Source organism: Danio rerio, chromosome 3, assembly GCF_049306965.1.
Source record: "Danio rerio strain Tuebingen ecotype United States chromosome 3, GRCz12tu, whole genome shotgun sequence".
NCBI lineage: Eukaryota > Metazoa > Chordata > Actinopteri > Cypriniformes > Danionidae > Danio > Danio rerio.
Genome location: NC_133178.1, coordinates 48,379,360 through 48,523,538, shown reverse-complemented (window position 1 = coordinate 48,523,538; position 144,179 = coordinate 48,379,360). Strand labels below are relative to the sequence as shown.

The window sequence follows — 144,179 nt, the reverse complement described above, 5'->3', positions numbered from 1 at the left end:
AAATAAACAAGGGGTCTAATAATTCAGGGGGGCTAATAATTCTGACTTTAACTGTATGTAGGTTTTTGTTTGTCACCCTAAAAACCATTTTGACTAGCCCTAAATTTCTCCTTTCACAACTTTTTTTTTTTTTTTGGATCGTGTTTCAGGTTTGAATAAAAAGAAAGTTTCATCACCTTTGAATTACAGGGTTCTATGTGCGTTCTGAATGATTCTGAGATATTGATCTTCAAAGTTTTTACATTTGATTAGCAAACAGTATGTGTGTAACATTTTTTTTTTTAATAAAATCTTAAAATGTACAAAACGTATAAAAAAATCCCATAATGTAAATAAGTTGTCATTAATTAAGAATATGTCAATAAGTCAATTTTGAAAAAAATGTCAGATAGAATCATATGATTCTAAGGTGATTGAAATTATGAAATGAAGTTGACCAGACAAATTATGCCATAGTTTGGTATGATCTATACCCTCATCAGGGTGTTCAAGGATTCATATGAGTATACCCAACCCGTCCACATATGTTTTGTGGACTTGGAGAAGGCATTAAATTGTGCCCCTTATGGCATTATGTGTAGAGTGCTCTGGGAGAATGGGGTCAGGGGCACTGTTAAGAGCTGTCTCATCCCTGTATGAACAGAGCAGGAGTTTGGTTCGCATTGTCGGCAATAAGTCAGATTTATTTCCAGTTCATGTTGCACTCCAGCAGAGCTGCCCTTTGTCAGCAATTCAGTTAATATTTTTATGGACGGAATTTCAAAACCGGGGGTGGGGGGGGGGTGTGGGTGGGACACAGGATCTCATCTCTGTTATTCGCAGACGATGTTGTACTGTTCACTTCATCGAACATCGACCTTCAGCATGCACTGGGGCGGTTTGCTGTCAAGTGTGACGCCGCTGGGCTAAGAATCAGCACCTCCAAGTCCAAGTGGTTTGCCATCTCCAGGTTGGAGTAAAGTCCTTATCCTAGGTGGAGAAGTTCAAGTATCTCGGGGTTTTGTTCTAGAGTGAAGGAAGGATGAAACTTGTGATCGACAGGTGGATGGGTGTAGCGGCTACAGTAATGCGATCAATGTACCGGTTTGTTGTGGTAAAGAAGGAGCTGAGGCGAAAAGCAAAGCACTTGATTTACCAGTCAATCTACGTTCCTACTCTCACAGAAATGAGTTTGGCAGGGCGCATCCTTTATCATAAAACTTTAAAAATACAATTAAAAATATATTTACTCAGTTTTTTTTTTTTTCAATAATACCATCATTATCATTTTTATAACAATATATGCAGGACTCTCTATTGAATTCATTAGTTCTAATAAAATCCATAAATCAAATATGTAGCAGAGCTAAAGGGGTTAATGTAAAATTGGTGATAAAACTGGTTATTGCCAGTTCGTTACAGTAACAATCCACATTAATGTCTAACAGTGTGTCATTCTGAACATGTGTTAACAAGTCACTTACAGCACATTAACTTCATCATGATGTCATAATCAGAGCTGTGATGTTCTTGATCACAGAGGGGCTTCACATAGATCACAGAGGAAGCAGTTATTCTCTGTGGTATGAAAGGAAGCTTTAGTCACATATGAGGCGGCATAGAATCACAACGAAGCACAGATCAGTATCGGGGCAGACAGCAGAGAATCAAAGGTAAGCAAACAGTCCAGGTTGGCAACAATAATCAGTCCATAGGATGTAGAAAACACTTGAACTAAGTGCAAAGCAAATCAAGACTTTTCACAGACTGATAGGGAAGAGGGGGTTGTATGTGTGTGTTTGTGTGTGTGTGTGCATTGGTTTCAGGTGAACGTAATCAGTGTACCGCAGGGTCTTGTGGGTAATAGAGTTCATGTCCTTTTAGTAGTCAGACGACATCTGCTGGTTAGTGAGGGGATTAACTGTGACCGAGTCGGTGACACCGATTTCTTTAAAAATGCGTGATCTTCACTGCCTAATTATAGATATACCATATAAAGTGGGTCTCAGACTTGCCAAGAAGCACTGCAATACATTTATTTTTTCCCCTGCCATGTCTTTAAAATATGGCAATTTAGCTACCCTAGTATTTTCAGTGGAGTTTCTGTACTTGCCTGCTGATCCTAATGGCAGTAGTGGTTACATGGTCTTTCATCTTGTTTTACTTTTGAACAACTAAATTAATTCTGAAGTAGTCTATTTAACTGAATGTATTCTAACTGCATTACAACATTGATTCTGTAAAAGAAACCATATGAAACTGAAAACAGTCACATTAAGATTTGACCAGAAAGTTTATCTTTGGCTGAACAACACTAGCTGTGCATATAGCCCATTGACCATCAAGACATGAAAATAAACTTCTGACTTCCCCTGCACAAACATGCTGCAAATAAACCAAACTACTACATTTAAATTCATGTAGGGACAGGTCGGACTATTGGTCTGGAATATTAAGCATGCTAGATATTGGATTTTTTGTCTGTGAGGTGTTGGTGAGCATTAGAAAGACTTGAAGATGTGTCCGTCAATAGTTCATGTACAAAGACCGCTGATTGCTAAGCAACACAGATTTTCACCCAATCTGTTAGATGTTCCTTGAATCTGTTAACTTGCAAATCAGGCTCAAATTGGGCTTAGAATCTGGTAGGCATTTGGTAAAGATGTGGCATCCATGGAGATGAATACTCACACATTAACTTGTGAATGAACTTTTCCTCTAGATGACCTACTACGTCCATTGAGATTCTAAAGTGCGCTATCCCATGACTATGATGCTCCACGAGAGAATTCATAAGTGGGAGTAAAGTGACAAAACTGACGCTGTTAAGTAACATGATCATGACAAAATGGCGGATGTTGTACATCCAAGTTCCGTTCATACTACTCACATTCATATGTACAGATAATGTACTTTTTTAATGGTCAAATTGTACATTTCAATTCAAATGCAGTCCCAGATAGCATACAAATGTGGGCAACTTTAGGCAGTTATGTGGCACTGGTGGTATTCCTACAACCCAGACAAAATGAATGTGAGCCTGAAGTGACCAACCTGTACAATGGCAAAGACGGGTCAAAGATTCAAATGCATAAATGGGCCATTTACGGCAAAGATTTGGCACTTATGGCAAAATGTAATCTAAAGCCTAATGTTGCCCATGTGGGAAATGATAAATTTGGCCGAAATGATGGCCATTTAAGGGTAATCTGGGTCTAAATCTAAAGTGGCTCTCATGTGCAAATGTGGCCCAGTTATCTTAAAACATATGTGGGCCACTTTTGATAAATATTTAGTACAGTAAGATCTGGCTATTGCGGCTGTGAGCCTAAAGTGGCCCAGAGAAATTATGGCAAATGTGGCCCAGTTATTTTAAAACATATGGGGGCCACTTTTGGCAAAAATTTGGTACAGTAAACTCTAACTAATGCAACTGCTAACCTATAGTGGCCTAGATAAGATATGGAAAATGTGGCCCAGTTATCTTAAAACATATGTGGACCATTTAGACTAAAGTCACTATAATCGAGAAAAGTGTTTGCTAAGTGTTCAGTTAGGCTCATAGCCCTTAACCTCACAATGTACATTTCATTTTTCTTTTAAGAACTTTGCTTGAAAAGTGTATTTATTGCAGCAAACAAGCCAAGTAAAATAAATAAAAAATAAACAAAGTATGTGAAGCACAACCTGTTATGAAATATTATAATTAACTGATGTTAACCAATGTTAATTCATTATTAAATGTAACATAATAAACTGCTTGAAAGTGCCACAGAATTATTCAGGTTTACAAGCAAAAAAAAAATAATAAAATAATAAAATCTATTGTTCAACTTCTGCTCACAGAGACATCAATAATCAGTGTATGAACCTCAACAAAAGTGACAATTAACAAGACAAACAAAACTAACAAACATCACAAAAAGGAAATTAAAAGTGACAAAATCAACAACGTCAACATAAATAGCAGAATCAACAGCAAATAATGACAACTGGAGCATCAATAAGCTATATAATGTATTCATACTGCAATGCATGCTGGGAATTGTGTAATTTCCACACCTAGCAAGTATAATGTGTTGGCCAGATCTGGGACAGAAAATAAGCAAAATGTGGCCCAGAATATGGTCAGTTCTGGTTCATTTGGTTGAATTCTGGCTGATATGTGGTATTGCTTTGGCTTAATTGTAGCTCAGATCCACAATCAGGCAAACAGGAGGAGACCGCCCAAGTGCCATCATTACATGCGATATGTGGGCCGGATGTAAGTGTCTGGTATGGGCTGGATTTGAGCCCCATGAATTTAGCTAGCTGGGGTACCTTCTCAGTAGTAGGGGATTTTAGATACAGCCATTACAGTCAAATTTACTGTGTTTTACTATAGCAAAATCATGGATCATTTTCGTAAGAGAGCTGCTCACTGATCTATTAGCGCTTATGCTAAAAGGCCTGCCTGTGTAATCACTACGTCAGAGCAGTGCATTTGGACGCATATTGTGTGTTAGTAATTGATCAGTGTTGGCGTCAAAGCACACATTGCTAGACACTGTGCCCACATGCTGAATGCCAGTGATAAGGAATGAGGCTTGCGAAATCACACATCAAGCTATTTCTGCTTGTCTCGGCTTCTATCAATTGAGCTGAGTTGAGTGTGCCACATATGGCTACTCTGTGTGTGTGTGTGTGTGTGTTTGTATGTGTGTGTTTGTCTGTGTGTGTGTGTGTGTGTGTGTGTGTGTGTGTGTGTGTGTGTGTGTGTGTGTGTGTGTGTGTGTGTGTGTGTGTGTGTGTGTGTGTGTGTGTGTTTTATGTTGGACTGTTCTGTATATGAGGGCTGATAGCACATTGTTGTTTTTGGGAGCTGATGCGTGGACCGAGGATCTCTGTTGGGCCCATCAGATGAAGTTCCTCTGATCGGAGGCTGTTGTTGAAAAGAGTCTGTCTCTCTTTCTCTGTCTCTGCCTCAACACATATGCGCAAAGCAGCAGAGGCCAAGAGCGGCATGCTTCATTTACAGATTTGCTGCATCTTCTCTGGTCCAGTGAGAAAACACAGACCTTGTTTTGTGTTTGTATCTGGGCTAGCCTGCACTCTCTTGCTTTCATCCTCTGTGTTCCGAATTAGAGGTAGTGTGTGAAATATGCTGAAATGAGTATTGTAGTGCTACCCAGATAGTTCACTGCTTTACATCCAAGCAAATGTAAATAGATATTAAAAAAAAGAAAAAAACAAGAAAGAAAATTATTGAGGTAAAGTTCTTTTTATTTATTATATATTAATAATGGACTATTAACTAGTTATAACGACTAGTTATTCTAAAGTGTTTCCAAATATTTCATATACTTTATTAGGTGCACCTATTCATCTGCTTGTTAAACCAAATTTCTAATCAGCCAATCACATGGTAGCAACTAAGTGATCAAACGATCTGTTGCAGTTCAAATTGAGCATCAGAATGGGGATAAAAGGTGATTTAAGTGACTTTGAGCATGTCATGGTGGATGTTGCCCGTCGGGCTGGTCTGAGTATTTCAGTTTTTCATTCAGAATTGTTGTGTTATGAAGTATTAAATAGCTTTTATTTACTGCACTTTTAAATTCAGCAATTTATTTATTTTTAAGTGAATTAACTAACTAAACTGAAAACTAATAAATAACTAAAATATCTAAAAAGTAACTTGCATTACATTTTTTTAAGTAATTGGGTATTTATATTTAATTTTCAAAAGTAATGCGTTACTCGAAATGTAATAATATCATGTAACTCACAGTACTCGTAATGTGTTACCCTCAACAATGTTCATATATGTTGTTTTTTACCTATAATTCAGCAAAGGAGGCTTGTAGAAAAAAACAGCTTGTGTTTCTGATGAATTTATATGATCTATATAAAATTTAATCCTAATATTTTTACAATGGGCGACGCGGTTTCCCCCACAAGTCCTGAGACATGCGGTGCAGGTGAATTGGGTAGGATAAAATTGACCATAGTGTATGAGAGTGTGTGTGTGCGACTGAGTGAAAGAAAGGGCATCTGCTGTACAAAACACATGCTGGATAAGTTGGTGGTTCATTCCGCTCTGGCGACCCCAAATGAATAAAAGGACTAAGCTAAATGAATGAATTTTCACAAATGCACCTGATTGAATAAATCTGCTGAAATAAATTCATGTGCAAATTGAACAGCTCATTCACTTGCATCTGTATCTAAATAAGATTGTGTAAATGAGCTTTTATTTTTTATATATATATTCCCAGCAACACCTCAGCATTTAAATGCAGTTATTATGGACTCATGCGCTTAATGGAGGAAAACCACTCTTTGGATCCCACGGGAATGCTTGGTTACATCCCAGAGGGTTAAAGCCCTGAAGGCTCAGGATGTTCACAGCCTTGCATTACACTGCCTGTCACACAGGATACAGGTGTCTGCGTGCAATTTAAAGGTGTTGAAAGAGGAACAATGTGTACGGTATTATTAGAGAAGAAAGCGTGAGGGAATATTCATTCAGATGTAGCACAGGAAGTGTGTGCTGCATGTGAGAATAAGACATGTTTTCAGTAGATATTGAATGACTAAACTGTGGTATGCATTTCCCGTCCTTGAGTCAGCGAGACGCCATGAGAGAGACGCCATAAACACAACAGTGCTGGAGTGACGCAGGCTGTAGCATAAACACACACCCATCCTGAAGCTCATCAGTATACAGGTTAGTAAAAATATCTGACTGTGTTTGGGGTCATTGTAAACCAGCCTCCGCTGCACCTGTATTTATTTATATTTATTTTTTTTTTTACTTTACAGTAAAAATTTAAATACATTATATTATTTCACTAAATACATTACAATATTTTAAATATATTTACAAGTAAACAAAAATTATATATATATATATATATATATATATATATATATATATATATATATATATATATATATATATATATATATATATATATATATATATATATATATAGAATGGAATTTGTACCACAAATGAATAAGGCAGGTCTGAAGGCAAAAGTGGGTCCAACCCAGTACTTGTAAGGTGTACCTAATAACATGGCCAGTGAGTGGTATATATTCACAGATTGAAACTATACAAAAGATTTGTCATCTAATAAGCTGTAGTTATCTCTATGTACAATGTTCATAACATTAATAAATGATACAAAAAATAAATACAAAAAAACTGGTTGAGATATGCGTTGCCTCAGCCTCCCACCAGTGCTGATATACAGATATTTTGCACTGCGAGGAGTGTAATATTGCATTTATACAACAGTTTGACAGCACAAATCGCGTACATAAAAAAGAAAATTAAACATGGAGAGTGAAAAAAACTCTCTTTCTTGCGCCATTCATTCACATCTGCAGCTGACTTCAAAACAGCAGAAGCTGTTACTAATTCACCATCACTTTAGTGCTAGTATTTGTCTGATTCTCAAGCATAATTTATAAAGTGATGACAAAACAAGTGATTTTGCTGACATTTTAAAATTATAAGGCTAAACTTTACATGAAATGCCATCAATCTACAGAGAAATCTTCATACAGTATTACAGTCTACAGTATTTCTCTGTTGCAATCGGGATATCACAATAATTACCCCAAAGAAACCAGCACAATCCCTACCAGAGTGCTGTTGTGTTTACGATAAGGAGGGGGTGTTCAGGAGTGAGGTCTCTGACTGTTGAAAGCTGATCTCAACACTAATCATGTCAATTGTTTGAAGGTTATTTCTTATACCCGTCCTATAACCTATAATGTTAAACAAATGAACACTTGACTCGGAGATGTCAAGTAAAAGGGTACAGCTGATCTAAATACCACAATTAATTAAAAGTAATTAAGATGAATTATTGATATTTTAACCTGAGATAATTCACTACATTCATAACAATTATTCTGTGTCTCTATATTATAAAGAATTATAGTGCAATTGCTCTGTAAGTGCAGGTAATTCAATTAAATGTTATCACTGTCAACCTGCACAAGAAACAAGCAGACCAAGAAGGCTCAACATATGGGTAGGGAGCCACTTTTGACTAAACTATAAACACAACTTAGATTAAAAACATCTAAATGGACCAAAAAACATAACATGATATCACATGGCCATAAACAAGACATAATGCTCTAGCATACCTGTTTCACTCATCACTGTTGCAACACTGCCTATTAGTTTAATAGACGTCTCCTTGCAGCAAATAACTGCAAATGAATTTCCTTTAAGTAATATTAGGCTGCCCCATGCTTGCTCATACAATAAAAGCATCACAAAGACCCTTGTCTAGTCATGAGTTGATGTGAAGACCATTTTCCCTGGAGTGGAGCATCTAGCACAGTGGCGTAGCGGACGGGCCCGCAGGGCACACACCACGGGGTCGTCGTGATTGTCAATAATTGAAAATCCAGGAACCGCAATAATCAAACTCTTGGGAACAACTGTGGTCGGAACCAAAGTTCACAGTTCTGTGTTCTCTGAACTCCTCTCAAGCGGTGGACTACTTCATTCTGACTGCTTGCCGCCGAACCACATCATAGCCAATGAAGACGTGCCGCTGTTTCTCTCCGCCGGTTCTCGTTAAAAATGAATGACTTCTGGCTACTTTGACGCTCTCGCTGCTTTCGGTTTGTGATCGCTCCTCAGTTTGTGAAGGATTCCCCGCGTTGTCGCTCCACTCCGCCTCCTTTCCCCGCTCCTCAATTTGTGACATAGATATATACACTAGATATCGCATAGGGACCCTGAACATGCGTCAATAGCGCCGCCACATTGGTACAGTGCTCCCAGGTCAAATGTCATTCAACCGCACATGTCAAGACAGTGTTATTATGTGAAGATGGTGGACTTTAGCGCTGTCTACGAGTGTAGTAACGAGCAAACAAAGAAAACAAAGCACAAAGGCAGAACATTTCATAAGTAAGATTAAGTTTTTAGCGTTTTTGTATGTTCTGAAATTTGTGCTAAACAGGTAATGTTATTGATGATAATACAGTCACTTACTGCATTCACCATAAGGCAAAGTACCTCCAATTCGCACTAAATACTCGGCTGATGCTAGTTTTGTTGAATAAAATCAGCAAACAATGCAAAAGAAATATGACGAGATGCTGCGCTGCCAGAAACTTGTATTATTGTCGGCTAGTGAACGAGTCGTTCATAACGGAGATTCATTCACAAACAAATCGCTCCTTCCTCAGTATGAACAATGAAAGCAGGAGAGGAGCTGTGTTTCAGGCCACGGATTAGATCAAATTTAACAGGGAGGGTGGATAGTAAATTTCTGTACAAACACAAGCTTTTTGTCAGGAATGCCCGTGCGGTCCCTGATTTATCAATGTAGAAAAGTGATGTAAAATTATAATTTTCATAATTTAAAAAAAAAATTGAATACTAACATCCAGGAAAACTCCCGATCATAGATATTTGTGTATATGTGTATACCCCCCCCCCTTCAACTGGGGGCCCCGTCGGTGATTCCTGCAGGGGGGCCTCCGCATTTTGCGCCACGCCACTGATCTAGCAAAGATCTTTTTAAAGTCGAAATCCAAATCAACAGATAAAAGGGAAATAGTAAAATATTAAAGTGAAAGTAAGACCACTTTACCAAAGCTGTCTAAAGTGCTGAGCAATACACATGGATGAACACAGGGAAGACGATAACAGCTAAAGGAGGGACCAGGATATACCACACTAGGAAGGAGAGATGCAGACACTTGAGATTATAGGAAGTGAGACAGGCAAGTAAACTCTTGAATGTTAATCGCCACTGCCCGTAAGGAAAATACAGTCCTGCTAGTCAAAACGAGGCCAGACACTGACGCCCCATTCACACGGGGCGTCAGCATTAATGCTTCCCATTCACTTTGAATGGGTGACGTCAGGCGTTGCCGAACTGCATTGTGGATCCGTCAGATCGCTTTATGCAAATACACCAGCTAGACAGTGGCCTATTGCTGACTGAATTTTATTGGCTGACGCTGCTATGACAATCGCAGTAGCCTCAACTTCAGACACGCCTTCAGTCAATGATGCTGAACCCCCTTGTAAATGGGGTGTAAGTGGCATGAGGTGCTGGGTTATTATATGGGGCTGAGGGGATGACGTGCAGTTGTGGGGCTAATCAATATGCAGGTGACTGTGATCAAAGTGATTGCGTTAACTGTAAGTGGGGAGAACCTGACCTGGCTGTTACACTAAGGCTGTTTCTCAATATGCATTCTTCAGCGGTCTTGCTTCCTTGTGTAACGTCATCATCAGCTGCCAAAGTTCAGTTCCAATGCTCAAGACCGAAAGAACAGAGGACGCGTGAAACTTCCCAGATGTGTTCTTGATATCGATGATGCACCGATGCAGACTTGGGGCTCTATTTTGACGGTCAAAACGCAGGGCGCAAATGCTTTCAGGGCGTGTCAGGACACGTTTTTGCTAATTTAAGGATGGGAAATCTGCCTTGCGCTTGGCGCATGGTCTAAAAGGGTTGAGTTTATTTTCTTAATGAGTAATAGGTGTGTTTTGAGAATAAACCAATTAAAGTCTCATCTCCCATTCCCTTTAAGAGTCAGCTGCGTCACGCCAAGAGCGCATTCGCTATTTACAGGACGCAAAGGAAGTCTAAGTGGAAAAAATGAGCATTTCACAAGCAAACAGTTAACAGTTAACAGTTTTTTTTTTTTTTTTTTAACAGAAAACTGTTAAACAGAGCATCTACTGCGTGAGAATGAGAGATAATGGATCACTTTCACTTTCGCTCTTGGATAGGGAAACCTTTTTGCACAGACATCAATTAGTCTATAAATAGTTAATTTTGTTTGTTAAGCGCAAAGATTTGTTTCAAAACTATTTCTAAATTCAGCTCTAATTTCTAGCAAACGAATAAATGAACAATAATTACCAAGTGTGGTCAAAATACTGAGTTATTTCCAAATACACCTGCCATGCCCCATATGGTCTAAAACCTGCGCCGGAGTTTAGACCGGGTTAGTTTTGGTCTAATGAAAAATCTATTATAGTTTCTCAAAATAGCGACACGCCAGCGGTCCGCCTCAGAACGCCTTCCTTTTTAGACCAGAATATCTATGGGCGCACAAATGAGCGCTAATGCATTTGCTATTTAAACAGCGTAGCGCAACACCTGAAAACGACTCTTGCGCCAAGCTTAAACTACAAGCTTAAACAAAAGACTACTGTGCCACGCCTTGCGCCACACTGCGCCGGGTGTATGATAGGGCCCTTAAGCATCGAACTCGAGCTAGAAGTCCCAGAAGTCTTGATACTGAAGGTAGGAAGTGCAGCATTTTATTTAGATTATTTTTAAAGTTCAGAGATATCACTTATTTACATCAGGATTTAAAAAAAGTAAAAGTAAACATTGCTATGGACATCTTAATAAAACACATTAAGGGTGTTTGTTTGCTGAAATTCGTATAAAAATTTGTTTTATTTATATTGTACAATGTATATTTATAATGTTTTTTATGCATATGATGTATTTTGTAAAGGGGAAAAACAATAAATCGTTGTATGAATGCTTTAATGTTTCAATCATTTTCCATTAAAAATGCATGAAGGTCACATGACCATCAGGAAGAACGCAGCATCTTATTTCTCACGGCAGGCACTTTTTTCCAGGGGTTTCAGTACAACGTAACCGCTACTACGTCATCGGGTGGGCATGGCCTATCTGTGAATTTGCATAGGTCACGGATCATGCGCAGATTGTGAAAACAGCCGTTTGATTCAGATACCTGGACCTAATCGCAGGGGTTTCGTGTCCAATGCCTTTTATCTGCAGTACTTTAAAATAGCTGTCCTGATCGCAGGCGTTTCATGTAAAGTCAGTGTTTGTTATATTAAACAAATTAACTTAAGATTCCTCTCAGATTACATTAATACTGTTATAACTTAAGATACCAGTCCCGATCCCAGGGCTTTTGTGTCAAATACTTTGTATATCATATACAGTAACATCAGATACCGGTCCTGATGCCAGGGGTTTCATGTATGATCACTTTTATATTATAAACAGTAACATCAGATACCTGTCCTGATCTCAGGTGTTTCATGTATGATCACTTTTATATTAGTTAACATCAGATACCTGTCCTGATCCCAGGGGTTTTATGTATGATCACTTTTATATAAATTAACATCAGATACCTGTCCTGATCTCAGGTGTTTCATGTATGATCACTTTTATATACATTAACATCAGATACCTGTCCTGATCTCAGGTGTTTCATGTATGATCACTTTTATATACATTAACATCAGATACCTGTACTGATCCCAGGGGTTTCATGTATGATCACTTTTATATTAGTTAACATCAGATACCTGTCCTGATCCCAGGTGTTTTGTGTATGATGACTTTAAATAAAATTAGAAAATAAATATGAGTTACGTCAATTAACTAAGATCGAGAAAGAAAAATTAACCACAGTTTATTACAGAAAATGTGGTATTTATTTGTTTAAACAAGACTGAATACCATATTTTAAACTACAAAAACACGGTTAATCTTACCACAACCATTATTATTTGGTTTAAAATGGAAGTACAACAGCCCAGAGACAGTAAAACCGAGTAAAAAGGAGTAAAACGAGGTCAGCTGTTTTTGCTAATGAAATCTTAAAAATATAACATTATAAAAACAAAAGATTAACCTGTATGATTGTTTTTTTTTCCCTTGTAATCCACCGCCGTAGGTTCTTTATCCATAATCATCCTGTTTGAAATGACCGCGCTAAATAAGAACCTGTACTGCGCATGATCGGTGACCTCTCAGTATTTTTTATTTTTTAAGGGGGCGTTTCCCAAACACCGACCAAGCCACGCCCATTTTACGTCATGGTAATGAAACCCCTGGAATTTAGTGCATGCCTATTTCTCACAGGACGCGTTTTCTGTTCTCGCGGTCTCCAGAGTTCGTTCTTCCAAAGACACCTGGCAAGACCGGTCTCCACAAGAACTCAAGTCCGTTCTCTCCATTCTTAGAATTGAGATACAGCCTTTGACAGGGTTTTTAAACACAGACTGAAAACGTAATCCCATGGACGTTTTTGGAGACCGCAAATTATGTAGCCGGAGGTATGTATGGCTGCATTTGATCTTTTTTAAACGAACGCTATGGGGCGGCATGATGCTGTTCTGTGTTTCGCAGCTGATCGCTTACAGTACCTCCATGGTGAGGGCTTTCCCACTGCAATCAGTTTGTCCAGTTAGCTCGTCGTGTACGTTGATGGACTTGAGACATGGAAAAGAGTTAACTATGATGATGAAGGGGTTCGAGTACAGCGAAGAGCGGTTCCCGAAATCAGGTAAGACAAAAACAGAATCCAAAAAAATAAAATGAACAATTGAACAACAGGTTAAGAATGTGGTAAAATCCAAAAATGAGGTAAAAATTAGACAAGAGCTTTTCTTTTTCTGGACGCTTTTGTAAACTGTCGGTTGGGTTTAGGAAAGTAAGAGGTTGAGCGGGTCCATATATAAAATTAGTTTAGGGAAGGAGGAGTGTGGGTCAGTCGATTGGTTGGTTGGCCATTGAGTCAGTCAACAGTGGCCTCTGTTGGGTTTTTGTGAGAACAGTGGGCGTGAACGGCACTCGTGAGAGAAATTTGAGATATAAAAAAAGCACACAAAGCCTCTCATGGATTCGTAAAAACAAAAACTGCAAAAATACGAACCTCCCAGGATGCATTTTGCAGTCTTCAGAAATGTCCATAGGACTAGGTTTTCATAACGAGCCTAGGTTGGGTTTTGTGGTCTATTTCACATTTTTCTTCCCAATATTGGTATACTGTAAATCTGGGCTGCTCAACCCTGATTCTGGAGATCTACCTTCCAGCAAAGCCAACCAGTTAGTTAGGACCCTAACAGCACTTGATAAAAAAGGCAGGTGTGCTTGATATGGGTTGCAACTGAAATCTGCAGGAAGGTAGATCTTCAGAAGCAGGTTTGAGCACCCTGGCTGTAAATGTTCCATCTTCTCTGGTGCTTTCTTCTGTCTTATTGATATTCAGCTTGACTCATTATCATACAGTGCACAAATTGCTAACTGCATCAATAATTTACCGGAGTAAAAAGGCATGAGATTGCTATCTTCAACACTTTACCATTGTGCCTTCAGAACAAAGTAATGATGCTGTGGAAGATGGATGCGGGTGTATATCTGTTTAGACTGACGCTGCTAAAACAGAGAGCAGATGTCTCCGTCTGGCAGTGTTTAGGCTGGCACAGAATAAAGTCAGCATAAAGTCTGGAACCCTCAACTGGATTTTCTAAACGCCCACTTTCTAGTCGTTTCAACAGGTAAAACAACCAATGACAGATTGTGCTAGTTTTCGAACACTGACATTTTTCTTCTTGGAATGTTTTAAAATATTCTAGAAATACTTACAATATGCAGTGTTGGGTGTCACAGTTGCGCAGCAGGTAGTGCTGTTGCCTCACACCAAGAAGGCAGCTGGTTCGAGCCTCGGCTTGGTCAGTTGGTATTTCTGTGTGGAGTTTGTATGTTCTCCCCATGTTTGGGTTGGTTTCTTCCGGGTGCTCCTGTTTCCCCGACAAGTCCAAAGTCGTGCAGTACAGGTGAATTGGGTAAGCTAAAATTGTCCGTAGTGTATGTGTGTGAATGAGTGTTTATGGGTGTTTCACAGTAATTGTTTGCTGCTGGAAGGGCGTATACTGGATAAGTTGGTTGTTCATTCTGCTGTAACAAGCCCTGATTAATAAAGGGACTAAGCCAAAAAGAAAATGAATGAATGAATATGCAGTGTTAATTTTTAAGACTTTTTAGATTTCAATCAGGTTTAGATTAGGACTCAGGGCTGCCATTTCATTATTTCAATGTTGTTAAATATAAAGAACTGCTTTATCCATTTTTCTATTTTACAGGGTTCATTATTTTGCATGAAAAAGTCAGGCTGGTTAGGCTATGAGCGCATTGAAAAAACACATATATTGCTGAAGCAGCTTCTGATAAACATTTATCACATTCATTTTCTTTTCAGCTTAGTCCTATTATCTTATTATGGTTGCCACAGCGGAATGAACTGCCAACCTATTCAGCATTTGTTCCACGCAGCGGATACCCTTCCATCTGCAACGCATCACTGGGAAACATCCATGCACATTCGTTAAAACACATACACTGCGGACACTTTAGCCCACCCAATTCACCTGTGCCGCATGTCTTTGGACTGTAGGGGAATCCGGAGCACCCAGAGCAAACCCACACAAAATTGCAAACTCCACACAGAAATGCCAACTGACCCAGCTGAGGCTCGAACCAGCAACCATCTTGCTGTGAGGTGACAGCACTACCTACTGTGTCACCGCATCTCCCGCAAATTCATTCTTCTGGTTTGAAAACAAATTTAGAAGCTATGTCATAGCAATTAGATCCTTGTGCAACTTTCAGCAAGGAGACTGGATGTCTGTACGGGCGAGTACAACATGATGTCTTTAAGTTTTCATCATTAATTCAAGAGATGTTGAGTATGCATAAGCCTAACTTTAAACATAAATTGTATCGAAGTCCAAAGGTATGTGCTATAGGTGAATTGAGTAAGCTAATCTGTCCGTAGTGTATGTGGGTGAATAAGAGTGTATTGGTGATTCCAGATGATGCATTGGGTAAAACACATGCTGGATAACTTGGTGGTTCATTCCGCTGTGGCGACCCCTAATAAATAAAGTGACTAAGTTGAAAAGAAAATGAATGAATTAATGAAGGAATGAATGAATAAATGAATAACATCAAAAGGCTTGGCATTTAGCTTGTTGTTGCTTTCCTGTCCTATTCAGAGCTTGGCAGTGTCTGATCATTCACGAGCTTCCGTCTTCTTTTGAGCTTTCATTTCTGTGTAAACTGTTCCTTTAATTGTAGCACTATCGTTTGTTTGTGGAACCAGCATCCACCCAACATATGTCTTTTCAGCTGGGTAATGTTTCACACACATCTGTCCTCTCCAGAGAGAAAGATTAATTCTAGTTTGTTCTTTACTTTTATGAGATTCTGATGTTACTCAATTGTATTACAAAGTGAAACTGAAGACTAACAGCTATTGTCTTGGCAGAATCAGAGAGGACTCCCAGCATTTAAGAACAGGGAAACATAATTCCTTTTATTCTGTCTGTTCCAGGGTCTGTGGTTGGAAAAGGCTTCTGGTAGAAAGGCGTCCTTGTCTCTGGGGTTCGGGTGGAACATGTGAAAGACGATATACCCACACGCGAACTCCAGACTCGAGAGAAACAACAGTCCAATAACAACACGAGCAGCCCAGTCTCAGAAAACAGCATAGCGTGCACTTTGACATATCGAGTCCTGTCACACACACACACTAAAATGATTGTGGCTTTATTAGAACGTACATTACAGGGACTGCCAAAGTAAAGCAACTGCAAACTCTCTCTAGAGGGAAAGTATCATTTCGTAAATATTTCACACACACAGAAAGAAGAAAAAAAATTTAATCATTTCTCACCCTCAAGTTATTTTAACCCTTTATTGGGTTTGTTTTATTATTATTATCATTACATGGTTTCCACAGATAGCATGATGTCAAATTTAAGATGCTTGAAGACCATTTTGTATTAAATTTAAGAACTATATCGCAATATCAAAAACACGTGAGAGAAAATGTAAAATCACAAAATTAGTGGTAAAATAAATGTAGTTAAATTGAACAGCACTAAAGACAGGTTTTTATACTTGATCAGGCTTTTATGCGTTGATGCGTTCACCATTGAGATATTATTTTAAATGACAGGGTACGGTCAAAAGAAACAGACAGTAAAATCAGACAAATAAAAAGATAATCTTTATCATTGAAGATGTTTTTGGGGGCCTCTTTTTTTTTTTTGTTTTAACAAATTTATCCCTCAGGTTTTCCAAACTTTTACAAAAACTTTTTTCCTTTCCCATGGCTGTTGTGATTTCTAGGCAAGAATTATTGGTCATTTGGTTCTCCATATGATCACACATGGACAGATCATAAAGATGTCTGTAGAGTCGTACCTGTTTCAGACAAAATCTCTTCAAAGTTTTTTATTTTCAACTTAAATCAAATGCAGCGCCGCGCAAACTGTTTACCCGAGTCTCAAAAAAATTCCATTAGCTTCACTATGGCATTATTTCACGAATCTCTTTGCTCATGCACCAAGTTTGCATTCCTCTGTTTGTGGACAAAACTGCGTGCAAGCTCTCAAATATAATACGCTGCAAATATAAACCGGCGCGTGACAGAGATTGGCTCTCTCGTATTACAGCAATCCCGATTTATAAAACAGCGCTTACGACATTTGTCAGTGAAATAACGGCATTCTCTGCCAGCCGGAATCATGTCGCGAGCATTCAAAGCGAACTTCTGCAAACACAGTGATGATGTCACATTTGCCATGCGCACTGAGTTTAATAACAGAAAGCTGATTGGCTTTTGCAAGTTGACCTTTTTGTAGTTGCAATACCGCAAATTACAAGTGAGCTTATGAAATAAAAAACTACAACAATCCAAAAACCTAGCAATAACAACAAAAAATAATTTAAATGAGCATTAGATGTGGCGTTATATGGACACCAAAAAAATATTTAGGGCCTTAAATTAAGATTTTTAAAATTTAGACTTTTTAAGACAGGGCGAGGCAGTGGCGCAGAAGGTAGTGCCTCACAGCAAGAAGGTCGCTGGTTCGAACTTCGGCTCAGTTGGCGTTTCTGTGTGGAGTTTGCATGTTCTCCCTGCCTTCGCGTGGGTTTCCTCTGGGTGCTTCGATTTCCCCCACAGTCCAAAGACATGCGGTACAGGTGATTTGGGTTGGCTAAATTGTTTGTAGTGTGTGAATGTGTGTGTGGATCTGTGGATGTTTCCCAGAGATGGGTTGCGGCTGGAAGGGCATCCGCTTCATCAATGAATGAGACTTTTTAAGACCCTGCGGGAACCCTGTATTATTATCATTAATTATTCATTCATTTTCTTTTTGGCTTATTCTTCCTTTATTAATCCAGGGGCGCCACAGCGGAATCAACCTCCAACTTATCCAGTACGTTTTTATGCAGCAGATGCCCTTCCAGCCGCAGCCCATCTCTGGGAAATATTATTATTATTTATTATTATTATTATTATTATTATTATTCATTAAATTTCTATTTGGATTAGTGCCTTTATTAATTAGGGGTCACCACAGGGGAATAAACCGTTAACTTATCCAGCACATGTTTTACGCAGTAGTTGCCCTTCCAACTGCAATCCATCACTTAACACACCTATGGATATTTTTAGAAGGCCTAGTAAAAGCTTGTTTAGCTACCCCATGTGTGTCTGATTGTGGTTGAAACTAAACTTTGCAGGACACTGGCCCTCCAGGACCAGGTTTGGGCACCCTTGTTTTAGAGTGAGATGCATATTTATACACTGCCGTCTATGATGTGGTATTTATTCATTTAGTATATGTTTTTTTTTTTTTTATCCAAAGAGACTTACAAATGAGGATAAAAAAGCACTTTATATGTTGTACATTTGCTATGACAATTATTTATTTATTTATTTTTCCCTCAAGCAAATGGAAATGAGAATGTGTGTACTACAGTTGGTTTGTCAACCCCACTCAGCAAAGTGGAGCATGCTCAGGATCACACAAAGTTTTCCAATAAGTATGGGGTGTGTATAAGATGTGTGTTACATATAGAGTGTCACCCACAGGTGGGTTTTCAGACCCACAGTAGCAAAGAAGTAGCATATTAACATTTCAGTTTTAAGTATGTTTACATTTAAATATGCAAATTAAATGTATGTGCAAAAACTGAATATCGCATATAAGATGAGCAAAAAAGCAGCAGTTACTGTACATCTAAACAGTCAAAGCAAGGGCATCGCTAGAAACCTTTTACTGGGGCACGTGCCCCCTACTGGTCAAATGCAAAAAAAAAAATGTGGTATATTGTACTTTTTTTGTTTTTTTCTTCTGCCATTTAAGTATAAACTGCCCCTTTAAGAGTCAGCCTCTATAGGCCCTCTGCACTAGTTCTCATGTACAGCAACCTGAGATGTCTGTGAAACTCCATACTAAAAAATTAGATTAAACAGCACCTCTCACTCTCTCACCCCTCATCTGCTCATTTACTGATGTTTCTAAATCTAATACTTTCTGGGCCTCCATCCCAAAGGGCCTCTCAGCTTTAAGGAAGAACAGACTTGATGCAGTCTGGCTGGCTTCATATTGCCATTTTGATGAAAGGAACCATATGATTCAGCGAAGCTTTGAGATTCTTCAAAAACTCCAGAGAATGACTTTGGAGCTTCCCAGAAGATGCTGATAAACTGATAAGGAGTTTGTTAAAGGGAAATGAGAGAAGGTACACATGCATTTGTGTCTGAGGGAAGTTTAAACAGCCCATTCCTTTTTTTAGTGCAAAGACGATTCATACCCGAGTTGTTTATGAGCGATATCCTGAAGTTAACACAACAAGTCTTTGTGGAAGTCTTTTTTTATTTAAAAACAGGTTTGAAGTACATCCAGTCCTCAGAACTCAAAGGAAGCATGTCTTTTCCTTTCTTTTTTTTTTCACTGTGTTCCTTTGAGAGCTTCATCAACTCGTGAAAATGTTGGATGTGTGCTTTTTTTTTTTTCCATAAAAAACATGCTGTTCACTTTATTTTAAAGAACTAAAGTTAGCCAAGGCTAAAATAGCGATTGACGTTCTTACATGATTGATTTTTTCTTATAAAAATTAGTTTAAAACTTTTAAATTGAGAAGAGGGAAATTTTTTTTTTGCCCTGATTCATTTTTGTGTATACATTGTACCTCGATTTACAGATGAAAGACCCTAAAATGCCATTCAACATAATAATAGTTTATAGCAAAGAAATCATATTCAGTATCATTCATTTATTCATTTATTCAATTTCTTTTTGGCTTAGTCCCTTTATTAATCTGGGGTCGCCACAGCTGAATGAACCTCAGTGGAATGAACTTTCTTGCTGTGAGGTGACAGCACTACCTACTGGGCCACTGTGTCACATTTTCAGCATCATCAGCTTAGAATTAAAAGGTTCTATGAATTTTATTTATTTTTTTTATTTTATTTTTTTTTATTATTGTGTTAATCACATATAATTATTTAAAGGACAAATTATTTACATTATGAGAAGTTTTTTTTTTTTTTTGTATGAGCTGTTTACATTTAAATACTTTTTTTTTTTTATTTAACCCTCATGTTAGCCTAAAATCTGCTATCACCTTTTGACCCTAGCAATTTAAAACCTCCAGAATATGATTTTTTTTCTTTTGTTTTTTTTTTTGCCAAAAGGTTGGTGTCAGGTAATTGTCTTTGGTTCTGTGGTTCTTTGCAAGCTTGCATAGTGAACCATTTGAATTATTTTGTTTTCCCCTCCCACAAAAAAAATAATAATAAAATAAATAAATAAAAAATAAACATGAAAATATCGAATTTCTTGTGAGAATTCCAACTACCCCTATGGCATGTGTACTGTCCAGTGGTCCTCGCAAAACTACAGGTACATTTATGTGATTTATTTATTTTTTTATTTATTATTTTACTTAGGATATAAAATGTTAGTGCATATTATAAAGTCATAGCATTTTATAGTGACCTCAATTTCACCCAAAACAAAAAAGTGTAAAAAGTTTTATATTTCTTATGTTTTATGCAGCTTAAATACCCTGGGATCCAATTGACCCATAATAACACTGATGTGACAAAATGTGTACAGAGCATTGAAAAAATAATATCATGTTAATTTATGTTTACCAAGTTTTCTCTATTAAATTAGGAAAAGTCACTCAATATGAAGCAAAAAATAAAATAAAATAAAAATAAATAAATGAAAAAAACTATGTCAACTCGTCTATACAGCTTATAGAGACATTTAAAGGCTTAACTAGGTTAATTGGGTTAACTAGGCAGGTTAGGTTAATTGGGCAAGTTATTGTATAACAATGGTTTGTTCTGTAGACTATCAAAAAATTATAGCTTAAAGGTGCTAATAATTTTGATATTAAAATTGTCTTTAAAAAATTAATAACTGCTTTGATTCTAGCTGAAATAAAATAAATAAGACTTTCTCTCGATGAAAAAAAACATTATCAGACATACTGTGAAGATTTCCTTGCTCTGTTAAACACCATTTGGGAAATATTTTAAAAAGAAAAGAAAATTCAAAGGGGGGCAAATAATTCTGACTTCAACAGTAAAAATGTTTATTAAACTCATTTGCTCATTTGTCATAGTCCTTAAATTCGATAGTAAGCCTTGAAAGGCAAATACTTAACTTAGTTCATGGGCAATTCAATAATTTACATAAAGCATTTATGATATAGTTCTTACCATATTAATTTTATATAATCTTCTTATGTTCGTCTTTAAAAAACATCTTCACTGGATATACTATTTAGCCTTGCATGCTTAATTTAAATAAGAAAAATATTCATCTTAAACATTAATGTTACAGAAAGCAAAAATTTAACTTTCTCAAGCATCAACATATTGTTAGAACATTCATTTTATTTTATTCTTTGTTATTGTATTTATTGAAATAATGCTTCAAATTCAAAGCAGAAAATGACTTTTCAGAATTAGAAAGTTCTGTCTGCAATTGCCTTTTTTTTTCTTTTTGTTTTTTTCTTTATTTATTTTTTTTGCCCAATTTATAAATTTAAGAGATTTTTGATAATTTTCATTTAGGGTTATATTAGGGTCTCTGTCATGCTGATGTATGAAAGAGAACTGTTAAATGCATATTGTTTGCTATATGGAATGCAAAAACTTTAAAGCTCAATATCTTAATATCATTTAGAATGCAGGAAGAACATTACAAATCCAAGGTGATGACATATTTAGTCAAATATTCCAAATTATGACTAAATAATCAAGACTCACAAGGATTGCAGTGATTTATCGTTATGCTTTGGGACTTCTGTTCGTGTGGGTTTCCTCGGGGTGATCCAGTTTCCCCAGTAGTCCAAAGACATTGCGTATTAGTGATCAGGATAAAATAAATTGTGTGTGTTACGGCCATCCAAGCAAGATAATGGAGGTTAAGACTTTCAAGTATTTACTCAAATGAAACAGCAACAACTGATTAAGAAGCAAGTAAGTGATGAAGCAAAGTTCTGTATGTTGAGTCCAGTTCATTGATAACACCATGCACACACTTTAAAGGCACTTCCCTTTAGCAGGCTGTTTGTATCCACAGCAGAATTAGGGGGCCTTCCATGGAAGAGCGCAGGAGGTAACGTGTTCACAGGAGAGCCGATCTGATGCTGATTCCAGCCAGTGAGTGACTGGGGGAAGGTGAGACTTTATAGGGAGTGTATCATCGGGGTACCAGGTGTGGGCCATTAGTATTCGGGTGATGGTTCACGGGAGTAGTTTGTGGTGGCTGGTGATTGGCTAAGGCTGCGGGAATGAGCTGAGGGTGTGACAGTATGAGAGTGTGTATAAATGCTGTGGTGTATGAGTGTTTCTCAATACTGGGTTGCAGCTGGAAGGGCATCCACTGCATAAACCACAAGCCAGAATTGTTGGCGGTTCATTCCGCTGTGGCTACCTCTAAAAAAATCAGACTAAACTTATTTATTTAAATAAATAAATTTTAAAGGAACATTATCAGTGTGTTTCAATTTGTTCCTCTTCAGATGGGGAACTTCAATGCTATAGTGGAAAATCCCCTTTGGGAATTTCGTTCAGAAAGCCAATCATCTGAATGTATGTAAACAGGCCAATGAAATGCCAATGAGTGGGCAGCGTCAGCTTGCATAGCTGATGCTAGTTGCAATCAATTTGGCAATATAAGCACAGCAGGAGCAAGGCTGAGGCATCCTTTTTGCTTCAGAAAATTCTACAGCCTTCTGAGAGAGTCGATGAGGGTTCCTTCTGCTAATCGACATCGATTTCTAGCCAACAGCTGTCCCCTGCATTTCAGTGGGCATTTGGGCAGGTCTGATGGTTCCAGTGGGAGACTATCCGCTGCCTCCGGGCCTGCGGACCTCCTGCTCCTCCAAGCCTCCATCCAAGATTCGAGCAAAGGAAGCGATCTGTTTACCCAGATGGTAGCCCTGACGCTTAATGACATCAGGGACCAGACGTCCACTGCTGCATCGGAGGGTGGGCTTTCATTGTCCAACCAAGATCCAGGTCGGCTCACCCCCTCCAGGCAGGTGAGCGCTGTCACGGATCCTGAAACGGACATGTTAGTCATGCTATTCCGGGCTGCTTTGGCCGTGGGGTTGGAGATGGTTTTCCCCAGGTCCGCAGCCAGACCAACTAGATGGGTGCTACATTGAGGACAAGAAGGCCAAGCCTTCGAAGCCACCCTCAGAGTTTACAAGGCTGCTGGCCAGGCTGCTTCCGCCTTGCACGCTATGGCCACCTACGAGCGCTACCAAGTACAATCGCTGGCCCGGCTGCACGAGGGTGGGTCCGACCCAATCTTGTTACATGAGCTCTCCACTGCAACTGACTATGCTCTTCGGGCCACTAAGTCCGATGCATGTGAGTTGGGGAGGACGATGTCCACATTAGTGGTCCAGGAGCGCCACCTTTGGCTAAACCTGGCTTATATGCGCAAAATCGTCATCGTTCGCTTTCTTGACTCCCCCATATCCCAGGCTGGCCTTTTTAGCTACACCTCTAGGTGATGCAGGTGCGCTCACGCTTGCCTGGCAAACCTCTCATCTGGGGCGAAGGTAAGGTGCAATCATTATGGCGTTTTCCAGACATTTCCCCATAGTGGATTCTACACCATACCATTGAAGTTCAGCATCTGAAGGGGAACGCTCCGGTTACTAAAGTAACCCTCATTTCCCAAGGGGGTGAACGGAAAAGCTATGTTCCATTGTCATAATGATTGTCCCTTAGCTGTGAGTAATGGTCTCTTCAGCTTAAAAAGGATGCCTCAGCCTTGCTCTTGCTTTGCTTGTATTGCCAAATTGATTGCAACTAGCATCAGCTGCGCAAACTGACGCTGCCAACTCATTGAAATTTCATTAGCCCGTTTACATACTCTTTCAGATAATTGGCTTTCTGAATAAAATTCCCATAGTGGATTCTCCACCATAGCATTTATGTCCCCTTCCTCTGGGAACGAGGGTTACTTTAGTAAACGAAGCAATTTCCATACACATTTTTTTAAAACATTTAAAATACTTTATATGTTTATAGGGTCATAATTCTACGTTTAAAATTAAGCAAGACTCTGGCATCTGTTGTGTTGACATCTATTAAATCATTTTTGTAATATAGAATTTCAACATAAACTATAAATTGCAAATTATAATCTCAATTATTATGTTTAGATTGTTTTTTTTTTTTTTTCTGTATCTCTGTGTAACAGTTTTCCGGAGAAGATGAAGATCATTAAAAGGAAATGAGGACCAAGTTGCCAACAAACAGGAACATTAATCACCATAATGAACCGCAGCAAAACACAACACTTATTAACATTAGCATGCCTCAATGCAGCATTAAATGTTATTGTTGTTGTTGTTTTGCTACCATTTTTTTCCAGCCACTATCCTCAAGTCATCACAACTTTATTTAAAGTGCTGTACATAAAAAAAATGCATATAAACATGCAAGCAGCCCAAATACATACAATTTACAACATGTGACTGAGAGCTAAAGAAAATAAGTGTTTTCAATGACTTCTGAAATGTATCTAAAGTATGAGAGGTTCTTAAGAACAGCTGAAGATTGGAAGAAACATCTAGGAGCTACCATGAAAAAAAAGCTTTTTTACCAGAATAGGTTCACTCAATAATGAGAAAAAATCAGCCAATCACATAAAAGCAGCTCTCTGCATTTTGGTATGCAAATGTGGTCAAGACAATCTGCTGAAGTTAAATCTGTGCATCAGAATGTAAATGAGCATCTGGGATTTCACATTCAACCAACCAAAAAGCTGTTCAGTAAGTGGTCTGTTGATGCAAGAGGTCAGAGCAGAATGATCAGACTGGTTCAGAATAGAAAGGCAACAGAATACCAAATAGCAATTAAACAATTAAATTAAAGCTTGATGCAGATGAGCTACAGCAGCAGACATAGAGCACACTGATCAGACTCTGTTAAGAACATCAAACTAAAGATAGTCAAAAAGGCTCAACAAAACTGGACAATAAAATATTAGAAATAAATGTTGCTTGGTTTGATAATTACAATTTCTGTTGTGACATACAAATGGTATGGCCAGATTTGGGTGAAAAAGTAATGGTGTGGGCAGGGGCATTATTCCTGGAGGGATGCATCTCTGGGGTTGCCCCACCCACCGAACACAGAGAACGGACTTTAGAGAACAGTGAGAAAGTTTAGAGAACAGTGAGAAATGGGATGCTGCTTCTTTCCTGGTTCTTCCTGATAGTCACATGACCTCCACATGTTTGTAATGGAAAATGATTTAAACATTAAAGCATTCAGACAATGATTTATAGATTTCCTCATTTTTAATATATGTAATATGCATAAAGACCATATAAATATGTTATAAAATACAAATAAAACTAATTTTAAAACAAATTACAACAAATAAACAACCTTAAGGCTAATTTATACTTCTGCTTTAAGAACCACACATATGCTCTGGCGCAGCATGCGTGTGGTTGCATAGCTCTCGCTGTAGCCGTTGCTGACGTGCACCTCTCAAAAAATGTATTTACACATCCCAACGATGTGTAGCACAAGCTCTGTGATAGGTCGGCTTGGTAACAATGACAAGTGTGGGTGGGGGTGAGAGCCATGCAAACTTGATTGAGCGAGTGTTTACAAGTGTCCAGCCATGTGAACAAGTTCCAAATGGAAACTGTTGTTTTGTGTTAATCTTATGTTTAAAGTTGTTGCATGTCCGCAAGTTCCTACCTCAAAATGAGCAAGTTTGAGCCACTTGAACATTAAGGAAGTGTTCAGAAAAAACAAAAAAAACACCGAAGAAACTCAACACAGAGGAGCATTAAAATTCTACTGCAAGCTAGCATTTCAGAAGTGTTATTGCAGAGCAACACAAACAGCATGCAGAAGTACAAATGCGCGGCAATGCACAAGGGAGGCACTGTGGGTCACGCTCATCACTCGACACAGCAGCATAAACCAGGCTTTAATGTGTTCATTGTTTTCATGGTAATGTTTACTTTTACCATTTTATTGAGGGAAACTCCTGATGCTGCATTCACACTAGACGCAGAAAAAGTCTCAAGCACAAGTGATTCACATGTTGTCAATGCAAAGGCACGAATAGACATCCTGCGGCGTGATATGCACAAATTGCACGAATGGCAAAGCGTGAAATGAGCGTTTTGCGCATTTGATGCACATTCAGCACCAATCGCTCAAGTTCAAAAATCTAAACTTCAGTGGAAATTCGCGCCGCCTTAACCAATCAAGAGCTTGCTCTTGTAGGGGCATGATTATAACGTAGCGCCTGTTGTTGATGTCCCGGGGGAAAATCCTCCTGCCCACACTGACAGCAGTTTATCAAACTGGGCTCGGCTCAGTCAGGAGCACCTCTGACAGCTTCCATCATCCATGTTAAGTTTCTGGAGGAGTTCATGAGCTCACAGAGGTGGGTGCACCTCTAAAAGTATCTAGTGGACTCAGACACTGCTCCAAATGAATCAACCCTGTTTTTCAGCCTTTTTAAAGCACATAAACACAGTTAGTTTCTCAATAAAATTCATGTGAGCGATTTAGCAACGAAGCTACAGTCAATGGGCAAATAGAATCCTTGCCCATGATGCTAATCCATGTCTGTTCTGAAGTGAATTTGAAACGTGAATGAAGTAGTGATGGGTCGTTCATGAAGATTCGTTAATTTCAAGTCTTCATCACATTGGCAGAAGCCAATCATATGCATTTAGAGCCGGAAAAAGAATTGATCTGCACACCTCTCGAGTCCTCTATTGGGTCTGAGTCACTCGTTCATCACGAGCCAATCATACGCGTTTAGAGCCGGAAAAAGTTTTGATCCGTTCATCTCTCGAGTCCTCTATCGGGTCTGAGTCATTCTTACCTCACGGGCAAATCATACGCGTTTAGAGCCCGAAAAAATTTTGATCCGTTCATCTCTCGAGTCCTCTGTCGGGTCTGAGTCACTCGTTCCTCACGGGCCAATCATATGCGTTTAGAGCTGGAAAAAGAATTGAACCGTTCATCTCTCGAGTCCTCGGGTTTGAGTCATTCTGTCACGTGATGAACGAACGATCATGGCTTCTATCGGCTTAGATTGTGCATTGATTAAGATTATATGTGACTGTCAGTGTAACGTGAATAGACCACTGACATTTGAAAACATGAAGAGGTGAGCTGAGCAAAGAGACAACAATACCTTCATAGACAAAAGAGCAGGTAAACATTGAATTATTATTTTCTCCTTATTATATTCTATTTATGACTTATTTGTCGTGCAATCAACCTTTTGGGCTAGTTGTAGATGTGTTTGGAAGCAATTCATAACATTTTAATAATATTTTGGCAAATTGAACCAAATGAACGAAATTACTCGAAAAAAGATTTGTTCATCTTGATGAACGAGTCTCAAAGATCCGAGTCAGTAAAATGATCCAAACTTCCCATCACTAGAATGAAGTGGATTTGATGCACGAATGAAGCAAGTAAACTCAAATGTTCACGCATCTATTTACAAAGCTAACAAATAGGTTATATCTCCAAACTTTATTTATAAATCTTAATAAAATGTTGCACTTCCCACCTCCTTTTTTCAGCCGCAATGATTTTTGTGACTTCAAGGCTCAAATCTGCATCGATGCATACTCGAACTTTACGGGAACTTTCATGCGTCCTCCGTTTCTGCGGTCTTGAGTTTTATAACTGGCAGCTGATGATGACGTTACATGAGGATGCAAGAACACTGAAGAATGCAGTTTGAGAAACAGCCTTACTCTACACATATGAGTGATCTGTCCATCTTGGTTTAATTAATGTTGAAGTCAGTAGGGTGTTTCATTCAGTTTAAATAAAGCAAATCTTTTTTAATATAGTTGATGCAGACTCATTCATAAATTAGTTGCAGCAAAAATTCAAATTTCTATGAATCTGCTATATTAGCAATTAAAATGTTACGTATCTAGTCAACGTTAGCTTGCTTGACGACTTGGCATTATGTTTACTTATTGTTAACGGACACATTTAGCACATTGTTTAGCTGTGCATTTACTAAATAACCACTGTGCTATGACTGAAATGACCTCACTTTACTTTTTTTGTATAATATTTTTTTTTATTCTGTTCTTAGGTGTCATAATTTCAAATACAACTTTATTTATTTATTTTTTAATTCTTTGTTTTTATTGTATATGAAAGACATCTCAAATCAACCAAAATATTGATGAGTGAAAGTAAAGCTCTATCTCTCAACAGCTCTCAGATGTATCTGATTGCCCAACTGATCCATCCACCCCTTCCCTAAAATAATAATGATAGAAGTGAAGATTTTCATTTTGGCGACATATCCTTACGAGTACAATTGGTATTATTTGTGTCCCCTTCACAAATTGCTCCAAAGAAATGTTATATTTATTATCCCCCTTAATTGTTAGATGAAATTGGTGTGAAGGATGTTTTCTTGGCATACTTTAAGCTGAGAGTCATCCAAACATAAACAAAACATAAAAATGTTGTAATGTTTAAACAGAAAATGTCACTAGATATCAATCCAGTAGTACAGAGCTTGTCTGTAATGAGAGAATCACAGGATGAGAACTTCAACTTTGTTTCGAAATGCAATGACTTCAGTTCTGTCTTCGGTTAACTGAAGGTTTTGGCACATTCAATTGTTCAATAATGCGTTGGCAGAGGGTTAAGCAATGGGCTTGGGCATACTTCTGCATCGAGTGTATGCGGAGGGCTTTCGTACAGTTTCATACACTTCGACATGGCTGATGCCAACCCTGACATGCACCTTTCCGAAAAATGTCAATAAATGTTGGTACATTTTTTAAATGATGACGCATAGCACAAGCTTTTTGATTGGTCAGCTTGGTAGGATTGATGAGTGTGGGTATGGCCAATAGCCACAGGAGAGTAATGAACCTGTTGGCATGAGTGTATAACAAGTGTTAAGTCCTATGGAGAAGCTCCAGATAGATATTTTGTTTTGTTTTTACTTCATAATTAAAGTTATTGCACATCCTAGGGTTCCCGCCTATAAATGAGGTATTACCAGTCTGAACAAAAACACTCGAGAAGAAACTAGACACAGATGAACATAGAAACATAGATACCCCTCTGCCAGCTAACGTTTCGGGAGTGTTATTATCAAAGCAACACAAACACAAAGCATAAGTATAAATACACTGCTACGTGCAAGGCATGCTCTGTGGATTCATAAATATTGAACAGCATGGAAGTATTGAAAACATTTTTAAAGGTGCTGTTGACTTTTTTTTTTACCAGATGTTGGTAACAATTAAAGAAATCCATATATTCAAAGAAACCAAAACTAATTAGTTTACAATTTATGTTATGTTTAAAATGAAATGACACATGATAAAAATATAAAACACATGAAGAAAGGGAGGTGTAGAAGGGCATGGAAAGACCAGACAGCAGCTAAAATATCTCAGTAGTTAGAAAGCAAACATCTACACTTCGTAATTGTAAAAAATATTAATACTTCACTCCAACATCTACATTAGCCTAGCTGGATGATGAAGGTGAAACCAGGGTGGACTTTTCAGCAACACAATGCTGTAAAATGGCCCAGCCAATCACCTGACTTAAATCTGATCTTTATTTTGCATATCCGATTCGAGAACCATCTACATTTTTACAATCTGTTGAAGTCTGAAATCACACTGTCTGAAATTCATGTAACTTAATTATCTTTATGAGAGACATCGTTAAGCTGTCATCATCAAAAAAGCCTTTTATATAGAGTATCAAATACATTTCAGTAGTTTGAGTAGTCATTCAATTGTTATCACACATAACTTTTTTTTTTTTTTCAGAATTGTTGACATGTTTAATGTTTAATACCTATTTCCCCCAATGTATAATTCAGCCTAGAGTAAATCTGAGTGTCAGCTGTGGTTAGAGATTTGGATCTGTCTTTTTTGGCTCAGTGGGAGCATATAAAGGTTGAAAAGATGCCAGAATTGAACCTTGTGGGACTCCTTTTGTTGCCTTTGAAACTACTACTATTTGGTACCCCCGCAGGCACATATCATAAAACGTTAATATTAGGTTAGAGTTAGGTCAGGTAACCAAAATTCAACGTCTAGCAAGTGTCTAAGGACAATGTTATTTTGATGTCCAATAACAATGTCAAATGATCTTGACATTTAGTTAATTTTAGGTTGGAAAGTGACCAAATTCCAATGTTGAGCCAACATCTTAAACCAACGTAACATTGATGTAAAATGATCTGGCAATCAAAATTCAATGTCTGATAGACCTCATGGTGGTAACGTCCACACAACGTCCAGCTGTAACATCATTAGACATTGATATTTGGTTGATTTTAGATTGGACATTGATATCAGCCTGATGCTGGTTTCTGACGTCAACCCAATATTCATTTCCAAACAAAATGCAACATCCCCCAATGCTGGGGTATAACGTCAGTCTGACGGCATGTTGACAATCTGTGTCTGCTGGGACATCAATGTACTACCATTTCTGTGTGTGTGTGTGTGTTTTTTTTTTGGTTTTTTTCTAACTTGCCTATAACCAGCATGACCCACTTCGCACATTAAGCTATACTTTACAGTAATGATGTAGGGATGAAAGGGATGGTAGAAGAACAGTGGGATGAAGGGGAAGGGGAGTAAGAGGATGACTGGTAAACAGGTGGGTAGGTTGATTGAGCGTCCTACTATACCCAGAGACTCAGAGTGGGGGTACTGTTGATTGATTGTTGAGTGATTGGACCCCCCGATTCAACCTACATGTAAGAGTGAAGAGGGTTATAGAATTATGAATGGGAAGCGAGGAAATGGAGGAAGGGAGGGTGGGTTCAAAGAACAAGAAGAACAGTGCTAGAGGGATGGTTTTCCTTAAATAAAAGTTTTAGGGAGTAGGTGATTGGTTAAGAAGACAAAGTGAGGCTTGGTTCCGCTGCTGAACCTTTATTAACAAGTTAAAACCATTTAAAAGCAGCATGTATTGCAGATGTGAATGACTTTACCATTTTTAGAAGTAGGGTTTTCACAAATGTAAGCTCTGAAACCTGAAGTCACTAAAATGGTGTTGCCGTAAAAACATTATCAAATCAAATCAAAACACTTTTATTGCCAGAACTTTTATTGCCTTAAACAGGTAAAACCCATAAAAAGTTTAGAAGTTTTGGCTAAAAAAGTTATCATGTAAACAGCCCTTGAGAGAAAGTGAGGGCAATGATTTATGACATGGCCCTTGTTCCTCTCTGCAGGACTGACAGCTTTCCTACCTCTCAACGCCCCCTTGTTTATCTGGAGTCTGCTTCCCCCAGCTGATCTGTATAAGATCATTGCATGTCACTGTATAAACAGAGTCTTTGTTTAACTAAGCATCCTACTCGTATCCCTCTCATGTGGTGAATTCTTGGTAATTCATTTTTTAGGGAAGTGTGCAGGTGGGCACATGCAGAGAAGACAATCCTGGTCGTGTCGGAACAGGCCTGCTTGAATGCTATTATGCTCTGTCACACACCTGTGGAAAACAAGCCTGCCATTCCTCATGATCCTTCTGCTTTCCTGTTGAATGACACAACAAAGATGTGATTTTAGGTGGCAGTATTGTCTCAGTACTTTATTCTGTCAGCACCTGAGGTTAGGCTGTGTGTAGTCTCATGAAACGTTCTCAGGTACACAGGATAAAGCACAAGAGCTTCCAAAATTATAAATTGTAAAATTTTATTGACAGACTGACTGACTGACTTGTGTCTTTCATTTAGAGTGCACATGTTTATATGAGTCTGCTGTGATGAGCATACAATATCTACAAAAGCACTTTCAAGAGTTTACACTTTTATTGTTTGACAAATCTTAGTAGGTTTGGCATGCTGTCCCGGGAGAGAACCCTGAGCTCGGAGATAATTGAGCCCAGGGCTCCCACCTGGTCGATTGAGCATGTAAGGGGAGTACCAGATCAGGTAGTTCTTGAGAGCTCCCTGTGGTAAAGGAAGAAAGGGGGAAAAGGGGTGGATGGGGGATTTCTTCAGAAAACGGTGATAAGGGACTTTTTTTTCCTCATTCTAGGCTACTTATAGTGAGTTTGGATTAATCTGATTGGCTAACTAATGATTGTATATAAAAGACCAGCCGCGGTCAATCATATTGAATGCTCCTCTCAAAATTAAGCTACGGTCACACTAGAGTTTGTGTGTGCGAAATTCTGTCGTACGGCGCTGCGAAAAGGGGCGGGATTAGACATGCTTATTAGGTATTTTAAAAATTGAGCGATTTTGCAGGTCAGACTTCAAGCTTGCACTTTGCACGGCAGCAATCTGCAAAAATGAACGCATGACCCTGCGTTTCCGGTCTGACACATTCACGTGCGGATGAATGGAAGTCTATGGGAAGAAAAGCCCAGTGTGACCGTAGCTTCAGTTTGTCAAACCTCACTTGACAAGTAAAGCTGGGCAACGATGGATTGATCAGATATTTTATTATACTTACTCAATGTTTTTTAATGTTACCTTTACGTTGTGTACTTTTGGTCACACTAAAGGTACAATTCTTGCTATCAATAAACTATAAACTATATCCTTTGCCTCAATAAACTAATAATTTGCTGCTTTGTCATGCTGCAAAACCATTTAAACACCCCTAGTATTTGATTCTATAGACTGCCATTAAAATATGCCTATATTTGCATAGCAGTGTCATATAGACATAAAGGTGAGCTAATTTGATTCACACAACTAATAAGCATCTCAATCCACCCATTAAACTTTTTTAAAATCCCTGGTAACTGATTTCATAGACTGCCTTTAAAATAGGCCTGCATATTTTTGCATTGAGATAAATCAGAGCGCCAAGTGTGAATTTAATAGAAATATGATATTCACAATATCTGAAAGGGATTGTGCACCACCTCCTCAACCGTCTGCTGTTCACTTTCAATTTCTTCCTTGACTCCCCAACCCTCTTTAATTCCATCCACGATAAATCCCCCTGCTCTTCAATACCGTCCACGACACCCCTCCGCCATCTCAACATCCCCACCCCCAACCCCTTCACTTTCGTCTGCGCAAAACAATTTACATCTGCTGTATTCAAAATATTGTATTGCATCTAATACTTGTGGTGACGCAGTGGCGCAGTAGGTAGTGCTGTCGCATCACAGCAAGAAGGTCGCTGGTTCGAGCTTAGGCTGGGTCAGTTGGTGTTTCTGTGTGGAGTTCTTCTTGCATTCGCGTGGGTTTCCTCCAGGTGCTCCGGTTTCCCCCACAGTCTAAAGACATGTGGTGTAGGTGAATTGGATAGGGTAAATTGATGGTAGCGTATAAGTGTGAACGAGTGTGTATAGATGCTCCCCAACTATGGGTTTCAGCTGGAAGGGCATCCGCTGCGTAAACATGTGCTGGATAAGTTGGCGGTTCATTCTGCAGTGGCAACCCTGGATTAATTAAGGGGCTAAGCCGAAAAGAAAACGAATGAATGAATTAATGAATGTAGTACTTGTGGGTTCGTCTGTGTTCTCAGGCTTTTCTCTCTCTGGCTGTTTCTCAATATGCGTTCTTCAGCGGTCTTGCGTTCTCATGCAACGTCATCATCAGCTGCATAAGTTCAGTTCCAATACTCAAGACAACAAGTACGGAGGATGCGTTAAACTTTCCAAATGTGTTCTTGATATCGAGGACGCACCGATGCAGACTTCACCACGGAACTCACTCTAGATGTCCCAGAAGTCATTGCGACTGGAGGTGGGAAGCGCAGCATTTTATTTCAGATAAGTTCAGATATAACGTTATCATTTATTTACCGAAGGAGTTTCCCTAAATGAAACAGTGAAAGTAAACATCACCATGGACATCTTAACAAAGGAATACCACATCACAATGTTTTTTGTCAAGTTTTGTCATATTTTTTCATTGAATGGATATTATTTTGCCATGTCCCACACACTAGTGAGTCTAAAAAGTAGCTAAATTAGATTAAGTTAAAAAAAAAACAACTAATTAACAACTTATTTGATAAAATAATTACTTTAACTTTTATTTTGTTTTCATAATGTAAGAGGTTTTATTTTAAGAATTTTGTAGTGACACACTGAGGGCAGAATACACCTACTGGCGTCCGCATGTATTTTTATTGTGTACACCCAACCCAATCTCACGGCAATTCGTAACTTTTTGATTCAGTGGCTAATTCACATGAATTCCTACTTGAATGGAGGTTTATGGGGAAAAAAGTCAAGTGTGACCTCAGCTTAATTCGTACAGTTTAGTACAATTTACTAAAATTACAATTTACTAATCACCCAATGATAGCACCTCATTATTGGGAGCGCGTGGATATTCAGCCTTTTAAAAGGCGTCTGTGTGAGTATTGCATGCGACTATGTTCAGACTCTGCATCAGCTCTTCAAAAATTTGACAAGATATTTTGTTTGGAGTACTCTAATGTATAACAAAAATAATAAATCAGGGAAAGGAGGCGATGTTTGTGGCGCAGTTGGTAGTTGCTGGGTCACTGGTTCAAACCTCAGCTGGGTCAGTTGGCGTTTCTGTGAGGAGTTTGTATGTTCTCCCTGCATTTTTGTGGGTTTCCTCCGGGTGCTCCGGTTTCCCCCACAGTCCAAAGACATGCGGTACAGGTGAATTAGGTAGGCTAAATTGTCTGTAGTGTATGAGTGAGAATGAGTGTGTGTGGTGTGTGGTTTCATTCCGCTGTAGCAACCCCGGATTAATAAAGGGACTGAAAAGAAATCCGAAAAGAAAATTAATAATGAATGAATGAATAAATGTTTTATACTTGAATACTAAGCCCACCAAGTGAAAGAAATAATCAGAAGTAATTGTTCATTTCTTTTTCTTTTTTTTTACGCCGACAGGCGCTTAAACCGATCACTAAACAAAATAGCTAGATTTTCAATTTGATTGAATGACCAGGTTATTATTAAACCCCTTACATGAAATGTTTACCTTAAATAATTCATACATTAACAAACCTACAATAAAAATAAAACTTTCTAATCATTTGTTTTATCCTACTATCAATAAACTATTACTTTGTTACATGTTGTTGGTCTGTTGTTGTATGATTGATTTCAGATTTACTCATACAAAAAAATCACTTAACTGAACACAATGGCTTTTTCTTCTGTTAATAGGCAGTTCTTGGGTGGACTAATCTACAGACCACTCCAGACTTTCTGCCAACAGTCAAAAGTCAGGCTCTCTGAGTCGAATCAATATGTAAAATCAATCTGTGTTTTCGCTCGGAGAGACCAGCAGAAAAAACACTATCCATTTACAGCCATCTCTAATAGTGCTCTGCTGCCTGTAAGTGCTCGTATAAACTTTACAGCCTTCATTTTACCCATTCGGTGACATATAACATAAGCCATTTAACAGAGCGGCTATCATCTGCAGTGCACACGAGCACGCACACCACTGCTGATAACAGCTGTAATGATGTGGAGCTCAGCCAGTCCTTGAAGACGCTCCAGCTGTTTGAGGGGGGAAAAACTCTGCAATCTCTTAGTTGCATGTTATAGCCCAGCACCTAAAAAAGAAAATCTGGCAGTGGACAGACCTCATGACATTCATCACTGTTACCTGAAAATAACTCACAGTGAGCAACACAGGATGTCCACTAAATAGCCATTAATAATGGGGTGAGAAGAAATTTGTCATCAATCCTTAAAGGAATGTCTAAAGTCAGATTGTGATATTCACTTTTTTGTAATTTAGCTTTTGTATCAACCAACCAACCAACCATTTAGCAAGTCAGTCAGTCCTGCCTGATCTCACGAGGAAACGAAAGTATTTTACATTTTGTCAGTTTATTGGCTAATTTGTACTAATTCCTGTTCAGTCGTACAAAAAAGTATGATTTTAAAAAGAAGGCATGGCACCCAACCCCCACCCCTAACCCTAACCATCATTGGGTGATAAGCAAATCATACTAAATTGTACAAATTAGATACAAATTCATACGAATTACCCACTAAATCCAAAAGTTACGAATTGCCATAAGATTACGTTGGTCAGTCAGTAAGTCAGTCAGTCAGCCAATTAATACAAATCTTCTCTACTCTTCATGCATCAGGCATTTGATGACTGGTATAAACCCTTGCAGGAAATAGGGCTTATTCTGCAACAAATTCTTTTAACTTTGTTCTCCAGGCAAGACGGGAAAAACTGCCAAAAACCATGTGTTGACTTTGGTTAGGGTTTCCCTCCATCCAGTAGTATTAAGCACTGAATATTTTTGGAGGAATAAATGTGAAAACAAAGCACAATATACAGTTGTGTTTGAGAAATTTGTTATCCAGCTTTAAGACACAAGTCTAGGCATTCTTGCTTTTTTGTTTTTGTTGTTGTTGTTGTTGTTGTTGTTGTTGTTGTTGTTGTTGTTGTTTCATTAGGACACAATGCAATGGACCTTACAAACTCACTACCTCATGCTAGCTTTAGCAATATACAGTGTATTATTTTTAATAAATAAAAATACACTCAATGTACTTTGACAAAATAACATAAAATAAACCTCAAATACATGTTAGAATGAAATAAAATAGAATAGAATAGAAAAAAATAGAATAAAATGTTTTTATTAATTATAAATATAAGTGGCCAAAAAATGTTTTTTATTTAATCTTGATTAATCTCGGAATTATTCTAGATTAATCTATATTAAAACAGCTCATTTGAATTTGAAATTTGAGTTGTTGGAAAGTGTGTATAAGGAATCATTTATAAGTTCTGTGTTAAAGCTTATAATAGTGCAACACTAATCATTTAATTTCAAACAACATTTTTTTTAATTATAAGGAGAGTTTTAAGTTGGAAATTTCTAGTTATATTCATTGTTGGATGTTGTTGCCATATGGCAACGTTTCATAAGGTACCAAAAAAATTTATAGATTTATCATTATGCATGTGGTAGAGGGTTAAAAAACTCAAAACCCCTTAACCCTACAGCAAGACCTACAACCCAAAATCAGAAATAAAGTTGGGACAGTATGGAAAATTCAAATAAAAAAAAAGTAGTAATTTCTAAATTTACTTTGATTTGTATTTCATTACAGACAATATTCATGTTAAATATCCATCCTTTTCCTGTTATTCAGACCTGCAACACATTCCATAAAAAGTTGAGACAGGAGCATTTTTAGGGCTAGTAATCAGGTTAATTTGTGTAAATAATGATGTGATTTGAAACTGGTGATGTCAACAGGTGATTGTAATTATGATTTGTTACAAAAGCAGCATCAAAAAAGGTCTAGTCTTTTAAGAGCAAAGATGAACCAATGATTGCCAGTTTAACAATAAATACATGAGAAAATTATTTCAATGTTTCAAAACAATGTTCCTCAAATAAATATAGGAAGACATTTTAATAGTTCACCTTTAACAGGTAACATACAGTAATTAAAATATTTGAGGAATCTGGAGCTGAATAACTGTGATCTCCAATCTCTCAGGTGGTCAATCTCTCAAGTGGTCGATAGTGGAATGGAATGCCATAACAATGTTAGCATGTAGCACGATCACACACACACACATATATATATATATATATATATATATATATATATATATATATATATATATATATATATATATATATATATATATATATATATATATATATATATTTCTTTTTTTTTTATTAAATAATATTTAATTATGTTAATTTTATATTTATACTTTGACTCTCACTATACAAAATATGATAGAGCAATGTTATATATTGTTTAAAGGTATAATTTATACTTCTAGATATTTTCTGGGGCCCTAATCGGCTGCTTACCTCGCTTATTGGTTAAATCTGCCCCTGCCCCTGCCAACAGTTCAGTTTTAGTTATGGGTATAACTTAGCTGAGACTTGGCCCAGATATAGTTCATGTTTGGACCTTGTCTTGAAGCCAAACTTGGACCAATCATGTATCGTAATTCACTCTGGCATGTGGACTAATCAAAATCTGATTGAGTGGGCCAGAGATATTTTGCTATATGGGTACATTTTTGGACCTTTAGCTTTCCTTTTTATACCTTTAAAATACACATTTATATTTTTTAGTTATTGATCTGTATGTTTAAAAGGCCTGTCAGGAACAAAAATGTACCTTTTAAAAAGGTGTCTTCCTAGTGGCAGAGTTTTGCTGATAATTTTGCACAAATCAGATTTGCATGACAACAAGCAAACAACGGTGGCTTCCTCGTATTATTATGCTTTTGTATATTCAGATTTTCATTAACTGTAACTTTTAGTGGTGCGGATTCAAAAACCATCATTGCACACCTGCAAAAGCACACAAAACAACACTCACATATTTGCAAGCATATTGTGCTCAGACACTACAAACACAAAACCTGCTATCATTTTTTTTTTTTTTCAGAACAAGACCTTGTCTGTCGCACAGATAAGCTATTTTTTTGTATTCATTATGCTTTAAGTTGATATGTTATAGACAGACAAGCATGTTGATTCCCTTGAAATTCCTTCCTGTCAGTCTTATCTGCACAGGTGTGGTATGTGTGTTTCTCGCTGTGAATGTGTGTGGCTCCAAGGGTTAATGTAACGCAGTTAACCCAAGTAACCTTGACACTGTTGAGGTAGAAAGTTGGCCTAGGGCATAATGTTTAACATGGACACACTAAAATAAACTAATTCCCTGTGTGGCGCCAAGGCAGATCAGATAACACTCCTCATGACAGTTGTGGTCATTACTACATATATAAACAAAACACCAATCTTACTAGTCGTGAAAGAAACACCTGTTGGCTATGTTTCCTACTTTTGCATAAACCTGTGAGAGCATGAGGTTAGGAACATTTTCCAGGATGGGAAAGCCTTTTCTGGGGCTTAGTAATTGGTCTTTAGTAAACTATTAAAATCTAAAACAGCAGATTCTCAATTATATAACCAATATATTGATACGATATGACCAAAGGTGTACCCTAAATGTAAAAATGATGTCAATTCACATAAGTTGACATTTAGGATAGTTTTGGTTTCCAATTATTACAGCATTCACATTTTCAGCATTTCTGTGAATAAAGGTTTACCATCAATAATGTAGAAGATTGTAGAATGTAGATGTTAACATAGCCTTAAAAACTATGTGACTTTTTTTTTTTTACTCTATTATATCATTGCTATACCAGTAATGATAATTATCATTAGATTAGCTCCATTGACGGGTGTTTATTAGTGACATTGAATCAGTAAAAGCAGTTAAATCATCTGCCCTGTTTGATTTCCCATGGTCTTCTATGAGTTGAACTTGCAGTGTCTACACGAGCGCCCTCTAGCTGTTGGAGATTAATTAGTGATTTCAGTGCTCTGCTTCACTGACAAGATGTGCATGAGAATTACAGCTTTTGATGAATCACTCAATTTAATCTCAATTTAATGTAACTTATTTGTGTAGCTCAAGTTTAAAATGTAAAGGAGTATTTTTTTTTTCTCATAAATTGTTTTATATAAGTAAAAAAAAAACATTTGATATATAATTGTTCCTGTTGTATGGAATGAAATGACAAAATTATTTATTTATTTATTTATTTATTTATTTATTTATTTATTTATTTATTTATTTATTTATTTATTTATTTATTTATTTATTTGTTTGTTTGTTTGTTTGTTTGTTTGGCACTCCTGAATTTATTTTTCCTTTTCAAATATGATGTTTAACAGAGCAAGGTATTTTTTAAGTATTTCCTATAATATTTTTTTTTTCTTCTAAAGAAAATGTTATTTGTTTTATTTCGGATAGAATAAAAGCAGTCTTATTTTATTTTTTTAATAACTAGTTAAGGTCAAAATTATTAGCCCCTTTAAGCTATTTATTTGATTTTTGTCTACAGAAAAACATCACTATATCATATCATTATACACTAACATGCCAAATTACCCTAGCCTGCCTAGTTAACCTAATTAACCCAGTTAAGCCTTTAAATGTCACTTTAAGCTGTATAAAAGTGTCTTGAAAAAATATCTAGTCAAATATTATTTACTGCCATCATGGCAAAATGATGATGCAGAGGTGTCGCGCTCAGGGCAGAGGGTATATCCAGGCGTTGGATGGCGGAGAGGTGTCACGGACAAAAGTGAAGAGGGTTAGAGAGTCACAGAAAAAATTGAAAGTGAATAGCAGACGGGTAGGTGGGTGGATCGGTAAAATGACCGTTGTGTTCTGGCACAAATTAAGTGGTTCATATTTATATGAACCACTATTGACAATTATTTGCCCAAATACTCTAACTTCCCTAATTAACCTAATTAAGCCATTATCCAGTAAAGTAGAATGTACTGTCATCATGGCACAGTTAAAATAAATACGTTATTAGAAAATTAGTTGTTCAAACCATTGTGTTTTGAAATGTGTTTAACAAAAACATATTTCTTTTAAATAGAAATTGGTAGAAAATGTATATAGGGGGCTTATAATTCAGCGGCATAATAATTCTGACTTCAACTGTATGTGTGTATATATTTAGGGTTTTTGTTGATGCAGTTTTTACGTCAAAATGTGCCACCCATTCCCTATTGGAGACAGGTCGGGACTGCAGACAGGCCAATGAATTACCTCTATCCTCTTTCTCCGCAGCTGGACTTTGCAAATTCATTAGACGTTAATATTAGGTTAGGTTAGGCTAATATTAGGCATCTAAGGACAATGTTATTTTGCTGTCCAATAAAATGACGTTGATATTTGATTGATTTTAGGCAGGTGTTGGAAAGTGACCAAAATTCAACATCACGCCAACACCTTAAACCGATGTCATATTGACGACAAATGATGACTTTTATCCATCAGGTATGGCAACCAGCAAGCATATTGTGCTACAAAATCTCTATGTGCTTTTCAGCATTGAGTGCCATCACAGAATGCACTACCCTTCCCAAGGACACTAACACAGTCGAATACCATGAAAGTGGTCTATTTGGTTTTAATACATTACATCCTCAATACAATTATCAATTACAGTATTAATAATGTAATAATAAACTGCATGGAAAAAGTAACTTTCCAAGTACTGTACCTCAACTCATTTTGCTTACCCGATCTGATTCAGTTGACCAAAACTCTATCAATAATCCAGTAGGTGATAGCTACAAATGTACTGTATTTATATAATCGATTTAAAGGGAAAAATCTGAACAAAGTGTAACCGACAATTTCAACACATTTCCATGAATTCTGAAGCTGTTTTCATAATATACTGAATTCAATGAAATGCTGAGGGCCTCCGTAGATGTTTGGAGATACTTCACTTAGCACTGTAAATAGTTCACACTTGATGTTCTGGCTGATACGTACAGCAAGTGATCTACCTTTCTGTTGCGCAAATATGGACATGACGGAGAGGAGCGTTGAGATCTGATGTGTGGCGGTGTATACCTCTGTGGGTTTGTCCTCTCAGGTATGGGCTGGCAGGCTCCAGCCAGACAGGTGTGGAGGTGATGTACGTGTCTATGTTCAACACAGACACCGCAGATCTCCTCAACACATCAGATTCCCATCACACTTCCGCCCTCAAGGGCATTGAGCTATTTTGAAACTGGTAAGGGTTGTTTTTTGCAGTGTTGCAGTGCTTTTGACCCTAGTGCAGTCCCTGCAGTCAGCTGCGGAGCAAAGAGACTGAGATATTTAGTCATCAGTGTTCTCAGACGGCCTAGTTAATGTCTTTCACAGGCTGGAGTCAGAACACATTGTTCTGGTCGGGGAGCGGTAATGACCGCTGCCACTGCATTCTCCACTTTCATTACTGGGATAAATGGAGCAATGCTCTCCGTATCAGGGAAAGGAACAAGACTGGAACTCTTGAATATAAACAGCCAATTAATCCAAGCTAATTCTATTAGGAATTGAGCTGGCATCACGCAGAGTTGAAGCCATGAGCCACGGAGCGTGGCGAGAACAGTCCTGATATCCCGTACAGCTCATTTTGGCAGTGCTGAGGTTCAGCTTTTCCCAGAGCAGATTAACGCCACCGTCATAAGCTGCGGAGAGAGCGTAAATAAAAAATGACGATCATTATATAGCAAAGTGTTTGCGGCTTTGGATTTATGAGGTAGTTTTAGTGCTGCTGTGGGGTGAACCGCTGCCTGTGTAGTGTTTTGCCGGCCTTTTGTTTGCAAGTGTTCTTGATAATGAGCCGATAGGAATGTAATCAGATCCAGGAAGGTATGCCCTTCATCTGATTGCTGTCTCAGGTATGAAGCGCTCGCGTCTGAGTGGAACCTACGTGGAAGAATACATGCAGAAGAAATCCTCCATCGTATTCGATTCTTATCTCAAAGACGTCACTTTCATTGATGAGGGCAGCTATTTTTGAATGTTTGTTCACCTAATTTCTTATCAATGTCATTCCCATGCGGTACGAGCCATGTGTTGGTCAAAGAAGAACATTTGGTAATCTTTGTTTTCCTTGATAACGAGGGGTGAAAGGTCTGAAATGTTTCACAGGCTCCGATTAGGACTCAATCAGGCAGATCGAAATGTCCAGGGGCGAGCCAGATGCAACTGTTGGGAAATAGAAAGAGAGAGCAGAAAAAGGCAGGAGTTAAGTGCTGAGGAAGAATGCTTTTAAAGTAAGCATGACATCAGAATCTATTAAAGGCATAGTTCACCTGAAATTAAAACTTGGTTGTTAATTTACTCATTCACAGACTATCAAATACATTATTAATACATATTATAGAAGTATAAAAGAAGATTTGTTCTGCCTTTTGATGAAGTGCAAGTTAACAACTAGCATGATTTAAGAGAAAATATAATTCTGTGGAACATTAATTACAACATCTTTACATGTTTTCCAAAGTCTCATCAAATGAGCTCAAGCTTCTTATCTCATAATAACTTGTGTGTGGCTGCTGTTCCAAGTTTCTTGCACAAACATTTCTTTGTACAACAGGGTTGAACACACATACAGTTGAAGTCAGAATTATTATCTTACCTTTGAATTTTTTTTATTAATTTTTTAAATATTTCCCAAATTATATTTAACAGAGCAAGGAAACATTTACAGTATGTCTGATAACATTTTTTTCTTCTGGAAAATGTCTTATTTGTTTTATTTAGGCAAGAATAAAATCAGTTATATATATATATATATATATATATATATTTTTTTTTTTTTATAGTCTACAGTACAAACCATCATTATATAATAACTTGCCTAATTAGCCTGCCTAGTTAACCTAATTACCCTATTTAAGCCTTTAAATGTGACTTCAAGCTGAATAGAAGTGCCTAGTCAAATATTTACTGTCATCATGGCATGATTTGTTTTCACCTTATGGTTAAAGTTGTTAACCATAAGGTTCCTGCCTCAAAATGAGCGAGTTTGAGCCACTTGTACATTAAGGAAGTGTTCAGAAAAACAAAACACCAGCAAAGAAACTCGACACAGAGGAACAAAAACACCTCACTGCCAACTAGCGTTTTGGAAGTGTTATTTTAGAGCAATAGCAACAGTGTGCAGAAGTATAAATGCACAGCGCGTTGCATGCACCATGTGTCACGCCAATCACTTTACACAGAAGCATAAATCAGGCTGTAGGACAACGCTATTTTGACTTCAAATAAAAACGTCAAAATTATGTTGATATTTGGTTGCAAAGTGACCAAAATCCAATGTCTGATAGATGCCATAGTGGTAACGCCCACACAATGTCAAGGTGTAATATGATTAGGCGATATTTTCTTGATTTTAGGTTGAACGTTGGACACTAACGTCGGCCTGACATTGGGTTCCGACGTCAACCCAATTTTCATTTCTAAACAAAACGTTGAGGGACGTTGGAGTACAACATCAATATAACATGTTAATGTCCTATGCCTGCAGGGATGGATCACACATAGATAGATAGATAGATAGATAGATAGATAGATAGATAGATAGATAGATAGATAGATAGATAGATAGATAGATAGATAGATAGATAGATAGATAGATAGATAGATAGATAGATAGATAGATAGATAGATAGATAGATAGATTTTCATGTCTGAAAATACTTCTGTTTAATCCTTCAAGAGCAAACAAAATAATACATCACCATTCACATTCGTTGTGGATGAAACAATGTCCTGCCTAAGAACATTCTGCTAAATATATTTATACACCATATTGCAGAAATCTAAATAAAACTGCATCTTGACTTCAGTTTATCAATTGGGAATTTGCCAAAACTTCAACAGCGTAAAAAATCAAAAGACCAGACTAACCTTTGCTGAGGAGCATGCTGTGTGGACTGAGAACTGGACCAAAGTTCACATTAGTCATGAAGGTGGATTTCATTTGTTTTAGTCCAATGGGGAAAGTCTGAAAGTGTGTGCAGAAGTCATGAAAGGTGAAGTGTCATGGTTTCAAGGAGTTTTCTTCAGCAGGAGTTGTTTTTAAAATGTCAAAAGGTTTATCAGAAGCTGCTCCAGGAACAGAATGTGGTTCATTCCCTGCATTCATCACTCAATCTTGCAGAAATCTCATGCAGACAATGAATCTAACTTTGCAACAGCAGTTTCTTGAACCTTTGGCCCTTAATAAATATTATTAAATATACATAATAATATCTAGCAATTCTAAAATATGATTTCATACTTTACTTTAAACCCTTCAGAATTGGCATGTCATCTTGTCTTTGAAAGTAGCAGGGAGTTGTATTTATGGGAAGAATCTCATCTTATCGTTGTTGACTCCAGGCTGCAGGATTATTAGGCAAAGCGAAGGCCGTTGGTGAAGATTTAGTGGTAAGACGAGTTAAGCGAAATGCGTTATGTAAAAAAAAAAACAGAGCCATACATTATGGAACATGTACACTACAAGTCAGGTATGAAATATGTTTCCTGGTAACAACACTGTGAAACAAAACAGCCTCAAAACCACGGTCACATTCCTTCCCACCCCAGCGCCCCACACCCAGAGCCCCCGAAACACCTCCCTGTGCCTCAGCAACAGCCAACCGCAGATCCCGTCCCCCTTGGCCCTCATACCACACCTCCGCTCATGCCTTCACTGCTGCACTTTATCTCTCCCTCGCTTGACTTTTACTCGTCTGAAAGTGCGCTGGAGAAGAATAAAACAGAACCTGCGTACTAAAGCGCTCACTTGTTCACTTGCTAAGTAGTCCCTACATAGTGTTTGGCAGTTGAGTAGGCTATATTATGAAAGAGGGAACTGTCTAGACTATGTCTACACTAACATGGATCAATTTTCATTCATTCAGTTTTTTTTTTTTTTTTCAAAATGTTGGCCATTCACACCGAAACATTTAAAAATGCTTACTGCACATGAGTAAATTGTACGAGGCCTCACAGTTCGCATCAGTTCCTCATGGCATTTGTTTACTTTCCGCACTTTGAAATGTTGTGGGAATATGTTGAGGAAAGACCAAGGCTGTTTCACAATATGCGTTCTTGTCTGTACTTGCATTCTTGTGAAACGTCATCAACCGTCGCCGAAGTACTGTTCCAATTCAAAGATCACATCTTGCCAAGCACAGAAAAAATTCCCGGATGTGTATTTGATCTGCCCCTTTTGCCAAGGATGCATAGAGAGGGGACTTGTGCGAATTTGTGAAGCACAGGTATCCCAGAATGCATTGCAGCGTAACCAGCGAAAGCTAAAGGTAGAGGAGAAAACCTGCACGGTTTTAAAAATACTCCTCTGTTGTGTCACAAAATGAAGTTTTAAGAGTTTTTCAGGTGAGAATGTTATTCATTCATTCATTTTCTTGTCAGCTTAGTCCCTTTATTAATCCAGGGTCGCCACAGCGGAATGAACCGTCAACTTATCCAGCAAGTTTTTACACAACGGATACCCTTCCAGCCGCAACCCATCTCTGTGAAACATTCACACACTACAGACAATTTAGCCTACTCAATTTACCTGTACCATATGTCTACAGGAGCACCTGGAGGAAACCCACGCAAAGGCAGGGAGAACATGCAAACTCCACACAGAAACGCCAACTGAGCCGAGGTTCTAACCAGAGACCCAGCGACCTTCTTGCTGTGAGGCAACAATACTACCTAATGCGCCACTGCCTCGCTAGGTGAGAATGTAGTTGTTTTAAACTTGAATCGGCAGTTTATTTATAAAAATAGCGTGTATTTGGCGATGTGCCTCAGCTTATGTGAACTGACCCCCAGCCTGTCAGCAGGAGCTTTGTCATCACAGATGTACCGCTGGATCCCATGTCTCCATTGTGGTTAATACTTGATATTTAATACATCTTGTGCATATCTAGCGGACAGTCTTTGGTCTTTAAAATCTATTATTTGTTCTCAGGTGTAATATTTTAGCAGTGTTGTTTTATTCCGTTTTATAATTGTCTTTAATTATGTTATTGTGTTGTAAGCTGTTTGTCTTTGTTTATCAAATTGACTAGCGTTATCTTTATTTCCTATTATTTACATCTTGTACTTTATACTTGTGTAATGTCCATTGTAGTTTATTAAATCTGATAATCAAAGACACGAGTCTGTATAATAACCTATTTCACTTTACATGTATGGCTATTTATGCTTATATTCTCTTAAATCAAAAATATTCATTCATAACATTAATACAATATTAATTATAGGGCCGTACCTAATTAAATCATTTTATTCTTAATGTACAGTGAAACCGATGAATCCATGGTGAGGTAAGTAACGTTATAAAGTACACCGCCATTCTATTTGAAGTAGTACCCGACTTGTGTCCTCGCGTCCTCTGTAGTCCGTTCTTCCAAGTGTGAACTTGGCAAGTCTGAACTTCCAAGGTTGCAAGTCTGAACTTTGTGTACTTGGTATTGAGAAACAGCTCAACAGTGAGGTGGAGTTGTTGCTATAACCCAAAAAGCACAAACATCATAAGATTAGGTTAGATTTAGGTTGTGATGTCACCAAAATTCAGCGTTTAGGGACATCTAATAAAGTATTTTGCTGTCCAGTAACGTCATCAAATGTAGTTTATGTTTGGTTGATTTTAGACTGTTTTGAAAAGTGACCAAAATTCAATGTCGAGCCAACATTTTAAACCAATGTCGTCAAATGATGACATTTATTTGTCAGGTATGGCAACCAAAACCCAAAGTCTGATCGTAACTTATTTTTGGCCGAAGTGGTGTTTAGCAGCTTTTGCACCTTAACTTTTCAATTTTGTTTAATGAATATTGGTTAATTTTTGTTAATATTTATAGACTACAATTCACTGTTCTTTTGTCTAATTCCTTGTATTATTTGGTAAAAAGAGAACAGAACAACTGTTTTTTTGATAGTTCAATTAAAATTATAGAAGTGTAGTTAAAATACTTTAACATTTCGCAACAGTTCAACAATTGTGTAAAATAGGGCTGACACCCATTTATTTTTTATAAAAAACACTAAACCTAATTTTAACTGTGAATAAATATGAGAAATAACTATCAACTATAAAACACAAGTGTATGAATATGCTCTGTTTAATTATTATCCAGTCATTTGTGAAGTAATATGGGTTCAATTATTAGTGGAACTGGTCATCTTCCATTGTTTACATCAACTGTGTTCCATCTTTTTTTGCTCTTTCCCTGCTTCCTAATGCTTTTGAGAAATGGCGCTTTAAAATATGTACACACATCAAATATCAGAGTGGATTATGTGTAAAAAGCAATGATTGAATATAGGGAATAAAATCACTCAGCAGTGCAAAATGGCAGACACCTGATATTGTTCACTACATAGTGAATAGGGAGCAAGTTTGGGACACAGGCAGAGCAGCAAAGCCTCCCCCTCTGCTTCTAACACTTTGCCAGCTTTTATCTGGCCGGGAATCGCAATGGTAGCATGACCCCGAAAGCAGCCAATGCGCTCCATTGCACTTGAACAGAGAGAGAGAGAGAAAGAGAGAGAGGGAGAGAGAGAAACCGCGGGGATTGGATGTCTAATGTTAAACTAGTTTCCTTGAAGAGCTGCTCTTGTGTTTCTCTCGACAGAAATGTTTCATTATTTCAGCACTCTAACATCTTGAGTTGAAGTTTGAAGCTACTTTAGCCTGATGAAGCAATAAGCCTTGAGAGGTTTTGCGCTGCGGATTTTTAACACATGAGAGGGGGTGTTCAAAGAACAACAGTTCTGTTTTTGAATCAGCCTTGCATTGCTTATCTGTTGTGTTGTATTTGTGTTGTTTTTTCATTGTTCAAAGGGTCAAGGTTTGACTTGTTAGTATTAGCAGTCAGCTCATCCTCGTAGTAAGTACAACATCTAGCAGCAAGAAGCATTCTTTTCCATTGAAAGTCATTCAGAATAAGTTTTGTGTTCTAATGGGCTATTTGTTTCTTATTCTCAAGGCTGCATTTTGTTTCAAACAAAAATATAATAAAAACTAGGAATTTTGTATGTTTCAACATATCATTTATTCATGTGGTGTCAAGAATAAGGGGCTTGCATCATTGTTTTCTACTAAAAACAGAAGCCCTTACATTTATTTTTTTTTTTGAGGACCTCAGGACTCAAAGTGCGTTTTTTTTTTTTTTGATGCCGTTATTATCTCAGTTTAAACTACTAAATATAATATCTGTAAGATATCAATCAACAGTATGGCCAGACAGAATCTGCAGACATTTTTTATCTATTTCTGTTAAGAATTTTGTAAAGAATCTGATGATTTCTATGTAGTGATTTTTTGGAGTAGCATAATTAAAAACTTAAGCCTCTACCGCATGGTGTTAACATGAGATTTATGTTCATTTCTGTTTCTTAAAGACCAACATTCTATTTTTATTATTATTATTATTATTATTATTATTATTATTATTATTATTATTTAATTTTATTTTTTTTGTAAAGAGAATACCTTAGTCTAGCCAATGATGTGCTTTGGCTAAAGCCTGGTTTATACTTCTGCGTCAAGTGACCAGCGAAACCATCGGCGCATGCAACGGCCGTTGCTGTGCATTTATACTTCTGCGCGTTGTCTCTGTTGGTCTGCATTAACACTACCGAAACGGTATTTGGCAGTGAGGTAAATGCTCCTCTGTGTAGAGTTTCTTTGCTGCTGTTTTGTTTTGTTGACCACTTCCGGGATTTTCGCTAGTCTTTCGCTCCATCAGGCTTGCATCATTCACGTGGCTCTCTGTCCCGCCCAGACTCGTCAGCGCTACCAAGCCGAACAATCACAGAGCTTGCGCTACGCGTCGTTGCGACGTGTAGTTACATTTTTTGAGAGGTGCACGTCAGCGACGCCAATGGCCACGGCGAAGGGCTATGCGTCAGCGCCGTAGCATAGTACGGAGTTTGACGCAGAAATATAAATCAGCCTTCAGTCACATGACATGCTGTTTTTCTGTAGTGCGATTTCTGACAGATCGCCATTTATTGTTGCTGAATGCAAATCAAAACGTCAATTTTAGATTGATTTTCATATGACAAAAGAACAATTTTGGGCTTGTTGTTCTTCAACAGAACATTTACATTTATTTTTGGCTGATCCACAATCTGGGTGATTGAAAAAATGCAACTTAGGGGCTTTCAGTGCTTTGAGAGACATAAAAGCATGTACAGGCAAAAGAAAATGAATACCCCTTAGCTCCTGATCATACATTGCAGTTTAATCATATTACATACATTTAATTTACAGCCTCAGCAAACAGTCCTCAAAAGAGTGATATTTTGAGATTCTTGACACAGTATGTCATTTAACCTCTAGAGGGAGCACACTCATAACAAACAAAAGAGTATTATGATGACAGGGCTCGAAATTGCGACCATTTTGGTCGCATATGCGCCCGAATTTTTTACCTCTGCAACCTCAAAATATATTTGGGAGCATTTGTGCGAGTACAAAAAATTGTGTGCGACCAGTTTTTACTGCAAAATGTTCACCACAAGCGCGGATTTGGGAGACATTAACGCAGAATGCATCTCTGCACTTGAAACACAGCGCTCAGGAATGGTTTAAAACTGTTGTCATGTCAACTTGCTGCAGTAGACAAAGCCAAGTCCGTAATGCTTGCCCCGCCTTCGCGCTCTTCTTATTGGCCCACTGCAATAGAACTGAAATATCAGCTGTCAATCACTCAGTCAGTGCCTTCTGACTTGGGATGACAGAGAGAGCAAGTACCGCGAAAAACTAAAGCACTGAAAATGAGAATGAAGATTACACTGACAGATTTTGTTTTAGAAACTATGGCATCTAAAGTTACAAATAATGACACATCTTACTATTTAATTGCAATAAATATGTATGTATAAAACTTGTAGTAACGGTGCTTATAAATGCGACTAAATTTTGGCTGAAGTGCCAAAGAGAGTTAAGAGCACCGGTGCTACCAAGCAAAAAGATTAATTTCGAGCCCTGGATGAAAACAAGACTTGAGTGTGCAATGATCAGCAGAAGGAACACTTTTTTTATTTTACTAAATTCATTTAAAAAAATATAATAATAGCATGACAAAAAAGAAGAATATTTGGTGTTTCCCTGTATTCTATTAAACTAAGCCAGGAAACCAAGGGTGTAAAACATCATTGGCATATAGCCAAAGAGGATATGGTCACTGTTAGCTAATAGGGTTGACAAAATTAATTGTTTCTTTGGTGCACTGTGATGCAGACAGGGACAAATCAATAACGGTCTAGTAATAATCATAACCAGCTATTACGTACTGATGTCATTTATCTCCTATGCGCAATGTAGCAATAGAATACTAAGGAGGCGAGGGCGGGTAAATAAAAAGCTCTTACTACACTCTAAAAAGCATTGAGTTATTTATTTAACCCAATGGTTGAGTTAAACATATTTGGTGCTTTGCTGGATTATTTTTAACCTTTATTAGGTTATTTATTAATAACTCAACCAGTTGGGTTAAATAGCTTGCACTTTGTTGGATTATTTTTAATATAGTTTTTCTGCATAATGTGTTATCCTGCTTGAATTAGCCATCAGAAGATGGCTAAAAATGATGGGGTACACTATCGTCATTAAGGGATGGACCTCAGGTAGACTTTGGCATTGACACTATGCTCAATTGGTACTAATGGTACCAAACTGTGCCAAGAAAATATGCTCCACACCATTACACCACCACCAGCAGTCTGAACTGTTCATACAAGGCAGAATGAATCCTTGCTTTCCTGTTGTTGATTAGACAACCATGCCATGTTCAGTCACCTTTGTTCCCCTTCTGATGCTCGGTTTAAACTGCAGCAGATCGTCTTGACCATGTCTACATGTCTAAATGCATTGTGTTGCTGCCATGTGATTGGCTGATTAGAAAATTGCATTAACAAGCAATTGAACAGGTGCACCTAAGTGGCCAATGAGTGTTTGTTTTTTGACCTAAAGTGTTGGTAGTTATGACTCATTTTTTCTGAATCATCAAGGACCACAGTTTAAGCCTTAGGTCATTTAAGAATATATATATTGTTTTTTATTTTTTTATTTTTTTTATACAGCATATAGTCAGTAGAACATTAAAGAAACTTTTTTATCTAAATAAATTAGCAACAATATTCTTTGCACCATAACAGATTATTCTGCAGCTAGCTAATGTAGTCCATTACAAAATCTATAATGTTTTCTGTAGGCTGAGCAAGATATCAGATAATTGTGTAGATACAATTTTCATCTGATGTGCTGCAGTCAGATGTTTTACAGCAGCTGTACTCATAAGGGTTGTGTATTGGTGTGTGGGTGGATGCAATGTTAGTTCTGCCATTATAGAGAGAAAAAGGAGATACAAAGATTGAACATTCATTTTATTGGTTTGGTTTATTAATACAGTGGTTATTTCAGCCGAACCGGCTTTTCACAGGGGAAACCAACAAATGAAACAAAACTAAATAAGTAGAATATAGCTTTCTGACAATCTGTGGCTCAGTCACTAGTCTCTTTAACAATTAGCAACAATAACTCTGTGTACCTGATGAACATAAAACATACACACATATATATATATATACTGTATAAACACTTAAAACAAGAATTTACAAAACGTGAGCTAATACTTCTGAAAATCTGGAGCGTTTATAAAATGTTTTATTTACATTCATTCTGAATAATTATAATTTGGGGGGAAAATAAACACAAAGACGAACACAAATGGCACTGACTGCAGGATGAAAGAAAAACACTGATTAAAGAAGACAAAATATAAAATATTATCTGTAAAATTAGACGATTCTGTAGAGTAATTCAAGTGCTATGAATAGTAAAGGGTACACAGGTATAAAACCCCCCATCGGGCCACGACGAGCGTCGGGCCACGATTTTGCCCTCAATATGCGGAGGGGCACGAGGAGGTTTAAAATCTCCTTTCAGTCACACTCATGCAGTGAAAGTGGTTAGTACAAATAAGTTTAGCCCACTTTAATACAACACAAGCTTAATAGCATTAGCATCTGTGCTTTTAAAAACAGAGGGTGTCTACAATCGGCACCAATATGATTGTGCAACAGCGCACCAGAACAGTGGTCTAGGCAGGTCCAATAACAGACATAAAGGAGGTGTGCTTTGAGGCCAAAGGGTGTGGAGCCAGATAAGTCTCAAAATTAAATGTTTCCAAAATTAAAATTACACAACACAATTCACATTTACAAAATTTATAAACACAATTTGTATTGTAAAGTAAAAGTCATTAATTTTTTCACCAAATGAATCGGATTTGCATATTTATGAATTGTGTTTTGAATTTAGGAATTGTATTTGTGTTTACATATCATGCTTTTAATTTCATGATTTGGATTTGTGTGTTTATGAATCGTGTATTGAATTCATGAATTGGATTTGCATATTTTCAAACCGTGTTTTCAATTTACAAATTGGATTTGTGTTTATGAGTGGCGTTGTGAATTCATGAATTTGATTTGTGTATTTTTTAATTCGTGTTTTGTATTTATGAAATGAATTTGTGGGTTTTCAAATCATGTTTTGAATTTACTAATTGAATTTGTGAATGTGATTTGTATTGTGGATCAATGAATTGTATTGTATAGACTGATCTGGCTCCATAAAGGGTTGTTGTGATTGGTCCATATATATATATATAATTTTAATTTTTTTTTTTTTTTTTTTTTTTGTCCAATGTAACTTGATTGGACTGGGCCTCTAATATTCAACATGAGCCGAAGCTTGACATGTTGAGTTCGATCCCTTAGACGTGTGGATCTCTGTGCCTGAACTACAGGTGACCAATGATAAAACAAAAAATATTAGCAGCTTCAACTATAACATATTTTCAAAAATATAAAGGATAAACTTTTTATATAAAAATATCATTTATCTAGGAGGGTTGATACACTGTGGACGGGTTTGTCGAAGGGTTAGACATGTATGATATATAACTGTTCTTCTCTTAGGGTGGGCTGGAAATTTTTGAGGATTTGTCAAGACACGAACATGTTCTTTGTCCCATACCCGATCACTAGCGCTTTCACTATTAGTCTCCCTCAGGTGTTTCTGTGTGCAGGTCTGTTAGCAGACGGTCTGCTGGCTGGACAGGGGACTTTCCAGAGACAAGCTTGTTGGAGACATGTCTGGACGAGACGTCTTAAACATGGACGAGATATAAAAGGCCTGCAACCAAGCAGAGAATAAATTAAAGAAAAATGTACAGTACACTAACAGTTTTAAAGTAACAATTGTTTACCCTCAAGCTCCACTTTCCTGCAGAGTTTAGCTAAATCATTATTCAAACTCGGACTTGCAGCTTGCATTGTTGACCAAAAAAATAATAATAATAACATTTCAATTTTAACCCTTGTGCACTGTTCAAATTTACTACCTTTTTGTTGAGGTCAGGATGAAAACGTCCACTGAAACCTCTGCAAAAATGCATCACACACACACACACACACACACACACACACACACACATATATATATATATATATATATATATATATATATATATATATATATATATATATATATATATATATATATATATATATATATATATATATATATATATATATATATATATAAACTGCAACTACTTTTGATGGTGCATATAGTACACACACAGTCCTTGTTTTTGTTTACTCCATGTTGCTCTGAGAGCTGAGATGCATATTTTGATTTTCTCAGAAACATCAAGGTAAGTGCATTAAGGTCACTCTCACACACTCAGACACACATGCACACACTTTAATTTGCTGTTATTCTCCATATTAAAAAATCTAGAAGTTAAGCTTTTTTTAAGCAATTCAGTAGTTTTAGTGAGGACTGAGGTTGATTAACAGATTTATGGAAAGAATGTTTTATCATTTTTAAAGCAGTTTAACTTAGTAAATATTTTCATCCTTAACATAATAAAAGGGTAGTAAATTTGCCCAGTGTATTGTTGCATCCTTTAAAATATCCAAATCAGATAATCTGACTGCCGTAACCAACAATAACAAAATGTAGTCTGAAGGCATCGTCATTCTTTCAATCATTCGTTCAAATGACTTATTTAAATTGGAAATTGTTTAGAAACAAAGCAAGTGATGGGCTGAATCTGAAATTCAATACTCTCGAAAAGGTGCTTTTTGAAACATGGCAGCTAAAGAGTTATCACAAGACTGTTTTGGCTTTGCATTTAGTAGGTTAAAGTGTCCACTGTCTTTACGGGTGGTTAAATCATTGTCTAAAATATTCAAATGTGCTATTACAACTTTGTTTGGAATTATTTTCATTGGTGAAACAGAAATACTATTATTAATAGTATTATTCTTATTAATATTAAAGGTGCTGTGAGTAAGTTTTTGACTCTTCTTAAGCATAAAAATAGCATTATTTGTCTGCAGATATTTAAGAAGCATGCCAAGTGAGAATGCTAAAGTCAGATATTTTGCTTTGAAAATGTGGATTACGTGCCAGAACTGAAACGTGACCTCCGAGGGACAGTAAAGGCCTCCGAAATGAGATGCAGAATTAGATTCTACATGAAGTGGTTGTTAATTAGCAAATAACATAAATATTACAAACGAAAGCACATAATAGTGCGCTTACTGCACTTCAGTGGAATTGTAAGGTTAATAATCTAATTAATACATATTAAATCTAGTTAAAATTATTAAATGTACATGCTGAGTCACTAATATGTGTTGGCTTCCACTAAGTCACAGTTCTAATGTTCAATTTCAAACGTTTTGTTTTTTTTATTTTCAAGATCTGAGTTGAACTCTCTGCTTTTGTTTTCAGTTGTATGCCAATAAATGTCTAATAACACGGCATTCAAACTCACTTTAGTAGCATTAAAAACTAAATAAAGCACATGTGATGTAACTGAGGTGATCATTGTTTACCTGTGAGTAAACAGAAGTTGTTTCTAAAATATCAATTTTACGTGTTAGTTTGGACATTACTGCTTTTAATATGGAAAATATTCCTTCTATTGCATGCCGTTACTTTTATTTGGAACACAATTTAAATCAACCTTAAATCAGTATTTGTTGGCGTCATCAATCTGGCAACCTGCTCTTGCGTGTGTTTTGAACTACGGGTGCAATACCATGTTCAATCACTGGGTGTCAAACTTACACACTGCATCTTTAACATTTTTTAACTAAATCTATTCCGCATGTAATAGTCCACTTTTCGCTTTATACCTCTTTTTATACCTTAAACATTTTGAATTGATTGCAGTCCTAACTTGATTTGCAAGGTCACCCAAACTGCAATCTAATAGGATTCATTACATGATAGTTGCTTTTGACATCTTCAAAGTCAAAAGATAATCACTATAATATAAAAGTAGATAATTAGGGTCTATAAGGCTAAAGCAGAGTGAGTTTGATCAACATTATAGTTAAACTTTGATGGAAAGTGGATCCTAAGAGTAAGAGCTGAGAGCTTGTGGTGACATGATTCTTACCACCCAGTAAGCAGTCAGTCCTCCCTGCAAGAAGCCGGTCAGGACGTCAGTGGGGTGATGGCGGTAGTCGGAAATGCGACTGAGTCCTGTGTACACTGCCAACATCACCAACATGAACTGCAGCAGCGGTCGTAGAAGCCGTGCCCCTTGCCATGACAACCGCGCCTGCAGGTAGAACTGCACAGGAAGTTTTAAGAATGATTAACATTTGAGCTGATAAAAGAGTGTGCAGACTGATAAATAAAGGTTACAGTGTGTGTGTGTGTGTGTGTGTGTGTGTGTGTGTGTGTGTGTGTGTGTGTGTGTGTGTGTGTGTGTGTGTGTGTGTGAGAGAGAGAGAGAGAGTGTGTCTGACCTTCCTAAATGTTTGATGACACATTTCCTGAAAAACCTCCCAGAAGTTGGCTAATAAACCTAACCTATCTTTTTATAAACCATAAAGCAATCTTTCATAGACCATCCTCAAAGCTAAATCAAAATGTCCTACACTGTAATACAGGATATGATTGTTTAGTCACGACAACCTATGATTTTGTTAACTCGTATTTTATTAAGTTAACCAGGGTTAATTTTTAAGTCCATGTATAAGTCTAAGTTTAATTGATGTACAGTTAAAATTATCTGTAAAGTTAAGTAGATTCAATGTTTTTGCCAAGATTATGTCTATCGACAAGTAAGACATATATCATTTTGTCTACTTAGCAAAAACCAGAAATAAAAAATAAAAAAAAAACTGATATTAGTAGAATATAGCAACAACTGTAAAAATCACACAAAAATAGCTAATCTAGGCTTTTAAAGTCACCAGAAGCCAAAGGTAAATATGTATGAGCTTGCTGGAGTTAAACTCTTGAGGTCATCAGCTCACTCCTGTTGGGAGGGTTGGACATCCCTGGCTTAAACTCTGCCCCCTTCAATTGTCCCACAATTTGGTTCTTCTACATTTTCCTCTGTTCCTCTTCCAAAATAGCAGCATATACAGTTGAAGTTTGAATTATTAGGCCCCTTTTTGTTTTTTTCCCCAATTTCTTTTAAACGAAAATAAGATTTTTTAACACATTTCTAAACATAACAGTTTAATAACTCATTTCTAATAACTGATTTATTTAATCTTTGCCATGATGACAGTAAATAATATTTGACTACATATTTTTTGAGACACTTCTATACAGCTTAAAGTGACATTTAAAGGCTTAACTAGGTTAATTAGGTTAACCTGGCCGGTTAGAGTAAATAGTCAAGTTATTGTATAACGATGCTTTGTTCTGTGGACTATCCAAAAAAAAAATTATAAATAAATAAATAAAAAATAGCTTAAAGGGCCTAATAATTTTGTCCATAAAATGGTGTTTAAAAAAATTAAAACTTTTATCTTAGCCAAAAATAAAACAAATAAGACTTTCTCCAGAATAAAAAATATTATCAGACATACAGTGTAAATTTCCCTGCTCTGTTAAACATCATTTGGGAAAAAAAATAATAAAGAAAAATAAATACGAAGCGGGGCTTATAATTCTGACTTCAACTGTACTTCTCTGTTCTTTTGATTCTTAACTCTATAGATGCGTCCCAATGGCATACTATATGCTATGCTCCTATGCACTATGTACTTTTGCACTTACTCTATAGCATAGTATATGTATGTAGTGTCGTCCCAAATGGAACACTAATGTTTTTTTTTATTATTTTTTTTTGTTTTACTAAGCGGAATCTCAAACCGTTTCCCTGATTTTTGACGGTTTTCAAATTAGTGAAATAAATGACGAAAGTACCAAATAATATCTGCCATGAGAATAACCACATTCACCATCATGAGGCGGTGTAATTACTCTCGTCTGTGAATTTGGCTTTCACAATGCAAAATAAATAAAGTAATACAACATGAGCATCCAAAAGCTTCGCCCTTTTGGCTAAGTGAGCAAAGCTGTGGCCATTGAGTGCGTTGACTATCCAACATTCCACACTTCATTTTACCGGTTGAAATAAAGTGCCCTTATTATTTTTTTAGTTTTCAGTGTAAATGCACTACTTACATAATTTATACTACAAAATGGTGTAGAATAGTTCATAAGCGTGTTATTTGGGACGCACCTTAAGTATAATTGAGTGACTTATTAGGCGACATAGTCAGTGCTGGCCTCTGTTTTCAAGCATTAAAAAATAAATCATACTGCAAATGTGACGAAATTCACCATGCATGTTTATTCATGGTTGAATATAGTTGAAAACTGTGCGGATGCGGCTATGCATGATACGTAATGTAGAAAGTGTAGTGTACAAAGGACTTTAGAAGTAAACATTGGCTGTATCCGAAAGCTTAGGCTTCCCCTCGCTACCCTACCAAAAAGTGACTCTAGAGGCAGCATTTGTGCATGAAGGCGCCATAAAATGTGATTTCAGACATATTTTTAGGACAGCACAACAATTTAATTACATTAAACTACATTTTGGTGAGAGAGCTTTGGTGATAACTTATCACTAATATTTGCTTACTAAAATTCTAACATCTCTCTAGAAATGCCATTAAAAGTGAAAACATTGGTCAAAAATGTACATTCATGGGCCAATCACACTAAACATGCTTTTTGCATTGAGAGTTGCTTTTTTCACAATTTATTAACGACGAGCGTTTTGCGCACTGTTTATACGGCATAGGCACCTCTTGTTTTTGCCATTGCATACTGTGCTCTCAGTTGAAAAAGTAAACTCTGTGCAGAAAAAACACATTTTGTCAGTAGCATCTTTTTCATTGTCCAATCAAATGACAGCAGAGGCGTGGTTTCCATTGAAGTGCCTGCAGTGTTTGTGTTGTCAGGACTACGGAAACTTTTGAAAATGGAGGAGAGGCTAGCGGTCACTGTTTTGGGTTATCCGATGCTGTATGATTCACAAATCTTGAATTTTACAATATTATTAATAAATAATAAAACTATAACAATATCAACATCAACAATCATGCACAATACCCGGCTGATTCAGTCATTGCCTATCGACTTTAAAAAACGCATCACACATTTTTTTTTTTTTTTTTACTGTCAACAAAATAGACAGTGTAGTGTGACTCACATTTTTAAAAGGAAATAGTGTGTTTGGTGTGATCTGCCCTTTCAGGCTGATTTATACTTTTGCTGTAAGAACACACGTATGCTACGGTGCAGCCTACGCATGGACACATAGTCCTTGCTGTAGCCATCGGCTACGCTGACATGCACCTCTCAAAAAATGTAACTACACTCCGCAACGAAGCGTAGGGCAAGCTCTGTGATTGGTCATCTTGGTAGTGCTGACGAGTGTGGGCAGAGGTGAGAGACATGTGAGCTTGATGCAGCAAGTGTGGAGTCCCATGAAGGAGCTCCGGATGGAAAGTGTTGTTTTTGTTTACTTTATGATTAATGTTGTTGCATGTACGCTGACTCCAGCCTCAAAATAAGAGAGTTTGAGCCACTTGTACATTAATGCCCAACTCACACTATGCTATCCGAACTGTGCCCAGGCCCATTTCCCAAGTCGTTTGAGAAGTGTGAGTGCTCGTAATCGGGCTCAGGTATGGTCCACTTGATGGCCCTGGCCCGGTTGGAAGAGGTGTGCCAGAGCACGGTTCACTTGTGCTCAGGTGCGGTATGCTTGTAGTGTAAGTTTAAAGCGCACCAGAGCCTGAAACTGAAGATGAGACGTGACTTTTATGGCACTGTTTTGTATGCATTCATTAATCATTCTTACTGTTCAATAAACACAAACTGTCTTAGATTTTAAAGACGCAAACCCCTCACTGCACCACAGCTGCACCTTCAGCAAACCTCCTAATTCCTGCAGCACGAGGACTTTATGATTGTTTATGAGCGTCAAAAGTGGCTGACCTATTTGGCGAAATATTAGACTGCGTCACTGCATATCAAATGACTAAACCAATATTGCTAAATAAATCTCCACTGTGCTGAGCGAGAGCGCTTAATTGACAGCGAGCGCATCAGCAATGATGTAAGCATGCCCAGGCCCAAATGTAATATAAGTGCGGGCAATCAGGGGAGACGGAAAGGGGGACAAGCGTGCTTTGTTCAGGGCAACTGTACATAGTGTGAGTACGCCCTAATGTATCGTCAGAAAAATCAAAACACCAGTGAAGAAACTCTACATGGAGGAACATAAACACCTACTGCCAGCTAGTGTTTCGGAAGTGTTATTGCACAGCAACAGAAACAGCACGCAGAAGTATAAATGCACGGCAACGCTCAAGGCTGTGGGTCACGCTGATCATTCACGCAGAAGTATAAACCAGGCTTTACTCTCAAAATGACTCTCAAGCGGCAGTACGAAATACCTTTTTTTTATTTTTTTTATTTTAGGCTAAACTGTCCGAAATGGAATGCACAGCATTGTGGGATATTAAAGACACTGAAGGACACATCTACGCTGATAAAATTCGATCAGAAGTAGATACCTCGGAAGAAGAAGTGATGCAGAATTTGGTTTCAGCCTTGAAGTCTTCCTGCCTTGGAAGGCTACCTCTGAAGGCAGCCTTTTAAAGCTTTCAGATGCAGCTATTAGCTTTCAAAATAGCCCCCAGTACAACACACACACACATGAGCTAGCTAAACTACACAACGAATGTCAGGAGGAAATAACAGGGTCAGTTGGCACGGCATAAGCATTGGCTGTAGATAAAGTTTATGGATATTGATGTCACACCAGGGACTGTGAAACATTCCAAACTTTTAGGGGTCCTCATACCCCTCAAATCACCCCTGTCACAGGTGTTTGGCTTCCTGCTGTAATGCTTGGAGCAGCTGGTGCGCAGTGCCAGACCATGTGGCCGCAGGTCAGGCATGCAAGGCAGGGCTGAGCCTGAACAGTGCAGCCATTGGATGCACCAGAGAGAAAAAAACAGGCAGAAAGGACAAAGAGCCTGGCACAGCTTGACTATAGGCTTTTCCCTCACTCTGTTCATGTTCTCTCTCCAGTGCTCTCTAATGAGAGTTGAAGAGCTCTCCTGCTTTTAGAGCAGCCAGAGGCCCGTGAATTGAATCAGATGAATGGCAGAAAATAGCTTGTTTTTACACAACGGGGCGAATTTTGTTCCCTCCGTTCTAAACAAGATTGGCACACAAGGCAGAATAAATTCTGATAAGGTTTGTGGGGCAGTTGTGTGAAAGAGAAATGCGAATGCTATTGAATGTCAAGCTTTATGACTATTTGCGAGTGTTTTGTCATTTTTCCCCCTCATTGTGCCCCTTCCCCAGGCCATAACAGAGAGCGGGAGAGAGGGGTTTAACTGAAAGAAGCCTGTCTATCTCTCAGCAGGCCAAAGCTCCCCCCTCCCGACCCAACCCACAACTAAACAAGGCCTCCTCTGTCTTAGGCTAGCTTTCCCTCGCTCTCCCTCTCTCCACTCATCTATTCATCAGGCCTCTGGAGAACATTCCCCCTTTCACTCAAGCCTTTCTTTTCCGCTTGAAGCAAGATGCCTTTTGGGAGTTTTTTTGCGTTCTCAGAGCCTTCTTCTTTCAGTTTGAGTGTATTTGTGTGCGCTTGTGTGAGCTGAAGTTTGAGAGACTTTCTTGTCAGTTGGAATTTTTGGCATTTCTCCCGCATGGCAGGGATGGGAAGTGAAAGCTGACAGCAGTGAAGCTCTGCAGCAGCATCCAGCAGCAAGCACAGGCGTTCAGCGCTACCCTGACTTGTGTTTGAGTGTATGAGTGTGCTTGTGGTAAACATGCCCACACACAGAGATACTCACTGCCAGGTAAAGCATGGTGTACATGGCGAAAGATGCATGGCCCGAGAAGAAGGATTTTCTGTTTAGGAAGAGCAGAAGGGAAATATTACTAACCAAATGTCATAATCTTGCAAATCATTAAACCACTGCACTGCTTTATGGCTCGTAACATTGTCTGCATGATGTTATATTAGGCAATCACAAGCATACATGTTTTTCTAAATTAATTCCTCTATATTCACATAAAACAAACTATGTGATTTAAACTCTGTTCCAAAATCTAGTAAGCCCCCAACCTAGACGGTTTATCAAGTCTTCATAAATAGAGCAGTTCCTAAAGTCTTTGATATTTAATTTTGGGGCGAATTATAAAGAACTGTCAAATTTATCCAATTCCGCAATGCAAGATGGCGATGTCGGGATGGCTTAATTCCAATATTTTAGTGTTCATTACCAATGAAACCCCATTATTGATACTATAGCAAAGTCCCTTTAAGGCAGTCCAAACTCGGTCTTGGAGAGCCGGTGTTCTGCAGATTTTAGCTCCAACTTGCCTCAACACACCTGCAAGGATGTTTCTAGAAAGCCTTGTAAGAGGTTGATTAGCAAGCCTAGGTGTGTCTGATTGGGGTTGAAACTAAACTTTGCAGGACAATGGCGCTCCAGGACAGAGTTTGGACATGCCTGCTTTAAGGCAAGTAATTTCCCTTGGCATCCATCTTATGCTTCTCAGGCAGTATGCTCGGACATTCTGTCTGAATGGGGAAACATTAAATTCTTCAAAATTGCTTTCCAAGCTTACGATTAAATTTCATATCAGAAATCAACAGTACAATGAAACAACTACTGTGGCTTTAGTTTAATTTCTAAACATTTGAATCACAAAATCTGCAGAAATTTACTTCTGGTTCAAGCAACTCCCCCAGAGACTCATCAGTCAATAGCAGGGATGTCAAACTCAATTCCTAAAGGGCCGCAGCTCTACACAGTTTACTTCAACCCTAATTAAACACACCTGATCAAACTAATTGAGTCATTCAGGCTTCTTTAAAACCTTCCAGTAAGTGGGTTGAAGCAGGGTTGGAACTAAACTGTGTAGAGCTGCGGCCCTCCAGGAATTAAGTTTGACATCCCTGGTCAATAGCGATCACTGATTGACTCTTATACTAGACACTTGATGTTACAAAAAAACAATATGGTGCATCTAAATATCAACTTCGATATAAAAGGCCCTGGGAGTAATTAAGTCAGTAAGTTCTGTATCACTGTATGGATATCTCACCTAACAAATTATAACAGGTTGCTTTACTTTAAAGTGTATTTCTAACAGTCAAGATTCAAAATTACTTGCTCATCTTTTCTACAAATTTATAGATTGACATTGGAGTATGTCTCCATTTGATCCATTGTAGCATTCTGGTTTTAGCAGAAAATTCAGAAGCTTACAGGTGAACTTAGGAATTGCAATGTCTGAAATACCTAATTGTGATTAATACCTAAGGCACTGGTTGAAATAAAACATTAATTCATTCATTCATTCATTTTCTTTTCAGCCTAGTCCCTTTATTAATCTGGTGTTACCACAGCAGAATGAACCCCCAACTTATCCAGCATATGCTTTACGCAGCGGATGCCCTTCCAGCTGCAACCCGTAACTGGGTTCACACACATACACTACTGACAATTTAGCTTAACCCAATTCACTTGTACCGCATGTCTTGGGACTTGTAGGAAACACCAAGTATTTAAAGTTAAAAAATTAATGGACCTGAAAGAGACTGGAAATCCCGAGCAACAAAGATTTGCTCATACATGAAGAACAAGGTCAATATTTACTCATTCATTCATTTTACTTCAGCATAGTCCCTTAATTAACAGGGGCTGCCACCAAGGTCAAAATAATATACATTAAACAGTTGCAAATCAAGTGCTCTTTCAAAAGAAATAACTACTCAGAGAGAATGCAGTTTCATAGGCAGCCTAGGTTTTGGAACAGAGCTCATCTCATCTTCACAGCTTCAAAAAATCCTCTTTTCCACCACTTACCTGGCTTCCTCCACTATCTTTTTTGAGCTTTTGCAGACAACATGTGAGATGTAGGTTCCGGGTGTGCAGTTAAGTGATTCATAGGTCACATTGCACGCCGACAGGAAGTGGGGACGGAGTCGGCCAACACTCAGCTTTGCCATGTTGGTTAAAGATTGCCCCACGCAGCAGCCAAATAAAAAGCTGCCCAACTCCTTGTAGAGACAGGACACGTAGAGGTTGCGTACAAATGCCCGTGAGTGCACATCTCTGAATCGTACCCGGTAACACTCTCCAACTGCAATCTGAAACAAACAGGGAACACCACTGAGGTTACAGCCATGCAACACTGAGTTAAACACTACAAGGCCCATGAAGCCTTAAATAATTCACAGCATCACACACACACACATGCGTTCTTGCACAAAGAGAGACTCTTGTTCAATAGCGAAGTAGATGAAAAGAGTAAATCAATAGCCCTCAGTAACTGGAGAACCGTGGGCTAATACTACTGTGAACACCAAGGCTCTTCGAAGGATGGTTCACCCCGTAAAAAAAAAAAAAAAAATGCATGAGCATCTGTCATCTGTCATGTTGTTTATAATTGATGACTTACTTTCTTCCAGTGCAAAAAAAGACAATGTTAAATTATAAGATTTCACTCATTACAATTATACAGCACTGAAGTAATTCACAAACTATTACAATTGTTGTGTGTGGGTAAATAGGAAATAAAAAAGACATTAATAATTATGATTGACGTCCAGCATATATTTCCTTATCCTGCTCATAAGACTTGAGAGAAATCTTTCAAATGAGTGATTTGCTAACAAATAAGAGTGGTCAGGTTATGTTTAACTCATATACACCACCTGACAAAAGCCTTGATGTTGCCATGCACTCTGCAGATCTCGTGCATACTGAATGTAACCCCAAATCATGATTTTTCCCAACTTAACATACTGTATTTCTGTGAGATGCTTGGGTCCATTGCGGGTTCCAAGGGGTCCTCTGCATTATTTGTGATGATTGGGAATTTAACAGATGATTAATTAGAAAAATCTATCTTCTGCCACTTTTCCATTTGAAAGACTGGAAGTCAAGTTATTATTTGTTGCTCTAACAACTGGGATCGACAACAAGACTTTTGTCAGGTAGTGTACTTTAACATACTATTGTCTGTCCACGATTGAATAGTGTTAAACTAGTTTTTGCTCCATATTTCACAACAGGCCATTTTAGCTGACTGGCAAAGCTGAACTGCCATCTGATTCAGCTTTGTTCTGATTTACACACAAGAACAAAAATTAAAGTTACAAAAGTAAGCAAATTTCACAAGAACTTTTCATCCTGTCCCAAAACACACATCGTCTTAAAATTGCTGTGACGTGCATGTGTGTGTAATAAGTTTATTAGACTGTAGAGCAGGGGTCACCACATTCTGTCCTGGAGGGCCAGTTTACAGCAGATTTTAGGACCAACCCTAATCAAACATCTGAACAAGCAAATCAAGTTCTTACTAGGTTAGATTTACAATTTAGCATTTAGCAGATGCTTTTATCCAAAGTGACTTGTGGAAGAGAGTGCTGCTTGTTCAAAATCCTTTCTGGTGCTGGCACTATAACCTCAAATCTTTGGATCCCAAATCAAATCTCTAACCATTAGGTCACGACTGCCCATGTACACTTAGAACTTGAGGTAAGTTGAAGCTAAACTCTGCAAGTGACCAACCCTCCATGACCTAGCTTGGTGACACCTGATGTAGAGTGTCCCATTGATCGTTTTAGTTTTCAGAAGGCTGATCACTAGCATCCCTTTTAAGTAATCCCTCTATTCTTCCTCATTGTGCAGTTTTTTATAAACATTTTAGGGGTTTTTCACCTTTATTATATAGGACAGTAGAAATGAGAATGAGAGGAATACATGGGAAGCAGAGAGAGGGGAAGTATCGGTGATGGACCTCAAGCCAGGAATCTCAGGTTGTCGTGAGCATCTCAGTGCTATATGTTGGCACACTTTATCACTAGGCTATTGGCACTGACCTCAGTGTGCACTTTTACTGAGCCCACATTAAGGTGAGATAAGCATTAGACATCTGCCTGACAGCTGTCATTTTGGACGGGGCCTTAAACTCCTTTTTCAGACATGGACTTTCCTGTTTCAGACTATGGCCACCTGCGGCTTTGGACAGCTATTTCCTCCAGCACAGGTAAAGAACACCTGTGCTAGTTAGCCACAGGCTGTAGACTTGTGGTAAACTGAAGAACAACTTGCTGGGCCTAGATGCAAGTCACAGCAACAAGACAACAAGTTTGTTTAGTTGTCACTACTTTTGGTTTTTAAATCAAACTGGTTGCCCTGGCCTTTTTAAATAAGTCTTCTGAAGGCACAAGTCATTTATACTATTACTGTAATCATTTAATTTAGTTTTGGACCCTATTTTGTTTTGTTTTTGTGGAATGTTTTGCAATTCCACGGAAAATAATACACTTCTTGAAAAAATTTAGTGTTCCTAGAAAGAAGATATGTCTGGCCTGAGGGTGAGTAGATGAAAACAGTAGGGTGCAGAATACCTTGAAGGGATTTCAGCTAGTGATATTTTTGTAAGTGTGCATATTCTCACCGTAAGTCCTGTGATTATGATGCCCCCGGCTATAAGCACGCTATCAGGAATGGCTTCACTTTCTATGTAAGGGTAGGTAATGCTGGTATCCCCGCAGAAGAAGCCTCTCATGTATGGTGTCACCGCTTTGAGCTCACAGGCGAAGAATGGAATGGAGGCTGTCAAGAGAGAGACATACACATGAGTTAATGTTCCTTTCGGAATTACCTAGAGGAACATTCTTCTCTGTCTTTCAGTGTTTCTTTGGCATCACGCGATCAGACACACATACATCTTTAATGCTCTATTATGTGCAATTAGAATCATGAATGTGGCTTAGATACTGAGACTGTCATTCGATCTTACTGATGGGAATAGAGATCCAGCCCAAGGAGATGACATTCCACGCATAGCTCTGGCAGAAAGTGTAAAGGAAAGGGTGGGGGCTGAAAGAGAATGACAGCCTGGATAGATGAGGCATGTGGAGAAGAAAAGACCCTGAAGAATACAGGATTGAGGTCAGAGATTGGAAAGTTTCTTGCGAATTTTGCAGTGGATATGGTTCACTTGGAGTGTGCAAGGGATTTTCGCTTTTAGGAAAACACACAAATCCATTGCTAACCTGGATGGTTGCAAACAGGTGTGTTGGAAAGACAATAGAAGTAGAGTAGAAAAACAATTAGTGGAATAAGTTCTGCACACTACTGTTGCTTGGATTATTCCTTCCAGAATTCCTAACAGAATTGATTTCAGTGTGTCTGACTTTTTTCTACTTCCTTGTTGAACAATTACTTATTTAAAGATTAAACATTATGACAGTAGGCAGTAACACTCAAACTTCTAGGCAATTGAACCAGGATGTTGTTCCAAGTGAATGGGTGACCACTGTAGTTAGAAATTAGCAAGCAAACAGATCAAAATAAAAGTCATTCGAGGAATAGATGGCAATAAAATGTATGTTCTAGCATTTAAGTACCATTCATTTTCCTTCGACTTATCCTCTTTATTAATCATGGGTTGCCACAGCTGAATGAACCTCCAATTTATCCAGCATGTTTTACACAGCCGATGCCCTTCCAGCTGCAACCTAGTACTGGGAAACATCCAAACACATTCCTTTACACACATATTCTACGGCCATTTTAGTTTATTCAATTCACCAATACCGCATGTCTTTGGACTGCGGGGGAAAACCTAAGCATCTAAAGGAAACCCTCACGAACACAAGGAGAACTCCACACAGAAATGGCAAGTGAACCAGGCGGGGCTCGAACCAGCAACCTATTTGCAGTGAGACGACAGTGCAAACCACTGAGCCACTGTGTTGTCCCCCATACGCAAGTAACAAATGTCTATAATTACATTTTGTCTAAGGGACCAGTAGAATGTTTTGCTTTTGTCTAAAATACAGACTCCTTGGTTTCATTTGTTCCACAGACACAGAAACATGCACACATATACTGTATTTTAGCCTTGATTGCCGCTGTTCCAGAGTTATTCAATGCATTTCTAATGACAAGCTTGGTTCACTTGTCATTTGGGTCATATTGCTTTCTCACCACAAGTGGCCAACTCATCAGTTTGTTTGGAGTAGGGCCGAGACAACCATTTTCAGTTGATCTTGAGCCTGCTATTATTTAATTTCTACATGAATTAGGAATTAATAAAATACAAATTGAAACTTTTATGAAGTTATATATTATATAATATATATTATATAAAGTGCTGTAATCAATTTCAGTACATTTCCACTTATTTGGCAAATATCTAAAAAAAATGAGAGCCAAGTGAGCAAATGTTTTACATTTGGTGTTTCTGATTGACTAGTTTTTCGAAAAAAAAAAAAAAAAAATCAGTTTACACAATTCTGTGTTTTCACACAGGCAAATGCAGTTTCTTTGGTCTATTTAGAGCCACCTGGCAAGTAAAAAAAATCACTTACAATAACCTTAAAGTCCACATGATCTGGATGTTGCTGAAACCTTTATTTTAGTAAGTTAACATACTTCCAATTGTAATGAAATATTGAGTAGAGAGTAGAGATTTCTATTAGCACATCATTCCCTTGTAGCAAACTAAACATAATTAATAAGTAAATTGAAATGGTGTAAGTGCAGTTTTCAGAGTTGAAGTTGATTATAGTTTAGTTTTAGTTCCATCAATGTGCAGCTCCACAAGTCATAAACTAAGCAAGCCAATGGCAACAGTAATAAACTTCATCAACTGACAAAATCAAAGGAAAAAACCTTGAGAGAAACCAAGCTCAGTTGGGCACGACCATTTCTAATCTGGCCAAATATCTTGTGCAGAGCTACAGTTTAAGTGCCACAGGCTGAATCCTGGACGTCCATCGTGGAGAAGATGTAGGTGTAAGTTACCGGCGGGTGTTCAGACTGCCCAAGGAATCAAAGTGGAGATTCGTCTGTCACTTCAATTTAAGAGGGCTATGGTTTAGAATATTGTTGCTGAAACCAAAAGGACAATGACCCCAAAAGTGGAAGCAATTGATCAGAATTTGATTGAGCTTGATTGCTAATTTTTTTTTTTTTCCAGTGGATTAACTGATTATTACTCACCTAAGGAAAAACTGTGGGTAACACTTAATTTTGATGGTCTATTTGAGTATAAGTACACTGTCTGCTAAATGTCTGTTGATAGTGCTCCTTCAACAGGCATGTAATAAAACTATAAGATCTTTTGTAAGTACATGTCAACTTACACTAGCCCTAACCCTAACCTAACAGTCTACTTATAATCTAATGAGAATTAGTTGGCATGTAGATGCAAAGTAACTTAAATTCAACAAACAGATCATCAAATTAAGTGTGACCAAACAATGTGCGCTAGCAAAATTAACATTGGAAATGTTGATTTCACAGTGACTTTAATGGACTGAGTGATAATGATTAGTTATTATTAAATATACAATACACTTATTACTGGAAATGAATGTTGAGAACGCAGAACTGGTGCATAAATATAGGTTTGTTCCAGGAGCTGAGCATGAATATAGATGTGATGAGTGATTCAGCTGTTGTGTTCTTGGTTTGTGCTCTCTTTCTGCCTTTCTCTTGTTCTCTTGTTTCCCCCAGGCCCCTACAGTCCCATGCCCTTGATCCACACAGAGCATGAGACTAATCATTAACCCTCCACTCTCTCCCTAAGCTGGAACCAACCCAGCCAAAAAAACACAGCCCCTGCCAGGGAATCTCTCAGAGTATGTGACCGCTCAGCTTCCAGGGCACATACACATGCTCGCACAAAACATATCCAGAGATGGATGGAAGTGCAAAAGTAGGTCTCTGATGCCAGAAAAGTACTAAGTTCACAGACTTTGATTACTATCTCACATTTACTAAGAGCTTAGAGTCTCCTGAACTAAACAAAAGTATAGAATGGTTTGTGCCTCATCAGTCGGCCATTTTGAAGGCACAGAACGTAAACAATGCCACTGAACCGAACAAAACTTGCATGTTTTGCTAAATATAACTTGCTGGTTGGACTAGAAAAAAAAAAAAAACATTTAGAGTGATACCGACTGTCAAATGTTATAACAAATCAAGCAGAAGAGACAAAAAACAACTGAGGAACAAAAGGTGTTTGGGATTGACCCCACTGAAACAGGAATAACAGGGCAAGAAACTTGACAAGATTCATGCTTGTTCTTATAACTTCTGGTCAAGTAAGTAAAATACTAGGCTTCTACTAATCATATGAATCTTTTATCACCTATCAAATTCAGTTTGTCAAAATACTGCACCCTTTCCTGCATACCAAGTCATTTTCTATATCATTTAGCAGCTTTAACCTATAGTTTTTACAGCATGAATAGATAGAACAACATGTTCAGTGGGACATTAACTGCGCAATCCTTGTTGTTGTTTACATGAGTATCGACATTTATGGACACGCATACGCAACTGACCAAATCTCGATGCAAGTGCAAACCTTCTAATGATTTCAAGTGGTTAAAGATGCAAAGGTTTGCAAAATTGACCCTCCCTATGACCAACAGTTGAGTAATTTTGCTATTGACAACTGAGAATGTCAGACAGGAATATCTATGCTATGTGTACATGCACAAAGACACAGTCACATTCGCCAGTAGTTAGCAAAGATTTGTGAGCAAAATTAATCTAATATGAATCTGTGCTATCGAGAGTTGCTCCAACACACTTGCTTGGAAGTTTCAAGTCAGTTTAAAGACCTTGGCTATGTCTGAAATTGCCCCTACACTCTCTAAAATAAAGGTAAGAGAGCTGTCACCTTTTTTAAAAGACACACATTTGTACTTAAAGGGTCCATATTGGTACTTCAAAAGAATATATTGGTACCTGCAAATTTTAAGCGGTACGCTTTGTACTTTTTTAGGTACTAATATGTACCTTTGAGGTATCTATTGGCCCATTTTCACTGAGTGGTATGCTATGGTACGGTATGGTACTCTATTATGGTCATGTTCACTGTCAAAAGATACACAAAAAACGAACTTTACCATACCACGTTTTGGATTCCCCTTTTGAGAGGATACCTAACACAACAAAAGTGTACCAAAAAAGCTAGATATGCAACTGAACGCTATTGGTATACAGAAATATGTCACTATCTTGTGCACAAGCCAGAAGAATGAAAACAAAGGAACCACCATTCTTAATATACAGCTGAGACATTATATCAAAATACTATATGCATATAATAACAAGCCATGGTCGACTCAAGCTCAAACAAACCTTGTCGTCATCTTGATGAACAGCCACAAAGCCAAGAAGAGCAAAATCTGATGTGTACTGTTTTTGTTTTACAAGGTCATAAAGCGACAGCGGTTTTTCCAGAGAGCTTGTGTGCACTCGCCACGCATCTATATTTAAAATAATGATTTCTTAAGCTGATGATAATAAGGTGTGCATGATTACTGAAGTGCTTCTGACATCAGATCCTTTCAGAAACAGACAAACATGAGAGTGAATCGTGAAAAAACAAAAGAAGAAGCTGGAAAAAACGAAAGAGCAAATTAATCTTTCACCAATCTAAGACATGGGTAACATAATAATTGGTAACATATTAGAGACTGTACGGTTCTGTATGTGTATGTGACTGTATTTGTGTATAAAGTATTTGTTTTGTGAGGAGTGCTTTCATATGACATGTGAACGACCCGTACAGCTGTACTTTGATATTGCCTCTAGCAAGATTGACGTTGACTGAAGCTTTCTGTCGAACACCACACTCACTAAAAGTACAATTGGTACACTTATTGTTATTGCAGTGGAAACTGATAAAGGTGACTTGTACTGACCTATACGGTACTGTACCACTCAGTGGAAACAGGCCATATAGGGACCATTTTGGTACAAAGTGTACCTTTTGGAAAGGTATCACATCAGGCACAGTTTTTGTACCTTTAAATCTGAGAGTGTACACACTCATTCAATTTTCTCTACATTAGTCCATTAATATATGCACTTAAAGGAGTGCAATGAAAACAAGGAAAATCCACTAGAAATAATGTCTTTTTGTTGGCACTTTGTTGTAAATAAAAAAAAAAATGAATCTAATTACTTGATGCCATTCTTAAAAATAACTTGGGTAACACTGGCATTATATTTATGACAGATTTATGACGTTATGTTGTCTTGTTGATGTCAAGTTGTCATGACAAAGAAGGTTATAATCTATTTGTTTTCTTATGTTGTCATAACAATGTCATCTTCAACCCAGGCTCATTATGGATACGTACCTCCGTATACATTCCTACAGAGCTCAAAATGAATCCCAGGAGGTATGTTTGTTTGCAGTTTTTGTTTTGAGGAGTCCATCAGAGGATGCTGTGTAAACTTTTTCAGATTTCAAATTTCTCTCAAGAGTGCCATTCACGCCTTCTCTTCTCGCGTAAATCCACCAGAGGCTGCTGTCAACTGACTGACTTACTGATCGTCCGACAGATCCTCCCCCTCCATTAACTAAACCCAAATGATGGTGTTTTCAAAAGCACCGATTGACCAGCGCTTACCCCCTTTCCCAAACCCCACCAAAAGTATTGTCAAAAGCAATCCAAAGAAAAAGCCTAATTTTTAACACATTTTCAGATCTTACCACATTATCACCCTGTTATTTACTTGATTAATTTATTTTTTGTCTTTTAATTTTATTCTACCTGTTTTCTGGAATCGTTCTTTGCCGGACTTGAACCCTGTCGTCGCAGTCAACTCCGCTCCGCCTTCCAAGTCCGCCAATGTACACTGGGCAGATTGGTAACAGGAGAAAAGCTGTCCACATGATAGTGGTCAGCTGGTAGCGCGAAAGGAAAAAAGAAGCCGGTGGCGGCGTCAAACCGCCATATAGCAACTATTTCAAAGACGAAATGCAGCCATACCTACCTCTGCTACATAATTCCAGAAATGTACAGGGCTACGTATTGATCTACTAATGAGCCTGTATTGGTCATCTTTGCATTTAAAATGACTTAGCAAATGACACAATGACTGTTGTCATAACCGTGCATAAATTAATATATTTTGTGTCATATTATGATTATAAAGGTTTTGCACCAGTCTTGTAAACATAATATATGATTTATGAAAAGCACTGTGCATATTTTTTTTTTTTTATTTATTTATTTATTTATTTTTTTTGTTTGTTTGTTTGTTTTTTCCCTCTGGCTCAGCTTGAGTTATCTCGGAAAAACAGATTTGAATTTAGAGGCTGATTATGTGATGCACTGAACACTGTAATCACACTGGTATGACAAATCAAATACCTAAATCAAAGCGCTATATGCTTTTTAAATTCAGTCCCCAATCGGTGCCATACTACTCTAACACATTTCTATATCTCAAAAACAACATACTCAACAAGCGCAAATGCAGACCTGTATATCAGCATGAATGCTTACAAGTGCTCCTTATGGAAACACTGATAAGTTTAATCAGAATTTTAGAAATTCAATTTGTAGTGTGTATATCACTGACAGCTGCTTTTCTGAGAATAAGCAGAGGCCAAACAAAGATAAGGTGAGACGCAACATCCTGCACTGCTGAATATGCAGAAGAAGACAAACTGTTGACGAGATAGCGCTGATCTTCACGTCGGCAACAACCTGATCTGACCCTGATCTCGCTTTCGCTAGGGCTCATGCTTGACATTTCCTCCATGCTTTGAATAGGTCTGTACACTGTTACCCTGCAGGGTCCACTGTAGCCCGGCCACGTGTGTTTGTGTTTAAGTGAGATCTCTATCATTAGCACTGGTCTCCATGCAGTAAACAGATATGAAGGATTGGTGACCAAGCTCCTGTCCAGATTGCTTTTTTTAAATAGAAGTCTACAGTCATTAAACTTCCTTAATCTTTAAGGCAGATTGTTTTAAAAGATTAGGCTACTACAGATCATTTCTCATTGACATTTTTTTATATATATATACACTACTGATAATAATAATAATAATAATAATAATAATAATAATAATAATAATAATAATAATAATATACTAAAATTATATAATAATGATAACGATAAATTAGAGATTTGGCAACAGCTGGCATATATCACACATTATAAAATGGTGTACTTATATACATTTATACTTTTATATATTTGTTATTTATTTTTCGTTCTTCCTTTTTTTAATTATACATTTAACACATTATAAATACCCGTTCTGTGATGAGAAATTTCTGAATTAAAACATTACAGACCACAGGAGAGGGCAAAATTTTCAGTGGGATAGACCTCCTTCTCATACTTCAGCCTTCAATTCAATTCAATTAAAAACTTATTAAAATATTAACAAAGCTGCGATAATTTACAGCTTCAACAATTATATAAATGAATAACACTGAAAGACCCTCATTACTATGTCACATATATTAATATGAATATATTATTTAACACACATACACACACACACACACACACACACACTTGAAGGCAAATTTATTAGCCCTCCTGTGACAATGTTTAATTTTTGTGAAAATATTTCCTAAGTAATGTTTAACAAAGATAGTATTGTAATATTATAACTAATTTCTATTGTCTATCATGATGATAGTACTTTAAAATTAAATTCAATCTAAAAACCAGATTAATAGAACTTAAAGCCAAATAGAAAAAAAAAAAAAAAAACATTTCCATAGCTTCCAAAAACCCAAAAAGGTTCACATATTGATAAATAAAGTTATGATTGCTCTTTTAAAATTGAATTCCCTCTTTTTACAGTTATAAAATAGTCGTGTCTAAGACAATGCACAACAGATAATTCTATAAAACATATTTTTTGTATTCAATAGAACTGTCTATAGAATTTTATTGTAATGAAACTTAATATTCACACAAAAGATTTCTTAAATAATCTTAGCATTTCTCCAGTTGTGTCTTTAGATTGTTTTCCAGTTACATTTTTTTTCTTTGATTTATTTATAGTTATATTTATGTAAAAAAAAAAAATGATGCACACAGTTGAAGCCAGAATTAAAAGCTCCCCTTTGATTTATTTATTTATTTATTTATTTATTTATTTATTTATTTATTTATTTATTTATTTATTTATTTATTTTTCATTTTTAAATATTTCCCAAATTATGTTTAACAGATCAAGGAAATTTTCACGGTATGTCTAATAATATTTTTTTCTTCAGAAGAAAGTTTTCTTTGTTTTATCTCAGCTAGAATAAAAGCAGTTTTTTTTTTTTTTTTAATAAAAAAAAACATTTTACATACAAAATTATTAGCCCCTTTAAATGTCACTTTAAGCTGTATAGAAGTCTCTTGAAAAAATATCTAGTAAAATATTATTTACTGTCATCATGGCAAAGATAAAAATAAATCAGTAATTAGAAATGATTTGTTAAAACTATTATGTTTAGAAATGTGTTGAAAATTTTTTTTCTCTCCGTTAAACAGGAATGGGGGAAAAAAAAATTGAGGCTAACAATTCAGGGGGCTAATCAATTCAAACTTCAACTTTATTTATTTATTTGTTTATTTATTTATTTATTTATTCATTTATTCATTTTCTTGGCGGCTTAGTCCCTTTATTAATCCGGGGTTGCCACAGCGGAATGAACCATCAACTTATCCAGCAAGTTTTACACAGTGAATGCCCTTCCAGCCGCAACCCATCTTTGAGAAACATCCACACACACATTCACAAACAGACTCATACACTAGGGACAATTTAGCCAACCCAATTCACCTGTACCGCATGTCTTTGGACTGTGGGGGAAACCGGAGCACCCGGAGGAAACCCACGCGAAAGCAGGGAGAACATGCTCAAACTCAAACTGAGCCCAGGTTCGAACCAGCGACCCAGCAACCTTCTTGCTGTGAGGGCTACTGTCTCGCCTTCATTCATTCATTCATTCATTCATTCATTCATTCATTCATTCATTCATTCATTCATTCGTTCATTTATTTACTTTTATTCATTTGTTTATTTATTTTAGTTTTCATTTATTTATTTTATTTATTTTTTTGCATACAGAAAAAGGTCGCAAAGCTGTCCATGTGACATGCATGACATGTTTATGTAATTATAATACAGTTTGATCCATAAAGTGTTCTCGGGCATTGTCAAAACAATACAAAAAAAAAAAAGCTATTAGCGAATTGTTGAGTAACAATGTTTCATGTATCTTCTACTTGCCACAAACCTGTTTGATTTTCTTATTGCTGCTGAGCACAAATAAGGTATTTTAATGCTGAAAACTGCTGACTTAGTAGGCATATGTGTTTTTCTACAATGAAAGTCAATGGATACAGTTTTCTGACATTTTTCTAAATAACATTTTTTTTTTTGTTCAACATCAAACATAAATTTATAAAGGTTTAAAACCATTTTGAGTATGAGAAAATAGTGAGTAAATGTACATTTTTAGATGAACCATCTCTTTAACCAGTATTAATTGTAGGCGGTGTGTATTGTAGAGCACTGCAAATCATCATCCTCCACCATGTTTGTCTACTAGTAGGCAGGAGGCAATAAGAGTTTGGAGCTGGTGCAATCCTGTGAAACTGCTGCGAATGTAGACTAGCGGACCACTCGTCTGGGGGCAACCGAGCATTATATCAGCTACGCTAGAAACTTTTTCCTCTCATTAAAATCTTGGTAAACTGTCCGTGAATCTAAATTTGATTTTGTAAAACTTTACAAGTCCCGCCACTCTTCCGCTTCTTCTTTTTGGGAAAGTTGGCTAACAACAGTCGGGCTTTGACAAAATCTCTAAAGACACTCTGCAGGCTGTGAAATGCCAAATGTAACTCTGAACCGCTTTGCCTGGGCTGAGGAACGAGATGAGGTTAGCATTAATCTTCCCTGGTGTACTAATCCTCTTATCGGTGGACGCTCACACTTTGGTCAGGTTGGGAAATCTGTAGGGAAATGGCACCCTCAACGCTTGAGCTGAACACACTTAACACACGGTGTCCTCACAGACCCAGCTCACGGTGGTCCGCTAGCTCACATCTCTAAAGGAAACTGCTTATCACTGAAACAGCATATTAGCTAGCAGCTGTCAGCGGAGTTAACCATTAGCTAGATCAGTTGTGGTAAACTGGATGGCACGTATGCACCACATGCAGACAGGTCAAGGATCGAGAATTAATCCAACAATGCATGTCCTTGAAAAATCCCCCCTACAACACACTGACACACTTTCAGTTTCCTTGTGTCATGATTTATTTTGGAGAAATGGAAATAAAGCATTGATTGAAAACACTTCCTCCTCTTGGTTTTCCTCTAAGTTAATCTCGCGTGATGTTGTGAGCTACTGCTTTATTACTGGTTTTATGAAAATGGATATATTTAGAGAAAAAGACGGCACCTAAACCTTTCCCTAAACATACAAACTACTGTGGGATCACAACTGTATTAAGTACAGGGACTGACTTGCTTTTCCCCTAACCTTCTTATACTGTGTTCACACCAGACACGGTACGCATGGATAGAGTTTGAGTTTGCTTGCTTCCTTTGCATGTCAAAATCTGCTTCATTCGCGCATCAAATTTATTTCCCAAAAGATGCGGATTCCCATGATGGGCAGGGCTTCTGTCTGCCTGGTGACTCTAGCTTCATTTCTAAATGGCTAACATAGATTTTATCAAGAGAATAGTTGTGTTTATGTGCTTTATGAAGGCTTAAAACAGCGTTGATTCGTTTGGAGCAGTGTCTGAGTCCACTAGATCCTTTCAGAGGTGCACCCAGTTCTATAAGCTCAAAAACTCTGCCAGAAACTTAACCGGGATGATTGAAGCTTTCAGCGGTGCTTCTGACAAAGCCTAGCCCAGCCCTTTTGTCAGTGTAGGCAGAAGGATTTTCCCCCGGGACACCCCGAGGAAAACGGGAACGGGAACACCCGGAGGGAAACCCACGCAAAGAGAACATGCAAACTCCACACAGAAATGCCAACTGACCCAACCGAGGCTCGAATTAGTGACCTTCTTGCCGTGAGGCGACAGCGCTACCCACTAAGTAACTCTTGTGACAGAAATATAACATACAAGACAATAAATTCAGGCACTGCAAGAATTATTACACCCTAAATTAATCTAAATCTATAATTTTGTCCTGTTAATAAAGATTTCCAAAACTTTTATTGGGTTTTACTCAAAATATTTAGTTTTAGTGCCAATGTTTACAATTTTAACTTATTGTACTCGTATACATGGCCAAAATATATTGCTACACAAATAGAGTGATTAAAAATATGTCAATGAAAACTAGATATTAAAATCATTTTTTTTTATTTTTACATTTGAGCTTCTGCCCTTGAGAAACACTACCCCATTCCGGTTGGATTTAATTCGAAGTGTAAACGTTCAGGTGGTTAAATTTGTATAAAAAAAAAAGAGACATACTGTAAAGGACGGCATCACCCTTCATTCTGTCTACTGACGTACATTATTATCATTATGGGATGTGTTGTGAGAAAGCACACCAAAACATATTGAGTTGTACCAAAACAAGTGGATTACGATTAAAATCACCCACATTCTTTTACTTGCTTTCCCGCTCACTCACAAGCTGTGTGGATTAAGTCACTACATGGTACCAAGAGCTCCAAAGAAAGTATATAGCGCATGATAAAATAAGAAAGGGTCTCAACAAAATCTGATTACAAATGCTCACAAGAGATTCATTTTATGTTAAAGGATTGAAAGGTGATTTCAGAGTAGCTAGCAGTTTCTAAAGCTAAACATCCCTCCCATCAAGGATACACAGACCAAAACTACTCCACCAAAAAAAAAAAAAAAAAAAAAAAAAAACATGAATGGAAAAATATTACAGTTGGGTCAATTTATTCCTGTGGCATTAACCCTCCATGTGTTGTTTACTGTAACTTCAGCAGCTCTGTGCACGTGAACAAAAGTGCCAATCTGATTGGAGAAGAAGGTTTAAGCATGGCGCGTCAAAACAAAAAAAACAACAAAAAAAAAAAAACAAGCATGAGATTTTTTTTTTTTTTTTTAATGAGGCTTTTACGTCTTGCATTTTATGTATTGATGTGCACGATTAAATTGCCACCCTTTATTTAGTCACGAGGCGTTAAATGTTGACAGAAAACGCGAGCAAAAAATGTTTCAGTCTGCACAGGCCTTAAACGTTAAACAAAAAATTAATTTAATTTAAACTGACTTTATGACATTTTAATCTGTTTATACTTACATTTTGCAATCTGATGATTTGAACATGGTGCAGTCTGAACTCGGCATTACTCTTCCTTAAAGCATGTACAATTTTCAAAATAAAAGTTCTACATACAGTTGAAGTCAAAATTATTAGTCTTTAGTTAAGTTAGTTAAGGAGGCTAAAATATTCACCTTAAAGAGGTTTTAATAAAATAAAAAAATAAATAAAAAAAAGTTTTTATTCTAGCTAAAATAAAACAAAAAAAACTTTCTCTAGAAGAACAAACATTATAGTAAATACTGTTAAAAAATTTCTTGCTCTGTTAGGCGCCAATCACGCAGAACGCGCTTTTATTTTACAAAAAAGCAAGGCACACCAGACAGCGTGGTGTGCTTTTAATGTCAGCTGTATATTGTGCACTGTTTATATTTTTATAATAGCAATATTTAATAATATTTCGCTTGAAACAGCGACTAATAGTCACGTCTCTATCTTTAAAAGTATCCGTAGTTGTCTTGACAGCACAAACACTGCTGTCACCTTAAGAGAAACTCTGCCTCTGCTTTCATTTGATTGGGGAATGAAAAAGGCACTACTGAAGTAATTCGCTTTATCTGCTCTGAGTTTTTTCAGGCGTTTGTTTAACTGTGAGCGCACAGTGCACAACGGCAAAAGCGCGAGGTGTAGCAGGAGGTTAAAACTTGCATGCAGGGCGCAAAAGCAGCATGCTAAACGCTTGCGGCTGTTAGTGAACCATTCAAAACATGGGCCTCTCAATGCAAAAAGCGTGTTTGGTGTGCTCCTAAAACATTATTTGGGAAATATTTGAAAAAAGAATTGACAGGGCTAATAATTTCTCCCAAAAAGAGAAAATATCCAGTGAGTGGCAGATCTGTGGACGCATACCTTGTTGATGCCAGAAGTCAAAGGAAAATGGCCAGACTGGTTCCAGCTGATAGAAAGGCAGCAGTAACTCAAATAACTCATTACCGAGGTATGCAGAAGAGCATATCTGAACGCACAACATGTCAAACCTTGGGCTACAGCAGCAGAAGACCACTCTGGGTGCCACTCCTGACAGCTAAGAACAGAAAACTGAAGCTACAATTGGCACAGGTTCACCAATATTGGACAATAGAAGATTGGAAAAAACTTGGCCTGGTCTGATGAGTCTCGATTTCTGCTGCAACGTTCAGATGGTCGGGTCAGAATTTGGCATCAACAACATGAAAGCAAGGATCCTTCCTACCTTGTATCAACAGTTCAGGTGGTGGTGGTGTAATGGTGTGGGGCATATTTTCTTTGGGCCTATTAGTACCAGTTGAGCATCCTGTCAATGCCACATCCAACCTGAGTATTGTTGCATCCCTTTATGACCACAGTGTACCCATCTTCTGATGGCTACTTCCAGCAGGATAACGCACCATGTCATAAAGCGCAAATCAGCTCAGACTTCTTTCTTGAACATGACAATGAGATACTGTACTCAGCCACCAGATCTAGCTAGCACATTAGGGATGTGTTGGAACAGGAGTTTCACATCATGGATGTGTAGTCGGCAAATCTGCAGCAACTCCGTGAAGCTATCATGTCAATATTGATTGATTTTTCTGAAAATTTTTCTGAATATATTCTGAATATTTTCAGTACCTTGTTGGATCAATGCTATGAAGGATTAAGGCAGTTCTGAAGGCGAACGACGGCCCAACCTGGTACTATTAAAGTGTACCTAATAAAGTGGCCGGTATGTGTATAGTACAAGCAGAGATAAACTTTAAGGGTAAACAACTAGCATTGTTGTAATCTCACTAGGAAACACTGTTGTCAATCAAACACTGCCTGGGGTAAGCATATTAATAATCCAGTGTGCAATGTAACATTCTGTGTATTGTTCCAACTGACCTGATTTTCACAAGAGTTTTACACTCATTGCATTAGCATGAGAACAAGGAAACGATCATGTTAGCGGTTCACAGTATGTCATTTTCATGTACTGAACTATTATTATGACTAGGAATATCCAGATTTTCTTTGTATATCATCTTTAATGAGTGCTACTGGGATGTGAAGAGACTTTCAACAGGGTTAACTAAATCACCTACTCTGCCTTTAATACCAATTGGAAAGAGTAATCCATCTTAACTGACCACGTATGTGATAAAAACACATTTTAAACCAGGGCCAAAGTTAATATTTTACCCTTTGTCCACCTGACACTTGTGACTTTGTTAGATAATTAATTTAAAAATCAGATTTGTTCATTAACAGAACAGTAACTGCATATATTATAAACTTTAATAAAACACTTCCTCTTTGACTAAGACATCTGCTCAAATGTAGCAGTTTTGCCATCTTAAAGTCACTGATACAGGTGTCTGCAGTCATTAAAGCCTGCTGTATCAGTGACACTTCAATTGGATTTGTTTATGGGACAAGGCCAGAGGGGCTGGTAAAAATCTATGCCACATCGGAGTACTGTGTAAAATGCAGCGAAACACTTCCATTAACGCTGAGAGTTGATGTCAGGATCAGTGACCCACCCAAGCAGGCTCGCTTTTCAAGAGGACATCGCTAATGGATCCACGCGGTAATGCAATAGCCCATATCCATCGGTCTCTTTACTTTGCGTTTATAACCTTAGACCCAATCGATGCTATTGATTGAGGTAGATTCTACATGTTGTTTCCATTAACGCACCAGTGTGCCTGTGGAGTTTGCAGATCAACACAAGTCCATTAGCAGATCGCTTCCAAAAAGCTGCGGCCCAGAAATGCTGGCATCTCGGATATGAACACAACTGAGATTCAGATCGTCAAAAGCATATTATCGTGGAAAGACCATCATGAGTGTGTGTCAATATCAAAATATCTGTAAACTTTATGACAAGGTTTAGATTGCAAAATGCCATGTGATATCACCCCTGCCCCACATACAACCCAGTATTTTTGCTATTTGTTGCTATTATTATTATTATTATTATTATTATAACCGGAACTAATATTTATTTGTTGCCTGAATATATTTTTATTTTACTTTCAATCATAGAATGTTATTTATATTTATTATTTTGATGTACAGTTGAAACCAGAAGTTTACATACACTGTATAAAAGTCACATAACCATTTAAAAAAAGTAATATGTTACTGTGACTAAACTTTTTCTCTTTTAGGTAAGTTAGGATTATCAAATTCGTTTCTGTTAGCAGAATATAGAGAGAGATTTTTATTTTTATTTTTTTTGAGAAATTGTTATAAATTTTCTTGAAAGTCAAGTTTACATACAATAAGATTGGTATGCCTCTGAAAATGCTCAGATGATGATGTCAAGGTTTTGGAAGTTTCTGATTGGCTAATTGACAACATTTGAGTTAATTTAAGGCACAACTGTAGAATGGTATTCAAGGAAAACCTCAAACACACTGCTTCCTTTTGTGACAACATTGGAAAATCAACAAGCCAGAATCAACAAATAAGCCAAATTACAATTTACTAAATTACACTGGGGAAAATAATATTTTTTGGAGATTTGTCCTGTGGTCTGATGGAGCTAAGATTGAACTGTTTGGCCATAATGACCAGTGTTACATTTGAAGGACAAAGGGGAAGCTTAAAAACCTAGGAACACTATCCTAACTGTGAAATAAGGGAGTAGCAGCATCATGTTGTGGGGCTGTTTTGCAGCAGGAGGGACTGGTCTACTTCACAGCATTGATGGCCTCATGAAGAAAGAACATTATGTAGAAATACTAAAGCAACATCTCAAGACATCAGCCAGGAAATTAAAACTTGGCCACAAATGGGTCTTCCAAACAGACCATGACCCTAAGCATACTGGCAAATTAGTTAACATGTGCTTTAAGGACCACAGAGTGAGGGGTAAGCAGGTATTTCACAGCACCTTAGAAATACTTAAACATGTATCTGTCAATCTTGTCAAACTATTCTATTTGATTTACCAAAGTCACACAAGTGGCAATTTCACATCTGTCACATCCATAACGGAGAGATGTCACATCCATAATGACACTTTTTTCCTCATAAATGTGAAAATATTAAATAAAATAAAATCAATCATTTTTGTTTTATAGAGAGACGACTCTTGTCCTTTTGATAATCATTGTTTCTTTTGGAGTGTGCAGTTTAATTTATAGTATGTTGTATACTGCAAACACGCAGGCGTTTGTGTCACATCCATAACGCATGTTTTTTTTTTTTTTCTCTCTCTCTCTCATTTAAAGTATAAACATATAAACAGATTGACATTTTTGCTCCTATAACTCTGTGGTGAGTTGTTCTAGAAAAAAAAGAGTTTTAATATAATGTTTTGTTTTTTTAGATTTATTGGTCACACTTTACAATAAGGTTCATTAGTTAATGGTAATTAATGCATTTACTAACATGAACAAACAATGAACAATACATTTACTACTGTATTTGTTCATGTTAGTTAATGAAAATACAGTAGCTAGTCATTGTTAGTTCATGTTAACTCATGGTGCATTAACTAATGTTAACAAGCATGGACTTGGATGTTATTAATGCATTAGAAAATGTTCAATTATGATTAATAAATGCTGTACATGTGTTGTTCATGATTAGTTCATGTTAGTAAATGCATTAACTAATGAACCTTATTGTAAAGTGTTACCAATTTATGTTTAAAGTTCTTCCATCAATAGCAGTTTTGTCCTTGCCCTTTGTTTTATTTATTAATGATAATTACAGTCAGCAGTTGCAAGAATATACCACGCTAAAAGCACAGTTCCGATTTACAATTACACATGCCTTTTCATTCTCTTTATGCTCATGCAATACATAACACAGCACAGCGCCACATTAAATGCATGTATTTGACCTAAAAGATGACTTTACAAGTCTGTGTCTGCTCTGAAGCCAAAATGAAAATCAAAATTAAACTTCGATTGAGTGAAGTTTATTCATAAACTAATTTCGAGAGGATCACATGCTTATGATTTATCACGGCCGGTCCCGTATTTGCTAATCATTATATTTCAATCACATGAGCCCTAAGCTACTATAAATAGCCACAGTTTTCAGCTCATTTTATCTTCGTTTGGAAGAAACCCCCCTTCTCCCCTATTCTTCTCCTTTACCTCTGTTTGGGCGGCACGGCGGCCCAGTGGTTAGCACTGCAAGCCCCACAGCAAGAACACTGCCGGCCCTGGTCCATTAGGGCCAGTGGGCGTTTCTGTGAGGAGTTTGTATGTTCTCCCCGTGTCCGCGTGGGTTTTCCCCGGGTTCTCCGGTTTCCTCTCACCATCCAAAGACATTCAACATGCATAACAATCAAGCATTTTCTAACCTCTCTGTTCCCTTAGCTACCGCAGTCAGTGAGTTCTGAGATCCACCGAGCTGAGACTCCCCTCTCGCTCTGCCAACGGGAGGAAGCCCCGGACTCGAGGATCCCTTGAGCTCGGGGCTCTGTCCCGGGACAGCATGCCAAACAAGCTTTTATAAATCATCAGCTAAGTGTGAACTCTTGAATTGCAAAATATTATAGCACTGTTTGCTTGACCAGTATCAAAATTAGACAAAAAAATCCCAAGTCTAAATCTTTATAGTAGTGTTCTCAAGCATTGTTAGAACAATTAAAAATAAATTATTAGCCAACTGCCTGTGAAGTTAGCAGATCAACACGTCTACATTAGCATCACACCCAAAAAGCCATGGCCTAGAAACCCTGGCATCTCAGAGACGAACACAGCCGTGATTCAGTCCTTACTGAGAAACGCGCCACAAGCCGGCTTTGCTCAAGCCCAGTGCAAACACGCTACACACAGAAGACAAGCAGCGCACATGAGTCCAAATGAGCACTGTGAGGTCACTTCAACCGCAGATACACTCTCTTTCGAGCTTCACAACAAACCTCCAAAACCACTGGCTGGCCGCACGTAATCTGTCAAGCAGCTGCGAGCAAACTCCAGCACCTGGCTGAAGGAGAGAACACACAGAGAACATGGATGGAGATTATGGGAAAGCAGGACAGAGAAGATGGAAGACAAACAGAGCGCGAGGCTGCGTGGAATTGCACAATTTGCTTTCAGCCTGGGCCATTTTTTTTCAGTCACAAGAGAGGGAACAGAACATTAGATGAGAAGCAGTCTTGGCATCGCTCGCAAAGAAACGATCTGGTTCTAATTTACACTTCTGAGAACCACAGCCCAGAATGAGCTCACCGTGAAAGAATAATAATAAAACAAGAAGGAACAACAGCAGAGAGCGGAGAAAAGCAGGCAAAAGTGCGTTCGGTTTTCTGGTGTAGATCATGTGTGTTGGTTTAAGTGATTGTAAACACAAAAATGCTATGCAACACTATGATGGTGTTTGCTGTGGTGATCTGGAAAGTTTTTTATGCATTGTTATGTGGTTGCTAGAGTTCTGTTCAACTCAATCGAGTTTGTTGTCAGTTGCTTACAGACTGTCAAAAGTCAAAAGTATCGAGTCCTGCCATGTGACTTCCAAGGTTTGTCTACCATCTAGGGATGAGGAGTCAACTCCAAAAGAGTTGATTCCTCAACTCTCATTGACCTAAGATCAGAACTGACTCCATGACAGGAATCGACTACCAGAGTCGAGTCTGTTGTTTCAAACCCTCCTAAATGAAGCAGTGACATGCCACAGTTATATTTATAAGCGAAGGGTGAACAAACTCCAGGGTAAAGCTTATATATGCGCTGCCCTTTAATGCATTAAAAAAGATTTGCGACCAACAAAGAAGATGTTTAACAAAATCACCGGCCATCAACAAACATCTATTATATTCAAAAAACACATTAAATTATTTTATTAAACTAACCCACTGATCTACACTGCTGGTCAAAACCTTGGGGTCAGTTTATTTCATTCATTCATTCATTCATTCATTTTCTTGTCAGCTTAGTCCCTTTATTAATCCGGGGTCGCCACAGCGGAATGAACCGCCAACTTATCCAGCAAGTTTTTACACAGCGGATGCCCTTCCAGCCGCAACCCATCTCTGGTAAACATCCACACACACATTCATACACTACGGACAATTTAGCCTACCCAATTCACCTGTACAGCATGTCTTTGGACTGTGGGGGAAACCGGAGCACCCGGAGGAAACCCACGCGAAGGCAGGGAGAACATGCAAACTCCACACAGAAACGTCAACTGAGCCGAGGTTCGAACCAGCGACCCAGCAACCTTCTTGCTGTGAGGTGACAGCACTACCTACTGCGCCACTGCCTCCCCCCAGTTTATTTCAGTTTATTTAATTATAAATTAAATATAAAAATGTGATTAAAAGTATTCTGTTCATCAAGCATTTCATCACCTTGGAATTAAAAGGTTCTATCTGCGTTCTAAATGATTTTGAGATATTGAGCTTCAAAGTTTTTCCATTCCATATAGCAAACAATATGTGTGTTACAGTTTTCTTTCATGCAATAACATGACAGAGACCCTAAGGGTTCTCTAAATGTAAATTATCAAAGTTCTCTTACATTTGCAAATTGGAGTAAAAAAAAACACGGCAAATGCAGATAGAACCTTCTCATTCTAAAAAGTCATTTTCCACTTGGAATTATAAGCTTCTATCTGGCAAATCATTCATTAAAACATTACTTTTCCAAAAATACAATCCAAAAATATATAAGTTGGTGTTGTAACAATATGTTGATGCTTGAGAAACTACAATTTTTGCTTTCTATAGCATTTATTTCATGTTTTAGGATGAATATTCTTTCGTGTTCAAATTAAGCATACAAGGCTGTGTTAAATATTCTGTCCAGTGCAGATATTAATTTTAGTCTAATTAATATGTTAATATTTATAAAATGTTATGCTCTATATGAATTATTGTAATAATAATTAGTATAAGAATATGTCAGTAACTAAATTTTGACAAAAAATATAACCTTTTCAGATAAAACCTTATAATTTTAAAGTGATGATTTATTAAATATAAAAAGGTTAAATTGTTAAATACTTTTGTTAAATATTTATTTATGACTTACTTTATGTAGTTTTAAATGAAATTATTACTCCTTGTTGCTTTAATTACTATTATTACATTAATAATAATAATAATAATAATAATAATAATAATAATAATAATAATAATAATAATAAAAATAAATATTAGAGTGATTTCTGAAGGATCGTGTAACTGAAGATTGGAGTAATTAAGCTAAAAATCATCTTTAAAATCACCGGAGAAACAATTCAATTAAATTATAAACTACTTTTGAACAGATATTTTTTAGTGCAATAACATTTCACAATTTTATTTAACTTTGGACGGGTATTGTATGATAATATTAATAATAATAATAATAATATTATATTGTATTATATTATATTATATTATATTATATTATATTATATTATATTATATTATATTATATTATAGTATATTATATTATATTGTTTTATATTATATTATATTATATTATATTATATTATATTATATTATATTATATTATATTATTTTATATTATAGTATATTATAGTATATTATATTATATTATATTATATTATATTATATTATATTATATTGTTTTATTTTATTTTATATTATATTATATTATATTATATTATATTATATTATATTATATTATATTATATTATATTATATTATATTATATTATATTTTATTACACTATATTATGATATATTATATTATATTATTATAACTATAGCCTTCTGTCTAACAACCAAAAATGTGTTTTGGCACCAAATAAATATTAGCCTCTGCCCTACCTCATGCAGCAAAATCTTCCTTTTAGACCTGACAATGTAAGTGTTGATGTTGTCTTTGTTTTTAAATTGAAAAAATGTGTCAAGAATCCAAAATCATTCTCTTTTCATGAGGCCAATCGAAAACTGAACTTGTAATTCAGCAATAAATATTTGACTTTGAAATGTAGCATTTGAAATGTAAAACTACAAACTGCCTAAAAATGATTACTACACCATACATTACAATGGAACTACCAATTTCATTTAATGCTGAAAACAAGTTAAACCAGAATAATCGATTATTATACAGTACCTCTCTTAATGCTCATTTGTCATTGTATTACTTATGTCCTTGACCAGCAAACCATAATAGCCCCCTGGCCAGCTGGCCAATAGTTCGCTGGCTAATACTTTGCTGCTTCGTTTCCAGCACTGCTGCAAACTCCAGTAATAAACAGCGCTCATCAGTGCAAAGTGCTAAGTTGGAAATGGGTACAATTTTTGTGCGGAGGGGAACTTTAAATTAGACTGACAAACTTACAATTACTAAAGTGTTCTGTTATTCATCAACATTAAATTAATTCATATTTCACCTTACACCCACTACATGTTTTTAATGCAGTTTTTTTAAGCCTTCCTGAGCCTTACACACGCTCCACCTATGATTAGAATTGCTCATTATCGAGCAAGATGAACACCAAAGACGCCTGCTTTGAATGCTTGCTCACATGTTTTATGCTTTTGCTTCTGAATTTCATGACCACGAGCACTGCAGGCTATTATAGTGCTGGGATGAAGTTTGCTTTCACTATCAAATTCCTATAAAGCACAATTTTTGCATTTTGTTTTTAAAGATGATCTGCCTGCAATGTCAAGTTTGCTGTTCAATAAATGAAATACAGTATACGTCCTAATGCTCCATTACATTGATGGGATGATGTCTTTCGGATGAGATGTTAAACCTGACTCTGTGGTCATTAAAAATTTCATGATGTCCTTTAAAAAAGTGTAGGTGTTTAACCCCAGCATCCTGTCTACCACGGCCTCCTAACCATGCCCATATCATAAATGGCTTCATCACACTGTCTCCTCTCCACCAATCAGCTGGTGTGCGGTGTGCGGTCTGGCACAATGTGGCTGGATGCTTTACACTGGTGGTAGATGAGGAGATAGCCCACCAATGTGTAAAGTGCTTTGAGTGTCCAGAAAAGTACTAAATAAATGTAAGGAAATGTTATTATTATTATTATTATTATTATTATTATTATTATTATTATTATTATTATTATTATTATTATTAATATTATTTTACAAGTTTGCAACTCAATCAAAAAGTTATGAATTATATATAGAAATTGCATAGTCTTTTATAAACATAAGAGACTTTCAAATAAAAAAAATAAAAAACAGTATACACTCTGGATTTTTTTTCACAAAAACACAATAAACTAATGGAGAAAATAAAACTATGTTTTTGGTAAGTTTACTTACTATTCAAAGGTTTGAAAGTGTCTAAATGCCCTAATACCCAATACCCATATGTGAGTGAGAGTAAGCAATGCTTGCCTTTGCAAACAACACTAAGAATCAACTAAACAGCCTAAAAAGCCCTGAGCAACTGAGGAGCTGGAGAAAAGAACGAGCAGAATAGTGAGTGTGAGAGATGAGAACGAGAGAGTCAGAGTTTGCCAGACGGAGGCGATTAGCGGCGATTCAGGAATGTGAGGTCAGAGAACGAGGCTCAGTTGAAATCTACTTTGTAAACAGGCCCCCTCCTCTTTATAACAATACACGCACACATTCACACAAACACCTCATTATTACAATATGCACTTATTCTTGCAAAACTACACACAAACACCCCATCACCGCCAGCCTCAACTCAAACATCCACACATGCGTTTAATAAAGCGCCCTAAAAACCGATACAAAAAAGACCCTACTGACAAACTTCACCATCAAAATCACCACAACACTGGGGATCGGCTTACAAAACATGGCTGCAAAAACCACTGGTTCCACACGGACGCACCAGCATACAGATACACAAACACCTCTCCAAACCTCAGTAACCACAGTGTCAATATACAACCACACGGACGTCATCTATACACAAACGCAGACTAAACCAACCGCGCCGCACACGTTCACAAACACACAAATGACCCCGGACGGCCTTGGACTATACAAACACAGTATTGCTTGGAAAACCAAGCAGGTAGACAGGCTCTTCTCTGCATGAAAAGACAAACTTATGAGAACCAATATAGCCACCTTTGGCAATTAAAAAAGAAAAATATACATGTGTCTCAATCAGCACCCTTGTTTTGTAGTCAGCGCACTGATTAGGGTCTCTCAATGGTAAACTTCTTCTGCTGTGTCACACCAGTCAAGGAACGTGCAAATAAATTGCGCTATTCACACACAAATAGATGCATGCACATTTTGAGTTTACTTGCTTCATTCTTGCGTCAAATCTGTTTCATTCGTGCGTGCAATTTACTTCACAACAGACACGGATTCGCATCATGGGGAGGGCTTCTGTTTGTCTGCTACTCTAGCTTCGCTGCTAAATGGCTAACAAGGATTTTATTGAGAGAATGGCTGTGTTTATGTTCTTTAGGAATGATGATTAAACATTGTCGATTTGTTTTGAGTTTCCTAGAGACTTTCAGAGGTGCATCCAGCTCTGTGAACTCGTCAACTCCTCCAAAAACTATACATGGATGATGGACGCTTTCAGTGATGCTTCTGACTGAGCTGAGCCCACTTCAATGAACTGTTGTTCATTGACAACAAGAGGATTTTCCCCCAGAACAACAGACACTACATCATAATCACACCCCTACAAGAGAGAGCTCCTAATTGGTTAACGCGGTACAAATGTGTGCTGAAGTTCAGATATTCTAACTTAAGTGATTTGCGCAAATGCATGTTAAGTGCGCCAATTGCACTAAAAAAAGTCAACTAGCGCCACTTTATTCGTGTGAATCATGTCATTCATGCAGCAGGATGACTACTTGCATCTTTGCATTGACTTAACATGTAAATCACTCATACTTGATGTTTCTTCCGTGTCTTGTGTGAACACAGCATTCCAGTACACTGAAACTTTCATGCCCTGATAGTTGCCAAAGTTAACTGTGGAAATTAAGGTGCACTGATGCTTACTATGCGCCCTTAATGGTAGTGCAGAAGTGTAAAAAATGAGGCACGTGAATCAAATCATCAAACATAATGCCAAACAAGAGACGTTTATATTTATTTATTTTTAATAAAGCGCTAACTACTGTCGCCTCACATCAAGAAGGTTGTTTTGCCAAGTAAGATGCAATCCTGGATTAATATATATGTTGATCCTGGAACATCATTTTTGTTGGAAAATGTAATCCATACCTATTTTTGGTAACACTGTATTCTGATGATTCATTTGAGTATTAGTAGACTGTAGGCTTAATATCTGTTGATATGCTCCTTTAACAGACATTTAACTGACTATAAGAAACTTAGCAATTACATGTCAACTTACACTAACCCCAACCTAACAATCCACTTATAATCTAAAAAGAATGAGTTGACATGTAGATGCAATGTAGCTTATATTTATTAAACAAACTATCAAAATAAAGTGTAACCCTATTCCCTACCTCTAAACCCAACCATAACTGTACATTATTTCCAAAATCTGAGGGGAATAATAGTTGGATAATAATCATGTAGAAGAGTATAAACCTAACCGTAATCCTAAACTTAACATAAAGGGTAAATACATCCCTTAATTCTGATTGACTGATCGGATCAACATAGATGTTTGTCAAGAAACAAGAAAGAAATCAAGAAAGTCTTACTTGGGCCCAATTCCAATTATTTTATTTTATTTTTCGTAAAACTTTGTCATAATGACTATTGCTTTGTGCATCTTCTGACTTCTGTATGTAGTCATGCTGCGGTTGTAGATGGTGTTTTCTAGGATTTTTTTGTACCCCTTGGTTTGAGTGTGGTCCTAAAAAATCTCAGTTTTAAGGGCTATCTAACCCTTCCCCTTAGCCCTTCACCTTCAAGCTAAAGAGATTTGGGACATCCCTACCCCTTTATGTAAATGCGCAAATCGAAGGGTTGGAGTAAGGGGAAGTGCTAAGGAGTAGAACTGGGATTGGGTTTTGGTGAAGTCATATTGGTGTACTGATCCATGACTTCGGAGATGGGTTCTGATCGAGACACATCCTGTATATTTTCTGGGAACAAGAAGCAAAACATTCCCTCTTCATCAAAGGAAGTGTGTGAGAGGTGGGATGTAATTACTTGCCAAATCTTGTTTAATCTCCGTCATTGTCTGCATTATGTTTTCTGTGTCTTTTCATCAGACAAAAAGAGGCTTTGTGGAGGAAAAAAAAAAAACATGGTCAGGTGTGCATGAGTTAAAGTCTGACAAACAAGCACACCGAGATGAGACAGAGATGATATAGCCTCTGGCCCTGCGGCTGTGTTTTAGATCACAGGACCATCATCCACTAAACTTCTAATTGAAGCTATTGTCTGGAAGAGCGTCTGTTTGGGTAGACGGGCAGAGCTGATCTCTGTAAAAAGAGAGAGATAGCTCAAGGGGTGACATTACTCTTCCTGTTGTTGGTTGGTGTTCTGTTGTGTCTACCCTGATCAGCTCACACTAAAGACAAATCACACCAAGAACAAAGGAGCATGGCTAGAGAGGAAGACAGGGGCAACACATCAACAGATACGAGCACAAATAAATAACAAAGCTACCGCATTATTCAGAATAAAGCTTTCCAAGGTACTTTTAGAAGTTTCTGTGAACCCACTGAAGTTACTTACTGTGATGAAGCTAAACCTTTTTTTTTTTTTAATCTTCACTTAATTCCTTTGAAATTTTTAAGTTCAAATGATCTTTTGAAACACTTCAAATTCATATGATGTCACAGAGCTTTTTAAAGTTAAGATTTCAAAGGGCCTATAATGTCATAGATTTGTTTTAAGATCTTAAGATGTCACAGAACTCTATAGGTTGATAAGCTTAACCTTTTAAAGTTACTAAGATATCAAAGAGCTTTTTAAGTTCACACAATGCTGTAGTACCTTGCAAGGTTTGAGGTAAATATGATATAAGGCCAATTCACACTGCATTGGAGTCTGTTGGAGTTTGTTGGATCATTGTGTTAACCCAGTCGGCCATTTATTGTTAGTTCCAATCTATTGCCATTGGTTGGAGTTTGTTGTCATCCAATTGAACATTCATTTAGCATTTGTATAAATTGCATAAATTGTGGAACTTCAAAGCAATGGGATTTTCCAAAAATAAATAAATAAATAAAACAGCATCTCAAACAAACTTTGACTTAATCTGACCAAGGACCTTATATGCTTTACATTTAGCCCTGAGAAGCATGGATTATTATTTTTTTCCCCAATTATTGTACATTTCAACTGTTTGGGCATTGTGGACATGAAAGTAATTTTTCACAACAATCTAAATGCAATGCACAACTTCTTTGTTAATGTTTTTGGCATTTTTTTCTGGCCAGGACACATCAAGCCAATGCCAAACAACTAGCAACATTGAAAACAGCTGCATTGTCACCTCGTGTTGGCTCAAGTCTGGTTCCATCTGGACCAAAAAGCTGTATGAACACACCAAACGGACAGCAGCTGACTAAAAGGAGAGTGTGCATCATATGCCTGTGTGAGATGCATTAGTCTTTCTGCATCTGAGGAGGATTAAGTACAATTTTTACAGTATTTTTTTAACTTGCTAAAGAAGGATTCACTCTAATGATCCATATTGTTTGCAAATATTTGTAAAAAAATATACTAAATTGAACATAATTACTTGTACTTGGTGTTCCTTCTTGACTTGATAATTGTTTATCTCGTGGCTTCACACTTGGTTCAGTTGCCTGGACCAAACCCAAGTTTGATTGTCCCTTCTTGCCACCTTCGCGGATGGGTTGTGTTCACATCGTCTTTTTTTTTTTTCCTTATAAACCCCGGTACGCTTGCATCATCAAGCTGCTGTTTTGTGTACAGCTGTTGCTAGGAGGCTGCCACAAAACAAAGTGCCAAAATGGAGACGTCTACATATCACGGTCATTCTGTTTTTTACTGAATCTTTTGGTTTTGTTACCAAAATACAGCCAGCCACTTGCATCTATCTGCCGCATATACATTAAAAATGTTCAGAACATCATGCAATGTCTGCAGAAGTCAATTTTGGTGGAGACTAGCAGACAATTTTCACTGTTTGCACTGCATCAGTCCTCCTTGTCACCAAGGTAGGTGATACACAGACATACACAAAAAAATTAACGTTAAACTAAAAATTGTTGTACAATTGGCAGTTCACTTTCGTTATATGGTATGATTGCACTCATATCAAAAGTGAAGCGTACCAGAGTTTGTACGAACTGCACCCCAAACCACCTCCTTCAGGCAAACTGGGTACAATATCAGGTACGGTTCATGGGTGCATGTGCACCTGAGTTCAGAAAGAAGTGTTCACACTGACTAATCACACCAGACCAAAAGTGCTAGTGTGAAAGCACTGTCAGAGTGCTCTGTTCAGCTTTTATTTTTTTTTCATTTTCAATTATATTCCAGAACGATTTTAGTCCCGATGATATAACAGAGCCTTTTAAATCCCTATGACACCACAGAACCTACTTAGTGATGTCCTAGTTAGGTTCTGATGACAAAGCAGAACATTTTACTCCATAAAGATGCCATAGAAACCAGATGCCATTAAACCTATGTAATAAAAAAAAGTGTCCCTGGAAAGGTTATTTAAATTCCTAGTCATACTTTTACATTTTGATCCTGTTTAAATGAAATACAACTCTTCTACATTTATTTGTCTGCTTTTATTTTGTTTGCACAGCCTTCTGTGCTTCAGCTAACTAAGGAGTCCTCGGGGACGACTAGTACCATTGGGAAAAGATTGTCTCCACTTGCAGTATTGCATTTTGTCACAGTGCTTCTCATTAATTTTGACCTCCATCAAACTCTGTAGAACAAGCTAAATGTCTCCTTGAGCTGCCAAGACAACTCCTTTCGTCCTCTAATATCAAAACCTCTCTTTCCCCTTACAGCGTAATCAAAATACCATATGGCTACATCAAGGGCTCAGTACTTCTTTACTCAACCTAAGCTGCTACCATAAGAAATAGGGCAAATTCCATCTAAAGAGGGGCACTTTGGAAAAGGGGCATTATCGCAGGGGCATTCCAAGTGAAAGTGAACAACCAAATCCCTTAACAATGAACTCTTTCACTTGTCTGTTAACACAGGGTACATACAATGGTCCCCTTAACAAGGTAATTATACTGTTACATGACCCAAACATTGTCAGATGTATAGATAGTCCTATTGTTGTTGTAGCGCACAGATAAAATGAGGAATTGCATTGATTTTTACTTCCACAATGTCCATTATGGCACACATGTGCCCTAGTTCCTGAATAGTCATCTGCCTTTGAGACTGAGTAGGACTATGGTTCCAATGGACTATGGTTCCTAGAGTCCCTAAACACACACAAAAAAAAAGTTCCAAGTCTACTTTGAAGTCTACTTTCTACTTAGTATCAATTTCAGGTCTCCAAATATTAGGTATTTTCAACTCTGGGTCTAAAGGATCACCTTCCTCCAAAAACTAATGTAAAGCTTTCAAACAATTAAGGCCTTTAGAAAGTTGATCAGGATTAGAATTTGATCAGGACTGGTGCTTAACTCTGCAAGAAAATGTACTTCTGCGGCTGGAATTTGCAATGCTGGTCTCTATCTACCTAATTTTAACATAGCCAGATTTCCTCAATTTTTTATGAATCTATTAATGTAGAGCAGGGATCACCAAACTTGTTCCTGGAGAGCCGTTGTCCTGCAGATTTCAGCTCCAAACCAAATCGAACACACCTGAACAAGCTAATCAAGGTCTTACTACGTATACTTGAAACACCCAGGCAGGTGTGTTGAGGCAAGTTGAAGCTAAACCCTGCAGGGCACCAGACCCCAAGGAACGAGGTTGGTGACCCTTGATTTAGAGTATCAGCTAATCAACTAGGGGTGGGACAAACAAATGACCCAATGATTCTTTCCCTAATGAATTAGAATTGATTCTGTATGCAAATTTGATTGTCATGGATGGATAAACTTAAGGACTATATTCAAGTCGCTGTGCTTCCAGTGTGTGACCAACTTTAGAATCTTTACAGGAGGCAGACTAGTTGGTATTAACGTGATACATTGACATTGACTATAAAATAATCATATGTCACCATTACAACACACTCCATTACAAATGAGTTAAGGCTTGTGGTTTACATTCTGATTCTGACACAATATTGGCATGCGCACGTCTTCAGGAGAGGGAACGTATTAAAACTGTGAGATATAAGTACCTCCTCCATGGTGACACTTTGTCAGTGCGCTACGGAAACGTTTTTCGATAAAACTGTAGATCTTCACAATTTAACACTACAAAGGCCTTTCAATTAGACTGACTCAACTGGGATTCAATATAGGAGTTTGTTACACTATGTCATTTTCAGTTGCCAGCAGGTTGCGCTATAACTGTAACTGGAAATTGGCATTTGAACATATTACGGTCAGGACTGTTATCAAACGTGTGTACTTTAGGACAGATTGGACAATTTGTGCATGAATTATAACAACTTCCCCTGTAGTAACGAAGCATCAAAGTTTATGAGACCACCATGGACACGGCCTTTGATGAAAACTCTAGATCTTCGCAATTTAACATAGCCAAGGCCTTTACATGACACTATACTCAATTTTGGTGTTCATTTAATAAAATCCCAAGGAAGAGTTCATTAAAATACAACACCTGGAAATGGCAAAAACTGCACTTTTTTGGCGGAGGTACTGAAAAAAATATCCAACTTCCTGTTGGGTTTGAGATTTTTCTTTTGTAGGATTTGGCATGTTTGATGTGTGTGCCAATTTTTGTATGTGTGCATGTAACTTAGCTCACGAGGGACTTCATTGAATGTTTATAGGTGGCGCTGTTGAGTCATTTTTTCCACACCCACTTCTGAAACCTGTAGGTGGTACTGTTGAGTCATTTTGCCATACCCATTTCTGAAACACATACCACATGTAAATTTTTGGCAGCTGACGTGCGTACAAATTTTTTTGAGTTGTTGAGTTGGTTCAGACCCTCAAAAATGTTCTTCAATTCATTCCAGAATGAATAATTGAATGTTATTCAATTATTATGGTGATAATAAAAAAAAAAAAAAATAATAATAATAATAATAAATAGAGCAATTCCAATAGGGTCTACACACTGTTCCGGTGCTCGGTCCCTAAATGTAGGCCATTTATATACAGTTGAAAGTTGAAGGAGATTTCACAGGAGGGCTAATAAATTTGGTTCACAATTTCATGTAACTGTAATGCAAATTAAATTTTAAAGATTAATATATACAGCAGAAGAAATAGGAGGAAAATGTAGGTTAAGAATCATTTTTGACTTGGGTCATGGCTTCCCTGATCGATCCCTAAAGATTCACACCCCATCTCCCTACGATGATCACTTCTACAAAATCCCCACTTAAAGGTTAATGTCTTTCAAACTGAGTAGCTCCATGATCCTGGAGGACCAAAATACTGACCATATTGCAAACCTATCATGTCTTACACACTCATGAAGTTCCACTGAGCATGATGATTTAGTATATTACAGTACAGTACATATTATATTTTTGTTTCCAAGGTGGGCTACTTCCTCTCCTATAATTCTTAGGAACTTGACGCTCATCTACATTTGAAATAATGAACTTGAAGGTTCAAAGGAACTGATGTATGAGCAGACAATAACAGCTTTCTTCTCCAATTGGAATGAAGTCCATCTCATTGTTTTGTCATACACCACACTTACCATGTAAGGGTACTATTACCATTGGAAATGCAAGCCTGATCAAGGTGACCCTTCCTGAACCATATTGTACTGTACTGAACTTCACCACTCAGTAGAAAAGTGGCACTAGGAACATACAAAATAACAACTGTGAGGGCTCTTGGATTTAGGTTGGAATCAAATCTAATGGGACATACGGATGCATATTTCCTGTAGGCATTTGCCCACTGTCTATTTCAGGTATTCTCAACTCCAACCCTAGAGGACTGCTTTAGCTTCCAACACTAATCAAAAATATCTGAACAAGAAATTTACAGGCAAGAGAATTTGATCAGGGTTGCAGATAATCTCAGCAGGAAAACCCCTGATCTCCTCTGATTTTAACATCTATGCATTTCTATGAAACGCAGCCAATATTTCCCGTATCCCCTTCAAGCATTCCTACACACCTAAAAATAAACTAATCTGTCAGGCGTTGAGGTGATGGTGAGCAGAACCACAGGGAGAGATGAGTTGAAGCTTGCTCGGGTTTCCTTCTTATCCCTCTCTGACCCCCCTCTGGTGTTACAGTAGCCGAGTCCAGACATGCGTCCTCAGGCTGGGGGATATACTTTACCCCATCATGCAACACACTGTGCACAGGAGACAGCGAACAGCTGAAGGGGTCAGCGGTGCCTCCATGCTCTTTAAGAGCATGTGTGAGTTTTGGGAATGAAGCTGTGTTGAGGCAGGCTTGACAAAAGGCTGATCCGGTATACCAGTATTATGACACATCTTAGGGGGAAGCTGTCTCTCTAATACATAGAGGTGGAGAGGAGCGAGGGGTTTCATTAGTTCACACATTCCTCTGATACAGCTGAGACCACAGCAAAAGACAGGTATTACAAACAGACATGAACAGGCAGGGCTGCATATTTTCGGTGCACAATTTTCAGTAATAAAGCACAGGTAATTGAACTGCTAACTGCCACTCATTCCCTCACCTCTCTCAAGAAAAACAGTGTAATCCTCTAATTTGTAGTGTCTTTGGGCAGGATTCACTGTGGTTTCATTCAGTCACGTGGGAGACAAACTGCTATCACAGATCTCAGCCAGCACCATCCTTTAACCTCTGACCTTTCGCTAAATTCAAAACAACAGTATTAATCCAGCAGCAAACACAGCATATCTCTCTTTCTCTGATGGCCCTGGGCGGTTTCCTCATTTAGAGCTGTAACCCTGCGCACAGAAGAGAGTTGGCAGGCTCCAGCAGGCTGCACTGGATCAGTGTTGAGTAGCTTAGAGCGAGTCTGATGCTAGACTAATGCACTTTAGCCCAAGGCGAGAACACAGACAGAGATAATGGCAGGGTGGGCTCGGTGGTCATTTATTGAACAAATGAGAGTAGATTGTAGAACTAGACTCCATCTGACAGGACGATTATTTGCTAATAAAGGTGTGAAAGCTGTAATCAAGGCATAAATCATATATATATATATATATATATATATATATATATATATATATATATATATATATATATATATATATATATATATATATATATATATTCACCGGACACTTTATTAGGTACAGCTATCCAACTGCTTATTCACGCAAATTGTTTAAACATCACATGGCAACAATTCAATGCATTTAGGCATGTAGACATGGTCAAGACGATCTGCTGCAGTTCATGCAGAGTACCAGAATGGGAAAGAAAGGTGATTTAAGTGAGTTTGAACGTGGCATGGTTGTTAGAGCCAGACGGGCTGGTCTGATTATTTCAGAAACTGTTGATTTTCTGGGATTTTCTCGAACAACCATCTTTAGGGTTTACAGAAAATGGTCAGAAAAAGAGAAAATATCCAGTGAGCGGTAGTTTTGTGGGCGCTAATGCCTTGTTGAGGCCAGAGGTCAGAGGAGAATGGCCAGACTGATAGAAAGGCAACAGTAACTTAAATAACCACTCATTACAACCGAGGTTTGCAGTAGAGCATCTCTGAATGCATAACGTGTTCAACCTTGAGGCGAATGGGCTACAGCAGCAGAAGACCACACTGGGTGCCTCTCCTCCCTGGTAAGAAAAGGAAACTGAGGCTACAATTCGCAAAGGCTCAGCAAAATTGGACAAAATAAGCTGCCAGGTTTGATAAGTCTGTGGTATGAGTGGTGTAATGCTGTGGGAGATATTTTCTTAGCACACTTTCAGACATCCCTAGTCTCCCGAAAGTCACAGGAGTCTCCTGCAAATGCATAGAGACTCCCGAATGCCAGCAAATGAATGATAATCTCCCGGAAATCGCGGGTCTCCCGCTTGGTCCTTAAATACATCGCACACCCCTCTCCACTGCATTCCACCCAGCTCTTCAGGTATATCTCGAGCCACTCGCTCCCACCGCTATTCAGCTCGCATACTGCCCCACCCCTCTTCAGATCTGTCAACCCATTGGGATGTATGCACTTTGTGATCATTAGTACCAATTGAGCATTGTTTCAACACCCCAGCCTTCCTGAGTATTGTTGCTGACCATGTCCATCCCCAAATGACCACAGTGTACCCATCCATTTCCAGCGGGATATTGCGCCATATCGTAAAGCATAAATCATCTCAGCTTGGTTTCTTAAACATGAAAACGAGTTCACTGTACTCAAATGGCCTCCAAATCTCTGAAATGTTTCCAGTATCTTGTTGAATCTATGCCACAAAGGATTAAGGCAGTTCTGAAAGCAAACGGGGGTCCAACCCAGTACTAGTAAGGTCTACTCGGTATAAATAAATATAAATATTTCAAGAAAGCAATACATGCAAACTTATTTTTGCTTAAATGTAAGAAGATTCACATTCATGCATATGCATTTTGTCTTTTAACAATGTAGAACTTTTGCATATTACTATAACTATTTCATCCTAGAACACCAATGTTATCTAGCACAATAGTTGATACTCGCCATACAGTCACATATTGATTGAGCTATTAGTGTGAACTGAAGCGAGTTCATGTTGCTCAGTGCATTTATCAACATGAATGAGCATGTGGAAACAGCAGACACCATGTGCTCTGAATGTACAGCCGCCCACATAACTGACATGCTACAGCGTGCTGCAATCTTACTGTCTCACTCCACAGCTTTCCCTGCCAACTCAGTGGAAACACAAGATGCTTCACACAAACACACACTTTCTGCCGAGTCTTTTGTAAAAGCACTTTTGATTTGCTGCCACATTTTTTTTTGTGTCAGGGAAGAAAGGTGAAGGAGAGAGAAGTGATAAACAGGAAGAGAGGCTTCATTCAGGTACAGCTTTGCTCCATCTGATAGGCAGCACGTCCTGAAAATGCTCAATGAGATGTTAACACACACACACACACACACACACACACACACACACACACACACACACACAGTCGCTACCGTGTCTATGTCTTCTGCTTTGATGTCTCAATCATTTCCTTTGGAGCAGACCTGCGGGCAGCTCACCTGTACAAATCTGATGAAGCACTAAGGGTCAGATTGACGCAGAGTCACTGAAGCAGCACTAAATCCAAACCATACACACACACACACACACACACACACAAAAGAAAACTTTATTACTACTCTATTACTACTATTGTCATGGTTGCCAGTTTAAAGAAAAACTACAGATAAAAAAGAAAAAAAAAGATTGATAAAAGTACAATTTATAATTGCATTTATCGTTAGATCTGTGATTTTTATCACAATTTTGAAAACTGACAGTACATCCTGTAACATTGCAATTTGGTAAATGTGAAAGGCTGCAATGTAAAAATTAAAGTCACCAGCGATCTCAATTCTGTGGATCACTAGAGAACTACAAACCTGCCACCAAATGGACTACAATGCACCTCACACACCTATTCTGGTTTTCCCTGATGACATCCACACACAGACACAAAGCTAAAGCTCATCATTGATTCATTACCTGGACTATAAAGACACCTCTCATTTCCACCCACATTGCTGAGTCTTGTTTACCCTGTATCATTACGAAGCTTTTGACTTCGCACACGACTTGTGTTGAATCTTTTGCTTATGTGCTCTGCTGTTTATTGTCTAGTCTAGTCCCATCCTCCTTGTTATCCCATTATTAGTTTATGCAGTTCACCTACTTGTTTGTTAATTATTTCTGCTTATAGGTCACTCTTTTCTGATATCCTATGACAGTTTGTCGTCAATGCTTCGACTGTATTCCTGTTCCAGTACTGTCGTGTCCTGCCTTGACAGCCCAGTCGAGTTATTTGCCTTTTGATAATGACCTCCCTTAGTGTAGTTTGTTTTTGCTGTTTTATTTTATTTTATTATTAATAAATACCCATCTATTTTCCTGCATTTAAGTCCTTGCACATTTCCTTTACTAAAACGTGACAGTCTTATTATTTCTTCTTTTGTTTTCTTTTTTTTACTTCTTTCTTGTGAACTGTACTATCAAAAGAGTCCCAAAAACTATTTTATAATATACATATAATATGAGGGGTGACGCAGTGGCGCAGTTGGTAGTGCTGTCGCCTCACAGCAAAAAGGTCGCGGGTTGGAGCCTTGGCTGGGTCAGTTATAGTTTGCATGTTCTCAATGCGTTCACGTGGGTTTCCTTTGGGTGCTCTGGTTTCCAAAAAATAATAGTTTGTAAAAATATATATATAAAATAAATAAATGAATAAATAATGACAAAAATATGTATGAAAAAAAATGGAATAAAGGTTATATAAATTTGATTGACACAGTTCGGAAAAATGTACCACATAAATTACATTTATAAATAAGAATTTACTAAAACCTACAACAAGAGTTTCGTTTAATGAGGCATACCTATGTATTATTACAAAATAGAAAGGCTGACCTAAATGTCAATGTAAAATTCACACTGTTAATATTTAATATGTAATATATTACAAATTAATTTCATATACATGTAAAGTGTCTACTTGTTTAAATAAGATTTCTTCTCCTTGGAATTATAGGTTCTATCTGCGTTCTGAATGATTTTGAGATATTGAGTTTCAAAGTTTTTGCATTCCATATAGCAAACAGTATGTGTGTAACATTTGTTTTTGTTTTTTTTTTAATAAAAAGTCTTAAAATGTAAACAACTTTTTTTTAAATCTCATAATGTAAATAAGTTGTCATTTAATAAGAATATGTCAATGACTCAATTTTGACAAATCAAATAGAACCTTATTAGGTGACGATTTCCGCTTTCTAACTTTCTCATTCATTGCATCAGATATTTACATTCAAAAGGAACAGCACACTCTGATTTGTACTTACTAAGATGTTTAAAAGTATAAACAATCATTTTAATTGTATTATGTTTCAAATTATTAAAAGCTTTTTGCTGGCAAATGTGTAAAACCTAGTGATTCGAAGGACAGAGGCAAAGTATAAATACTTGAAATACAATTGATGAGTATTTTGGAGATCCTTTTTTGGGTCTCTCAATGCGTCATCAAATGATTCTTATTCTCAATATGACTGTCATCATTTTTGTTATATACCATAAACTATTGTTACACTAAATGACATTTTAGTGGGCGTCTTCTAATCTATCCATCTACTGTTGTGATTTGTGAAATCCCCTCTTTATCTTTGACCCATATACAAACAAAGTAACAAACCCACACAATCATGAACCTCTTGATTATGTTTTCATTATTAAACAGGCCATGGCACAAATTTAGCGGCAACAGCCAGTTTTATATACAGTTAAAGTCAGACTTATTACCCCCCTCTGAATTATTAGCCCCCCCTGCTTATTTTTTCAACACAATTCTAAACATAATAGTTTTAATGACTCATTTCTAATAACTGATTTATTTCATCTTTGCCATGATAACAGTAAATAATATTTTACTAGATATTTTTCAAGACAAGTATTTACAGCTTAAAGTGACATTTTAAGGCTTAACTAGTTTAATTTAGTTAAAAAGACAAAGGCTAGGGTAATTAGGCAAGACCCTCAAAAACAGAATTAGCTTAAAGCGGCTAATAATACGGATCTTAAAATGGTTCATAAAAAAATTAAAAACTGCTTTTATTTTAGCCAAAATAAAACAAATAAGACTTTCTCCAGAAGAAAAAATATATTATCAGGCATACTGTGAAAATTTCCTACCTCATTTGGGAAATATTTAAAGGGGGCTATTAATTTTGACTTCAACTGTATACATAAATGCAGGGTCAATATTATTAGACAAATTAAGACAACTTGATTTTTTGTTTTCTTCTTTGATTGGCTACAAAACAACCCACTGTTGTCCAGTGACTTGCCTAATTAAGCTAACTTGCCTAGTTAACCTAATGAAACATGACATGGGAAAAATTTGAAAAAGAATTTAAATATCACAGTAGAGCTAGTGTTTGTTTTACATAGTACTACTATCTTGTTTGCAGCACTAAACAATCATCACAAAAAAGAGGATAATCTCAAATAAAGTCCCAAAGCATGTAACAAATCGACCCATTTGAAGAATTACTACAAGGTAGAAGTACCAGAGCTTCATCCAAACACTTGCAATCTCTAAAAAACCATCTAAAGACCGGATGTAAACCGAGTCTGTTTACACTAAAAGCATGTATACATCCTTGTGGCTCTGCTTGCTTTAGCTTGCTCAGGTATGCCTGTGAACTTTGCTTCACACTTTCACCTTTGACCCTGCTCAAGCCACAGGTACTGAAGCATATCTCCGGGGCGAGCATTTCTCCAAAACCTCCTCGCTGCACTGTAGCCCGGCCGAGTGGAATGTACTGACAAAAGAGTTGGAGAGAAGCGGAGCCAAGTGTGTGATCGATCGCCTCAGCGTGTCTCAGCGCCTCTGTAAACAATCTGCAGTGTTGTTTTCCGCTGCTGATGCCGTCGGCCGCTCGCATTCACATGCACAGCAAGAGTTTCTCAAACAGATCCGCTCAAAGCTGCTCTTATTCCAGCTTTGTTGGACTTATTAAAAGTGGATCAGAATGCTGCGGCATGAATGGCCTATTCACTACTGAAACACAACAAACTGAAATCAGTTACAACACTTTAGCATTTAGTCGACAGCTATTAAGCCAGCATAGAGAAAAACAAGGAAAGACACTGGTGTTTAGTTAATAGTATTTAACGGTTAAAATACTCACTTCTGATAAATCAGTCGTAACATTATAAAGTATGTTATTCTGAGCTAACCGCTAAATAACTTGGGTTCAACCTACTCTTGGTTCAGTATGTGTGACAGTTTTGGGGTCACAGTTTCAGTATGGTTGGCTACAGACAAATTTAAAGAACAATATACCTATTTATTGGGTAACAACTCACTTGCGGACATTTTTACTCAAGTAAAATTGACCAGATTGACCAAATCATCTCCTTCCCTACACCCAACCGACATTGTTTTCAAAAGCAATACAGATAAAGAAAGGCTTCGCCTGATTTTTACCACATTTTCAGGTTATTCACTTGTTTACTTAATTTTTTATCTTTTGTTTTTATTTTATGTGCTTTCTGGAACCGTTTTTTGCCAGACTTGAATCCCATCGTCACAATCAACTCCTCTCTGCGACGTACATGGTGAGCTACTGGGCAAACTGTTAACAGTGTAAAAAAGCCATCCACACGGAAGTAAGTGGTCAGCTGGTAGCGCAAAACGAAACAGTAGCTAGCAACACGTCATACCACCCCGTAGCATTCATTTTAAAGACAATATGCAGCCATACGTAGCTCTGGCTACATAACTCGTGCTCTCCAGTAATGTATATGGGGGTACCTTTTCACAACGAGCCTGTGTTAAAATCAACACAACACATAAGAAAATGTGAAGTCAGCAACAGATTTACACACTAAAAGGGGATTGAACAGGTGTTCACACCATACTTGTCAACATTGGGATGTGAAAATTAGGGATATGCCCACCATGCTAAAGAACCCAGACTTTTGCTTCGCTTCAAATTGCGTATATATAATCCGTTTGGGAAACAGCGTCTATTTATCACTATGAAGCGCGTTAGCTGACAGTCACGCATCGCTATATGACAGTTTTGAGGATTGCAAATGAAAGGGAAACAGTTGGCTTTTCTGTGTGGAGTTTGCATGTTCTCCCTATGTTCGTGTGGGTTTCCTCTGGGTGCGCCGGTGTCCCCCACAGTCCAAAGACATGCGGTACAAGTGAATTTGGTAGGCTAAATTGTCCGTAGTGTATGAGTGTGAATGAGTGTGTGTGGATGTTTCCCAGAGACGGGTTGTGGCTGGAAGGGCGTCAACTGCGTAAAAACGTGCTGGATAAGTTAGTTGTTCATTCCACTGTGGTGATCCTGGATTAATAAAGGGACTAAGCCGACAAGAAAATGAATGAATGAATTATCCTTTTCTGATCATTTTTTTAAGTAGAACAAACTAAATGTGTCATTCGAATTACTCATTAAAACTGCCAATTATTTGTCAAATAATTGTTTAAAACAGAGTCATTATTATTTTTTGACATTTAAGACACAGTCAACTGTAGTTAAGGTCAAGAAATGCTGTTAAAAGAATGCTGTTATAAAATTCATGACACCATTATAATGGCCTCCTGACAATCATGTTTATGACAGATTTATGACAGCTTTTGTTTTCTAATGTCAAGTTGTCATGACATAGACAGGTTATGATGAATTGTTTATATAGCCGGCAGCTAGCTCTCTATAACTTTCACATGGTCCCCCACTGAAGCTGCCCAACCTGTGGTCTGTGTGAGTCCTTATGCCCCAGTAAAGTGACGGGGACTCTATACTGCTCAGTGAGCGCAGTCATTCGGGTGAGACGTTAAACCGAGGTCCAGACTCCTTCCAACCATCTATATATCATAATTGGCTTCATCACTCTGTCTCCTCTCCACCAATCAGCTGGTGTGTGGTGTGCAATATGGCTGCCATCGCGTCATCCAGGTGGATGCTGCACACTGGCAGTGGATGAGGAGATTCCCCACAATGTTTAAAGTGCTTTAAATGTCCAGAATTATATCATAACAAAGATGTCTCAAACAATTTCACCTTTGCATTTAAAATGATATCACTAAGCAAATTACACTTAACGACAGTTGCTATGAGCATGCATAAAACATTCATTTTCATTTTTACCATGTTTTGCTTGTTTGTGTAATGTATGGATATTGACAACAGAGATGAGGATACGCCTGCAGTTTATTTAATGAGAAGTCATGCAGGCAATGGTCAAAGACATAGCAAACAGTAGCATTAAGGTAATCCAAAATACAAAGTAAAAAAATAAATAAAAAAACAGACAAAAGGTCAGGCTAGGAGGCAAAGAAAAACAGACTCAGCAACGTGTGTGTGAGAGGTAAATATAAAGTCCAGGAAATCAGTCCATAATGAGTTACCAGCTGTGTGTGTGTGTAATCAGGGGTTATCAGAAACTGGTGTGTGTTAGGTGCATGAAGGTATTTGTAGTCCAGTTCAGTGACATATGTGTAGTTCATCGGCAATCTGCAAGAAGTAGATTGGTGGTGATCGTGATAGAATGCATTCCTAAAATGTCTGATTAGTTTTACGCAACAGTATAACAAGGTTGTTTACTTCCAGATGTTGTAAGGTGCTTTCCTTTGTCTGAAATAATATGAAACATACGTTTTTTACTTCTTTTTTTTTTTCATTTCAAATATACATGACTTTTTTCAGTCCTAATAAATAACCAAATACATTTTAGAAATAAAATTTGTAATAGGCTGATAATAAATATTATTCATTATCTGTGCGCTGTTAACTGTTCAAGCATCAATATACAGTATGAACTAATTGTTGTGGAGTCGCAGGTGTTAATATGTTGACTGTTAGTGTAGCAGATTTTACTGTATCTCATCAAATCAGATTTTAAAGCAAATGCAAACATATTATATATTATGAAGAAATAGCTGACAATAATATACTATGACTGCACATGCTTGTTCTACATTAATGTTCACTGGCCAAACTGCAGGATGGAACATAGAAAACTAGTCCATTGCACAAAATTCAACTGATGACACATGACACAATGACAGTATGTCTGCACAGTAAATCTATTCATTCAATGATAATTATTTTTTAATGTAAATAAGTAACCATAATTGTAAAAAGATTGATTTATTGATTGATGGATGTTTTAACATATTTAGGACATTTTAGTAATCGTTTCAAATGAAAAGATAATTGAATAATTATATTTTAATCATCTTTTGTCATGCTTCAAAGAAGTACAGTAATTTTTTGAACTCCAATTTGTTATATAATATTGCATTTCAAATGAACACGGGTGTACTCAATTGCAGATCATACTGTCACACTTATGTTATGTGTGATGGGCTTTTAAGATGTTTTCACACTTAGCAGGTTTACATTGATTCAGGCAAACTCTGGTTTGACTGCTCTATATATGCTTTATTTCTAAACACTGGCGTCCAAACCCAGGCACTCAAAATACGTTGACCACTAAAGACAACTAAAACCAAACCCATCTAAATGCAAAAACAAAGCATGCCTCAAGATCATAAACAATAGCATTTTATTATTAGGGTGTGTGCTCATCTGCAAAATATCTTTTGGATGTCAATTTTCAGACCTTAAAGATAGATTTATTTTTCCAATGTTCATTCACTCATTTATTTTCCTTTGGCTTGGTCCCTTATGGTCACCATAGTGGAATGAACCAATTATTCCAGAATGTTTTATGCAGCGGATGCCTTTCCAGTTGCAACTCAGTACTGGAAAACAGCCATACACATCTATTCACACACACACTCATACATTACAGCCAATTTAATTAATCAAATTCACTTGTAGCGCACGTCTTTGGACTGTGGGGAAACCAGAGCACCCAGAGGAAACCCATGCCAACATTGGGAAAACATGCAAACTCCAAACAGAAATTGCCAAATGGCCCTTTTGGGACTTTATCCAGTGACCTTCGTGCTATGTGCCTCTGCTTTTGTGATTTTTAAAATGTTTAACGTTTATTCAGCAGACCTTTTAAATATGTTTATCATATTTTGAATCTTTCATCACGACAATACGGAGACATCTATTTGATGCTTGTTTATATCTGGAAGACAAATTTATAAAAGCATTTTGCTCATTTGCAAAACGTCTACTGCATGTTCATTTTCTGATAGTAAAAATATGCCTTTTGGTGTTTAAAATGTAGAATGTTCATTTCACAGACCTTTAAAAGACCTTCATCAGATCTTTGAATCTTTGATGTAGATCACAACATTACAGAGACATCTATTTATTTAATGTTTGCTCATCTGCAAAACGTATATTACATGTTACTTTTCTGACATTAAGAATATGCCTTTATGATGTTTCAAATTTAGAAGAAATGCCAAATAAAGCTGTACTGTGCCAAAAGGAAGCCCTAATAATAATAATAATAATTCGTTACATTTATATAGCGCTTTTCTGGGCACTCAAAGCACTTTACACAATGGGGGGGAATCTCCTCATCCACCACCAGTGTGCAGCATCCACCTGGATGACGCGACGGCAGCCATTTTGCACCAGACCGCACACCACACACCAGCTGATTGGTGGAGAGGAGACAGAGTGATGATATGCCAATCATGATATGGGGAGGGTTAGGAGGCCATGATGGACAGAGGCCAGTGGGCAGATTTGGCCAGGATGCCGGGGTTAAACCCCTACTCTTTTTCGAAGGACATCCTGGGATTTTTAACGACCACAGAGAGTCGGGACCTCGGTTTAACGTCTCATCCGAAAGACGGCGCTCACTGAGCAGTATAGAGTCCCCGTCACTATACTGGGGCATTAGGACCCACACAGACCGCAGGTTGGGCGCCCCCTGCTGGCCTCACTAACACCACTTCCGGCAGCAACCCAGCTTTCCCAAGTGGTCTCCCATCCAGGTACTGACCGGGCGCAGCCCTGCTTAGCTTCAGTGGGCGACCATGTGAGAGTTGCAGAGAGCTAGCTGCCTATGTTAACAGTGTCCAGAAGCGCTGTCGACTTCTTTGGACAACTGGGACAGACCATCACACTTTGGAAATGTGTACTGAGGTAAGATGAATCAGTGTTTGATTGGATGACTGAAAACCAAATTAATCAGTGAACGTTCATTTAAAATACGTTTATCAGATCTTTAAACAAAGAATATGCTTTTCAAATAATATGAAATTTAATTTACATCACAACAAGTAATGTATTTGATGTTTGTTTACATCTGCAAGACAAATTTGTCTAAACATTTGCTCATCTGCGAAATGTTGACAACTTGTTAATTTTCTGATGTTAAATAGACATTTAAAGTATGCTTTTAAGATGTTTCAAATTTAGAGTGCAGACAGCAGACCTTAGGAAGATGTTTACCAGATCTTGTAATCTTTGCTGTACATCAAGACATTACAGAGACGTCTATTCATTTAATGTTTGTTTAGATCTGGTAGACAAATTTATTAAAGCATTTGCTCATCTGCAAAATGTCTAATACATGTTAATTTTCTAATGTTAGGATTATGGCTTTATCATGTTTCAAGTTTAGATCATTCATTCAGCAGACCTTTTAAAGATGTTTATGAGATCTTTAAACAAAGAAAATGCTTTCCAAACAATACATTTTATTGTGAATCACAACAAGTAATGTGCTTGATGTTTGTTTACAATTGGAAGACAAATTTATTAAAAAATCTGCTCATCTGTGAAACATCCATTACATGTTAATTTTCTGAATTTTAATAGACATTTAAAGTATGCTTACAAGATGTTTCAAATTTAGAGTGTTCATACAGCAGACCTTAGGAAGATGTTTATCAGATCTTCAAATTTTTGCTGTACATCAAGACATTACAGAGACGTCTATTCATTTAATGTTTGTTTACATCTGGTAGACAAATTTATTAAAGCATTTGCTCATCTGCGAAACGTCCATTACACGTAAATTTTCTGATGTTAAATAGAAATTTAAGGTATGCTTTTAAGAAGTTTCAATTGTAGAGCATTCATACAGCAGACCTTAAGCAGATCTTTTTGTTTAGCAGATCTTTAAATCTTTGCTGTACATTAAGACATTACAGAGACGTCTATTTATTTATGTTTATCAAACAGCATTTGCTAAATTTCTAATACATGTAAATTTTCTGACATTAATATTATGCCCTTATGATGTTTCAAATTTAGATTGTTCATTAAGCAGACCTTTTAATGACATTTATCAGATCTTTGAATAAAGAAAATACTTTCCAAACAATATAATCAAACAAGTAATGTGTTTGATGCTTGTTTACATCTGGAGGACAAATTTATTAAAGCATTTGCTCATCTGTGAAATGCCCATTACGCGTAAATTTAAAGCATCTTTTTGAAATGTCTCAGCAGACCTTTTAGAGAGGTTTATCAGATCTTTAAACACAAAAAAAGTTTTCCAGACTAATAGATCTTTAAAATACATAATTCAGACATGTGTCACCCATTTCACAAAACCATAGTTTTGTTAATTACACAGAAAAGATAACAGTAGTTTAATTATTTATATATATATTAGGGATGTAACGGTATTGTAAATACCGTCATACCGCAATATTAATTTTTTTCGATATTACCGAAGTCGCATGACTCGGTAAAACTATAGGTCTCCTGAGAAAATTTGCTCAGGCGAATGAAGCGAACGGGACGTAGCTGAAACTTCATTTCCCATCAGCCCCGGCGTGGCCATAATCCTTTGCGGTCTGTTGTCGCTACAGATCCAGTAATGCGGAAATGGAGTGTGCTGCTAGTAGCGGAGATGAAAAAAAGATGGAAATGATCGAACCTAAAGCGGGTGTTGTCGCCGCGCGCGTGCTGAATAGCGGTGCTGTCGCGCGCGTTCTGATCAGCTGTGTTGTGGCGCGCGTATTGTAAAGCGCCGAGGGGGGGTTGAGCGCGCATATTCAAGAGAGGTGTTGTCGCGCGCCTACTGAAGGGCTGGATTGGACGGAGGGTGTGTCGCGTCGCGGGGGCACTTTTGATCGTTTTGGAAGGGCATTTTCTATTCAAGACTAAAAAGGGCATGTGCACTGCACAGGTTGAGCCCTATGTGTGCACGTGCCTGCAAGTTGGGGAATACGACTAATAAAAGTCATGGGGACTGCAGAAACACAGCACACTGTTCAGATTGATTCAGACATTGACTTGTACCGCAAAGAGACCTCTATCTCACTCATGATTTGTCTTCTCAAGTGGGGGAAAGACAATGCACAATGTTACCCCACTGCTGTCAACCTGGGCCAAGTCATATCTCTCTTGTTCCAGAAACCTCAGTACCAAATGAGAGGGTTTTTTTTCTGTTGCAGGGGACATTGTAAATGCCCAGAGATACCAGCTTTTACCAGATTATAATTATATGATAATTTTCCTTTAAACCCATCTCTATCTAAGTGAGTGAGTGATTAAATGTTGAATGTGATGAGTTTTCAACAATACTAAATTGAAACTTTATTTTTTTACATGGTTTAATATTTTTTTGTTATTAAAATTGAAGTTAGTGTTTCAAAGCTTACAGATAGATGGCTAATTTGTATGTCATTGACACTTTTGGCACTTTTTTTGGAGTATTTTCAAAAGTTTTTTTTTTCCTGTAAATGATTCAATAAATACCGTACCGTGACATTCATACCGAGGTATTACCGAACCGTGAAATTCTGATACCGTTACATCCCTAATATATATATATATATATATATATATATATATATATATATATATATATATATATATATATATATATATATATATATATATATAATTTATTTATTTTTTTTTCATTTTAATGTCTTAAGACCTACACTGTAAAAAAAGAAAAAAAAAAAAAAAAGTTCTAAGGCAACAAACTTCAGGACATTTTTGAGTTGACTCATCTTTCAACCCAATTACTGCACTTGACTCGATTTAAGTTGAGTAAACTAAAAAAATGTCCTGAATTTTGTTACATTAAATTTTAAGTTAAGTCAACATTTCTTTACAATGTAAACAGTTTAATATAGATATTAAAAACATGTTTCCTTTCAACAGATTTTTTTTTTATTTGTGTTTAATGGAGGAATTCTTATGTTATGACTCCTTTAGTTTAAATTTTACAGTTATACAACTAAGTTCTCAATTGATAAAAAAAAAAAAAAAATTAAATACAAAGAAAAAACAAACCATTAGGCCGCATATTATGAATGGGATGACAACCCTTTTCAAGGTTTACCGCATTTTGGAAAAGTCAAGGATTTAAAACCGCCCACATTTACTGTAATATAGTATCTCCAGCTGAAAAGATATCCAAAGATGTTGTTTTAAATTATAAAGAAATCTGTATTTTTGAAACAAAGACAGCAGAAGTCAATAATTTATTTGAATTAATTAGCCTGACATGTTTACTGTAATAAAATATTATACATTTAAAAAAAAAAATACATATATTGTTTTCGATAGGGGAAAAAAGGTTTTGTTTTTTACCCACATTTAAAAATATTATAATTTAGAGCAGTGAGCACAATACCGTGATACTGTGATATTTTTATCCAAGGTAATCATACCGTCAGAATCTTATACCGGCCCCAGTCCTACTACATATACTGGCTTACAATGACTGTTTTTTTAGCACAGCACAGAATCGTGTTCTGCTGCAAAATTAACATATTTTTAGCTTTATATTCAGTGATTATGACTGTGTGAGTGATAAGTGAACCAGGCCTACTGTAAATGCGTTATTATCCTTTCAGTCCAGACCAAGAGAACTTGAACTGTGTGAACACCCAATATTTTTAGTTTCTGTCACTTATTTGTTTTCATTGTTAATGATTATGATCCACGTCTGATTCTGTGAATCATTTTCTTCTCTGAATTAAGCTGCTTTTCTTTTATTCTGCTGATTCTCGTGGATTTTACGTGACATAATGCTTTAAAATGACAGTTTACCCAGAAATAGAAAGTCTGTCATCATTTACATATAATGATGCTGTTAAAACCTACTTAAGTGGGCAAAATTTTCATTTCACTTTACTGTTTTTTATTAAACAATAATACAATTTAATGGGATAATTCACATAAAATGAAATGATGCCATAATTTATTCACATTTTACTTGTTTCAAAGCTTTATGAGTTTCTTTATATTTCTGAAAAGGGCTAAAAAACTAACTAATGGCTTCTATAGAATTTGTTTGTCCTATGGAAGTCAAGTCAGAGTTCTTTTTGGGGATATTTCAATGCAAATCAATAGATTTTTTTTTTTTTCAAAACATGTTACTTTGTGTTTAACAGAATAAAGAAAGATTTGGAACCACTTGAGGGTGAATAATTGTTTTTGTTTTTTTTTTTGGGTGGGGGTGGTAGTGGGGGAACAAAATATTTTCACTAGAATATTTGCACTATATTCTTCAAATGTTTGTAACTTATATGTTATGTTATTTATTTAAAGTATGAATCCAAAATAAATATGTTTTTCCAAATCAAAAGTCAGAATGTTAGGAGAATACAGCACAAATTATCTGCATCATGTACCTTTGTTTTTTTTTTTTTTTTGTTTTGTTTTTTTGAGAGTTGTAATGAATGACAAAAGGAAGTCCCACAAACTTCTCTTCCATTAAACGAGGGAAACGTGTACGATGGTAACCGGAGCAAACAGTTACAAATGACCTCGTCTTCAATCAAGTCATGCCTCATCCCACAGTTCCTCTCTGCTCACTCTCCACTTTCTCCAGTCTGTCATCACAAGGTTACATGAACTGCTCCTTCTTAATCATGTGTGAATCCTGTTACGCGTTCTCAAAACTGCTGAGTGCATGAGCGTAGCATCACGAGGTGTAAAACGATAGTCATCCTGAATCAAAGGAAGTTCTTTGCATGACATTTACCCTCAGAAACCTCAAGCTCTCCCTGACACTACTATAACTACACTTTTCTAAAAACAGATTCTGTGGGATAAGGACTTTCACCTGAAGGCCTATAGCAGGTCCTATTTGTGTAATTTGCACTCAGTCAGACTGGTGAAAAACTCACTGTAACCTGTCTGGCTGCCTGGACAGGTTCTATCTGGCAGTGCAAAAGCAACGACATAAAAAAGACATAATTAAAAGTGTTTATCCCCTCATCCTTAGTGTGAATGTTGTTGTGACACATTAAATCGTCTGAAACAGACGGGGTGTGCACTGATTTTACTAGCAGCAATGTAAAATGTAGTAAATCCATAGAGAAACCACCGGGACAACATTTTTCAAGGTTTAATGGAGATGAAAAGACCTTTTTTTTTTTTTTTTTTTGTAGTGGCGGGGAAACTTTACCATTTTTAATAACTTGTTTAAATCATCATGGTTAGTTCATGTAGTCTACATTGAGTGTATGCTTATGGTACAATGGTAAACAAAAAAGTTTTTTTTTTTTTTGCATATATGAAATGTTTTGTGTACAGACAGTATCAACCCAAGCTCATTCTGAAAACGTACACCTATATACATTTCTGGAGAGTGCCAAATATGTCCTAGGTGCTTTGTTTTTTGCAGTTTTTGTTTTTGCAAACCCACAAGTGGCCACTGTGTATGTACTTTTACCTCAAACCTCAAACTTTTTTTAAAGGTGCCATCCATGCCTGCTCTTAACATCCACACCTGCCGTTATCGCGTAAATCCACCAGAGGCCGCTGTCGACAGACTGACTCATCGACTGACCCACCCTCCTCCTTACCCAAAACAAAACCAATAGTGTTTTTAAAAGCACAGATTGACCTGCCCACCTAATACCTAAATCCAACTGACAGTGTTTTAAACAGCAAACCAGAAAAAGAAAAGCCCTTACCACATTTTCAGATTTTACTACATTCTCACCCTTTTATTTACTTCTTTATTTTATTTTCTGGTTTCTGTTTTTGTCTTACCAACTTTCTAGGACTGTAATTTGTCACATAGTAACCCGGTCATCATAGTCAACTCCTCTCTGCGTCTCAAGTCTGCCGATGTACATGGCAAACTACTGAACAAATTGGTAACAGCGGAAAAGCAGGAATGCCATTATACCGTCCTGTATCATTAATTTTTAATACAAAATGCAGCCATACGTACTTCTGGCAGCAAAATTCACAATCTCTATAAATATAGGAGGATGTTTTCAGAAAGAGCTGATGTTATAGAGTGTTTTCAAAACAACCCCAACTTACCATAATTAGCAAAATGACTAAAAACATTGTATTGTTAGCCAAGAAATTTAACTATTTTAAGTATTTTAAAATTTATGTTTTTTATTTGAAGGCTTGGGCCACAAGCCCCACCTCTAAACCCAACAACTATGAGCAAATCATATTTAAATGTATAAAATAAGATCAAACAAATTCATACGAATTAACAACTTATCAAAAAGTAACAAATTATTGTGAGATTGGGTGGGTATTTTATTTTGTCAATGCAAGGGCTTTAGCACCAAACAGTTGTAGAAACTAACTAAGAGGAACCATGCACCAGGACCGGTTACCCAAAAATTAATTTCCACTAGACAATTTTCCTGGTTGTGTCACTAGGAACTCTGAAATGACTTATAGTTATAGGGTCTAGAGCAGGGGTCAACAACCATGTTCTTGGAGAGCTACCTTCCTGCAGATTTCAGTTGCAACCCTGACCAAACACACCTGTTTGTAATTATCAATTGCTGCTTTAGGTACTATTAATTGGTTCAGGTGTGTTTGATCAGGGTTGGGACAGAATTCTGCAGAAAGGTAGCTCTCCAAGAACAGGGTTGGTGACCCCTGGTCTAGAGGGACCAGCCACCAGGACCAGTTCCCCCCAAAAATAATTCTTACTAGACAATTTTCCTGATTCCACAACTAGGAAGTCTGAAGTGAATTATAATCAAAGGTACAAGCTAATAAGAACTAACCACCAGGACCTGTTTCCCAAAAAAATTATTTTCACTAGACAATTTTCCTGGTTGTGTCACTAGGAACTCTGAAATGACATATAGTTATAGAAACTAGCTAATAGCAACCAGCCCCCAGGACTGGTTCCCCAAAAACTAATTTCCACTAGACAGTTTTGCTGGTAGTGTCACTAGGAACTCTGAAGTGGCATATAGGAACTAGCTCAAAGGAACCAGCCACCAGAAAAAAGTTCCCCAAAAATAAATTTCCATTAGACAATTTTCCTGGTTGCATAACTAGGAACTCTGAAGTGACACATACTGTATAGGAACTCGCTAATAGGAACCATCCACCAGGACCAGTACCCTAAAAACTAATTTACTTTAGACAGTTTTCTTGGTTGTGTCATTAGGAACTCTGAAGTGTCATACAGTATGTTGGCCTACAGTTGAAATGTAGAGTTATGTGAATGAAATAACAAAAAGCCGGAATATATAAACTTTTTGTGGTGCTAAATATCAGCTTGGCAAAAAAAGGCACGCCACAAACAAAGATGACACATGATACTGACATTTTCTTTTTGAATGTGTAAAATGCTGTGCTGTTGTTGTGATCAGTTCTTATGCCATTGCAATTCCTTCTGTGCTAATGTAGTTCGTTCAAATGGCATTCCTAGAACCAAAACCCTTCCCAGTTCTTGTAGTGCCAAAATGAGGGCATTATCAGACATAATCAAATGCATTTCATTAGAAAAAAAAAGCATTTAATTATGCATCAGATCAGGTAGTGGTAACAGTAAAAATAGCAGTTTCACTTTTTTCTAACTTTTAATGAAAGTTACAATAAAGTACAGCCAAAACAAAGTAAATAACACATGCGGTTCGAGCCATCTGAAAAGGCAGTTTCACTTTTCTCTGGAGAACTGCTTGTTTCCATGGATACGCTGAATTTCCCAGGACAAACTTTCCTGCCAACTCTAAACTGAAGACACACAAACCACGTGCGCAGAGGTTATGAACTTATTATTTTCCCTTTCTAAGCTCTGATTTGGCTTTTTAGGGGGATTATTTGGATTGAGCAACTTTTGAGACTTTGTTCCCATGTCAAGTCGTTTGCGTCAGAAACATTTTTGTTATATATTGTGAGGACAACACATGAAGTAGTTGCACAACTTTTAAAGCCCTGCTATAAATCTGTTGTGCTGCTTTAGAATTGTTTTCTTTGCATAGAAGCAGAGGAGGTGGGAAAAAATTGCATCAGCTTGGCATAACCTTAATGCATAACAAGTTATGAAATATCTTTGAACTGACCTGCAGAACGTTATATAATGTTTCTTAATGCTAAAACCAAGAAGTGTAACCTAGTTATTTGATGACACTTTTGCAAATGATCTAATGACATGCCATTATGTCATTAACATAACAATGAAAGTTATTTCAAACTCTCACACAACTTTCTTTCTCTTACCCACGAGCAGACAGAGGATGTCCAGCCCAACCAGCATCTTTCTGCTGGAGCACTGAACCGTATCCACAGGTTCAGCGGGGCTCAGGATGTGCTTCGTGCCGTTCTCCCTCGCTGCCTCTCCGGATCCGCCGTTATCCGCCAGCCGCTGCTGGAGCTCCGAATTCATACTGTTCACCGAATTCAACTTCTGCATGATGTCCGTAAAATTCAATACTTTTTTTGCGTATATGTTATCCTTTATAACGCAGATAAAACCAACTTGACAGCTTAAGAATAAAGTTCACTTTAAGTTTCGAATCCTTCTGAACGTTTCCGTTAAAATCCAATAACTGTCACAACTCAAGCGTACGTTTAAAATAAGTGAATGCCGAAACTTTAACTAATAAAAGCGAACAATCTTGCACAGGGATCCTGGTTCGCTCTCTTTTACACGAAAACTCCTTTCTCCAGCACTTGAGAGAAGTTTGAGCTGCAGTTTGGCCATCATCATCTGGACATGATGGAGAAAAGCACATTCCTGAAAACATATGTCAGTCAAAAGTTGTCATCCTCTGTGACTTGTACTCTCCATGTCAAAACTCCTATTTCCTTCCCCAACCGAGAGAAAACTTGAAGCGGATCGTGTTTTGATTTGTGGGTATTAGTTATTCCTCCGCCCCTCTTTGGGGCTGTCACAAATCCTACTGAGCTTCCTTCCTAGACAGCATTCTGGTGTTGAATATGCGATCCGAACGTGTGAAAACTTGGTAGATGGATACTTAGGGAACGTTTTCGCCTGTGAAATTTTATTTTTAATTAATCTGATCGTTAACACCAACATTGAAAAAAGATGTTTAATGCTTGTTCAAACTACTTATTTAAAATAAAATTATTATTATTATTATTATTATTGTTGTTGTTGTTGTTGTTGTTGTTGTTGTTGTTGTTATTATTATTATTACTATTATTATTATTATTATTAATTAATTAATTTATTTATTTATTTATCGTTTATTTTTTATTTTTTTATTTATTTTCTTGTTTTTGTTTTAGGGTTGAACTTGTTTTTTTTTTTTTTTTTTTTTTATGATCTGATCTTTTTATGAATGGTGATTTTGTAATTTGCCAGCCATGTTGACCAGGGAGAGAGTACTGTCCCAATGTGATCTCCTGGCTAAATAAAGGAAATAATAAATAATATTAGTAATAACTTAACTGTTTTATATCTAATCTACTATAATTTCTAAAAACAACTAAATCAATTTGTTTTGCGACAACATAACGTAATTGTGTGAAGTCCTGCATAAAGATTTACTAAGACACAGTAAAAGCATTCTTAGTATAAAATAACAGGATAGTCCACAAGACCACAACAAAGTGGAATGATATGAATAAACTAACTGCACTCTACAAAATTATATGATTATAGCAGCAAATATTTATGACAGTGAAGGTTTTTAGTTCATTGCAACTTATTAAACTAAGTAATCAGGTTCTAACTTGAATTTACGCAGGCTGTTTTAAGTCAGTTTAACATAGCATAATTTCAATGGACTCATAAGGTTAATTTGATTCAGCCTAAGCATTTAAGAAAACCGTGATTATTTATTTATTCATTCATTTTCTTGTCGGCTTAGTGAGTCCCTTCATCAATCCAGGGTCGCCACAGCAGAATAAACCGCCAACTTATCCAGCAAATTATTACGCAGAGGATGCCCTTCCAGCCGCAACCCACCACACACTCATACACTACAGACAATTTAGCCTACCAAATTCACCTGTACCGCATGTCTTTGGACTGTGGGGAAAACTGGAGCACCCAGAGGAAACCCACACAAACACAGGGAGAACATGCAAACTCCACACAGAAACACCAACTGAGCCAAGCACAGCTTAGACTCAAACAAGCGACCCAGCGACCTTCTTGCTGTGATGTGACAGCACTACCCCTGCTTCAGCCCATATTTATTTTTTATTTATTTTTTTTTTTTCTCGTGTGTAATCAGTTATATGAAAAGTTTCTTTTTTTCAGCTGATGAATATAAAACATTGTTTGCCAATTAACTTCTATGCCTTAAAAATGGTCATGCAGACAGAGAAAATGTAGTGCAGATGTGCTGCTGCGCTTTTTTAAATCGTTTTTATAATGTTCTTGGTATGAATGTCCCTCAGATTTGACATTAAGAATTTAAGAAGTTATGTTATGAAATAGAAAGTTAATCCTTTTATGACTTTCTATTTGTTATTGCTATTTAACAGTGTCATATGCAGCTAATTCTAGATCTGTGCATGAAGGGCACAGCCAAAAATAGACAAAAGCTTCTGTTTGGGACAGGTTTATATATTATATATTTGGCTTAATGTACAGTATCGTTATTCTTTTTTTTTATTTCATGTTTGTTTTTTATTTATTAAATTGTTAAAAATATTGTGTGTATGTATATATACATACTGTACACACACAAACACACACACACATATATATATATATTAATATATATATATATATATATATATATATATATATATATATATATATATATATATATATATATATATATATATATATATATATATATATATATATATATATATATTACAATTTTATTAATTAATAACTGTTTTCTTGTTGTATGTAGTTTCAAATTAAATTATTACCCCAGTCATTTTTAATTTTATTACAATAGTAACAACAACAACAACAATAGAAATAATGATGATAATAATCATTATTATTATTATTATTATTATTATTATTATTATTATTATTATTAATAGTAGTAGTAGTAGTAGTAGTAGTAGTAGTAGTAGTAGTATATAAATATAATAATGACATGAACACAACAACCACAACAACAATAATAATAATAATAATAATAATAATAATAATAATAATAATAATAATACCAATAATAATTATTATTATTAGAGTGATTTTTGAAGGATCATGTGATGCTAAAGACTAGAGTAATGACTTTGAAAAATCATATTTTAAATCACTGGAATTAATTATTAAATAAAATTTTTATAGCACAATAACATTTCACAATTTTACAATTTTTACTGTATTTTTGATTAAGTCAACGCAGCCTTGATGAGCAGGAAAAGCTTATTTTGAAACAATTAAACTACTGACCCCAAACGATAGATGTACAGTGTAATGAAAAAGAAAGTGTTTCCTTTGTACATTTGAAAGGTTTTACATTACAAACTGACCACAATGTCAAAACATTCTTGTTCCAATTAATTAATTAATAAATAAAAAAAAAAGAAAAATAAATAGGTAACAATATATTAAATAAATAATAAAAAATATTAAATAAATAAGAGGCAGCACGGTGGCACAGTGGGTAGCACAATCGCCTCACAGCAGGAAGGTCGCTGGTCGAGCCCTGGCTGGGTCAGTTGGCATTTCTGTGTGGAGTTTGCATCTTCTCCCCGTTTTCGTGTGTGTTTCCTCCAGTGCTCCGGTTTACCCCACAAGTACAAAACATGTAGTATAGGTGAATTAAATAAGCTAAATTGTCCAAAGTGATTGAGGGTGTGTGTGAATGAGAGTGTGTGGATGTTTCCTAGTGATGGGTTGTGACTTAAAGGACATCCGCTGCATAAAACATATGCTGAATAAATTGGCAGTTCATTCCGCTCTAGCGACCCCAGATTCATGAAGGGGCTAAGCCGAAAAGAAAATGAATGAATGGATAATAAATAAATAAATAAATAAATAAACATTTTATTCATGCAAGGCATGTAACAGTGCAAAACTGGGAATATTTGATCCTTATAAACACATGTACATTGCAGAGTCATTGACATTTCAAATAAGTCCTAAAGATATGTCCTAAAATTCAGAGTGTTTATTCAGCAAACCTTTTATTGATGTTTATTAGACCTTTGAACACAGCAGATGTTTACCAAACAATACATCTTGCAGACATATGTCAACCATTTTTCAAAGTTATGTTTGTATAGATAACACTGATTTGATAAGAGTGTGGGTTTCAAAAACGTGTACCTTGAAATTGCCTTAAAAAAGTCTTGCACTTCGACCAAAAAAAAAAAAAAAAAAAAACATTTTCAGGTCCAAAAATTACAACAGTTATGTAAATTAACATCCAATAGTTAGTTTTTAAAAGCAATAGTCACACTCAGAAAGAAAGAAAGAAAGAAAGAAAGAAAGAAAGAAAGAAAGAAAGAAAGAAAGAAAAAAAAAAAGAAAGAAAGAAAGAAAGAAAGAAAGAAAGAAAGAAAGAAAGAAAGAAAGAATTGTCTTTTATCAATAGTGTAGCGAAGTATCTGACAGAAACCACTTTTAAAGCTCATAGATTTTATTGAAAGCTTTCTGTCGGTCAACACTGCAAATCTGTTCAATCAACTTAAATCCCCTGCAGCAAAGCTTGTCTTCTTTCCTCTCTCTATCCTTTCTCATGAGAGCAGCAAATGTTGCCTCTTCTTGTCTTTCAGCTCCAACTAATTTAAGGCACTGATCAGCAGATTTTTTTCTCTTTTTTTCTTTTTTCTTTTAATTGAATGTAGTAGATTTATATATATTTGTTGTTCACACCTTTTCAATGTACTCACAGCACAGATTACAACAGAATAATATTAACTGTAATCAGTTTTTTACTTTTATTTATTTATTTTTTTGTAAATGTCACTTTGCATAATCTTGGTTCTTGTAAAGGTTTCATGGAGACCTCCATGTTTTCAGTTATATTTGCAAGTCTGGGGATCTTTGGAGAATTGGGAAATGTTGCCATCTGGTGAGTGTTTTGACAATGACATTTTCCTTTCCGTCCCACCTCGGAGAGCCTCTCTGTGCTCTTGAAGGGACAGTTCACCCAAAAATGTAACCAAAAATGTACTCACTATTTACTCGCCCTCAAGTTGATCCAAATTGGTATGAGTTTTATTCTTCTGCTGAGCACAAAAGAAGATGTTTAGAAGTTAGCTGAATGGTTTTGTCCTTTGTTATATACATTTTAATCAAGCATATTTGATTGGCATTCTAAAGCTTATGGTAAATCTTTACCACCTGATGCAGAACTTGTAGTCCTTGTCTTTAGGTATGATTGTGGCTTGTGCAACGGGATTGGAAGTCATCTTTACCCCCTTCATTTTCAAATTGAATTGCGAACATGATTTTGGTAATACAGGTAGAATGATTGAGATTTCTGAGGACTCATTCTATTGACATTTTTTGTAGTGTTTAGGGTTCTTAACTATCTGGATGAACAAACCAGCCAGTCAACCTCTGTGATTTCTCAGAGACTTGATTGACTTATTTTATTAATTTATTAATTTATTTAGTTTTATTTCTTTATAATGTTTTCTGTTGTCACCCGCTAAACTATGTTGTCATTGTTGTTTTGCTCTTTGACACATTCGATGGGATTTGTCTGGGACAGTGGCGAGTGTTGTGTGTATGTGTTTCTTTGTGGTTGTTCTTAAAAAAATCCAACAAAATATAATTAATAAAAAAAAATAATAAATTAAGCGAAAATCTGTTACCATTGACTTCCTTAGTAGAAACAAAACAAATAGAGATACATGGTCACAAGTTTCCAGCTTTCTTCAAATTGTCTTATTTTTTGCTCAACAGAAGAAAGAAACACAAAGGTTTGGAACAAGTGAAGGGTGAATAAATGATGACAGAATTTTCATTTGTGGGTCAACTTTTTCGGTAATGTTAGCTTGTGTAATACATGCAAATTTATGTATTTATTTAAATCACATCTAATTTATTAAAAAAATATATTTAAGTTTTCAGTGTTTTGTGTCCAGCATAGTGTGGACAGATGGCATAACCATAGCAAAACTTATGCCTTTTCAAACTAAATTTTATTAGTGTGAACAGGGCCTAATATTCACGACCTAACCCTAACCCAAATATGTCCAATTGTGGACCAAAATTGTGGTCAATGCTGATTCTAGGGATATTTTATGAAGTAAAAATTAACAAATAAAACCATTTCAGAAGATTTTTTTTTACTTAAAAAAGTCATATAACTACTATGTATATTTCAGAGAACAATTTAACTTATTGAACCAATCCAGTATATAGCACATTTATTAGATATAAAAATGCAATTATTAGCAATTTTAGAAGAATATCTCCAGTTTTAGTGTCACGTGATTCTTCAGGAATCATTTTAATATTCTGATTTGATTATCTTGAAATGAATTAATATAAGCAATTGTGAAAGCAATTGTACTGCTTAAGTTTAAATAGAATTTAATAAGTTAAATTTAAGAATTGGGGCGAGGCAGTGACGCAGTAGGTAGTGCTATAAATGAAGGTAATGAATGAAATTTAAGAATTGCCTAAGTTTTAAAGAGAATGCTTTTGAAACATAGTTCATTTATTCATTCATTCGTTTATTTTCTTTTCTGCTTAGTCCCTTTATTAATCCGGGGTCACCACAGTGGAATGAACCGCCAACATATCCAGCACGTTTTTACACTCAAGATGCCCTTTCAGCCGCAACCCATCTCTGGGAAACATCCACACACACATTCACACACACTCATACACTACGGACAATTTAGCCTACCCAATTCACCTGTACCGCATGTCTTTGTGGGGGAAACCAGAGCACCCGGAGGAAACCTACGCGAACACAGGGAGAACATGCAAACTCCACAAAGAAACGTCAACTGACCCACCTGAGGCTCGACCCAGCGACCTTCTTGCTCTGAGGCGACAGCACTACCTACTGCACCACCGCATCGCTGTGATATGCGTTGTTTAGTGTATAAGGTTATTTAGTGTGTTATGACCTGATTAGCTACTTTTGGCTTACTTTTTTGGCTTAGGTTTTTTTGGCAACACATCAGATTTAACTAGTTTTAGCCTTTAGAAAAAAGCACCTATTTTATGAGAAATCAAATGCGGTGCTCTAAATCGGCCAGTTTCAGACTGTTGAATGATTTATTTATTTTTTCTCGCATAGATCGATTGACGCGATTATGCTGTCCCAATGGAATGAAACATAGCGGTGGTCAAATGGATATCTATTATTTCAATTATCAACATTATTATTTAAAATACAAATTAGAGTGAACTTTTTCTCAGATTTAAAGGAACATTTTGTTTTGATGTTCTTTAGGGGTGGGAGGTGGGGAGTCAAACCCTAATTAGGGGCGTCAATCCCCTCAAACCCCCCTGTAATTCACACCCTGTACTCATTTATGCTGAGCAGTCTACATATAATACTTAGAATTGTATTGTTTACTTTGTTTAAAACTTATTTAAAGCTCCTTTCCCCTTTTGTTAATATGTATGTACAGTATGTACCCTGAGCTCCTGTAAACTACAAAAATAAGAATTTGTACTCATTCTGATTCTAATTCTACATATAAAATCACATAGAGTATAGAAACTGTTTAGGACCTGTAGGTGGAGACAAACAGCCATTTGTTTTAAGATCAGAATGACCAAATGTAGACATGTGTCTTGATGAAATTATCAGCACACATATAATGTAAATAAAATGAAGAGTGAAAATAATATTGTTATAACATTCTTTTCAAGATGTGACATCTACAAAACAGTTTTGGTGTAGACCCTTTGGACTCCATGACCCAGTGACCTGCTTTTTACCATCTCAATCTTGATGCATGCATTTGATCAGATTCCCAAATGTTAATTAATTAAAAAACTAATCTAATAATACTCTTGTTTATCAAACATAATGAGATGACATTTGCTGAATTTAGCATGCAATACATTCATGTTTCAGCATAAATAAGTCAGTTAAATAATATAAATTCATGATGTTTTTAAGGATTATAAATCATTTCTTTGGTGTTTCATGAACCAAAGTACACAGTCCAGAATTGGCGATTCTGCTAAAAGTATGATTGATTGATTTCATTTTACAAGTCTGTGTTGTTTAAGGACAAAGGTAAGACACAGGAACAAAATAATTGTATTTATTGTGACTTAACACAAAGAAATGTAAACACACAGTTTTGGAGTAGCTCTCGATCTGCTACGGTCCCTTTTTGGTGTCTCTTTAAATGCAGTCTCTCCATCCCAATCACTGCAAAGACACAGTTAGTCATGTTTTTGATTGACCTTTTAGCAGCAGGTCTTCTAAAGCCGCGGTCACACTGCACTTTTCGCCCCGTAGACTGCCATTCATACACACGCAGATGCGTCAGACTAAAGACGCAAGCTCGTGCAACAAGTTTTGCAGTTAGCTGCATAGCAAAGTTCAAGCTTGGTGAACTCTGACCTGCGAAATCACATTACAGCATTGAAATAGACCAATCAAAGATCAAAACATGACCTCTCTAGACAGAAATGTAAAATATGGACCAAATGCTGGGTTTTATAAATGTCTAACTGTACACAGAGCTGCTTATTGCTCTGTGTACAATAATTATTTCTTCATCGCTAGAGCTGAAGCTGCTACTTGAACCATCCATGCTTGTTCGAGTCACCAGAAACTTTAACAACAAGCGTGTAAACTTCCTCTCTTCCTCTTCCTTTGTGTTATAAGCAGGGTGTTAGAAGCTTAAAGTTCTGTAGCGCCATCTAACGTCAAGGAGTAATTTTGCATACTCTTCTGCTTGACTCCAGTGAAAATCGCTTGGGTTTGAATCTGGAAAAAGTCTCGTAAAACGCTGACAATAAACACAAACGAAAAGCATCCCGGTGAGTACGAGCCTTAATCCTGCTCTTTTTCGCAGCGCCTTATGACAGATTTTTGCATGCTCAAACACTACCCTGCTGAAAAATCCAGCTTAAACCAGCCTTGGCTGGTTGGCTGGTTTTAGCTGGTTGAACAGCCTGGTTTTAGAGGGGTTTTGGCCATTTCCAGGCTGGTTTCCAGCCATTTCCAGCCTGGTCTTAGCTGGTCAGGCTGGAAAATGACCAGCCAAATCCAGCTAAAACCAGCTTGACCAGCCTGGTTTAAGCTGGATATAGCTGGTTTTGGCTGGACTCCCAGCTTGGCTAGGCTGGTCAAGCTGGTTTTAGCTGGTCATCTCCCAGCCTGACCAGCTAAGACCAGTCTGAAAACGGCTGGAAACCAGCCTGGAAGTGGCCAAAACCCCTCTAAAACCAGCCTGGTCAACCAGCTAAAACCAGCCAACCAGCCTAGGCTGGTTTAGGCTGGATTTTTCAGCAGGGTAGTGTGTCCACGGCATAACACATTGGTCCTGATTCAGAAAGAAGGTTAGGTAAAAACTCAGAGTATTGTAACCCTGAAATGAGAGAAACTCTGGGTTTTTCGTTTCAAAATGGCAGGTTTGTTAAACTGGAAAAGGCAGTTAGTCAAGCCTGTTTCTGAGAGAAAGGTAACTTTAACTTTGAGCCAGTTACTGTGGTAACTTACTCTGTGAACCTAACCTGGTCAGGAGGAGGAGGTTTTATTCACTAAACTTTGAGTTTTTGTCAGTCTTCTCTTCTTTTTTTAAAGACAAAGCTGTATTTCTCGCCTTAGCCTTACGTTTCCACCCATCTATTTTGATGCTCATTTTGAATATGTGCATAAAACACAATTGATGGAAACGTCAAGATGCACATAACTTTTGAAAATACGCATAAAAAACACACGCATAACTGAGTAGGATAAACTTTATATTTGATAAGAAAAGATGGGCATAAACTGCGATGGAAATCCGTTTACTAAACAAACAGAATGTGTATTATTATGAATTATGAATTAACATAACAAATGTATGAGAGAAATAAAGGGAAATGAGAGGGTAATATAAACATAAAAATAAATAGGCCTATTAAATACAAAGCAATAAGCACACATTTTAAGAGTTTAAACTTCACTAGTTTAGGCTACTTCTTGTTTGAATATGCTAAAAAGGGGTTTACATTTATTTACATTTACAGATATAAAACTTTCCAACATACATCAGTGTAAATCCCAAATAAAGGTGTTTTGATTACGTCTTAAACAATGATTAAGATTATTTTTAATAATGAAAGCATTTTCAAAAAGAGCACTTTAATCCACAAAGATTGAACAAAATAACATTCCTAAAATAAGTGAGCTACACTTTAAGTAGAAGTTTTCCAGAAAGAGCAGGTACATCAATGTCACTTTTAAAACTTGTGTATAAATGGCTAGACCGGAAATTATATATGAGCAATATCACACGAGTAGCAGTGCGATATGGCTGTATATCAGCACTGGTGGGAGGCGTGCGTTGACACAAGGCCGCAGGCCGAGTGCCTTAGTTTCCCACCAGTGCTGATTTACAGACATATCGCACTGCTACGAGTGTGCAATTGTGTTTATATAACAGTTCGACGGCTTAATCGTGTGTATAAATAAGAAAATCAGAAACAGAGTCTAAAAACCCCTTTTTATTACAAACTACTTTCTTACGCCTTTCATTCATATCTGCAGCTGACATCAAAATAGCAGAAGGCGTTGCTAATTTACCAACATTACTTTAGAGCTAGAGTTTAAATGATTCTCTATAGCCTAATTTCTAAAGTGATTACAAAAGAGCTGATGTTGTTCACTTTAAGATTATAAGGCTGGACATGACATGAAATGCCATCCATCTACAGAGATATTTTCTTATAGTGTTACAGTCTACAGCATTCCTCTGTTGCAATCGGAATATCACAATAATTAACCCCGAAAGAAGCAATGCAATCAATATCAGACTGCTGTTGTGTTTGTGATAAGGAAAAATGCTAATTATGTGCGGACTTTGCTTATTTCAATCTGCTAAAACAACACACATTCCTGATATGCGAGCAAATTGGTATAAATACAGCACTACAACATACAAAAGTGAGAGATCATCTAACCTGCCAAAATGTCTCTGATAATCAGTGTTCAGGGGTGAATAACGCTGTTGAGAACCGGGATGGGATGCAGCAGGTTTTGGCCTGCGATTGGACTGTACCAAAGTTGACAACCCGGGGGTGTTTGCAGACTGTGCCAAAGAGGGGGTGGGTGAAATTGTTTTCCGGAAGAAATAAAAAACAGGAATGTTGGCAGGCATGCCAGTTTAATAATGCTTTGATCTGATATAGTTACAAATTACAAACTGCAGTGTGTTATAAGCGTCTAAGCGTTAGGGCTTATCATGCGGTTCTGGCATGATTATAATTATTTTATTTCAAGTTTATTAGACTTAACTGAGTTAATATTTAGGTTATTTACTAATATGTATATATATATATATATATATATATATATATATATATATATATATATATATATATATATATATATATATATATATATATATATATATATATAAAATCATTCATGGAGCTAAATGGAGTAAATTGTCTGTAAAAAAAAGGTTGGAAAATAAACCTGTGTCTAAATCTAATAAATCTAGTCTTTATAACCAGATTTTTTAACAAAAGATGATACTGAATGGCATTCCATACAAAGTGTATACATATTGTGAAAGGCTGAGGAGACGATTGTAGAAGCTACTGAGAGTGGCATGGAAGAAGGATTTTCTTGCTGATAGTTGGCTGGTGGCGGAGGGATGTTTCATCCCTAATGAAGGAAATTCTGCAGGAATCAATCAATTTTGAACTATCTCACTTCTTAAAGTCGAAGGAAAATTTTTTTTCTTGGGATTCTGGCAAAGAGATTGATATCTTTCATGATGGAAAATGAATACATGGATGCATCTGTCCAAAAGGGAAGAGTTCCAGGGGTTTCAGGCTGCCCTGAGCACACCAGCGTAATCACCAAGATCATTGACGATGCGAAAAAGAACCGTGGTGATCTGGCAGTTTTGTGGCTTGATTTAACAAATGCATATGGAACGATACCCCATAACCTGGTGGATTTGACACTGGAGACTTACCATGTCCCAGAACGATTCTGGAAGCTCTTGCGATGCTATTATGCCAAATTCCACATTCGATTCACCTGTAGGAATTTTACCACAGAGTGGCAGAGACTAAAGGTGGGCATTGTCACTGGATGCACAATTTCAGTGATCTTGTTTTCAGAAGCAATTCATCTTCTTGTTAAGTCAGCAGAGAAATTGTGGCATGGAGCAATGTTGACCAATGGCAACCAGCCTATAAGAGAATTTATAGATGACATCACCATAATGGCAAAATCAGTACCTGAAGGGAGATGGATTCTAGAGGATCTCGTGGAACTCACCGATTGGGCACGGATGGAGTGTAAACCTGAGAAGTCCAGGAGCCTGGTATTGAGGAGGGGGTGCATTCAGAACCGGCTTTTGGTTCATAATAAAAGGTACCTCCATCCCAACAGTCAGAGAGAAACCAGTCAAGTTGTTTGAGGATGTGGTACAGGGCAGACCTTAATGAAAAAGAAAGCGTGGGGCAAATGATTGCCCAAGTAGATACCTGGATGACATCTTTAGAGAAGAGTGGCATACCTGGCAAATATAAGGCCTGGGATTACCAGCATGGAGCACTTCCTAGACTGCCCTGGCCTCTGCTTGTTTATGAGTTGCCTGTCTCTCCAGTGGAAGGACTGTAGAAGAAGATGAACACCTATCTTCGACGGTGGTTGGGTGTGCCAAGGAGCTTCTGCTCCATTGGTCTACATAGCACAGGCAGCAAGCTACAGCTACCAGTGACATCAGTTCTGGAGGAGTACAAAGTAACGAAAACTCGGCAGGCCATAATGTTGCGAGACAGTAAGGATAAAAAAGTACGCCAGGGAGACATTGTGGTAAGGGCAGGCCGCAAATGTTCAGCTAACAAAGCGATAAGGGATGTAGAGGAACGACTGCAGCATGCTGATATTGTTGGGACAGTAGCACAGAGAAGGCTTGGATTGGGTTGCTTCACTAGTGCGAGCTGGAACAAAGCAGACCCAAAGGAATGCTGCAGGCTAATACAAACAGAGGTCCGCAAAGCAGAGGAGGAAACTCGGCAAGTTAAAGCTGTTGGTATGAAAAAGCAGGGCAGCTGGACAAGATGGGAGGGCATGAGAGAAAAGCCAACCTGTTGAAAGACAAACTATATCATAGAGTTGGGTAGTGGTCAGCAGGAGTAGATCCAGGACGCTGAATCTGCTGTCAAGCCCTCCTGAGGTGTCATGGGCTTAAATTGTTGAAACACCAAGGAAGGAGGGTGCCCATCTGATGACCGGCTGTAACCACAAACCCTTATAAAGAGTATATCCCTAACTCCCTAACTGGTGCTGAAGGAAGAAAGGAGGGGGGAATTATACCACAGTTATGCCACTGGCCCACAGTTGGTGCAGGGCAGAGGACCTATAAAGGTGGGCCAGTTGCAATGGTCCCATCGTATTTTGCATACTGCTGTAAAATATTTTAAGTTTTTCAATAAGCATCACAAGATAGAAATGCTATGAAATGTTGATTGTTTGTTTTGAAATTTGTGAATTGGAATTTGTTCAATAATAAATCTGAAACACATGTGGTTATTGTCATGCTGTGAACTCGGCCTATATCTCTGTCATCAATGCAGTTCCAATCCGGACAAAATTTCGAACCAGAATGCACCGCTTTATGCAGTCGAATGCTGCATGAAGTCGAACGCACCTCATCTATTTGAGTACACAACTCTCATGTTTCCTTGTAATCTCCTGCATCTTTCCCTCCTAGTGTGGTCTATCCTAGTCCCCTGTCTGTTGATTCACCTGTATCTGGTTAACTGTGTTCCTGTCCGTCCATATACATCTTCCAATCATTTCAGCCATATCCATCAAGTAAATAAATATTCCTGCCTTACAATAACCTGTTAATACTTATTAACCTTGTTTCAGTCCCTTTTGTGACTGTTGTCGTAATTCGACTTCTCATCAATTAGAAATTATCAGACAGGAGGTTTTGAATATCAGAAAATAGACTTTATTCTCCATAATAAAGCCGAGAAAGAGCAGAGCAGACCTTATAGCATACTCCTCCTGCTCCTTCTAAAGTTTCTGTGTGTTTCCAAAATATTTATACATGTTTTTTGACACACCCCTCTGTGTCTCTTTTTAACTCTTGACCATTTTCGAATAGGTTTTCTAGTCTAAGGGGTGCTGCTATTCTTGGCTCTCAGCCCACTAGCTCATGTCAACAGAGATGTTACAGGTCTATGTCAGCAAAGTATAGATGCAACTTATGCAAAGGAACTAAGTGTTTACATACATTGTTATGATAGGATAATAACTTGATAATATGTTACTCATTTTAACTTCTGACACATATAGCTTCATACAAGTATTTAACATATATAATCAGTGCTTTACATATTCAGTTATTCTACACAATCATTCTTCAGCATAGCCTTCTCCTAGTGTTGCTCATGTGCAGGCATACTCATCTTACACAGTATTTTTAACACACGCTGGCATGTTTGCTGCAAACACTACATACATTTTGAGAAGAGAAAACTAACTGCTTTACACTTAGAAAATACTTCATACAGAGAGAATAAAATCTTCTTCACTGTTATCGTTGTTGTTGTTGTCATATAAATATATAATGACTGGTTCTTGAATCTGATTGGCTGATAGCCATGAGATATTTTGCCAGTAACCGCATACAAAGGCCTCTTCACCTTTGTGTCTGCCGACATACAAGCAGAGGGCACTCTACAGTTTGACAAATATTCCTGCTGTTGGGAAACATAATGTACTTTTGGGGCTTTTTTAGTCGAGAATGTAGTTGTTTAGATTGCAACTATGCAGTTTATTTATAAGTATAGTGCCTTTTTCAAAATATTTATAGTTTCTGACAACGCATCGGTGTCCATTAGTCAAAGACGGTTGACGTTGTCTATCCACAAAATGGCGCCAGGACCGCATAATAAGCCCTTGCTTAGAAGATTAAAACTGTGTGTTTTCTAACGACATCTGATCAAATCATTATTAAACTGTTAGGTGATATTCTAAGTCTATCTATTTTTCTATAGACTTCAACTATGCAGTTTATTTATAAGAACAGTGCCTATTTTAATACAGTTACTTTCCTATCCCAATAACAGTGTTATTCAGAGACCTCACCCCCGAACACCTCCTCCTTATTGCAAACATAACAGCAGTCTGCTTTTTTAAGGGTTAATTATTTTGATATTGTAACTGCTGCTTAATGTTTGATATGCATTGTGTATAAATGTCATGTCCCCTTTAAGATGACTTCTTCTGTGGTTGGTTAACCTTTGAGATGTAAGCACATATGCATGGAGCTCAGTTCAGCGATAACTTTGGAGAAACACATAAATACAAATAGGAAGAGTGAAATAGTCTCCCTTTTTTTTTATTCCTGACACCCGTCACAATAAACTGATTACACAACAGAGAAATACTGAAGACTGTAATAGACTGTAGGGAGACGGGTGGCATTTTATTTCATGTTCAGTCTTATAATCTTAAAATGTCAGCAAAATCAGCTGTTTTGTTATCACTTAGACATTACGCTATAGAGAGTCATTTAAACACTATGTCTAAAGTGACATTGGTGGATTATTAACACCTTCTGCTGTTCTGACATCAGCTGCAGATGTGAATGAATGGCAGAAGAAAGTAGTTCCTAATAAAAAAGGGGTTTTACACTCTTCATGTTTGATTTTCTTATTTTTATACACGGTTTTGCCGTCGAAAGGTTGTATAAACGCAATTTTACACTTGTAGCAGTGCGATGAGGCTATATATCAGCACTGGTGGGACGCTAAGGCATGTAATGCACGCCTCCCACCAGTGCTGATATACAGCCATATCGCACTGCTACGAGTGTGATATTGCTCGTATAAATTAGTCTAGAAAGCAATTTTTTTAATATTTAGTGGCACCCTGAACACCCTTAAGACTAACCCATGCTTTCAAAACAGTTTTATTTGAATTTTCAATGGCCTTTACACTTTTTTTGCCTCTGTCCCATATTTTTTTATTTTTATTTTTTATTTTTTTAAGTTTATTGCATTTTCAAAGTTAAATCATTTGTTAATTTTCAGAATACATTTTTTTACTGAAAACTTTGGGCATTTTGTCTTCCTACATTTGTTATTTAAATAAAATTAAAGATAATCAGCAAGGAAACCACCTGAAAACACACTCTTTCATCTCTCTGACTCTTTCCCAGACATTTGCACCAGTTTCCTCATTTGCACCACACTTTCTTTATCAGCCCATATCTCTAAAAAGCATTGTGTATTCTGAGTGTGTTTCACACAGGTGAGTGGGCCTGACAAAGCACCCATAGAAACACTCCTCTCTCTATATATGAACCAAAAAATTACTTAAACTCCATCTTAGAAGGGCAAAATAAAGAAAACAAAGTTTACTTGTGAATGTAATACAAATCATGTTGCACTACTTGTTTTTTTTCTACCTTACTAATACTTATTTTGCACTATATCTTGCACAATATTGTTCTGTCATTTGTAAAAGTACTTGTTTAGTCTGTCCTATGTTATAGTACATAGTTAAGAATATATATGTATATAGTTTATTTATTTATTTTTTTTCTTGTTGTGGTCGACGTGTGTTTAATGTGCAAGGAAATATGGATAAGGCCAAGGAAGCACTTTTTGAAAGCAAGTTTCAGTATAAAAAAATGTATGTCGCATGGCAAAGCTAAAAGAAAGACCTCCGCATTTCGTAACTCGTGGTCTTTTAAGGTAATCAAAAATCGCTGCTTACATGTTAGACTCTCAATAAGAGTATTATCTTATTCATATTAAAATCAGAGTATTGGTGTCCATGTAAATGAAGTGCAAGATTAAAGGGTCACGAAACACCAAAACACATTTTTTGAGCTGTTGACAGTCGTATATGTGTCCCACACTGCTAAAAACACTATTAGGACACTTATATTTCGCTAAAAAGTGTAAATTGGTTGTTTTTGCATTATTTCAAGCACATTCGTACTTCCGGTTTGAAACTAATTTTTTAAGCTGCGTCACGATCATGACATAATAGCGTTGTATTCCAACGTGCAGACTGGACGTCTGTGCCAGAGTGTGTCTTATTACGTCTTACAGTGTGATGCATTAATGCATGAGTAAGGCTTGGTTCAAACCAATTAGCACGCTCTATTGTGCAACTTCATTAATATTCATTACTGTCACAGTGTTTAGACGACAGAGACGCCACGTTGTATTGGCAAAACAAGCGTGAAGTGTTGCTTTTATAGTTTGCTGCCATTAAGTTTTGTTTTCATTTTCTCTCTGTGAGAGCTCAGCTGGAGTCACGTGTGGATTAACATAGTACGCGACGCTCGACAACAACAATTTGTGTGTCTAAGGAGGATTATTGTTTACCTGAGAGCTGTTCTCATCTGCAAATGCTGAGATCCGGATTCGCTTGTAGTCTCCTCTTAATAAAGAAGCGGCTCTAGTTGCTGTGGATGGTCCTGTCTCTACAGATTTGGTAAGTGAGCGACCAGTGCTCATTGTTTATTCAGTTTGTTCGTATCGAACTAAGTTAAATATTGCACCGAGTGTAAACATGTTAGCACCATAACCAAACTTTAACCTCGTGTAGGATTTTCATCGTATTAAGTGACCAGAATAACACACGCAGCTTTCTGACGCTACCTGCTGTGTGCATCTAAGTTTCTGGGAAATGAGGGTTTTTTTTCTCTCATTCACCGTACGGTATCAACATTGCATGAAAATTATACTCTTAAAGCAGTTCCTCAAATCAAATATCTTGTTTGTCGCGAGGGGCATGAATGAATTCCCTGATTGAAAGAGCCAAACTGCAGTTAAAATCCAACATTTAATATTTTGGCAAATAGTTCGACAACAGATGTCCATGTAAATGGCATAACTTTCTCCCATGTTTGTGCGTGTGTGTGTTTTGACTTCGAAACTCGCGCGTACCTAAATAGACACTTCCACACCATCCCACTTTTCTTCCTCCGACACTCCCCCCTAAACAGAGCAGGACACGCCCACTTTTCTGACTTTTTCCAAAGTAGAGGTGTGAAAACACCCTGCTGAAACAAGGGGGTTTCATGGCCCTTTAAGTCGCGAACTGTCAAAGGCAACGCATTCTTCTGCCTTTCAACATGCGCCCTCCATTGTTGTATTAAGTTTGACGTGAATAGCCTTCCTGGTAATGTCCGAGGCTCAGACACACTCTCCCAGTTCAAAACTAGATTAAAGACCTATCTGTTTAGTAAAGCATACACTCAATGCATCACCTAGCGGGTTCCACACTGGCTTCTACATCTTGCTTATATACACTATGAACAGCAGCTACGCTAATTATTCTCTTTATTCTCTATTTTTACCTGGGGATACTCATCCCGAGGTCCTCAGATTAGGCGGAGTCACTGATTGGATCCAAGACCAGCGACGTGATGATCCCAAGGATTCCATATCCGGGACCAGGCCATATCCTGAGCTGCTGCTGCGCAGATTGGCGTAGGGAGTGGAGAACATGAGTCTGATTCCAGCGACGCTCCAGGGACAGACGAGTCTTCATTGAGGCCATCTTCCAGCATAAACCACGGCGAATGAAGTTCTGCACAAGACTTTTGGCCAGCGGAGAAATTAAAATGGTCGTGCCCAACTGAGTCTGGTTCTCTCAAGGTTTTTTTTCTTCACTCCCATCAGGTGAAGTTTTTTTTCCCTCTCCGCTGTCGCCACTGCCTCGCATGGTTCAGGATTGGTAGAGCTACGCATCGATGAATTTGCTCTTCAGTGTTTGAACTCTCAGTAATGATTAAATCACACTGAACAGAGCTAAACTGAACTGAACTGAACTTAAACACTAAAACCTGAACCACACTGTTCCAGTTACTATGACCATTTATGTGAAGCTGCTTTGACACAATCTACATTGTAAAAGCGCTATACAAATAAAGCTGAATTGAATTGAATTGAATTCCCCTTTAAACCCTAGTGTCTGCTTTGCGTTGTTGTGTCAGAATCCTTGTGACATACAGTCAAACTTTAGAATGCTTAGTTTAAGCAAATTTGATGCACGCAATCATGCATGTTGAATCTAAAGGGAGTCGCTTCGGCTGCCCTGCCCCCGCACTAAATCAAAAAGTTAGATTAGAGACAATTAAATAATGACAATCAGTTTTAAATTGCTTTTGTGTTAAATTTGTTTTGGATTAACATCACTTCTTTTCTTCTTTTTTTTTTTTAGTTCCACTCTCTTTCATACTAAACTGTTTCAGAAATTTAAATTCAAAAGGAAAAAATGGCGTTTGTTTTGTTTATTACATTTATATTGGATTAATTTTCCTTTACAGCCATATCCTGTACAGTTTTTTTTTTTTTTTTTTTTTTTTTGTCTGAGTGGTGGTCGTTTCAAACAAAAATGGTCATGTGGTCCACTACAGTGGACATGCTATAAAATTAAAAAATAAAAACAAGATGTAAAAACTCTAAATTTTAGAATTTATTTATTTATTTATTTATTTTTATTTTATTTTTTTTATTTTTTTTTTTTGTGAATGTAGGAAATCACGGGGGAAAAAAATTATTTGGGTCTCAGGAGGACCCTTTCATTGCTGCTTGCAGCTTTAATCATTATTGTTCTATATAGTGTTAGTTACCTGTCAGAAATAAGCTGGTTTGTGGATTGGTGTGATAACAATAAGCTAAAAATAAATACTAAAAAACTAAAGAGACCCATAGTGTATAGGTGGCCATTGGCACTTTGGTATTTACTTGGTCATTTACATTGATAGTTCTTTTACAATGAAAACACATAGAGTGGGTTTGCTCTCGTTTACACCAGAGATTGTATTTTTTATGGAGGTTATGTCTTTTTGAAGTAACAAAAAGCTTATGATAATGTTTTATGAAGCTGTTCTTGAAAGCATCGTTAGATATGGTAGCACGGTGTGGTTTGGCAACCTATCTGTACAGTGTAAATCTAAGTTGATGCATCTCTTAAAGACAGGATGGAGAATTGTTGGGCATGATGAATATTTTAATCAAGTTTTATATGAGAATTGTGCCCTCAATCAGGTGGAAAGAATTCAGAATGATCCAACTCATTGTTTGTTTCCACATTATGAACTGCTTTCCTCTGGTAGGAGATATAAAGTGCCAAAGTGTAGGTTGAACCGATACAAGAGATCCTTTGTACCAGTTTCAGTGGGTTTACTTAACAATAGTTTATCTTAATTAGCATTATATTTATTGTAACTACTGTATTTTGTGTTGTTTTTATTGCTTGTTTTTATGGAATGTCTGCAATATGGTAATGCATGACAAATTTCCTGTCGAGGACAAAATAGTTAACTACTACTACTACTACTATGTACAGCACTTTAGTCAATTTTTTTAGCTGTTTTTAAATGCTTTATAAAATAAATAAACATGAACTTTAATTATTGTATGCTGAGGATTCTGTAGCCGAAAGAAGAAATAAATGACAAAAAAAAATAGCTTAATAAGCACAAGAAGATTTGAGGAAAAGAGAAGTGGTAAAACGTGGATCCGTATTGACATTTCCAAGATTCTTTGTTGTTGTAAAACTTACATGTGCTTTTAAAGAGATGGTTCAGCCAACAACAAAAATAGCCTCAGCATTTATTTTCATGATTTTTAACTTTTCTTTCTTTCTTTCTTTCTTTCTTTCTTTTGGTCTTGTGTTGTTTATTTATTTTTTTTAAATATCTTAACTTTGAGTTAAACAGAAGAACGAAACTCAAATAGTTTTTACCCATATGAAGTAATTGCTTTATTTTTACATTTTTGTGTGAACTAACCCTTTATTTCCCCTTATTTCGCCCATCCTGTACTTGATGTCATAAAAAATGTTGCCCAGATGCGGTAAAAATAAACCTGGAGAGAGAACAGACAGTCCTTAAAAGGTACTTTTTTGTTGTTATTCACGTGAAAGCGAAAATTGAATGTGACTTACACGTGTAAAGGAATGTTTTGACATGGGAATGTCATCTGCTTCTAAGAAAGATTCAATTCCAGTGAAGTGAATTAATGATTAGTCGTCTTTATCGCTTCAAATTACAGCAGTAAATCCACCCTGAGCTGGATTAATGTCACTTTTTCACATCTTACAGCACCTTACCTCCAAAATCCCCCATGGCCTTATTTCATTGAAACCATATACCACCTCTGAAAACTCACCATTTTATACCACAAGAAACCTTTCTAAGTAGTCTAAGTATAGCCTAGTTCATTAGATAATTAGTTATAATGTCAGCATGGTCAGTTGGTTAAAGATGGAATCTGTGTAGGAGAGAGAAAGGTCATTTGTAGATTTGAAACATGTTCATCAAACCTAACTTTCCCCACACATCTCTAGTGTTGTATTTTTTTTTTTTTTTCTCAGATCTCTAAGCTTCCTGAGTGACCAACAGTCATGAATGACCTCATCCTGCACTTGTGCCACTTCATCTGTTTTAGTTCCTCTCAATCAAACACATCAGAGTACCTTTGTTCCTCTTTTGGTTCTCCTCTTCACCGGTTTATTGTCTTGCCGAAGGCTTTAAAAAGCTAACACTGGGAAATCTGTTGTGGCTTTGGAAAGTGTTGATATTTCATCATTTCTCTCTTTGTGGTTTATTGGTTTATTATTTTCCTGCAGGTGTTGTGAAGCACTTTATCTGCTTGATGACAAATAGCAAGAGCTCTACCCAAAGCTTTCACACTTCCACCACAAGCTGGAGCTTTCAGCATACACAGGTCAACACGTACACAAACAAACATCCTTTTTTAGGTCATTTTTATAGAATTTGCTGCTAAATGATTGGAATCAAAAATTCTTCCAAATTCAGAGAATGATATATAAAAAGGAAGCAGGGGGGAAACTACTGGTATTACTAAGAGTGTTTGCATTCATTTTTACATTCAGGCTTTCTTGATGATTCTGGGTCACACAGGAGGAAATCACAATTAGGTCAAATTCACAGATGAGTATATACAATATACAAAAAATATATATATATATATATATATGCTTTTCTGAGAGAATTTCAATTCTTAGAATAAATCTGAATAAATAATAAAAAATAAAATAATAAAAATAATTTAAAAAAATATATAAAATAATAAATCTGGCTAATGCTTTAACGTGATAGTTCATTTTTTTTTTTTGTTAAATAAAAAAGAAAGATATATTAAAGAATGTTAAAGAAACTAGTACACTCCTATTATGAATGTCTATAGTTGACTTTTTTCCAGCATGTTTCAGAATTTCCATTATTCTTCAAAATATCTTGAACCACTTTGAAAAGTCAGTGAATTTGGTTGAACGCTTTTTTTTTTTTTTTTAATTGAGCTTTATGAGAAAGCTATTTTTAAAACCAATAGCTTTTTTTAAAACTTTAATATCCATTTTAACAGTGTTTCAGGCAACGCAGTACGTAGGTAGTGCTGTCCCCTCACAGCAAAAAGGTCGAGTTCTGAGGTCGAGGTCTGGTTCAAGCCTCGGCTGGGTCAGTTGGAATTTATGTGTGGAGTTTGCATGTTCTCCCAACTTTCGCGTGGGTTTCCTCCGGGTGCTCCAGTTTCCCCCACAGTCCAAAGACATGTGGTACAGGTGATTTGGGTAGGATAAAATTGTGTGTGTGTGAGAGTGTATGGATCTTTCCTAGAGATTGGTTGGAGCTGGAAGGGTATCCGCTGCGTAAAACATGTGCTGGATAAGCAAGCAGTTTATTCTGCTGTAGTGACCCCAGATTAATAAAGGGACTAAGGCAAAAAGAAAATGAATGAATGAATGAACAATGTTTTAAAAGCATTCTATTTTAAACTGTCTATTTTTAAATTATTAAAAAATTTTAATTATTAACTTATTAAATTATATTTAAACTTAAGCAGTACAATTGCTTTTACCCTTGTTTTTATTAATATATTTCTTGATAATCAAATAAGAATATTAAAATAATTCCTGAAGAATCACGTAACACTAAAACTGGAGATATTCTTCTAAATTTGCTAATAATTGCATTTTCTTTTTATCTAATAAAGGTGATATACAGTATACTGCATTTGGTTCAATAAGTTAAATTGTTCTATGAAATATACATAGTAGTTATATGGCATTTTGTTAAGTAAAAAAAAAAATCTTCAAAAATAGTTTTATTCGTTCATTTTTTTACTCCAAAAATACCCCTAGAATCAGATGGTCAACAATTGACCATATTTGGGTCAGTCATGAAAATTAGGCCCTGTTTACACTGATACAAATCAGTTTGAAAATGCATAAGTTTTGCTATGGTTATGTCATCTGTCCAAACTTCGATGTGTTTTCGAGCTCTCAAAACGCAGCTTTTTTAAAACACTGGAGAGATCATTTTCATTTTAAAAAGCTGCTGCTATGTGTCAGTGTGAATGAGACAAAACATAGACATCTGAAAATCGAGGCGGGGCTGCAGACATTTGCCTGCATCTAATTGGGGCTTTTTTCTCAATATTAAGTAGCTTATACACAGATCAAACTTGCATCCTCTTCTTGTAAGTTCAGACTTTGCAAGTTCGATAAGGAAAACAAACTCCTAAGGACATGTTGGGTAAATCTTCAAAAGAAACAGTGTAGCTACTTTATACCTAATTCACATCACCCTGGCTATGTTGTTTCACTTTCTTAGCAATAAGACAAAAACATGATTTAAGCAACTGCCTATTTTCATTTTAATATTAGCAACTTAACAGAGACCAAAAATGTTGGGACACTGTCGTGTAGCTATTTATTTATATGAGCGTCATCTTCACTGTATGCATATTTATAACAAAATGGAGCCAAAAATATTTCTGCCTCCTATCATTCTCATTGAAAATATGAAACATACCCTCTCTTTTCCTGAATATCAGTTTTAATAATCAATAATGGCCATTATAGTAGTATAACATACAATAAGTTTATACATTATAGGACCTAAATGCAAGCAATCTGTCAAATGAGTAGAATCAGTGTATGTGGTTACATTATTTAATATATTAACTATGCACACAGCCAAAACACATGAGAACAATTAATAATTTAAAAGTTGGAGAATATGTTATTGGATAAAGAACAAGATTAATTACACATCATGTTTAACAAAGATAGGTTGATTACATCAGGCGGTAGATCCATGAGAAACAGTTCCACGTGTACAGCTCTCATTTAGATAGATGACTGCCTGGAGCTCAGATGTTTTCACTGAAACATATTAGTGTAAACGGGGCCTTAATGAGCTCTGCTTAGCTTTCACAGACTCACACAGCATGTTGTATGCTGAAAATGGTCAATATAATATTATAAAATTTGTCAAAAAAGTATTTTAACAAACAAAGTAGTTAATTAAGATAAGTAGATAAGTCTAGATAAATCTTTTTAAATTGATAAATGGAGGCTTATTTTTCCTTTTCCTTTTTTTATTTATTTATGCATGGAGTGAGTGAACTCTATAATGTAAACCCATCAGAGTATTGTATCTTTTTTTCCCTCATTTTCCTTCCTGTTGTGGATAAAGACTAAATTATAATTAAACTTGATGAAATAGACAGATAGAGATGTATTATGTTGCCTTTTTTAGTAACGCATAGCAAACTATCCATATTTCCCACTTTCAAAATAAAACTCCCACAAACATAAGTTGAATGTAAACTTAAAACAAGGAAGAGAAACAAATTACCATTGTTGTCTCACTAGGAAACATTGTGGCTTAACAAACACAGCTTGAGGCGTGCATATTAACAACCCCAGACCTACATTTCACTCTAGGTTCACCTGATAACTTGGTTGTTAATCAGATCCAGATAAACAACCTGAAGTACATGCAAATGCTGAGGGCCTGGCCCGTTAGTCCGAAACAATCTGCTTTGTGTTCAGATTAAACTTTTGTCCACTGGGGTTTTACATTTGTGGATTTTTTTTTTTTTATGAGAAGGAGGAAACAATTGTGTTTGAGGCTAACGGTATGGCCATTTCTATATACTGAACTCGACAATGCATATAGGTATAGGGCACCTTTAACATATGACTTTGTGAATATGTTCTATGTAAGTAATGAAGAGCCAATATATATATTAGTGAGCAGATAATAGGCCATTAAATAATAGTGACAAGTGATACTTAGAGTTATCAAAAATTCTAATAGAATTGTAAAAATATTTCACAATCTCTGATCAAATAATTGCCCTCTTGGATGTTGGGATCTTTAGTATTCATAATGTAAATTCAAAGTCTAAATTATCATATGCATTTGCTTATATGACAAAACATGTCTTCAATCACCAAAGAGAGCTCACACAAATTCCAAAGGCAGATATTGATTAGATCAGGGCCTGGTATGTGGACTTTTTTTTTTTGTTGTTGATGTAGTCACATGTTGATTGGTCAGTTTGAATGTCTCAGTATTTGGGCTTTAGTCACATGGTCAAGAAAGTGACACATTAGGTGGTAAACTTTGCTCTGTTTCTTTTCTAGCTCTGTGCTTTCTTGCTTTGCTCCTCTCCTGATCTGGAGCCTATCTTCTCTGCCTCTTTGAGGCCTACTTACTCTCTTTGGGCCTACTCACACTATGCCATCCGTACCGTGCCCTGGCCTGTTTCCCGGATCGTTTGAGAAGTGTGAGTGCGCTGAATCGGGCTCAAGCACGGTTCACTTGGCCGGCCCTGGCCCGGTTGGAAGAGGTGTGCCTGAGCCCGGTTCACTTGGGCTTTGGCGCGGTACGCTTGTGTGTGAGTGCAAAACGCGCCAAAACCCGAAACTAAAAGCGAGACGTGACTTTTAAGGGACTGTTTCATATGGATTCATTCTTACTGTTCAGTGAATGCAAACTGCCGTCGTTTATTAAAGACGCAAACTCCTCACTTCACGAAAGCTGCGCGCCTTCAGCAGACCTCCTCATTCCTGCAGCACGAGGGCTTTATGATTGTTTATGAGCGCCAAAAGTAGCGTATCTGTTCAGCGAAATATCTGACTGCGTGTCCCTGCATCTCTAAGGACTGTTAGGCGAAATATTTGACGGCATATCAAACGACTGAAACGATATAACTAGAGAAATCTCCACTGTGCTGCTGAGTGAGAGAGCGCTTCTCACTGATCAGCCCAGCAGCGATGACGTAAGCGTGCCGAAGCCCATTTGTGGTGTGAGCGCGGGCCGTCGGGGGAGACGGGAGGTGGGACAAGCGTGCTTTGGCCCGGTTCGAGGCAACTGTACCTAGTGTGAGTACGGCCTTTGTCTCTCCCTCCCCCTGTCTCTACTTCTACCTCTGGTAACTTTATTTTTACATTTAAGATGGGTACATTTATTATAATGTTTTTATCATTTCATATTTTATTATTTTGTACAGTTATTTTGTAATTAATTCAGTTGTAACCATAGAAAATTATTGTCATTAAATCATCTCATTACCAAGTATTTGTGAATAACTTTTGATTTAACATCAACACTTATTTGCTCCATATTGCAATACAATACAATTGCATAAAATCAACACTCTCTCGTATTTTAAGCTATCAACACTGCCCTTATTTCTGTTTTTGGTATGAGATCGCAGAAGAATAGTTTGACTAGAAATGTACAGTTTTTTTAC

At 37.0% G+C, this 144,179-nt stretch overlaps 1 protein-coding gene across 2 annotated transcripts; it reads right to left on the bottom strand.

Annotated features, from left to right (window-relative positions):
• Positions 1 to 53,139: 53,139 nt before the first annotated feature.
• On the bottom strand, positions 53,140 to 118,407 carry ppap2d (phosphatidic acid phosphatase type 2D). Of its 2 annotated transcripts, NM_001079978.1 has the most exon segments (6): positions 53,140 to 53,653; positions 55,938 to 56,114; positions 61,672 to 61,729; positions 63,697 to 63,980; positions 66,299 to 66,456; positions 117,797 to 118,237. In NM_001079978.1, coding segments are annotated over 6 exon segments (972 nt in total). In that variant the 5' UTR covers positions 117,990 to 118,237; the 3' UTR covers positions 53,140 to 53,551.
• Between the last annotated feature and the right edge of the window lie 25,772 nt (positions 118,408 to 144,179).